The following is a 144,179-nucleotide window of genomic DNA, read 5'->3' as shown; positions in this document are numbered from 1 at the left end:
TGCAAAGATTAGTGGTGGAAAAACTTGACTAATAAAACTAAAATTTATTTTAGTGAGTTATCATGGATAACAAACCGTTACTATTTAATCCTTTCAAAGCTATAATCATAGCTGCATACCTCTTTCCTATTTCATATCTGCTTGCATCCCCAATTTAAATCTAACACTTGGTTATACCCCACCTCGGTCTGGGTCACCAATGATATAACAATTATGATTGTTCATCAATATCAACAACTCATAATGATTACGAGGACACCTCCCCCCGAGGTGATGTCAACAATAAGGGAGACAGGGGTTCGCACTTTGAGTTCCACCATGAAGTTCAACCCCCTCAGTCTAATGATGATCACTTTACTTAGTGAAGATCCATACTTCTTGTGAATTAAGAGGGGAGGTACCCCATAACATCATTGAATGGGAAGGTAGGGGTGCACAAGCACAGTTCTGCCCACTCCCCAAAATTCTGCCCAATGACAAAAATTTCACCTTGAAATACCAACATTTTGATTTTCTGAACTGATGGGAATTGGCTAAATCGATTCTCTTGTTCGTAATACTCGTTAACCTAAATTTTCCAAGTTATTCGATCTTAGCACCATTGTTACCAAATTTTGCCTATCGTTCTATATCCACATCAATGCCCGACTTCATTTTAAAATAAAGTACATAAAAAAACCATGGGTAAATGATTAACATAGCTTGAAAAAATTGATTCTCATCATAGTTAAGGTTCCATCCCAAGTCTTTATAGTTTTAAATGAAATCCCTATGTCTACAAAAATATGATATAAGGTTCCACCCTAGTTTTCAAAACCAGATATTGGATCATCTATAAGTAGATTCTGGCACAACTCGTTTGAAACCCGATATCAAATAGTGCAACACCATGTCAACATAATGATATCATATCTAACCCAACCATTGGGTTGCTCAACAGTTAATTGCCCCCTATTGTGTATCTAATATACATTGTCCACCATTGATTTAGTCAATTGGCCACATGCCAATCCTTTCACGTAATATAAGTCCAAATAACGTGGTAGAGTCCAAAGCACCCTAAAGCGATCAACGGTGGATAAGGCACATCAAGCCATAATGTAAGAAAGGATTTAGCTCTATGAATTTACCCAATGTGCAATATGGGCCCACTGCTTGGATTATGTGGTGCCACCTGATTGACCATCGAGTCCTTTTAATTTTTTCCCAAGCTACTTGCTCCAAGCCTGATACCATGGGTAAAATTGTGTTTATTTTCACAGTATCAAAGGAACGGGCTAGGAAGAACTGTAATATTTAGATAAATAGATTTTCCCTGTGATAAAGAAATGGCCAAGAGATAGGAATCATGCACGATGATTAACCTCAATGTTTTTGTGTTAAAACTAGATTTCATTTCATGATCTTTGGACTGCCCGTGAATTTCCGAACATTTGGTGGATGTTATGAATTTATAGAGTTAACGCCATTACACCACGAGAGGTGCCCTATGAAAAAATGAAATAAGATTAATAATTAATTTACATTGTGATATTGAATTCCCCTAAGTTAAAACATATATTTTTGTAATGGTGCAGTGATCAAGAAAGCGCTTAACATTGTTTCCATAGTAGATTTTAACCATTGATATTATGCTTGCATCTATTGTGCCATATTTTTCCTGACGTATTATAATCCCCATGGATTGGAGAAACCTTGAGGTTAGGGAATGAATGCCACGTTACCATAATTGGTGAGTAGAAAGAACTTCTTTTTGAGGTTTACAACATAAATACAAAACACTAAGCAATGAACCTGCAAAGCAACTTACACCAAAGGTATATAGTCATATATATGATACATTGCGTTATGATAATAATGATATACATTTTTAAGCTTTTGAGAAAATGCATGTCATTTAAAATAGGTAAGATTACAAAGACAACAAATATAGAGAAAAAGGTGGATATATTGTATAATTGTGTATGTAGAATTAGGTCATTTGGTTCTGTGAGTGTTTCCAACCCTGAGATAATAGTTTGTAGTTTTTTGGACTCAATCGTATCAATAATTTCTTTTATATGCTTCTCAATAATATAATTACCTTATTGCTTATTGCAATACTACATATTAGGAATCCAAAATTAATATACAAAAGAACACACACACACATATATATATATATATATATATATATATATATATATATATGTATGTATGTATATATGTATGTATGTATGTATGTATGTATGTATGTATGTATGTTTGTATATATATATATATATATATATATATATATATATATATATATATATATATATATATATATATATATATTTATATATATATATATATATATATATGAAGATTCATTTGTAGAGCAACCATAAGAAACCACCATTTGAAATTTAAGCTTAAAGTTAAAATAATTTCATGTGCGCAGAAGAAAGTTTGTGTTCACACCCGTTCTATCGCACACACCCCCTCTTCTACACATCCCTAGCTCCATACACTTGTTGTTCCACACAATTGAATGTGTAAAAGTTTAAAATGAAATAAGAGGTAAAAAGTTTAAAATGAAATAATATAACACAGGGATAGTTAGCCATGACTATGGATGCCCACCCCCTAGCTTACTTAAAGGACTCAAACAAAGCACTAGTGGTGTCAGTGCTAGAGAATTCATCGACACAATAGCCATTTACAAGATTATTCCTTTTTCCATTTTAAAATTATTTGTGAGACACTAAAAAATATCAAAATTAAATCACCTTCCACTAAGGGAATTATGTTGCATCAAGGCCCACTCAACCAATGGAGAATTATGAATAAGATTTTCAAAAATTAGGATTTTTTTTATTTACGGAAAAATGCAAATATTCAACATTTTTTGGAAACTTTGGTTAACGTCACAATAAACACACAAAAACTTGGCAAATTAATCCACAGTCAAGGGACTTTGACCATTAGGAAATCGCTATAGTCCCTGGTAGAGGCAAAGACTAATGAGGAGGAATTTAAGGGGACAAAATTGAGATAGAAATATTAAGGATTATAATAATAAAAATTTAAAAAGGGGTAAACTAAGAGCAAATGGGCGGGGCGGAGGAGAGGATTTACTATGTGAAGAAATATTATTAGGAGGATCAAAAATTAAGGGAGGGAAGAATAAAGTAAGACTAGTAGAAAACGATTTAAGATTAATGTGAAGGGGGGGTTCAAGAAAAATAGAACTATAATATAATATGAGAAGATCAATGACCAAATATATAGGCAAAAAAAGGGAGTTCAAAGATTAGTTTCCAAGGTGATAAATGATGGGTTGTCGAGATTGGCTAAGTATGTAGTTGTCTTCATAATAAAGTTGTCTTAGTTGTTTTTCAATTTCAAGGGCTTCAAGGATGATGTGGGAGGTGTAATGGGGAGCTAAAGCTAAGATTTTGGTTTGGCTGAAGCACATAAGATGGTTGGAATTAAAAGAATGTTTAGGAATGGTGGATTTGGAGATGCAGTTGTGGTTGGTTTTAACAACATCTTCCTTTTGGTAAACTCTTGATCCCGTCATGGGATCTGACTTATATTTGGCATATCATAATATTTTATTAAGTGTTTTGAAGAGGCTTTTATTTCCCTTTGTGGTTCGGAAATTGGAGAAAAGATATGTGGTGCCTTGGATATAAGGAATTGAGACAAGAGTGTGACATTAAAAGGGGGGGATGGAGGTTTTGGGATTAAGGTTCTTAGTTCCATGATAAGTTTTCTTAATTTGCAAGATTGAGTAACCATTGGAAATTAAGGCTTTTGTTAAATGCGTTCTCTCCTTGTTCGGTGAGGGGTAAAAAATCATAGGGCTTGAGTGAACGAGGTTTTTAAAGAAAAAGGATTTTTTAGCAGGGTGATGATGTGAGTTGGCATGAAGGTAGAAGTTGATGTGCATCTCTTATAAACTTGGTAGATAAGATAGCCATCAGGAAGATGGGAGGTGAGGACATTCAAAAAGAAGACAACTTTATCTTTTTTCCAAATCAATGGTAAACTGGATATGGGGGTAACGATGTTAAGATGTTTAAGAAAGGTACTTTGAGTGGAAAGACTGTGAGGCCAAATGAAGAAGGTATCATCAACAAATAAATAACAAAATTTTGGTTTAGAGGCCATGTGTCAAGGGAAATAATTTCAAAATGTTCCATAAAGATGTTTGCACCACCTGAGATATGGATGATCCCATGGCAAGGCCTTTTGATTGATCTTAATAGGTCCCTTTGAAGGAAAACAAAGCTAAGGAAAGAAAACTCAGAATGAGATTGAGGGTTTGAAGGTCAACCATATTGGATATATGTTCAAGAGCTTTGGGAACTGAGATTTTTGTGAATAGGGAGACTACAACAAAGCCAAAGATAATGTCCTATTAATCCAACAGAAGGTACTGGGTTTTTTTATGAAGTCATAAGAGTCTTTGATGAATGAAGAGATTTCTCTAATGAAATATAGAATCTTGTTAGCAAGAAAGCATCCAAGGGCATGACTGGGATATCCTATAACATTGAAAAAGGTCTTAGGGGAATGTAGTTCTTATAGATTTTGGGTTGACCATAGATTCGAGGAGTTAGAGGGTTTTGAGGAATAAGATGCTTTTGAATAACAAGGTCTAAGGAGGATGATTTGATAGCTTTGGTGACTAGATTGGTTATGAATTTAATAAGATCTTATTGATAGGTTTATAGAAAGGGGGGGACATAAGGTCCAAAATATTAGCATCACAATTAGAGGTATTCATGACACTTCAGTGTCACCTTTATCATCTTTGAGGATAAGGATGCTAGGGTTATTATTAAGGTGTTGAATGGATTAGAATTTAGTGTTTATAAGGTTAGATTTGGGGATTTTGGAGTGACAAAGAATCCTAACACATTCTTTCTAAATTTCTTTAGCTTTGTGTGTGGAAAGGTTATGCATAACATATTCCACATTGCAAATAATATCCTCCTTTGGGATGCTTCGAGGTATGATGGCATAGTTAAATCCTTTTTGTAGAATGTGGATGGTAGGAAGTTCAAGATTGAATGAAGAGAGATTGATGACAATGTGGGGTAGATTAGAGGATGGAAGAAGGGAAGGTTTACAAGAAAAAAAGGGATTCATAATAGAAGGGTAAGTGGGAAAAGAGAAATTAGTATTATTCAATTGAAATTGCTTTAAGAAGGAACAACATTAAAATAATTATTATTAGAAATTCAATTTTTGTTAGAAGAATCACCATTAAAATTAAAATTAGAATTGGGTGAATTATAAATTAGAGGATTGTTCATTGAAGGACTATCGAATGGTTGTGAGCTAAGGCAATGAAAGAATATAAAAGCAGAGGATTAGTATTGGAATGAGTTGAAGAGGAATTATCAGTCAAGAAGGAAGGATTCAAGTTCATAGAGTTTAATAAGGAGAAAATCAAAAGAATTATTACTTGAAAATTTGTGAGTTGAAGAATTATTAGTAAATAATTATTCATTACACATATTTGGTTATTAATGAAAACTAGCACAACCATATAAAGTCAAATGGTTGAAAATGTTGATAGACCCATCAACAAAATGATGCCAAGGCATCATACAATTTCATGTCTCTGACATGGAAATAAATAACATTAAATGGAACATCAATTTGTGTTATCAACTATGCATATTAGTAGAATAAAATGCACTATAGTTACTAAAAAAAATCAAAACAATCTAAACTGCACCGATGTTTTGTGTGAATTATATTAGAAAAGTTTTAAAACAAAAGAGCAATAACTCTTTGAACAAAGACTAGACATCACTAAACACTTTGAAAACTGCAAAATATATAGTCATGTGTGGGAAAACTAAAATTATATGAAAAGAGAGAAGTAGAAAGGTAGGAAGTCATCCGATGTGGTATTCATAGGATCTCATGGAATGAGGAGGTTTACAAGCATTATGATTTCTTTGTGATAAATCACTACTCCCTTAAATGTTCCATCATATTGCAGGACACCAAAGTCCCCTTCAAATTATTTGGAAAGTACTCACAACATTTATTCTCAACTACAAATTTGGACATCACCAACATTTCCAGTGTATACAACACAGGTAACACTACAAAAAATAGGACAAGTCCCCTTAGTATCCCCGTTGTTACAGTAGCTAAAGTTTGTAGTGCAAGTAAGATGTATTGACATGGAAAGTCTCTGCTCTCTTTGTTTTAGATTCTTGAAGGAGATGCGAAATTTACTTGCTAGAAGGGTTGTAGTGGTTGAATGAATGAGTATTCCCTAATTGTTGGTCTTCGTTTAACCTCCTTTCAGATTTCATGACTGAGAGATGTGCACGAGCCTTGTGTATAGAGATTACTGTGATTTAGGAAGACCAATAATAATGCATTTGTGCCATCTTGGACTTGTTGGTAGTCCTTATACAACATGAACATCTTTGAAAACAAAATTTTATTTATGTGGGACAATAGTGGTCACCTATTTGGTGTAGTTTTAACCATCAAACGAGCTTAACATTAGATGGCGAGGATTATATAACAGCTCGGGGTTAAAAGTTTATGTAATAAAGATAATAAAGGAAAAATAAGACCAATGTCATGGGATGGCAAAGTATCCTAGTGGGCATCACTTGTTGTGTATTGTGGCTAAAGGGAAATTGGTAAAGATGATGGAAAAGAGGCATTAATTGGAATTTTATTTATGAATATAAACGAAAATAGGAGAAAAGGGAGGTGAAAGGTCACAGGTTGCATGTGAGGAGGAAATTGAAGGAAAATTAAGGAAAAGGAAGAAATTAGAGGCATAAATAATAAAAAGACATCATAGCATCAATTTGGGGCCTTTTGTCAATTCGGTTTTGGAATTTGTCTCAGAGAGGAGAAGAGCACCAAGAGGAGAAGGAAAGAAAGCAAGCAAAGGAAGGGCAAGGAAACCAAAGGAAGGATAAGGAAAAGCAAAGGAAAGTAAGCATCAAGCAAGGAAAGGTTGGATTAAGTAGTTTCAACGAGAATACTTGCAGGTAACAGGTTGCATGTATGAGTTCCTAGCTAGTTTTGGCGTGCATGGTATATACATGTGTGTATTTGGTTTCTTTGTTGTCATTGGCATGGGTTTTGTTGGGTTCTAGCCTTGCCTTACCATTTCTCAATAGTCATGGTGTGATGGGATTATTTCCTGGTTGAGATTTGGATTGCCAAGAGGTTTTGGATTCGGGTGAGGTAGTCTTAGGAAAATCCCAAGGGTTGGGGGTGGAGGTGGTTTTCTCCGGGAAACCCTCAACAGGTGGGTGGAGACAAGAAAATTCCTCAAGGGATGGTGAAGGAATTATGAGGCATCCAAGCTCAGTTTGGTTTTGTGTTCTCGAGACCGATTTAGGTGAGATCACAATATGGTGAGGGTGGAGGTGGTTTAACCTCTAGATTCCATTTGTTGTTTATGGATTGGTTTATCCCATGAGATATCACATTCATGATTGGAATATGGCACACGGGCGATTGGCTAGAAGAAACATTTGATTCCGCCAATCTATAGTATGGTGGTACATGGAATTCCCTGACTTGGTTGGATTTTGCATATGGTTAATAAGAGCTAAGTTTATCTTGTCATTGATGAGTAATAATACTTTTTTATTATGTGGCTTTAATGGATGTTATATCATTGTTATCTATTTGGTTTTATGCTGGTTATAAGCACGGTTATATGATAAATCTAAGCATGGCTCTTATCACATTTTAATTAATGAATGTATGGTTAATGAATGCATGACCTAATTGGTGTTATGATAACTATTGTGAGAAGGCATTGATCCTTATTGTTAAACCTTAGATAAGTTTCAGATCCCTATGTTCAGATATGCATTCATGACCTATAAGTTGCATGTTAAACATGTGTTTGACGGAATGCTTGTCCTAGTTCGGAGGGGTTAGTTCAATTCCTTGTTTAATTTTTTGGTTTAGAGGCTTCATTTCTATGTTATTTATCATTTATGGAAGTTTCACTGAGTTCTGGGCATAGCCCTGAGTCTTAGACCTGAAAAAATGTCCCAGAATTCGGGGTCACTGGCACATATCTGACTGTAAAAGTCCACAGTCGTTGGGAAGCAGGCTTATGGGAATGACTAGAGGCTTATCGTAACTTAAAGGCCTTGTCAAGGGAGTGACTAAGGCTCTAGTTCAGTGAAAAGAGAGTTAGATCGAGGGTTGGACACCTGGAGGGGTTGGGTAGCTCTTAGAGGTCCTACAACATCTTAGGGAAGTCAACAAGGTCTTAAGTTGTCGACTCCATTTCCTTAAGGTCATATAGGAGGTTGAGTCTTATCATAGTGACCCTCAGCTCATGTTTACCCCGGGAAAAATGATGAAAGTGGTTAAATGTGGGAGGAGGTGGTTATAGGGTGGTATTAGAGTGGGTCACACTCCCTTTGGGTAAAATCTGATGTTGTCAAGGTTATGGTTGTCATGCATGGGGTCATGGTATATAGTTGGTATGGTCACACACGATGTTGTTATATTGATATGATTATGATTATATATGTATAATGCTAATGTGAATTGATTTTTCATATGAGATAAGCCTCCCTTGAATGTTATGAGATATGGTTTTGATTTTGGTATCTATTTGGTTTATCTGACATGACATACTTGTAGGAAGAAGATAATCAAAGATGAGGAGAAAAATGGTAGACTATAGTTCTCGTGACACTCCCTACAGATCAATTTGGCAACAAGGAGATGAGTATTCTCCTAGAATAGCAGATACATTGAGGAGTTTAAGGGCAAAGATTAGAAGTTGCAAAGCAGACAATGACAAGTTGGTTGAGGCTCATGAAAGACTTGCAAGGGCTCAGGAAAGGTAGGCAAAATTCAATATAGTGATTCTTCAGAGCTTGTCAGATTTGTAGAAATAAGGACAATTGAGGATTAGTAAAGAAAATGAAGAGAAAACTAATGGAGCCTATGGTAACATGTCTCGATCCAGATACATATTGGATAAAGGGGATACAGTCAAAGGAGACATATCACTGGATACACCTGACAGGAGGACTGGTATGTATGGGCATCATTCTAGTTCTTCATCCAAGAGACATTATAACCATCATCACTGTCATCATCCTTATAGGAGGAGTGAGTACTTTCCTGAGGAGTTCAAGAAAGTCAAACCTCCTACATTCTATGGAGAGATGAAGAAGTTGGAAGATATAGAGGCATGGTTAATTGGGATGAAGAAATACTTTAGATTGCACAACAATTCAGAGAACATGAAATCCAAAATAGCCACCTTTAGTCTTAAAGGGAAAGAAAATGTTTGGTGGGAAGATGTGAAGAATGTCAAGGGTATTCAGGAAGAAGAGTTGATTTTGGATAATTCGAGAGACTCTTCAAAAATAAGTACCTATTGGAGAGGTTTTATGATGACAAAGCTAAGGAATTTTATGAGATACATATGGGTTCTATGACAAATGATGAGTATACCAGCAGGTTCCTGGAGTTGTTGAGGTATGCGCTTTACCTCAAAGATGAGAAGGCTAAGATTCAGAGATTCATCAGTGGGTTGCCAACAACATATAGAGATCGGATCGTTGGATGAGGTTATCCAAAAGTTGAAGCATTATTATGAGCAGTCAAAGCGTAAAGTTGAACATAAGCATGATTTGAAGGGGAATGAGAGAGTTAAAGGGAAGTGGCCAGTGAAGCGAGGAAGACCTTAGGATGTAGGTGAGAAAGAAAATGTTTCTCCTTGCAAGAAGTTCATTGCAATTGAAAAGGGATATTGGTCATAGCCTAGAGAGAAGCAGAACATAGGTGATAGTATGGGGCCATTACAGTGTTATATATGTGGCAAAGATCATCACAAGAAGGATTGGCCATTGTACCAGGGTCGCAGACCTCATATATATAATGATCAGGAGGCGTAGATAGTTGGGGATGTTTTTTCCCAATGAAAAATCGTAATTTTATTAGTGAAAACAAAATTACATGTTGTAGGAGCTTGCAAAACATTCCATCATTCCAATCAAGAATGGTGATCGCAAAGCCAAAAAAACTACAATAGTATGGAGATGGTCAGCCTACCCTTTTCTCCATTTCTTCTTTTCCACTTTCCACCACTCTCCTTGTGAAGGAGTGGTTGATACAAGTGCTAACTAGTTCTTTGGATCCATTCTTGGAGTTTCCTTATCGAAGTCCGAACTTTCGGATACATGGTGCCGTATGTAACCCCCATCTCCGATACATCAATAGACCTTTCCGTCTTTGATGTGGTGACTGGGATTTCAGGTGCTTCATGTTTTGCTTCCTCTTTTTCTACCCTTTCTTGTGCATTTTGGACTTCTTCGTTGATAATGGAATATGTTTCTTCTTCATCCCATTCGTATTCAGGAAGATGTTGGGGAAATTTACATCCCTTTGGTTGCTTCCCTGGTTTCTTCTTCCTGCGTGGTTCTTTTTTGGCATTGGGACATGTATTTTGTAGATGTCATGTCGATCGGCATATTCACCATCTAAAAGTCGTGTTATCAAAGTTTAGGAACTGAGTCCAACATTGCTAGTTGTGTGTTAAGAGGATGTGATCCAACAACCCTTTGCTGAGATCCACCTCTACACAGATTCTGGAAAAAGTGAAGATTCTTTCCTCCAATATTTGTGTATCAGTCTTTATGTATTGACCTAAGAGGTTCCCAATGCCTTCTAGTACTTTATAATGCAAGAAATGTAGGGGTAGATTATGCAGTCTAACCCACACCGACATTCTTGATACCACCATTGTATTGGCATCAAAATATAGGAACCATGGGGTAATAAAAAGACCCATAGATCCCTAAAACCATGGGCCTTCACACAATATATATTCTCATTCTTCCGATGATGCAAACTTTACTATGAAGAATCCTTTGGAGCAGAGGTGTATTTCGCAATTTATTGTCCAAGTTGTAAGTATCCAATGGAATAGATCCATTGGTTTTGGCCAATAACTATTGAATCTGCAGATGATGGCTTGGGCCTCATAAGTTGCACACAAATCATTTGTTTCTGCTAGCTCTACAAGCAATGTTGGGGCTTGATTTAGCTTATCCACAATACAAGGACTAGGTATGTTGTGTGTCTGGTTTGGATTGGTTGAGGAACCAATTTCCCTTTTAAGATGTCTTTGAAAGAGGGTCCTCCACTGCTTTGTCCTTGATTCAGTTATGTTGCCTTGGGAAGACTAGATCCAGATGCGCCCCCTACTCCCTTTGATTTTCTCGGACCAGTGGAGCCTCCTCTCAGTCTCAGATTTAAGATGATGGTGGATGATAGATTAATATTGTAATCTTGGATTCTCAGATCATCCTGCATAGATTTTCCTTCGTAGATCAAGCTTTATGTGAGCATCAAAATACCCATGATATGATTTATATTTTGCTTCAATTATTTGACATTGTCTAAAGCCCCAACCCATAAGAGAACTAATTTACCAACTGGAGTTTTAATGAAAACTTGAAAATATTTCTAAACTTCCCGATCCATAAGCTTTTGATAGGCATTTGCTTTGATGTCTAGATCTGCGCCAGAGGACAGATCTGCAAGGTGTGGGACAGATGACTGTGTGATCGTGAAATGATCCAACGATTTCTCTCGATCTATAGAGATGACATGCAGATCCTTCGAGCAACGTGACATGCACTGTAGATCTGGGTTGGATCTATTATCTCGATGGCTCTGTTCCCTCGGTGAGCTGGAAAAAAAAAAACAAAAACAAAAAACTCGCTCCAATAACTTTAACCACAGATCTTCTGTGGAGATCCCACTGGGGAAATAAACCTTTTCCTTGTCTGATGGCCCTCTGCCTGATCTGCTCAGTACCTTTACTGTAATAACGACAGGGGGATAAACCTCTACAACACCTAGTGTCCCTTCTTTCGATCTATTCATTATTTATCCTGTGGTGATTTATGGACATGGTATTGGCCTCATATCTAATATCTCGACATAGATCTGTAGCACCCTTGGAGGCCATACGATCCGCTCAACAAAGTGAGGCTGATCTGATTCCCTGCAGTAGCTCTCATCGCAACCCTGGCCATCGCTCTCTCACGACTACTTTAGATACTCTCCACTTATGATGAATTTCACCTCTAGGGTTATTCCAAGCAAAACAATTGTTTAATGATGGGGAATTGACCAACTAAGCTAACCCTCGAGACTACAGTTAAGGATGTTGGTCATAACATTCCTCATATTTATGTAGTTGTGGAAAACAAGCATGAAAATCACCAAGCATCCATTATTGAGATGGAAGGTAAGCTCTGTGGTCAAGTTGTTTCTATTTTTGAAGATCTTGGATCTAATTATAGTTATGTTAATCCTGACCCAGTGGATAAGTGTGGCTTGAGAAAAAGAAGTGCATGCAGAGTCTTAGTTGGTGCAATTGGCTACAAGTACTAAGAAGAGGGTTCATCACTGGGTAAGATCTTGTGCATTTGAGTTGAATGGTATGCCTACAACAACACATCTGAATGTACTTCCATTGGGATCATATGGTATACTTTTGGCTATGGATTGGTTGTATCTTCACAAGATCAAAGTAGATTGTTATGACAAGGCCATTGAGTGCTTGGATGATAACAGAGAAAATAGAATATTATAGGGAAAGAAGTAGCCTACATCAGTTAGAATGATTACCGCTATGTAGGCTAAGCACAATTGTAGAAAGGGATGTGTAGTGTTTTCAGTTCATATTTCTAGTGACAATGGTAAGGATGTCGAGGATGCATAAATATTCAAGAGGTACCTTGTATTACAGTAGTTTTAGGATGTGTTTCCGGCAGATATTACAGAGTTGCCTCCCCACGAGGAAGTAGACTTTTCTATTGAGTTGGTACCAAGAGCAACACTAGCATCAAAGGCACCTTACAGGATGACCACATTAGAGTTAGTAGAGTTGAAGTTGTGGCTGAAGGAAATTCTTGATAAGGGATATATTAGGCCAAGTGTATCACTTTGGGGTGCACCAGTGTTGTTCGTGAAGAAGAAGGGTGGTACTCATAGATTGTGCATTGATTACAGATAGTTGAACAAGGTGATGATTAAGAACATGTAACCCTTGTCGAGGATTGATGACTTGTTTGATTAGTTGGAGGGAACAACAATGTTCTCGATGATTGATCTGAGATCAGGATACCATCAGGTACACATCAAAGAAGAGAACATCTACAAGACTGCTTTTAGGCTTAGGTATGAGCATTAAGAGTTTGTTGTGGTTCCTTTTGGTTTGACTAATGCCCCATCTACTTTTATGTGATTGATGAATAGTGTATTGCATCCTTATCTGGACAAGTTTGTTATTGTATTCATTGTTGATATATTGATATTATGAGAATGAGGAAGAGCATGCCGCAATAGTGTTGAGATTGCTAAGAGAGCATCAATTGTATGCCAAGCTTAGCAAGTGCAAATTCCATCAAACAGAGGTACATTACTTGGGACATGTTGTTTGCAAGGAAGGCATAGCAATGGATCCAGAAAATATAAGGGCTATCATGGAGTGTTCAAATCCTAGGAATGTGGATGAGGTCAAATTATTTAGGGGTTAGCAGGTTACTATAGGAGGTTCATCAAGAACTTATCTTGCATTGCATATCCTATTACATCATGCAAAGAAAATGTAATAAATTTTAATGGACAGAGGAATGTGCAGCCAATTTTAAGCAGTTGTTGACAAATGCTCCAGTTATTAAGATTGAAAATTCGGATAAAGAGTTCGTGGTGTGTACAAATGCTTGCAAAAGAGGACTTAGTGGAGTCTTGATGCAGGAGGGTCAGCTCGTATGCTATAAGTTTAGGAAGTTCAATGAGCATGAGCAGAACTATGTGACTCGTGATATTGAGTTAACATTTATTATTCATGCCTTGAAGATGTGGAGGCATTATCTTCTTGGCAGGGGGTTTGTATTGATGAGCGATCACAGTGGGTTGAGATATTTATTTGACCAACCGAATCTGAATGTCAGGAAGGCTAGGTGGTTGGCCACAATCAGTGAGTTTGACTTCGAGGTCAGATACATTAAGGGTAAGGAGAATAATGTTGCAGATGCTCTTAGTAAGAGAGTGCAGATGAACCACGTTGCAGTTGTGAGCTCGTATGGGACAAATTTACAAGATCAAATATTATAGGCAGGATAACATGATGACATGTATAGGGAGCTTAGACACAGGTTACAACAAGGTACAAGTGATCAGGATGTGGACTATCATCGCATGGCAGATGGTTTAGTGTGATTCAGGGACAAGATCTATGTGACAAATGACAGTGGGGTCAAGAAGCTTATCTTGAGGGAGTTTCATGTCAAGCCATATTCAGGTCACCGAGGATATCAATTAGATGTTGACAATAGTGAAGAAGTTCTACTATTGGCTGAATATGAAGAAGGCAGTGGTAGAGTTTGTAGATAGATGTTTCGACTTTCAACAGGTGAAAGCAAAGTGTAAGCGTCCAGGTGGGTTGCTTTAGCCTATTTCGATTCCAGAAATGGGAGGTCATTTCCATGGACTTCATTACAGGTCTTTCGAGGACATCAAGGAAATATGATTCTATCATGGTTGTGGTCGATAGGTTGAGAAATGTAGCTCACTTCATTCGAGTGAGGACTACTTATTTAGCTAGTGAGATGGCACAAGTTTTCATTAGGGAGATAGTGAGGCTGCATAGTGTTCTAAAGAAGGTTTTGTCAGACATGGGTGCTAAGTTCACTTCCAAGTTTTAGAAGGAGTTGCTTGCAGGTTTGGGGATAGAGTTGGTGTTAAAATTGGAAACTAGGGCAAAACTCCATGTGGATCATATTATTCATGGCTGATAATATTTTTATTAGATTCCTCTTGTCGAGAGGTGTGGGATTGATCTAAAGATCATCTGATTCCGATAAGTATTTATGGAGATATGAATTTATTTTGATTATGGAATAATTATCAAGCTGACCATCAACTCATGTAGGCTCAGAAGCCAAACAAACGCATCTATTCATCATCGACATTTGTGTATAAATACAGGAGGTCTTTTCCTCATTTGGACTCACTCAATTCATCACATCTCTCTCTCTCTCTCTTGCGCAGAAAAGAGGCTCTTCTCCTCCTGCGCAAAAAGAGACTCTTCTCTCACAAATGTGGAAGGAAGGACGCAGATTTAGGGCTGCAACCGCAGATCGGAAGTTTTACCAACGTTGACCATCACTCTCCCTCTCAAAACTGTGTTGTAGGTGTACTTGATTCTCTATGGAAGGCTGCATTTTTTGGTGAAGGAATCAAGACGATCCGACGATCGGTTTGCAAGATATTGTCTGCCCTAGTTTAGGACTGATCTAGGGTTTGCTACTGTTGGTGTAAATCAGATTTATGTACTATTTCTCTCTGCTGAACTATTGAAGATAAAAGAAGATTCGATCAAAGGGTTTCCCCATATTGGGGTTTGTCCCTGGCTAGCCGCCACATCTTGTGTCTCTTGTCTGGGTTTGTTTTCTGTCGATCATTTAACGTTCTATCTGCACTTTACTTTATGTACATGTGATTGCTAATATGTGGATAATAATAAGAAAGATAAGTAAACTGCTTTAAGCATAGAACATACCATAACTTAACATGGTATCGAAGCTGAGGTGAAGACAAAGCCCGAGCAAGAGCAAGAGCAATCACCAAAGAGAAGATTGGCAAGGCTATCCTAAAAGAACTATGGGGTCCTCAACACTCTTCCTTACCGAAGACAAGCTCCGTGAGAAGTCTGACTATCATGGATGGAAGATGTCTCTCGATCTAACCTTAGAAGATCAAGGAGTGTTGGACCATGTGAGAGGCAATATCGTTGAGCCTCCATCAAATGCACCCGCTGCTGCCAAGAACAAATGGAAAACCGGTGAATTCAAATCAAAGAAGATCATCTAGGACTCTATCGACAAGCGCTTGGTGGCCTACATCTCCGACCTGAACACCTCCAAGGAAATCTACGATAGACTGGTAAGTTTGTTTAAAGTTAATGATGCAAATCAAGTTTTGTTTCTTAGAAATAAGCTGAAGGAAATTAAGAAGGGCAAAGATGAGAGCATGCAAGCATATTTTTTAAGAATCATCGAGATCAGGAACGATCTCCTATCTATTGGAGAAATTATCTCTGATATGGAAATTGCACTCTCAACCCTTGGAGGATTACCATCTGAATGGTATGTGTTCAAGACTACTCTTCTCAACAATAACGTAATTCTTGGTTTCGAGGAATTAATGGCAAGATGAATTCAAGAAGAAACAAGGGTAGAAGAGCAAGAAAAGCCCATGCCTAAAGGTCCTCCTGCTACCTTTTCTTCTCATGCTAAGAAAAGAAATAATTCCGGGACTAAATAAAAAAGAAAGGCTGGACCTAAGGGTGGAAGAAAAGGATGATGTTACATTTGTGATAAAAAAGGTCACTATGCAAGGGAATGCCCTGATAGAAGGAACTCTCATCAGGACGACGATCAAAATCACTCTCATGGCAATCAAAGGAATGGCAAATCTAATAGCAAAGGTAAAAGGAGTGTTGGGAATCAAGGAAGAGGACAACCATTCAAGAAGGCAAGAAATTCCAGGTATGAATCTAACACTGTTGACAATAAGCAGGATGAATATTATCTACCAGCTTCTTTATCTACCTCTGCTCCTCTGGACTTGCTGGGAAATTGGCTTATGGATAGTGGTGCCTCAAGGCACTTCACTGGTTACAAAGAAGTTCTCCATAACCTGATAGAGAAAGAAACCTACCTAGAAATTGTCCTTGGAGATAACATGAAATATCTCGTGAAAGGTGTAGGCAATGTCTCTCTTAAATTGAATCAAGGTAATACAATCCACCTACGGGATGTATTATATGTACCTGATCTCAAAAAGAACCTGGTGTCCATTTCGGCTATGGAAGACAAAGGCTACAAGGTGGCTTTCAGCGATGGCAAGGTACGTGCATGGAAAAACAATGTTAAAGATGCTTTCACTCTTGGGTTTCGAGTTGATTCATTATATCAGGTCAGAGGAAGTCCGCTAGGTGTCATGTCTTGTGACACATCTCTTCAGTCCGAACTATGGCATCGAAGGTTTGCTCACCTTCACTATAAAGCTCTACCTGATGTAAGAAAAATGGTGACTGGGATGCCCGAGTTCAGATTAGAGCAAGAAGGTGTATGTCCCGGATGTGCTGAAGGAAAGCTGAAAAGGGGACCATTCCCCTCAAGCCAAAGCAAGACCTCTGATATATTGCAGTTAGTTCACTTAGACATATCTGGTATGATGCCTGTGAACTCCTTGGGAGGATATTTATATTACCTCACTTTTACAGATGATTATTCTTGCAGTACTTGGATATACTTCTTGAAAAAGAAGGATGAAGTGTTCTCCTGGTTTCGACACTTCAAAGTCTTGATCGAGAATCAAACCAAAAGGAAGATCAAGATCTTAAGGACTAATAATGGGATTGAATATGAATCTAATGAGTTCCATGATTTTTTTAAAGAGGTTGGCATTAAGAGGGAGACTACTACACCATACACTCCTGAGCAGAATGGTGTGGCCAAAAGGAAGAATCGTACGATCGTGGAAGCTGTTCGTGCTATGCTCCATGATCAAAGACTTCCGAAGTTTCTATGGGCTGAAGTTGCTAACACCGCCATATATGTGCAAAACCAATGCCCCCATCAAGCACTGGGTTCCAAGAATCCCGAAGAAATGTTCACCAGTAAGAAACTTGACGTATCTCATTTTAGAACTTTTTGAAGCCCTGTATATTTTCATGTGCCAAAAGAGAAAAGGAACAAATTGAGTGCATCTGGAAAGAAAGGAATCTTCGTGGGCTATAGTGAAAATACTAAGGGCTATAGAATCTATGTAGCCAGTCAAAGGGAAGTTGTGATTAGTCATGATGTTACCTTTGATGAAGATATGGCTCTCAGCAAGGTGAACAATCTTCCCACTGTGAGGAGCTCTCAAGAAGCTGACACTAGGGAACCTAAAGAAAAGGATGATGAAACAATGTCTGATGTGGAAGAACCCATGGATCCGATTGATCTTCCTCCACATGAGCCTTCCTCTTCTAAGAAGAGGCCTTCATGGCTTAGGGGGCTACTTGATGATGTTGAAGGACATGCTGCACCCTGAGGAACCTTCCGTGAAAGTAAGAAACCTAACAAGTATCAGGAATACCTGACCATCATGAGCACGATCATACAAAATGAGCCGTCATCATTCTCAGATGTCGTCAAGCATCGAGTATGGAAGGATGCTATGACCAAAGAATATGAGTCTATTATGAAGAATGATGTCTGGGAAATAGTTCCCAGACCCTAGGACAAGACAGTTGTCACTTCTAAATGGCTTTACAAGATAAAGCATGCAGCAGATGGAAGTACAGAAAAGTATAAGGCTCATTTTATTGCTTGTGGTTTCTCCCAGAAGGAAGGTATAGACTATGATGAGATATTTGCACTTGTTGGCAGATATACCACCATCCTCTCGATCATAGCCCTTGCGACTTCACGAGGATGGAACCTACATCAGATGGATGTCAAGACCGCGTTCTTGCATAGTTCGATCAAAGAAGAGGTCTACGTGGAGCAACCCGAAGGATTTGAGATTTATGATCGAAAATCTCATGTATGCAGGTTGAAGAAAGCTCATTATGGGCTGAAGCAAGCACCCCGAGCATGGTATGAGAGGATCGATAGCTACTTGATGAAGCTGGGATTCACTAGGAATGAAGCCGATCCTAACCTTTACTTTAAGGTTGAAGATGACAAACCTCTCATACTGGTGTTGTATGTGGATGACATCTTCCTAACAGGTGCAGACCCTCTCATTCACAAATGTAAGAGGGAGTTGGCTTTTGAATTTGAAATGAAGGACCTAGGATTGATGCACTATTTCCTTGGACTCAAAGTTTGGCAGAAGCCAGGGGAAATTTTCCTATCTCAAGGAAAATATGTGGTGAAGATTCTAGAAAGATTCAGTATGGTGGACTGCAAGCTCGTAACTACCCCGATGGAGCTTGACTTCAAAAAGTTAAGCGGTAATGCTGCTGGACCTGTTTTATGAAATGCCACCGAGTATCGTCAACTCGTCGGAGCATTAATGTTCTTAGTGAACTCCCGTCCAGACATTTGCTTTGCAGTCAACATATTGAGTCAACATATGGTTGAACCTCACCACATACATTGGATTGGTGCCAAGAATCTGTTGAGATATCTTCGTGGCACAATCACTTATGGGTTAAGATACACTTCTCGAGATGTGGGAGTACTTGGATATACTAATGCTGCTTGGGTAGGCAGTGTGGTGGACCGTAAGAGAATTTCTGGGTGCTGTTTCACCTTGGGATCTGCTTCGATATCTTGGATGAGTGGGAAGCAGAAGTTGGTGGCTTTGAGCACCACCAAAGCAGAGTATATTGTTGCTAGTATGGCCTCCTGTGAGGCAGTCTGGCTGCGAAAGCTCTTCAGTGAGCTATTTGGATTTACGTTGGATACCACTGTGATCCTATGTGACAACCAGAGTGGGATTCATTTGTCAGAGAATGTCGTAATTCATGATTGCTCCAGTCATATCGATATTAGGTACCACTATATTTGAGATATGGTGCAGCGAGGAGCAATAAGGCTCCAACATATCGGTACAGATGAACAGGTCGCTGACATTCTGACAAAGCCCCTAGGGAAAGTCAAATTCCTGACTTTCTGAGAACAACTTGGTGTTGTTCAAAGACCCTCTGATGAGGGTCCTGTATGATGCATTGAGCTTTGGGAGCTCCCGGGGGGTGCGGGGTACTTCTTAGAGCGACATATGACCACAGGGTGATTCACCATCCCCTGGTGGTATACATGTACACCTCGTGGCAACTATGTAGCAGGATGATTGGTTCTCCTGTGAGGTCTAGATGATGTGTTCTCCATGACGACTATGTAGCAGGATGATTGGTTCTCCTGTGAGGTCTGGATGATGTGTTCTCCATGACGACTATGTATTAGGATGATTTGTTCTCCTATGAGGTCTGGATGATGTGTTCTCCATGACGATTATGTAGCAGGATGACTAGTTCTCCTGTGAGGCCTGGATGATGTGTTCTCCATAGGGTTTATGTAGCAGGATGATTAGTTCTACTATGAGGATAGGATTGATTAAGTTCTCCTGTCAAGGCATCCTACCCATGCAGTATGGGACTCATGGGAAGTACCTCTCATCTGATCAATAAGCAGGGAAATGAGGATAGGGACCATAGTAGTACCGATGGACACATCGCTGTATCTACCATACTCCATATGCTAGGATGACCCCCATTGATCTAGGATCAATGATACTGGTCTGGGACCAGTGGTAGGAGTTGTACCCACTATGACACTGACTTCGGGTCAGTTGAGGACTGGTCTAGGACCAGTGGTACACACTCTGAGACTGACTTTGAGTCAGTGGAGGATGGTATGATACATCCTTGGTCATTTCTTCTTCTTCGTAATTCGGACAAAGCAGAGTAGAGTAGATCAGAACAGGGTAGAATAGAACAGAGCAGGGCAGGTAGAATAGAGCAGAGCAGAGCAGGGGTCAAGTTGTACAAGGCAGTGCATTTGATGGATGAATAATAGCGACCGACATACAAATTACAGATGGAGTTCTCCCTAGTTGAGAGGGAGTGTTAAAATTGGAAACTAGGGCCAAACTCCATGTGGATCATCTTATTCATGGATGATAATATTTTTATTAGATTCCTCTCATCGAGAGGTGCAGGATTGATCTAAAGATCATTTGATTCCAATAAGTATTTATGGAGATATGAATTTATTTTGATTATGGAATAATTATCAAGCCGACCAGCAACTCATGTAGGCTCAGAAGCCCAACAAACGCATCTATTCATCATCAAAATTTGTGTATAAATACAGGAGGTCTTTTCCTCATTTGGACTCACTCAACTCATCACATCTCTCTCTCTCTCCTGCGCTGAAAAGAGGCTCTTCTCCTACTCCGCAGAAAGAGACTCTTCTCTAACACGTGTGGAAGGAAGGATGCAGATTTAGGGCTACAATTGCAGATCAGAAGTTTGACCAGCGTTGACCATTAGTCTCCCTCTCAGAACTGCGTTGTAGGTGTACCTGACTCTCTGTGGAAGGCCACAATTTTTGGTGAAGGAATCAAGCCAATCCGACGGTCGGTTTGCAAGATATTTTCTGCCCTAGTTTAGGACTGATCTAGGGTTTGCTACTGCTGATGTAAATCAAATTTATGTACTATTTCTCTGTGTTGAATTATTGAAGATAAAAGAAGATTTGATCAAAGGGTTTCCTCATATTGGGGTTTGTCCTTGGCTAGCCGCCACATCTTGTGTCTCTTGTCTCGGTTTGTTTTCTGTCGATCGTTTAATGTTCTATCTGCACTTAACTTTACGTACATGTGATTTCTAATCTGTGGATAATAATAAGAAAGATAAGTAAACTGCTTTAAGCATAGAACATACCATAACTTAACAGTTGGCCTTCAATACAACTTATCATTCGTAGAGAGATGGATAGACAGAGAGGGTCAACATGATTCGGGAGGATATGCTGAGGATGTATGTCATGCACCAACAGAGGAGATGGGATGAGTACCTTCCAATGGTCAAGTTTTCTTACAACAATGGTTATCTGGAGTCACTGAGGATAAGTCTGTTTGAGGCAATGTATGGGCAGACTTGTAATACTCCTATAAGTTGGAGTGATCCAATCAACAAGGTACTTATTGGACCGGATATGTTGGCATAAATGGAACATGAAATGCAGGTTATAAAGAAGAATTTAAATGCAACACATGATCGACAAAAGAGTTATGCAGACAAGCATAAGGCATTTAAGGAGTTTCAGGTTCCGGAGCATCTGTATTTGCGCATCAAGCCCAAGAAGAGCTCCTTGAGGATTGGATCATGTGCCAAGTTGGAACCACGATATTGCGGGCCTTTCGATATCCTTGAGAGGATTGGACCAATGGCCTACAGACTTGTACTGCCTCCGACAGTGAACATCCATGATTTTTTCCATGTTTCATTGCTTAAAATATATGTAAAGGATGTAGATCATGTTATTAATTAGTCTACATTGCAGGTGGAATCACAAGGAAAATTCTAGTCAGAACTTCAGTGCATATTTAAGCGGAAACAACTGATGATCTGGAATAGAGCAATCGATCAAGTTAAAGTGTGGTGGAAGCACCTTGGGCCCGATGAAGATACATGGGAGATGACTGATCATATGCGGGCTATGTATCCTTCATTGTTTACAAGTGGAGGAAAATGAGTTTTTGGTAATGTACATATTTATGTATGGTTGCCATTGTAAATATCACAACGAGTTGTGTTATAAAGATCCAATAAGATGTATGATTGTCATGTTGTCATGGTTGTCATGATGATTTTGCTTTTAAGCAAGTTGTTCATTGACACTATAATGAGTTGGGCTATAAAGCTCCATGGGCAGTATGTTTTGGTTTTCAGCGATTTTGTTGGTCATAGGTGTCATAGAACATCGAGGATGGTGTTCCCCTAAGGGGGAGGGGTCTGTAATAGCTCTGAGTTAAAAGTTCATTATAATAAAGTTAATAAAGGCAAAATAAGACCAAGGTAATGGGATACTTATTCCAAGCTGGATGTTGGGTGAAGTTTCCTAGTGGGCATCATTTGTTGTGTATTATGGCTAAGGGGAAATTGGCAAAGCCAATGGAAAAGGATTTGAAAAGGCAAAGAGGCATTAATTGGCATTTTATTTATGAAAATAAAGGAAAATAGGAGAAAAGGGAGGTGAAAGGTCACAGGTTGCATGTGAGGAGGAAATTGAAGGAAAATGAAGGAAAATGAAGAAATTAGAGGCATAAATAATAAAAAGACATCAGAACATCAGTTTGGGGCCTTTTGTCAGTTCAATTTTGGAATTAGTCTCAGAGAGGAGAAGAGCACTGAGAGGAGAAGGAAAGCAAGAAAGCAAATGAAGGACAAGGAGAGCAAAGGAAGGATAAGGAAAAGGAAAGGAAAGCAAAGATCAAGCAAGGAAAGGTTGGATCACGTAGTTTCAGCGAGAAAACTTGCAGGTAACAGGTTGCATGTATGATTTCCTAGCTGGTTTTAGCATGCATGGTATATGCATGTGTGTATTTGGTTTATTTATTGTCATTGGCATAGGTTTTAATGGATTTCAACAGTGGTTTAAACCTTGCCTTGCCAATTTTTTATAGCCATGGTGTGATGAGATTATTTCTTAGTTGAGCTTTGGATTACCAGAAGGTTTTGGATCCGGTGAGGTGGTCTCAGGAAAATCCAATGGGTTAGGGAGTGGAGATGGTTTTCTCTGGGAAGCCCTCAACAGGTGGGTAGAGATAGGAAAATTCCTCAAGGGATGGTGAAGGAATTCTAATGCATCTAAGCTCGGTTTGGTTTTGTGATCTCAGGACCGGTTTAGGTGAGATCACGATATGGTGAGGGTGGAGGTGGTTTAACCTCTGGATTCTCTTTGTTGTTTGTGGATTGGGTATCTAATGAGATCCCACATTCATGCTTAGGATATGGCACGAGAGTGCTCGGCTGAAAGAAAGATTTGGTTCAACCAATATATGGTTGGGTGGTATGTGGAAGTCCCTAACTTGGTTGGATTTTGCATATGGTTAATAAGAGCTAAGTTTCTCTTGTCTTTGATGAGTAATTATACTTGTTATTATGTGGCTTTAATGGTTGTTCTATCATTTTTATCTATCTGGTTATATGTTGGTTATAAGCATGGTTATATGACATATTTAAGTATGGATCTTATCAAATTTTAATTAATGAATGTCTAGTTAATGAATGCATGACCTAATTGGTGTTATGACAATTATTGTGAGAAGGCATTGGTCCTTCTTGTTAAACCTCATATAAGTTTCAGATCCCTATGTTCAAATATGCATTCATGACCTGTAGGTTGCATGTTTACCATGTGTTTGAAAGAATGCTTGTCCTAGTTGGGAGGGGTCAGGTCAATTCCTTGTTCAAGTTTTTGGTTTAGAAGCTTTGTTTCTATGTTATTAATCATTTATGGAAGTTTCACTGAGTTCTGGGAGAGGCTAAGTCCTAACCCAGAAAAAGTGGCCCAGAATTTGGGGTCGTTGGTACAGAATTGACTGTAAAATTCTACATTCGCTGGGAAGCAAGCTTATGGGAGTGACTAGAGGCTTACAGTTGCTTGGAGGCCTTGTCAAGGGAGTGTCTGAGGCTCTAAGTCATTAATAAAGAGTGTTAGCTCAGGGGTTGTATACCTGGAGGGGTTTCGTAACTCTTGGAGGCCCTGCAACACCTCATGGAAGTCAGTAAGGTCTTAAGTTGTCAACTCCGTTTCATTAAGGTAATATAGGAGGTTGAGTCTTATCATAGTGATCCTCAGCTCATGTTTACCCAGGGAAAACTGGTGAAAGCGGGTAAATGTGGGCGGAGCTGGTTTCAATTAAAAAGGAGCACGACTATTGAATGCATTCCCACAACTATATCGGAAATATCCCTTCCAAATTCAAAATATACATGCTTATAACACACACACACACACATAGAGTGATGATAATGAGTAGTTTTCCATTAAGCCTTCGCCCAGTGGCAAGAAAATACCTGGGATATTTTACATTGGAATTTTGAGAGCAGGTTATTCGTCACAAAGAGACAAAATGTAAGAACCAAAATCTTCTACAAACAGACTGCTACTGGCATACACAAAGCAGATAGAATGAAAACTATATAGATCAAAAGAAGTGAACCTTTACAAAATGCAATCATCCACCAGGGGGGATTCAATAAACATTTTCTCAGACTTATGTTTTTGGAAATTACTTGCAAAGTTGTGATGATTTCCTCCATTTCTCACAATTTTCAATTCGACTTGTAGTTTTTGCATTTCCTTGTTCATATGCATAATCATATTGGCTTGATGAAGAATCTGCCTTTGAAGAGCACTGTATTCTGCATAAGAATTGATAGGGGGATGTGGGCAGAGGCTGCGTGCACCATAACGACTAAAATCCTCCAAATTCTCTAAGTTATGGCTTCAACCTTCCATTGTAATCCAGCGAAACAATCGAGAGTTTGGAGTCAAACATTGAATTATCCAATTAAGCAAATCCCAGAATCCAGGGGAATAGACCACCAATAGTTAGGGAGCCCTGAAATTTATTAAATTTTGGGAACTCCTCGGATGAAAACCAACGCAAACACCAACCCAATAATGAAATTCAAACTAAACCCAAAAATAGTAATGATAACCAATTTGACAGAAATAGTAGAATTTAAATACCTTCCTTTCCTTTGCAGTCCCGAATTGGCATGTAAGGTTACCCATGATAGCTTCCTTCTGACTAAGCCTCCACTACTCTAAATGAGAATGGCAGGGGGTGCATAGGGTGGCAAAGGGACATGAAGAGCCTTTACCTTAAGAGCAACCAACAAACCAGAAGGAAGCAAAACCCAAGTCCAAGCCAAATAGCAGAGAGACTTCCAAGCAAAATTACATTGCAAAAACACCAAAAATAGAAGCCTGAGAGAGTCAAAACTAACACACTTCGAGACACAAGATAGGAACGTCACGCTTGTGTTGAAATTCCCCAGATCCCTAGGGAAATTGAAGATAGAAGTGGAGCCCGAGTGGTCAACCAAAGAAACCAAGCTTCCAAACCAACCTTAGAGGTTCGTTCTTTGCATAATCAAGATGTTTCCAACCTCCATGAATATAATTATGGAGGTTGATAAATCACACGTTACAATGATTGAATCAACTCGATGATTCATTAACTCTTGCGTTTTGGAAGCCATGAATGAACCACGCACGGAGGTATGTAAATAAATGAACAAGTGATAGACTTCACAATTCACCTTGGGCGAGGAGTGTGGAGGCGTGTAGTCTGCCACCTCATCGTTGGCAACAAATTCATACCACAACATTGATAAACTCATATTCCACTTGCATGAGGGGACCTAGAAGGAATGAGAGCGAGTCTTAAAGCCCCCCCATCCAATAAATACGTATACATATACATATACATATACATATACATATACATATACATACATACATACATACATACATACATACATACATACATATATATATATATATATATATATATATATATATATATATATATATATATATATATATATATAATTTTAATCCTATTCTTAAAAATGACCAATGAGTTGATGTAATAAGGGACCCACATTAATTTCATCAATGGATACTTTTCCATCTTAGCTGTCCATTAACATCACTTTGCCCAACCTCCAATCTACAACCATGATTGGCCTGTCCATCAGCCTCCTTGTTTTGATTCCATAAGGTGTGGAAGAAGGCCCTGTTAGAGAAAGATTCCAAGATGCTCATGATTATTTGAAGGAGAATACTCAAATGGTTATTCTTTGGAAGAGAACCATTATGCAAATACTGGATAGTGATTAGTGTGGGGTAGATCGGAGGATGGAAGAATGGAGGGTTTAAGAGAGAGAGAGGGATTCATAATAGAAGGGTAAGTGGGAAAAGATAAATTAGTATTATTAAATTGAAATTGTTTTTAGAAGAAACAACATTAAAAGAATTATTATTAGAAATTCAATTTTTGTTAGAAGAATCACCATTAAAATTTAAATTAGAATTGGGTGAATTATAAATTAGAGGATTATTGATTAAAGGACTAGCGAATGGTTGTGAGCTAGGGTAGTGAAAGAATATAAAAGAAGAATATTAGTATTGGAATGATTTAAAGAGGAATTATCAATAGAGATGGAAGGATTCAAGTTCACTGAGTTTGATAAGGAGAAAATCAAAAGAATTATTAATTGAAAATTTGTGAGTTGAAGAATTAGTAGTAAAAGAATTATTCGTTAATCATATTTGGTTATTAATGAAAACTACCACAACCATATAAAATCAAATGGTTGACAAACGCCAATAGGTCCATCAACAAAATGATGTTAAGGAAACATACAATTTTCATGTCTTCAACATGGACTTAAATAACATTAAATAGAACTTCAATTTTTGTTATCAACTCTCCATATTAGTGGAATAAAATGCATTATAGTTACTAAAAAAATACACAATAATCTAAACAACACCAATTTTTTGTGTGAATTACATTTCAAAAGTTTTAAAACAATAAGAGCAAAATCAAAACAAAAACTCTAAGAACAAACTTAACAAAGATTGAACACCACTAAAGAATTTGAAAACTGCAAAGCCTATAGCCATGTGTGGGAAAAACTGAAATTATATGAAAAGGGAGAAGTAGAAATGTAGGAAGTCGTCTGGTGTGATATTCATAGGGTCTCACGGAATGAGGAGGTTTACACAGATTCTTATTTCTTTGTGATAAATCACTACTCCCATCAATGTTCCATCATATTGTAGGACGCCAAAGTTCTATATAGTGCTATCATAATTTCCCTTCAAATTATTTGGGAAAAGTACCCTCACATTGTGATTCTCCACTACAAATTTGGACATCACCGATATTACCATTGTGTACAACACAAGTAACACTACCAAAAATAGGACAAGTCCCCTTAGTATCCCCGTTGTTGTAGGAGCTAAAGTTTGTAGTGCAAGTAAGGTGTGTTGACATTGGAAGCCTCTGCTCTCTCTGTTTTAGTTTCTTGAAGGAGATGCAAAAATTACTTGCTGGAAGGGTTGTAGTGGTTAAATGATTGAGTATTCCCCAATTGTTGATCTTCATTTAACCTCCTTTCAGATTTCATGACTGAGAGACACGCATGAGCCCCATGGATAGAGATACCCTATGATTTAGGAAGACCGACAACGATGGATTTATGTCATTTGGGACTTGTTGGTAGCCCTTATACAACAAGAACATCTCTAAAAACAATATTTTATTTGTCTGGGACAATGGTGGTCGCCTATTTGGTGTAGTTTTAGCCATCACACGACTTTAACATTAGATGGTGAGGATTAAAGGGAGGACGACAATTGAATGCATTTCCACAATTCAATCTAAAATATCCCTTTCAATTTCAAAATATACATGCTTATTGGTGTAATTAAATTATAATTAATTCAAAATATATATATATATAAAATATATATATATATATTAGACGATAATGAGTAGTTTTCCATTAAGTCTGCTTCCGATCATAACAAAATATCTGGGAGATTTTACATTGGAATTTTGAGAGAAGGTTATTCTTCATAAAGAGAAAATGGAAGAACCAAGATCTTCTAGAAATAGACTACTACTGACATGAACTGAGCAGATAGAATGACACCTATATAGATGACAAAACTGACCAAAAACAATCACAACTTTAAAAATGCGATCAATTAGTAGGGGGGGAGTCAATAGACATTTTCTCAGACCGATCTTCTTGGAAACTACTTACAAAGCTGTGATGATTTCCTTCATTTCTTGCAATTTGCAATTCGAGCAATTGACTGTGGAGAGCATCAATATCATTGCTTTGACAGTTCACTTGTGCCTGTAATTTTTGCATTTCCTCGTTCATATGCATAATCACATTGGCCTGATGAATAATTTTCCTTTGAAGAGCATTGTATTCCACATGAGAATTGATAGGGGGATGTGGGCAGAGGTTGCATGCACCATAACCACTAGAATCCTCCAAATTCTCTAAGTTATAGCTTCAACCTTCCATTGTAATCCAGAGAAACGATTGTGAGCTTGGAGTCAAACACTGAATTAGCCAATTAAGAAAATCCCATAATCCATGGGAAGAGACCACTGATAGTGAGGGAGGGTCGAAATTTACTAAATTTTGGGAACTCCATGGATCAAAACCAATGCAAAGACCAACCCAACAACGAAATTAAAATAAACCTATATGATAATGATAACTAACTTGACAGAACTAGTAGAATTTAAATACCTTCCTCTCTTTTGAAAACCCGAATTGGCATGTAAGGTTACCCATGATAACTTCCTTCCAACTAAGTCTCCACTACCCCAAATGAGAATGATGGGGGGACCATTGGGTTGAAGAGGGACACAAAGAACCTTTACCTGTAGAGAAACCAACAAACCAGAAGGAAGAAAAACCCAAGTCCAAGCCAAGTATTAGAGAGACTTCTAGGCAAAATGAAATTGCAAAAACACCAATAATAGAAGCTCGAGAGAGTCGAAATTGGCACATTTCGAGACACAAGATAGGGACCTCACACCCATGGTGAAATTCCCTAGATCTCCATGGAAATTGAAGACAAAAAGAGAGCCCCTATGTTTAACCAAAGAAACCAAGCTTCCAAGCCAACCCTAGAGGCTTTCTCTTTGCATAATCAACATGTTTCCAACCTCCATGAATATAATTTTAGAGCCCAATAACTCACATGCTACAACAATCAAATCACCATGATGATTCATTTACTCTTTCGTTTCGGAAGCCATGAATGAACCAAGCATGAAGGCGTGTAAATAAATGAACAAACGATCAACTGCACAATTCACCTTGGGCAAGGAGTGTCGAGGCGCATGGCATGCATGCCTGCCGTCTACCACCTCATCGTTGGCAACAAGCTCATACCACAATATTGACAAACTCATATTCCACTTGCATAAGGGGACATAAAAGGAATGAGAGTGGGTCTTAGAGCCCCCCCGCTAAAAATATCCTTTTAATCCTATACTTAAGAGTGGCCAATACCCAGGATATTTTACATTGGAATTTTGAGAGCAGGTTCTTCTTCACAAAGAGACAAAATGAAAGAACCAAAATCTTCTACAAACAGACTACTACTGGCATACACAAAGCAGATACAACAAAAACTATATAGACAAAAAAAACGCAACTTTACAAAATGCGATCATCCACTAGGGGGGATTCAATAAACATTTTCTCAGACTTATCTTCTTGGAAATTACTTGCAAAGTTGTGATGATTTCCTCCATTTCTCACAATTTTCAATTTGGCTTGTAGTTTTTGCATTTCCTTTTTCATATGCATAATCATATTGGCTTGATGAAGAATCTGCCTTTGAAGAGCACTGTATTTTGCATGAGAATTGATAGGGGGATGTGGGCAGAGGCTGCATGCACCATAACGACTAAAATCCTCCAAATTCTCTAAGTTATAGCTTCAACCTTCCATTGTAATCCAGTGAAACGATCGAGAGTTTGGAGTCAAACACTGAATTATGCAATTAAGCAAATCCCAGAATCCAGGGGAACAGACCACCAACAGTTAGGGAGCCCCAAAATTTATTAAATTTTGGGAACTCCTTGGATGAAAACCAACGCAAAGACCAACCCAATAATGAAATTCAAACTAAACCAAAAAATAGTAATGATAACCAATTTGACAGAAATAGTAGAATTTAAATACCTTCCTTTCCTTTGCAATCTCGAATTGGCATGTAAGGTTACCCACGATAGCTTCCTTCCGACTAAGCCTCCACTACTCTAAATGAGAATGACAGGGGGTGCATAGGGTGGAAAAGGGACATGAAGAGCCTTTACCTCAAGAGCAACCAACAAACCAGAAGGAAGCAAAACCCAAGTCCAAGCCAAGTAGCAGAGAGACTTCCAGGCAAAATTACATTGCAGAAACACCAAAAATAGAAGCCCGAGAGAGTCAAAACTAACACACTTCGAGACACAAGATAGGAACGTTACACTTGTGTTGAAATTCCCCAGATCTCTAGGGAAATTAAAGATAGAAGCAGAGCCCGAGTAGTCAACTAAAGAAACCAAGCTTCCAAACCAACCCTAGAGGTTCGTTTGTTGCATAATCAAGATGTTTCCAACCTCCATTAATATAATTATGGAGCTTGATAAATCACACATTACAATGATCGAATCAACCTAATGATTCATTAACTCTTGCGTTTCGGAAGCCATGAATGAACCAGGCATGAAGGTATGTAAATAAATGAACAAGTGATAGACTTCACAATTCACCTTGGGCAGGGAGTGTGGAGGCGCGTAGTCTGCCACCTCATCGTTGGAAACAAGTTCATACCACAACATTGATAAACTCATATTCCACTTGCATGAGGGGACCTAGAAGGAATGAGATCAAGTCCTAAAGCCCCCCCACACCCCCCACCGCGCACCCCCCCCCGCCCACAAACCACACCCCCCCCCCCCCCGCCCACAAACCATATATATATATATATATATATATATATATATATATATATATATATATATATATATATCTTCTTTTAACCCTATTCTTAAAAATGACCAATGAGTTGATGTAATAAGGGACCCACATTAATTTCATCAATGGATACTTTTCCATCTTATCTGTCCATTAACATCACTTTGCCCAACCTCCAATCTACAACCATGATTGGCCTGTCCATCAGCCTCCTTGTTTTGATTCCATAAGGTGTGGAAGAAGGCCTGTTAGAGAAAGATTCCAAGATGCTTATGATTATTTGAAGGAGAATACTCAAATGGTTATTCTTTGGAAGAGAACCATTATGCAAATGCTGGATAGTGATTAGTGTGGAGTAGATTGGAGGATGGAAGAATGGAGGGTTTAAGAGAAAGAGAGGGATTCATAATAGAAGGGTAAGTGGGAAAAGATAAATTAGTATTATTAAATTGAAATTGTTTTTAGAAGAAACAACATTAAAAGAATTATTATTAGAAATTCAATTTTTGTTAGAAGAATCACCATTAAAATTTAAATTAGAATTGGGTGAATTATAAATTAGAGGATTATTGATTGAAGGACTAGCAAATGGTTGTGAGCTAGGGTAGTAAAAGAATATAAAAGGAGAAGATTAGTATTGGAATGAGTTAAAGAGGAATTATCAATAGAGATGGAAGGATTCGAGTTCACTGAGTTTGATAAGGAGAAAATCAAAAGAATTATTAATTGAAAATTTGTGAGTTGAAGAATTAGTAGTAAAAGAATTATTCGTTACTCATATTTGGTTATTAATGAAAACTACCACGACCATATAAAATAAAATGGTTGACGAACGCCAATAGGCCCATCAACAAAATGATGTTAAGGCAACATACAATTTTCATGTCTTCAACGTGACTTAAATAACATTAAATAGAACTTCAATTTTTGTTATCAACTCTCCATATTAGTCGAATAAAATGCATTATAGTTACTAAAAAAATTCACAATAATCTAAACAACACCAATTTTTTGTGTGAATTACATTAGAAAAGTTTTAAAACAATAAGAGAAAAATCAAAACAAAAACTCTAAGAACAAACTAAACAAAGACTGAATGCCACTAAAGAATTTGAAAACTGCAAAATCTATAGCCATGCGTGGGAAAAACTAAAATTATATGAAAAGGGAGAAGTAGAAATGTAGGAATTCGTCCGGTGTGATATTCATAGGTTCTCACGGAATGAGGAGGTTTACACAGATTCTTATTTCTTTGTGATAAATCACTACTTCCATCAATGTTCCATCATATTGCAGGACGCCAAAGTTCTATATAGTGCTATCATAATTTCCCTTCAAATTATTTGGAGAAAGTACCCTCAAATTGTGTTTCTCCACTACAAATTTGGACATCACCAACATTACCATTGTGTACAACACAAGTAACACTACCAAAAATAGGACAAGTCCCCTTAGTATCCCCGTTGTTGTAGGAGCTAAAGTTTGTAGTGCAAGTAGGATGTGTTGACATTGGAAGCCTCTGCTCTCTCTGTTTTAGTTTCTTGAAGGAGATGTAAAAATTACTTGTTGGAAGGGTTGTAGTAGTTGAATGATTGAGTATTCCCCAATTGTTGATCTTTGTTCAACCTCCTTTCAGATTTCACGACTAAGAGACACGCATGAGCCCCAATGATAGAGATACCCTTTGATTTAGGAAGACCAACAATGATGGATTTATGTCATTTGGGAGTTGTGGGTAGCTCTCATACAACATGAACATCTCTAAAAACAATATTTTATTTGTCTGGGACAATGGTGGTCGCCTATTTGGTGTAGTTTTAGCCATCACACGACTTTAAAATTAGATGGTGAGGATTAAAGGGAGGACGACGATTGAATGCATTTCCACAATTCAATCTAAAATATCCCTTTCAATTTCAAAATATACATGCTTATTGGTGTAATTAAATTATAATTAATTCAAAAAAATATATATATATATTAGATGATAATGAGTAGTTTTCCATTAAGTTTGCGCTCGATCGCAACAAAATATCTGGGAGATTTTACATTGGAATTTTTAGAGAAGGTTATTCTTCATGAAGAGACAAAATGGAAGAACCAAGATCTTCTAGAAATAGACTACTACTGACATGCGCTGAGCAGATAGAACGACACATATATAGATGGCAAAACTGACCAAAAACAAGCACAACTTTACAAAATGCGATCAAGTAGTGGGGGGGAGTCAATAGACATTTTCTCAGACCGATCTTCTTGGAAACTACTTGCAAAGCTGTGATGATTTCCTTCATTTCCCGCAATTTGCAATTCGAGCAATTGACTGTGGAGAGCATCAATATCATCACTTTGACAGTTCACTTGTGCTTGTAGTTTTTGCATTTCCCTGTTCATATGCATAATCACATTGGCTTGATGAAGAATTTTCCTTTGAAGAGCACTGTATAACACATGAGAATTGATAGGGGGATGTGGGCAGAGGCTATATGCACCATAACCACTAGAATCCTCCAAATTCTCTAAGTTATAACTTCAACCTTCCATTGTAATCCAGAGAAACGATTGTGAGCTTGGAGTCAAACACTGAATTAGCCAATTAAGAAAATCCCATAATCCATGGGAAAAGACCATCGGCAGTGAGGGAGGGTCGAAATTTATTAAATGTTTGGAACTCCGTGGATCAAAACCAATGCAAAGACCAACCCAACAATGAAATTAAAACTGAACCTATATTATAATGATAACTAACTTGACAGAACTAGTATAATTTAAATACCTTCCTTTCTTTTGCAAACTTGAATTGGCATGTAAGGTTACCCATGATAACTTCCTTCCAACTAATTCTCCACTACCCCAAATGAGAATGATAGGGGGAGCATTGGGTTGAAGAGGGACACAAAGAGCCTTTACCTATAGAGAAACCAACAAACCAGAAGGAAGAAAAACCCAAGTCCAAGCCAAGTATTAGAGAGACTTCTAGGCAAAATGACATTGCAAAAACACCAATAATAAAAGCCCGAGAGAGTCGAAATTGGCACACTTCGAGACACAAGATAGGGACCTCACGCCTGTGGTGAAATTCCCTAGTTCTCCAGGGAAATTGAAGACAGAAGGAGAGCCCCTATGTTTAAACAAAGAAACCAAGCCTCCAAACCAACCCTAGAGGATTTCTCTTTGCATAATCAACATGTTTCCAACCTCCATGAATATAATTTTAGAGCCTAAGAACTCACATGCTACAATGATCAAATCACCATTATGATTCATTAACTCTTGCGTTTCGGAAGCCATGAATGAACCAGGCATGAAGGTGTGTAAATAAATGAACAAGCGATCAACTGCATAATTCACCTTGGGTGAGGAGTGTCGAGGCGCATGGCATGCATGCCTGCCATCTACCACCTCATCGTTGGCAACAAGATCATACCACAATATTAATAAACTCACATTCCACTTGCATAAGGGGACATAAAAGGAATGACAGTGGGTCTTAGAGCCCCCCCGCTAAAAATATCCTTTTAATCCTATACTTAAGAATGACCAATGAGTTAATGTAACAAGGGACTTGCATTAATTTCATCAAGGGATAATTTTCCATCCGAGATGGTCATTGATATCACTTTGCCCAACCTCTAATTTACAAGCATGATTTGCTTGTTTGTCAGCCTCCTTGTTTCGATTCCATAAGATGTGGAAGAAGGCCCTGCTAGAGAAAGAATATGCTCATGATTCTTTGAGGGAGAAGACTCAGATGATGATTATTTGGAAGAGAACCATTATGCAAATGCTGGATAGTGATGAGGGAGTCTCCCAAAATTCCAATCTCGGAGAGTCACCTGTCCTTAGCTAATTGAAGATCGAACAAAAGCCCATAAATTTCTACCATATTATTTGTTCCTCTGCCAAGACCCCAATCATACTTAATTACTTGATGCTCATTGAGATTAAGAAGAATCCCTCCCCCTCCTGCCACCCCTATTATTTTATATTTTAAAATGGATATATATATATATATATATATATTTATTTATTTTTTTAAGAGGAAAAATTATACTTCCATTTATTCAAATACATCTTTCCTAATTATTATGATACTTTATTTATTATGTTTTGATATTATATTTAGGAAAACTATGCCACCTCATAAATAGATAGATTTTCACAATCATGGACAATAAACCATTTCCTTCTTTTTGAAGATTCTTCGGTGAAAATCACATAGAGAAACTTTTGTCGACGCGTTTCGAACCAACGAGTGTGGTTCATCGTCAGGACAAGTTGAATGAGCAGATCTCGCTTTGCACATTAAATAGACAAGGCAGAATATCCCATGACCCAATTTTCCAGACAAGGTAACAACTAAAATGACAACAGCTAGATTTGACCGGGACACGACTAGTTTGACTTTGATAAGGGGTAAAAACTCTATTTATTTAATGTAAGTGGACCATTATAAATATATATTAGAATTAATATATTATCATAAATTAAATTATTTTCAAAAATGTTAAAAATAGAGTGATCTATAAATAGTTAATTAAATTTTAATATAAGTTAAAGGGACATATATAGATATATATTAAAATAAATTAACTTAAAATTGTTAGAATAAATAAAACACAAAAAAATACATTAATTTAAAATTGTTAGATATCCAAGTTCTTATATAAATATTAGTTAGTTATAAAAATAGAGTAATGGTTAATTATATTTTAATTAAAATATAAATTAAAGGAATTAAAATAAAATTAATTTTATATTCATAGTTAAAGAGTTTTTAGAATTATAAGTGTTAGAAAATTATTAGAAATTAATCAATAATCTATTTAAATAGTATATTAGTTTTTAAATAATTATAAAATAGATTAATTTAAATTAATTTCATAAATTAATCATCAAAGAGTTTTTTTAAATGTTAGAAAAATATTTTAAAAACTTTTTATAAATTAAAATACAATTAATTTTATATTGATAGTCAATTTTTATTTATTTATTTATAGTCAAAATATTACAATATTAGAAATTAATTAATAGTCAATTTAAATAGTATATTAATTAATTATAAAATAGATTAATTTTAATTTTATTTTATTAATTAATTATAAAATAAATTAAGTTTAAATTAATGGTCAAAGAGTTTTTAAATGAATAAAATACTAGAGAATTAAGTGTTAAAAAAATATTACCATATTAAAAATTAATTAAAAGCTTATAGAAGGTAGGGGGAGAAAAGGAAGAGAACTACTAGGAGGAGAGCGCTGGACCCAACAACCACTGATCTTCTAGCCATCCTCTCTATTGAGATTGTTCGGCCTTTTTTCAATCTTCAATCTCAATAGAGAGGATGGCTGGAAAATGTAGTTGCGGGGTCCCAACCCTCTCCTCCTAGTAGTTCTCTTCCTTTTCTCCCCCTCCCTTCTATAAGCTTTTAATTAATTTTTAATATGGTAATATTTTTCTAACACTTGACTTCTCTAGTATTTTATTCATTTAAAAACTCTTTGACGATTAATTTAAACTTAATTTATTTTATAATTAATTAATAAAATTAAATTAAAATTAATCTATTTTATAATTAATTAATATACTATTTAAATTGACTATTAATTAATTTCTAATATTGTAATATTTTGACTATAAATAAATAAAATTCTTTGACTATCAATATAAAATTAATTGTATTTTAATTTATAAAAAGTTTTTAAAATATTTTTCTAACATTTAAAAAAGCTCTTTGATGATTAATTTCAAGGTAATTTTTTTAATTTTTTTTAATTTTTAATTTTTATTTTTAATTAATTTATGAAATTAATTTAAATTAATCTATGAAATTAATTTAAATTAATCTATTTTATAATTATTTAAAAACTAATATACTTTTTAAATAGATTATTGATTAATTTTAATAATTTTTTAACACTTGTAATTCTAAAAACTCTTTGACTATGAATATAAAATTAATTTTATTTTAATTCCTTTAACTTAAATTTTAATTAAAATATTGTTGAGATTGCAACAAGATGATGGAGCTTGGTGAAAAGAGTCGCCTTCACTAAGTGGGCCGCAGACAAATTATGGCGCAAGTTCTATTTTTGATCACAGTGTGGATGATCACAGTGTGGGTAACCACAGTGTGGGTGACCACAGTGTGGGTGATCACAGTGTGAGTGATCAAAGCCTATTTTTAGACTGGCTGTCAAAAATAGAAAAGTCAAATATTATTGTCTCATAATAATATTTGGACTATAAACTTGATCTTATTCTCTTGGAGCACTTCAGTTTGAGCTACAGATGTGGCCCATGCAGCTGTCAGAAGGAAGTACGCTTTTCTTATGAGTCAGTTGAGTTGTTGCATGCATGACTTCAGTTAGAACTCAATCAGTTGAGTTTGGTGGAGTTGATTGTGGAGTTGATGGAGTTGTGTTCAGTTTAGCTTTGTTAAACTGATTGTATTTAGTCTAACTGGCAAATAGACTAGAGATGAGTTGGGTGAATTAGTTATTAATTAATTCACAAGTTATTAACTCATAATGCAACTATAGAACACATCAGTTAACTCAGTTGCATGTCAGTGCATGTTCAGTTCAGCAGGGACAGGTGTTAGAGGATCAGATTGCTATCAGTTGTGACTATAGTTGTGCATGATGATTTGCACAATCAGAGGGATTGAGTATGCCAATGAATTGGCCAATATCAAGAATTGTAGCTCGTGCTTACGTCCAACAGAGTGTGAGTGATTCTTTGCAGGTGAAATACGAGTTTGGTAAACCATTCTTATCAGTTCTTAAGCAGGTATTGAGCTAGAGAGGCAGGCAAGCAGTGGAATAGATTTGGAGATCAGATCTGAGCTGTATTGTGTGTAACAGGTGGAGCTGGTACTGGATTGCTTGTGATAAGCATTGTACTTTGTAATGTTACATGTTCTCAATCATTAATATACAGATAGTTGGGGTTTTTAGCGAGATGCTTTCCCCGGGTTACATACTGTGTTAATGTGTGAATGCTCTTGATGTTTTATTGTTATTGATGATCAACGTAGAGGAGCTTATGTATTGTGTATGTATTCCGCAATAGTACATGATCAGGATAATCTCTGTTGAATATGTGTTAAATTATTCAAAATTTCTACAAATATAATTAACCATTACTCTATTTTTATAACTAACTAATATTTATATAAGAACTTGGATATCTAACAATTTTAAATTAATGTATTTTTTGTGTTTTACTTATTCTAACAATTTTAAGTGAATTTATGTTAATATATATCTATATATGTCTCTTTAACTTATATTAAAATTTAATTAACTATTTATAGATCACTCTATTTTTAACATTTTTGAAAATAATTTAATTTACGATAATATATTAATTTTAATATATATTTATAATGGTCCACTTACATTAAATAAATAGAGTTTTTACCCCTTATCAAAGTCAAACTAGCCATGTCCCGGTCAAATCTAGCTGTTGTCATTTTAGCCGTTACCTTGTCTAGAAAATTGAGTCATGGGATATTCTGCCTTGTCTATTTAATGTGCAAAGCGAGATCTGCTCATTCAACTTGTCCTGACGATGAACCACACTGGTTGGTTCGAAACGCGTCGACAAAAGTTTCTCTATGTGATTTTTGCCGAAGAATCTTCAAAAATTTGATATGGATCACAGAAGCCTAAATTCAATAAACTATTTCCTTATATATAAGGAAGACAATTTTTTGTTTTGTTTGGTAAGTTGTGTCAGTCCTAAGATGATAGCATGCTTAACCTCTAGCTTAAGAAACCACGACCCGGGGTATCTAAGCCATCCAAATCATCTAAGGATCACACCCGGCTTGTGCCACAACAACCCTTAACATGGCTAGATTTTTGCCCATGGAGTTTCAAACAAATGACCTTCACATTACGGAGTGCCTTAACAATACACCCCATCATCGTCTATTCTACGCCCTGTGTATAAGGAAGACAAATTATTAATTAAACAATTTTTTTTGTTGGCTAACCCATTGGGGGTTTAATATATATATATATATATATATGGAAAATTATCATAACTCACTTATCAAACTAATAATGAGGACAATCATTACTAACTACTATATGTGAATAGAGACCAACTCATCATCGTTATTCAAAGAAAACCAAGCCATATGGAATTACCCTATTGGTGATCTCTAAGAAGAGAGATTTTTACTCCTCTCAAATATCTCTAAATTTTAAGCCGTTAACCTATTTTCTTATATCCTAGAAAAATGAGTTCTTTATAAAAATAATAATTTTAAGGCATACTCCAAACCTTATTCCAAACCCATCTATTTTCTATATATTTTTTGAAACTATGTTTTCCAAACTATAAAGCCATAGTATACTATTCTATGTTTGGGAGGGTTTTCCTGTTTAATTTGTGAAATATGGTAGGAATTTTTTGGAATCACAATTTTGAGTTGTAACATAGTCGGAAAATTTTAATAACTCACTTATCAAACTAATAATGAGGACAATCATCATTATTCAAGGAAAATCAAACCTTCTAGAATCACCTTTGGTGATCTCTAAGAAGACAAACTTTCACTCCTCCTAAATATCTCTAAATTTTAAGTCGTTAACCTATTTTCTTATATCCTAGAGAAATGAGTTGTTAGTAAAAAGAATAATTTTAAGGCGTACTCCAAACTTTATTCCAAACCCATCTATTCTCTATATATTTTTTTGAAACTATATTTTCCAAACCATAAAGACATAGTATAACACAATTTGAGTGGGCCTAAAGGTTAAGAGCATGTGTTTCCTCTAAGAGGTCATAGGCCAAAACTAGAGAGGGGTATAGTATGTATGCATTCGTAAACTTAGCAGTCAAATTGCTACGTGGAGGTGGGTCCCCTGTCCCACAAACAGAGGGGTTTCATACACCAGTTGGGGGTCTCATACACCTATTTGGCCTCTCGCAGAGGTGAGTCCCTTGTCCCACAAACAAGGGGTTCTCATACACCAATTCCTTTGTCCCACAAACAATGGGGTCTCATACAACAATTCCCTTGTCCCATAAACAATGGGGTCTCATACACCAATTGGGAGTCTCATACACCAATTTGGTGTTTGGCAGAGGTGGGTCCCTTGTCCCACACACAAAGGGTATCATACACCAATTGGGGTCTCATACACCAATTTGGTGTATGACTTGGATATGACCTTAAAATTGAATAATAATAATAATATATTCTACATTTGAATTATAAACACTCCAAAATGTCTATTTTTTTTTTTTTTAAGTTAAATCCATATTAAATACATATATGATAAAAAACCCATTTTAAAGAACAAAAAATAAAATTTAACCAAAAACAAATTTAGGCAAACTCCAAAAATTAAAATGGTTAAGCAAAACCATAATAAATTATGAAAACCTAATTTTCAACAATAATATAAAGATTTAGGCAAAGACAAATTTATGCTAAATTCGGGGCAAAACTCCAAAAATTAAAATGTTTAAAAAACATATTTTTTCAACAATAATATAAATTATAAATAAAAGCTGAATACAACTATCATCTTTCTCGGCCTTTCAAGAACATTAATATTTATTTTCTTATTTTTTTAATTTAACAGCCCCCTATTTATAGTGCTGGGTGCCATCATCGTTTCTTGTTTGTCATCCCCTGGCAGGTGCCTACCCGTTATTATCATGGCAGTGTTCGGTGTACTAATATGATCAATCGATAGGTTTGGTCGCTGCAACTTCTGGCTTTACTGCTCTTTGCATCCACAAAGGTTTCTATGATTGGTTTTTTTGCCATATACATCTCCGTCATCATCGAGAGACAATGGTGACGACGACGATGAGAGGTAGTATTTGCAGGCATTACCAGAGAAGCTGAAATTGAATTTGAATTTGACGTTGATTGATTTAAATGGAAGGCAGAAGAGTCAGGAAGGAGGCCCAGCTGTACCAGTGCGGTGTTGAGGAGATATGGCAGCGCCAGACTGGGCAATTGCATCCAAGGGCCTTTGCCCGCCAAATGGGCGGTTCTCAGGTTTGTAACTTCAATTATGTTCATTCTGGTTTCATATAAAATACAATATTCAATTGCTCGCTTTGGGATACCCAAGTCAGAATGCTCTTGTCAAAGTGCCAGAATTTTATTTTTGGGAATGATTGATGCTGTAATAGGTTGCGAGTTCCAAACCCACATAGGTGTTTCCACGCTGTAGCAACTGTATTAACAAGCTATTGGAAGGACAAACTATTGATAGAGAGGACCTCGTTGAGGACCCAGTTTGTGCTTTTGGTTAAGGATTGCCAGTTCGATCTCTGAATCACATGAAATCTACTGCTCTCACCCTTTGGATTAATCTTGGAATATTTAAGTCGAAATTCTCTTGTCACTGAGCCTGATTTCTAGTTTTTGAGATGATTGATTGTACAGGAGGTTTCGAGTTCCACTCCTTTCTGTTCAGTAAGTCTATTAACAAGCTACTGGAATGACAAACTAGTGATAGCGGGGACTTTGCAGAGGACTTGGTTTGGTCTTTTGTTTAAGGATTGCGAATTCAGAGCTCTAAATCAAGCTGTACTCACAGGGGATTTAGTTTTGCATTAGTTTTTGTAAGTGACATTATATCGGCGTGTCAACTTTTCCACTTTTGCAGACTCAGGTGTCAACCAAGGCTTAACTGCTTCAAAAAGGTCAAACCTACATTCACCTGAGATGCTAGACAGGGATAAACTGTTCCACCAAAGGCACCCGGAACATTCACCTATAGCGGGAGGAACTCCCCTAGATTGATACCCTGGTGTATGGCAATACAAGCCATCACCCTCACCTTTGAACCAACGCCACATTGGCACCACTTCATAGTTACAACAACACTCTAGTCTTTTAGCAATTTGGTTGTTTAGACCTTGGTTGTTCATGTTGAAATCTATATTTGGGGTTCGCCTATTCGTCAGATATGACACTAATGCCTAGGGATCATCACACTGATACCAATACACCTCTATGCCAAAAAGCGAATTGCTGTAAGATATTGAAAATCTGGGCTTGATTGACACATCAAGCTTGGCTCTTTTTACGTTTCCTTGTTAAGAAACAATGGTTATTTGTCTCTGGTTTCCCAGGGACAGATGCACTGTCCTATATCACAGTTTCTTGCGCCAAGAACGACTTTGTGTGTTAATAGACCAACATGAATACACTCTTAATGCCAAAAGGTGAATTGTGCCCAGGAATTGATAATCTTTGCCTGAGTGCAGTAACAAGCTTGGCTTTTATTATGTTTTCTTCTAATGGCCCAATGGTTATTTTGTATCTGTTTCCTAGGAGCAGGTGTGCTGTCCCATGTAAGACTCCTTTGGCTCAAGGAGGACTTTTTGTGTTAATATGCTGATATGAGTACGCTCTCTCTACGCCAAAAGGTGAATTGTACCCAGGTACTGAGAATCCGGGCTTCGTTGACAGAACAAGCTTGGGTATTTTGTATTTGGTTTCACAGGAGCAGGTGTGCTATCTCAGACTGAGTTTTTTGGGTCATGAATGATTTTTTACCTTAATTATTGTTTTTGGATCTGTGCAGTGGGCTGTATTTTTCTTAATTAGTCCTGGAACTTCTGTTTTGAAACATACTTCAAATTTTCTTTTTATAGAACGTTATCTACATAGAACACTACAATAAATTGTGGCAGATAGGTCACTACCAGGGTACAATTGGTGTCCCAGTTGGAGGATTTTTCTGGAAGCATTCTCAATTCCACAATATCCAAAATTAAGGCCTGAAAGGGCTAATCATTGCAGTGAATAGTACATAACATGCATTAAACATTGCAGTAAAAATATCGATCTTCAGGACATGATTGTGGGCGTCTTATATCTATTGTTGTCTTTGGTAGGATCTCATTCGGCACCTGGAGCTCTATGCAAAGCTGGAAGCACATGACGGTTGTGTAAATACTGTACAGTTCAATCCAACTGGCAATATACTTGTGTCAGGGTCTGATGATAAACAGATCATATTTTGGGATTGGGATGCTAAAACTAAAGTATTTAGTTTTCCTTCTGGTCATGGAAGTAACGTATTTCAGGCCAGGATTATGCCTTTCACGGATGACCGCAGTGTTGTTACATGTGCTGCAGATGGACAGGTATGTTTTCTTGTAGATTAGCTAGTTTTTGATTCACTACATTTTTTCTCTGTTGATCAGGAAAACAAGAAAATAAGTACTCAATGGTTAGTCCTTGTATGTTATGAAGTTCCTAGCTTATTATGGCATGAAGAAGTTAAAACAGTCACTACAAGCTGGGGGGAAAATACAATATCTTAGAAGAACAATAACATGCATGGCCACCGAACTACCTTTACTTAAATAGGCATGCATAGCTAACGAACTACCTTTTACTCTTTTTGTTATCTTTTAAAAGTTTAATCAACTAATTAACATACAGTTTTGTATGATATAACAAAAAAGTAAAGAATGAACAATCAAGTTCTAAACTACTCAGCGAGTGTGATAAATCCAAACAGATGCACATGAACACAAATATCTGGCTGTACAGACGCTGAGAAAGATCAATGGTGTAGCCTAAACGAGTGCTTTCACTCTATTTCCCTTTACTTAGCTATTTACAACTGTGAGCTACACTGTTTACATCCTGCTAGTGCTTGAAATTGTCCTTGGTGATCTGCCATGAAACCACCAAGAATATCACTGGTGCAACAACAGAGAACTAGTCCACTGTCACCTCAGCTAGTTTTCTCTCTCTTTGGACTAGTGCATACTAGCCCCAGGGGAGTTTCCTTAGAAAAATTAGTGTTAACAATTCAATGATTTAACTAAAAGATGGTTGGGGCTTTAGTCGATTGGGTGAATGGAGGAAAAGAGGAAAATGTAACTTCGAAGGACTCTCCTCCATCTAGGGTGCATTCGTTCTTGCTTAAAATAGGACAAGTGACTCCCAAATGAGTTGACCACCTTGTGTGGTGTAACTCGCACATCAAGTGTCCCTCATGTGGGGTTACACCGTCCTTGAGTGTGTTCTCATGAATAGGAGTGTAACTCCTGTATTAAATCAAATGTCACTCTTGCAACTGAGGCACACTTCATCAGGCTGATTTAATATAGGAGTGTAACCCTTGTTTTAAATCAAGCAAGTGTAACTCCTTAATTGATGCTAATACTGTGCTGCCCAGATATTAGTGAATGGAACTCCCAAAGAAGTGTGCCCCTAGGCCAGGCAGAGGATTAAAATGTTGGAGGCACCCTCTTGTGGCCATTATCTATGTTAGATCAGCACCTAAAACCTTCTAAGAAAAAGTGCCTTTATCCTTCTTTAACTTGCCTCTCTACTGGTCTCTGTGTAAACAGGCTGGAAACTGTGTTTAAAGGATGTGTCCTCTTTTCTGGTTATACTTCTGAAACAGTGCTTATGCACAGAATCTCAAGACATCAATAGCACCTTGCATTCAGTGCCCCTTGCTGGTATGTGCACCCTGCTGCAGCTGTCAGTATGAAACAAATCTGAAAACAGTGAGGATCATTTTGGAATGCACCTAAAACCAGCAGATCAACCTTCCCAGAATGTCTCAAAACATGGATAGCACCTTGCATTCAGTGCTTCTTCTGTGCTGGTAAGTGCAGCCTGCTGTTGGTGTCAGTAATAGTATGTAACAAATCAGAAAACAATGAGGATCTCTTTTGGGAATGCACCTAAAAATGGAAGATCAACCTTCCCAATGGTAACAAATCATCATTTGAGGGGAAGAATTCCCATAAACTCTTCATGAATTGGTCTTTTCCAGGCAAGTACAAGTTTAGAAACAACAACCTTCTCAATGGCAACAAATCATCATTTGAGGGGAAGAATTCCCATAAACTCTTCATGAATTGCTCTTTTCCAGGCAAGTACAAGTTTAGAAACAACTCTCTGAAAAATTTGCTTTGACCTCTGTTTTCTGTCACAGGCACAGGAGTCAAAGTGCCGAGCTTAACACCAGATTTTGCTTGGTGTTAACATGTTCATTGGTCAGCCCCCAAGTATCCACATTTCGCACTATTTTACGTTATTTTAATATGAGCAGGCGTGTGCAAATGCAGTACAGCCAAACTAACAGCCCACATAAAAGAACAAACAAATAACCCATATACGTCTATCAAAATAAGCCAGGACCCATTCTTGAATTTAGAGCGTGTTTAGTGCAATACAGTGAAATACATGGCACAACATAGGGGTCTACTGAATACTGTATTGAGAGCTGTGGAGCTGCAAAACTAATATGAAGTGGGAGGGTTGGCATGTGGAGTTGAGGAGTGAAGGTCAATTGAACGAAGTGACTCCTGCTACAAAGCTATCAGCAAAATTGAAATTGAAATGTGGTGGAAGTTTGATGGGATCTCTGTTTATCTAGTTCAGTTTGAGTTGATTCATATGTGGAGTCGAGGAGTGAAGGTCAATTGAACTAAGTGACTCCAGCTACAAATCTATCAGCAAAATTGAAATTGAAATGTGGTGGAAGTTGGATGGGGATCTCTGTTTATCTAGTTCAGTTTGAGTTGATTCATAGTTGTAGCGAAATCATTCTTAAAAAATTCTCAGGCTTAGCAATTGGGCGACTGTTGCACGAGTAGGAGCACAAGTCATTTGTTTCTTGCAGAAATGTCAACATGTTTGAGCTGGCTTCCCAAAATGATCTGCAGATCCTGTTTTCTAAGTACTGAACTCGCTGTTAAGAGGATTTACCTCTGCAAGATTAAGCTGAAGGCCTGTATTTTCACAAGTCCTTTGCTGGCATGTATCTTGGATCAATTGACTGAACCATATTTGCACCCTTAACCATTGAATTGAAGTGTTGCTCCAGGAATGGGCAGTGGGAATGGGTAGTTTAACTGCTGGGCCTATGTTCCTAGTACTCTGACTGTGTTCGAGGGTTGAGGTGTCTAGTCACCAGCGTCTGCTGTTGTAACTTCTGTGCAACTGAAGTTAGTCGGATAGGTTATGGATTGGGGCAACTGGTTGTTGCACTTGACAGATCTTGGCAGTCTGCAGACGGAAAATCCATTTGTGCCATCATCTCTTTACTGGAGACTGGCAGGACAGGTAAGTGGAGTTGTTGCCTAGTTTTTTTGAAACCTGGCTGAATCCTATCAACTTGCATGATCCATTCATCTCTCTATGGCAGACCACTGTCGAAGGCATTTTGTGTAATTGTTAGGGTATTCTGTGCAGTTGTTAGCCTCATTTGATTTTCCATTATGAGCCTGACAATAAGCCTGCTGTCAGGCAAGGCATTCATCTGTTATTTCCACTAATCTTTCCAGCCCAACACTGTCAAGGATGCATATATCTTATTCACTGCTACAATATTTTGCTATATTTTTGCAAGTTTCCCTGTGTATGTGTTGAATGCATGATTGGTCAGTGACTTCAAGTGCTCAGACTCTGGAATTTGTGTGGCCTAGTGACTTGGAGTATTATTGAGAGGGCCTCTTTATCGACCTATAGGCATTCTTTCTGAGCTTCAAAGACCTTAAGATGCATGTTGAGAAGTTGTAGCCTGTTCCTGAGTCACTGCTATGATGCAGTCTTTGCCTTCACTGGCTCATTGTAATATCCCTTATCTGGGGTATCCCTCAAACACAAGCAAACTCCAACCAGAGATGGACTGGGAGGGTGTTTACCAGACATGTCGCCTCTGAAAAGAGGATGAGATCTGGAGGCTACCTGGCCCTTTCCAGACTCTGTCTAAGAGTATAGGAGAAAAACACAGAAGTGGTATAGTAGCCGGGAAGCTCAAAGAGATAAAAGTAACAGTAGTGCAACATACAATAATGTATACATGGAATATAAGTAGATACTCGAGAAATGCAGAGAGAAATGCTAAGCTTTTTTATTATACTGAGTAATGGAAAGAGTACAAGAGGTGATCAGAAAGATAGCACCTCGACTTGCACAAGGCAAGTGAAGAAATACACTCAGAATGGTAAGGAAATGGCTTGTCTCTGAACTGCGTCCAAGCTGCCGGAGAATTGCTGTGCTGTTGCTACTGCTGGAATCAAGTGAGGGTTTGGGGCTGTTCCCCTCCTCAGAAAATGTTGAAACTCTGGAATCAACCTCTGCTCAATAAACCCAGAAAAGCCCAGAAAGCTTTTCTGAATAGCTGACCCCCAAAAATCACCCCCTTGAGGATCTACGCTATCCCTCAAGGCTCTGCGCTGCCCCTGAAGAGAATCCCCCAAAACTCTACCTGAGACTCTACCAAAATCCTCCAATATGCAAGGGTTGATCCCTTGCTCAATCTCCAAGCTCAAATCCTCCACATAAACCCAATCCGGAGCTCCTACCAAAAGAGACTGCGTTCTCCCTTCTTAAGATTGCATAGTCATCAAAATGCTCAGCTCCTCCTCAACTCCAGAGATCGCTCCTCCTACAAAATACTGATGAAACTACCTTGCCCAAGCAGGCACTCAAAGTCCCCCAGGGCTAAGGGTGAGATCTCCGAACGGAGACACTCGATGCACTAAACAGTGTTGCAGACACGCTAAACAACTAGCGTGCTCTAAGTCGAAGTGACTAGCTCAAATGCAACATCATCCAATGCCCAAATGAGGAGGCTTCTCTCTCCTTTATAACATTGGCCTCTCTCAAAACTCTAAGGCCCACCTCCTCCAACTTAGCCTCTCTCTTGCCATGTGCTCCTTCTCCATCTGCGCAGTCCCTCCAAGTGTCTACGTGGGCCCCCTTCTCTATGTGGTCCTTTGGCCCCCTTGGCTCCCCTTTTAAGTTACAACGTTGTGCTACTAGGGAGTGACTTTATTCAAAAAGTGAGTTATGTCCCCCTTTCCTCACCTTTTTATTTATAACTAACTATAGAAGGCAAAATTGAGCAAAATCGAATATTCCAATTAGCCATGGCTAATTAGGATTATTACAGTCTCCCCTGGCAAAATGTTGCTTGTCCTCAAGCAACTGAAGTGATGGATGCTGCAAAAGTCCTCACTCTCCCAAGTGGCATCCTCATCCGGTAAATTCTTCCACCTGACCAAGAATTCCCGGACCGTCCTGCTTTGTAGTTGCCTCCCCCTGGTATCAATAATAGCCTTTGGCTGCAACACCAAATGCCCCTCATCATCCATGGGTGGTAGCTCATCTGTCATTGTCACTTGCTGCCCCAATGCCTTCTTCAGGCATGATACATGAAAAACATTATGAATCTTGCTGCCTTTGGGCAGCTCCAATTCATACGCAACCTGTCCAATCCTGCATATCACCTTGTATGGCCCATAAAAGCAGGGCTTGAGCTTCTCAGCTCCCTTCTGCTTCAGTGACGACTGTCGGTATGGTTGTAATCGTAGGTAGACCAAGTCCCTTACCTCAAACTGTCTCTCCACCCGACCCCTGTCAGCGTACAACTTCTGCTGGTTCTGCGCTGTAGCCATATTATCCTTGAGAGCTCGGAGGATATCCTGACTCTCTTGGATCCAAATCTTGGCTCTCGAAAATAAAGGATAAAGGATGATATCCATACAAAGCATAGAATGGTGACATACCAATGGACATGTGATGTGTAGTGTTGTAGCAGTACTCCCCCAAATGTAGCCACTTCAGCCATGCTTGCTGCTGCCCACTGACATAGTTACGCAAGTAGCCCTCCAGTCACTTGTTAACTATCTTTCTCTGCCCATCCGTCTTTGGGTGATAACTGGTACTCGGTGTCAACTCCGTCCCCACCAACCGGAAAAGCTCCTGCCAAAACCCGCCCATGAAACGACTGTCCCTGTCACTGATGATGGTCTTAGGAAGACCATGTAGCCTGAAGACCTCTTTGAAGAACAACTCGGCCACCTGCGCTGCTGTGTAGTGTGCGGATATGGCGAAAAAGTGTGCGTACTTTGTCAGTCGATCAACAACGACAAAGATACAATCCTTGCCCTGCACCATGGGCAACCCTGTGATGAAGTCCATCGAAATACACTCCCATTTCCCCTCCGGAATGGGAAGAGGCTGCAATAATCCTGCGGGATGGCTCATCTCCCCCTTGTTCCTCTGGCAAATATCGCACTCTCGGATATGCTGGAGTACGTCCTCCTTGAGGCCCTTCCATGAGAACCTCTCTCTAATGGCCCTGTAGGTTTTGGTAAACCCCTGATGGCCGGCCAATGGTGAATCATGTGATGCCTGAAGTATCTTCTTCTTGAGTTGAGATCCCTTAGTCAAGAAGATCCAAACCCTATAGTAGGTGATCTCATCGATTACCCTGTACCTGTCATCCGCCACTTGCCCATCCAGAGCCTCACATGCAAATCTGTCCTTGGAGTACTCTACTAAGAATCGAGCCCTCCAGTCTGTGTCCAAGCTCATAAGAGACAACGTGGTTGGTCTACGTGAAAGGGAATCTGCTACCACGTTGTCCTTACCCTTGACATACTATTTGTCAAAGTCATATGCTTGGATCTTATTGATCCACTTCTGCTGCCTCTCTTGTAGCTATTTCTGCTCCAAAAAGAACCTGAGGCTGTTGTGATCAGTCCTCACCCTGAACCTGTTACCCACTAAATATTGTTGGAATTTGGCCAATGCATGCATAATGGCCAGCATCTCCTTGTTGTATATAGAATACAACCTCTCATGCGGAAGGAGCTTCCGGCTCTTAAAGGCTATAGGGTGACCTCCCTGCATCAACACTGCGCAGATCCCCTCTCCCGACGCATCACACTCCAAAACAAATGGTTGCGAAACATCCGGCAATACAAGCACTGGGCAACTGCTCATAACCTGCTTGAGCCTGTCAAAGGCTCGCTGCGCTGTATCTAACCAATTGAATGCCCCCTTCCTCGTCAGATCTGTCAGGGGTGCAGCAAGCTTTGAGAAACTTTTGTCGAACTTCCGGTAGTAAGTACAAATGCCAATGAATCCCTGAAGTTTTGTCACGTTTCTCGGCTCCGGCCAATCTCTGATGGCCCTGATCTTCTCCTCGTGGACTCTCACTCCGTCCACCCCTATGATGTGTCCCAAGTACAACATCTTCGTCAACCCAAACTCACACTTGGAGAGCTTGGCATAGAACTGCTGCTCCTCCAAGATGCGCAACACTATCTCAATGTGCTGGAGATGCTCCTCCTAAGTCCTGCTGTAAATGAGAATATCATCAAAGAACACCAACACAAACTTCCTTAAGTGACTGTGGAAGATGTGATTCATGTAGGGCTGGAATGTAGCTGGGGCGTTGGTTAGCCCGAAGGGCATCACCAAAAACTCAAAGTGCCCATAGTGACACCTGAAGGTGGTCTTGGGATGTCCTGCTCCCTCACGTGAATTTGATGGTACCCAGATTTCAAATCAATCTTTGAGAAGAACCGTGCTCCTCTCAACTCATCCATCAACTCATCGATCTTGGGTATGGGGTACCTGTTCTTCAGGGTCTTCTTGTTCAGGGCCCTGTAGTCAATGCACATCCTCAATGTGTCATCCTTCTTCTTCACCAACACCACAGAAGAAGCAAAAGGACTCGTGCTCGGTTGAATGTGCCCAAGAGCCAACAACTCCTGAATGGCCCGCTCAATCTCATCCCTATAGGGGGTAGTAATTACTGCCTGTATGCCCTGCTCAATCTCATGCCTATAGGGGGTAGTAATTACTGCCTGTATGCCCTGCTCAATCTCAATGGTGTGCTAAAACCCCCGGTCCGGTGGCTGTCCTGGCGGAATCTCCCCAAACACTGTGGCATACTAGTCAAGGATGGACTGTATCTCTGGGTGCATCGTCTGCCTTGTAGCCCCTGCCTCTGATGCACGCAGCTCCACTGCCCACTCTACGTCTCCCTTCCGGAAGACTGCCTCCATTTGATGAGCCGAAGCAGTCTGAGGCGGATATGTGTGCTGTCCTCGTATCTTCTCATGCCTCCCTGTCTTCTCATCATCCCACTCCATCTCTAGGGCCTTCCAATCTATCGTGACTTTCCCTAGAGTAATAAGCCATTGAACAACCAATATCATGTTGGTGTCCAGAATATTGACCACGAAAAAGTGGTCAGTTAGTGTGTAGGTCCCATCGTCATTGATAACTCAGGGACATAACGAGCACACACCATGGTCTGATCTCCTGGGACCAAAACTGAAAAGCCATCAAAGCTCTCTGTCTATATACCTCTCCGCTCAACCATCTGTTCATCGATGAAGTTGTGGGTTGCCCCACTGTCAACCAAAACTGATACTCGCTGGCCACGTACTGTCCCCCTACGCACAACGTCAAATACTTGGGAACTCCTTGCAATGCTGCAAGGGCCCCTCCGGTAGGTGCAAAAGCTGCACCACCTGCTGCTAGTGGTGGAGGTGGCAAAGGATCCTGCGTTGCATGACTATCTCCTGTCTCCACATCATCCTCCTCATCCTATTCCTCGCTGCTCTCGGAGAAGACCTCAATAAAATGTGCTTTGCTAGCAGCACATCTATGTCCCGGTGCCCACGGCTCCTGACAGGTAAAGCACAATCACTTCTTCTTTAGCTCCCTCCTGGCATCATCATCAATCTGTGCTCGTCCTGGATTCCCCTTTGGAGGCAGAATCCTCACATCCTTCCGCTTAGGCTAGAAAGCCTATCTCTGGGAGTGAGATGTCCGGGTCCTGGGTAAGACATCCTGTAAGTCCCGGGTCCTGCTGATAGCATCCTGGAGTGTGGCTGGTCTAGTGGATCTGACTAGACCCCGCAGTGGCTTTGCTAACCCCTCAACAAACATTTAGATTCTCCGTGCCGCGGATAGATCTGGCACCATCACTGAAACCCTCAAGAAGTTTGCAATGTAGGTCTCTGGGTTTCCGGTCTATTTGAGCCTCGTTAGCTCAACAAAGTGCTGTTCCGGATCCCCCGGGTCAAACCTCTCTATCAATCTCCTGGTGAACTCGGCATATGTCATCACTGTGGAGTGTCCGAGTGTGACCATCCCATGGAACCACCAGTCCTGGGCCTCACCATCCAAATCTAATGTCTCCACCTTGATGGCCTCTGTCTCCGACATCTAGTTAGCTGGAAATAGATGTCTAGCTTCTCCACCCAAGACTTTGCCGAACTGTTTGATGAGCCATCGAACATAGGCAAGTGGAATCTACTAGCTGTGCGGTGGGTGTCTCCATCATGATAATGCCGGTATCCTCTGTGATGGTCACGGGGTCTACTATCCCGCTGGAGCTGAACAAAGTCTCTGAATGAGAGAGCATCCCTGAACTCTTGCCCATAGGCCTGATACTCTGCAAAATAATCGCCCATATGATCGGGCTCTGCCTCCTGCTGGGCTCCGGTCCCTGTGTTTGCTCCTAGGAAATTGGGCATGGTAGAGCGTGTAGGGGCATGTGAGGTCATCTGCTGAGTAGTATCACGCTGAGTGGCACCCTGCTCTGGCAAATGGTGGGATGTACCCGATCCCTCACCAACCTGGAAAACTCGTGGGTTCTCACGCTGTCTAGCCTCCACTGCCGTGAATCTTTGCCCCATCACCTTGATCTGCCTCGACAGATCTTGTACTGATTTGAGGAGCATGTCCGTAAATCTCTTCCCATCCTCATCTGCCATTGGATCCTCCTGTTCCGCATCCACCACAGGCTCCTCCTGTTCTGTGTTCACCACAGGCTCCTCCTGTTCTGTGTCCACCACCCGAACATAGTCTCCCTCTCTGTAGGTGTTTTGCAACCTACGCTCAATATCTTTATATTTCCTACCTCTGTAACAGATGTAGGGCTTCTCCCTCGGTGTCATAGACTGCTAGCTCCACAGGCTGAGCCAGATCTATGCTCTGATACCACTGTAATATCCCTTATCAGGGGTATCCCTCAAACACAAGCAAACTCCAACCAGAGATGGATTGGGAGGGCGTTTACCAGATATGTCGCCTCTGAAAAGAGGACGAGATCTGGAGGCTACCTGGCCCTTTCCAGACTCTGTCTAAGAGTATAGGAGAAAAACACACAAATGGTATGGTAGCCGGGAAGCTCAAAGAGATAAAAATAACAGTAGTGCAACATACAATAATGTATACATGGAATATAAGCAGATACTCGAGAAATGTAGAGAGAAATGCTAAGCCATTTTATTATACTGAGTAATGGAAAGAGTACAAGAGGTGATCAGAAAGATAGCACCTCGACTTGCACAAGGCAAGTGAAGAAATACACTCAGAATGGTAAGGAAATGGCCTCTCTCTGAACTGTGTCCAAGCTACCAGAGAATTGCTGTGCTGCTGCCACTGCTGGAATCAAGTGAGGATTTGGCATTGTTCCCCTTCTCAGAAAACGCTGAAACTCTGGAATCAACCTCTGCTCAATAAACCCAGAAAAGCCCAGAAAGCTTTTCTAAAATAGCTGACCCCCGAAAATCACCCCCTTTGAGGATCTACATTATCCCTCAAGGCTCTGCGCCGCCCCTGAAGAGAATCCTCCAAAACTCTACCCTAGACTCTACCAAAAACATCCAATATGCAAGGGCTGATCCCTTGCTCAATCTCCAAGCTCAAATCCTCTACATAAACCCAATTCGGAGCTCCTACCAAAAGAGACTGCTTCCTCCCTTCTCAAGACTGCGCAGTCATCAAAATGCTGAGCTCCTTCTCAACCCCAGAGATCGCTCCTCCTGCAAAATATTGATGAAACTACCTTGCCCGAGCAGGCATTCGAAGTCCCCCGGGGCTAAGGGTGAGATCTTCGAGCGGAGACACTTGATGCACTAAACAGTGCTGCAGACAGGCTAAACAGCCAGCGTGTTCTAAGTCGAAGTGACTAGCTCAAATGCAACATCATCCAATGCCCAAATGAGGAGGCTCCTCTCTCCTTTATAACGTTGGCCTCTCTCAAAACCCTAAGGCCCACCTCCTCCAACGTAGCCTCTCTCTTGCCATGTGCTCCTTCTCCATCTGCACAGTCCCTCCAAGTGTCTACGTGGGCCCCCTTCTCTATGTGGTCCTTTGGCCCCCTTGGCTCCCCTTTTAAGTTACAACGTTGTGCTACTAGGGAGTGACTTTATTCAAAAAGTGAGTTATGTCCCCCTTTCCTCACCTTTTTATTTATAACTAACTATAGAAGGAAAAATTGAGCAAAATCGAATATTCCAATCAGCCATGGCTAATTAGGAATATTACACTCATCATATTTGCTTCTAAATCATGCTCACTGGACTCTCGACTTTGTTACTTCAAGAAGCTAAGCACAATATATATTTTTGTTTATATGTAAATGGCTATAGGTGATTGGTAAAATGTACAGGCTTAGAGATGCCTTGGATGCATACCTCTTAGCGTATAATATCTGCATCACTTCAAGCAATGGCTATGGCTATAGCTTATTGCAATCGCTGATCCTTCAAAGGGACACAAACAGACTACAGCAATGACTGCAAGTTTTCACCCCACATCACATGGAAGAGTTGGGCAGCACTGAGCAATATTTCATACCAGCGGCCAGAGCAATTGGGAAATCCATGCTGTTGCATATTTTTGCACCAAGCCAGAACATTTTTTTACCGGCGGCAGAGTAAAGGAACTATGGTGCTAATCTGGGCTCTTTCTAGTGACTTACACTTACATGGGCAATGGATTAAAACCAGCTAATTGACCAATATGAGAATGCTGTAGGTAGAATGGCTGTAGCCGTGTCATTACCCAGTAATTAGACAGACTCCAGAGCACCAATGTATGTCCCATGCCAGCATTCAAGCAAGCGGTTGACTGGGCAGTGGGCAGTAGGTTATACCATTATACTCCCAATGCCCAAACAGAGGATATGATGCCACTGGCTGTAGTGTATGTTCTGCACAATTCACAAACAAATGGATTCACCTAGCTAATAGAGCAAATGAAGATTGGGCTGCAGATGCCAGCCAGCAATGCAATAGTGCTGCAGGGTGTGGCTTAAACAAGAAGAATTCGCATGAAACTGAAGCAATTACACAGCAAATTTCATTCACACAACAATTAACACCATAGTCAATAGAATTTGGTCTGAAAACTGAAATAAACCAGCAATGAATGGCTTGTTTATAAATTATGCCTAGGGATTAGTACACACTAGAGCTATACACTCTTAATCAGGGATTTCATGTATTCTTAGACATTAGTGATATTTTGCAGGTTAGATTGGTTCAGAGACATTTTTTGTTCACTGCGGACAGACTCAAAATCCTCTTTGTCCTTCAAGCCAGAATATATCTCTTCATCCTGAGTCCTTAGTAACTTGAGACTGACCTTTTCTCCTCAAGCTTCATTTTTTTCGACCTCTTGGGTTGTTTTTCCATCAAGCAAAGTGTCCTCTATTATAATGCTGTTTTGGAGTGCAAGCCAACAAGTGGTTTGTTTAATCTTTTTGTGGCCCGAATGAGACATTTGGCCTTCTGTCGTCAAGTTGATTATGATGAACCATTAATTTCAAAATTTTCCAATAATTATCCTTTTTCCAAAGTTTGGAGGAGGGTTATTTTGTCTACCTTTCAAATCAACTGGTCACACTTTTCTAACATTGCCACCTTGTCAAGATTACAGTCTACCTTGGTATGTATAAAATTACACCATGCTTCAAAAGACTCATTTCAATCACATTTTTGGCAATTTTGTCACCATTCTCTTCTCTAAACATTCTTGAATTTGGCAATGCACCAATGTTATTAGAACCGGTCAACCCCAAAAATGTGAACTGGATTAGAATTAGAAAAAACTGGACCAAAAAGATGGTTTACCAAAAATTATATAAAATATTCAAATTAAAAAAAAACAACATATATATTCATGTACATCTATGAATCCAACCATTAGACACAAATATGCAAAGTTTCCTATATATATATATATATAGCAGTAAGGGCGCATATAACAATCCATCTCTGAACCAAAAATACATCAACAAAGATGCTTTAAATGGCCTCTAGAGTCCAAAAATAATCATGTTGCAACAAATAACTACATATCATCAAAACCATTGCATACATTGGGATCCTCATTATCAATATCACCCTCAAAGCATTAAAATAAGATAGGAAAAGGTTAACATGCCAAGTCAGTGATTTTGCTTGAGCAAAGGGTACATTTTTACCAGGGTCATGACAAAGGAGTTCAACAATTAATGCCATTGACATCGAGGTAGTCCTTCAAGCCAGAATATATCTCTTCATCCTGAGTCCTTAGTAACTTGAGACTGACCTTTTCTCCTCAAGCTTCATTTTTTTCGATCTCTTGGGTTGTTTTTCCATCAAGCAAAGTGTCCTCTATTATAATGCTGTTTTGGAGTGCAAGCCAACAAGTGGTTTGTTTAATCTTTTTGTGGCCCGAATGAGACATTTGGCCTTCTGTCGTCAAGTTGATTATGATGAACCATTAATTTCAAAATTTTCCAATAATTATCCTTTTTCCAAAGTTTGGAGGAGGGTTATTTTGTCTACGTTTCAAATCAACTGGTCACACTTTTCTAACATTGCCACCTTGTCAAGATTACAGTCTACCTTGGTATGTATAAAATTACACCATGCTTCAAAAGACTCATTTCAATCACATTTTTGGCAATTTTGTCACCATTCTCTTCTCTAAACATTCTTGAATTTGGCAATGCACCAATGTTATTAGAACCGGTCAACCCCAAAAATGTGAACTGGATTAGAATTAGAAAAAACTGGACCAAAAAGATGGTTTACCAAAAATTATATAAAATATTCAAATTAAAAAAAAAACAACATATATATTCATGTACATCTATGAATCCAACCATTAGACACAAATATGCAAAGTTTCCTATATATATATATATAGCAGTAAGGGCGCATATAACAATCCATCTCTGAACCAAAAATACATCAACAAAGATGCTTTAAATGGCCTCTAGAGTCCAAAAATAATCATGTTGCAACAAATAACTACATATCATCAAAACCATTGCATACATTGGGATCCTCATCATCAATATCACCCTCAAAGCATTAAAATAAGATAGGAAAAGGTTAACATGCCAAGTCAGTGATTTTGCTTGAGCAAAGGGTACATTTTTACTAGGGTCATGACAAAGGAGTTCAACAATTAATGCCATTGGCATCGAGGTACATAGTAGTCTTATCAGAATTAGTGGAACTGGTCGTTTTGACTCTAGAACCAATCTGGTTGGAGGCTTGAAACTGGAAAAGGCCGGTTTGGTATTGAACTGGTTGGTTTGCTACAGAAATGGCTGGTTATGTATGGATCTATAAGGCACGGGTTGGAGCAGTGAAGAATTAATATAAATTGAAGAAATTTCAACCCCCACTCCGGCTATCAGTTTTCCTTATCACTCCATGCTTTTAGTTTTAAATCCAAGCATGATAAAAATTCTAAAATCTAGAAGTGACAATAATTTTCTGAAAACACAAATTTAGAGATTTCACAACTGCTGAAATTGCAAAAATAAAACACAGCAAAATTATGACAGTGACGCAGAAAATAACACAGTGATTTTTGGTCAATGTGACCCTGGAAAAACCCTCTACAACTCTTGGGGAAAACCAATTTGAGAGCTCTTCTTTATTTCTGAAAATGCTTTTACAGAAAAACTGAAATACACAGTAAAAATTCCAGCAACCACAAATTACAACTTATCTCATTTACCGTGCTTGAACTCCACCTCGAAAATTGTGCCAATCAGCGAACAGCCAAAACAGAAATTTTACAGCAACAAAATAGCATTAAATGTTGTATGGCCAACCTCAAAAAATGTGCCAATCAGCAAACAACCAAAACAGAAATTTTTACAGCAATAAAACAACGTTAATGTTGTATGACTAGCCTCGAAAAATGTGCCCAGAACTTGCTGTCCTTCCTCGATTTCTGTGCCTTTTTTTTTTCCTGTTGTATGATTTTTACTTGGGATGCGTGCCAATAAATACTGCTGCCCAGATTTGCTAAAATGTTTTCTTTCTACTCTCCTTCACTGTTCAGAAATTTTCTCCTTGTTCTCTCTTCTCTTTCTCTCAAATGCTCATGAAAGAATGAATGATCTTTTTCTCTTCTCTTCCCCTTTTATTCTCTAAATGACATTTTGGGTTACCCTAAGATTTAATGGCTGAGATTCATTTAGATCTAGGGATGAGAATAAATGTGCATCTAATTCTCACTTTCTATTTTTTTTTAACTCACCCACTTAAATAGAGACCCACTTAGCACTCAAAACAACCCCCGGAAGTACTCTTCCTATCTGAAGCACAACTTGCCCAATCTGAATCCGTGTACCGTGCCAGTCTCACTCCATCACCTTGTCTATAATCCAGACCAAAACCCACAGTCCCTTGCAAGTAACGAAGAATGTGTTTTGCAGCCACCCAGTGCACTCTCTTGGGCTCACACATGAACTGACTCATAGTGTTAATTGCGAAACATATATCTGGTCGAGTGTTGACCAAATACATCAAACAACCAATCAACTGTCTGTATAGAGTAGGATCCACCAACTTGGAATCAAAAGCGTGAAGCTTCTTCCAGTTAGTGATCATAGGTGTAGACATGCGTTTGCAGTCTTCCATGTGAAATCTGCTAAGAATATCCACAATGTACTTCACTTGTCCCAGGAAGAAATGCCCCTCCTCTTGCCACACCTCCAATCCCAGAAAATAATGCATCAAGTCGATATCTTCATCTCAAACTCTGAAGCAAGATCTCTCTTGCAGCCCTCAATGAGTCTCTCTGCACCAGTGATGATCAAGTCATCAACATACAACCCCAGAATGAGAGGCTCCTCACCCACCACAATGAAGTATAGGTTTGGATTAGCATCACTCTTTGTGAAACCCAACTGCTGCAAGTATGTATCAATCTTAGAGTACCAAGCTCTGGGAGCTTGTTTCAGGCCATAGTGCTTTTTTCAATCTCCATACATGGGACTCCTTCCCATGCACCTCAAAGCCCTCCGGCTGCTCAATATAAACCTCCTCCTGAATGAAGCCATTGAGAAATGCGGTCTTCACATCCATTTGGTGGATCTTCCAACCCATCTTTGCTGCAATCGATATAATAGAGCGAATAGATGTATGCCGGGCTACGGGAGCAAAGGTCTCCTCCTAGTCAACTCCCTCTACCTGTAAGAACACTCTCGTTACAAATCGAGCCTTGAACTTCTCGATGCTGCCATCTGCAGCATGCTTTATCTTGTAGAGCCATTTGGAAGTAACAACTAATTTACCTTCAGGCCTTGACACTACCTCCCAAACATCGTTCTTCATAATAGAAGAATACTCCTCCATCATGGCCTCTCTCCAGACCTGCTGGCTGGTTGTTTCCTCATAACTAGAAGGCTCGAAGTCAACAATGCTTGTTACCAATGCCATGTAACTACAGAATTGTTCAGGTGGTTTACTCTCTCTAATTGCTCTCTTTGGCCCAACAACTGATGTGGCCTTGTGCAAGGTATTTTGAAGCCACTTGGGCTTCTTCTTCCCTGAGCATACTTCTGCCATTGGAGTGAGAGAATCCTCATCATCATCAGAAGCCTGAACTCCTGAAGGCTTACCAACTGACCTCATGCCTGAATCTGTGCCTGTAGATGTTGAAGTACCATGCGAACTGTCCATTAGTGGACTACCCTGTGAACTGCTTTGCGGACTGCCCTGCATGCTGCTCGAAGAACCACCCACTTGACTCTGAGAGCCACTGCTCACTGATGGACCTGACACTGTAATCGATGTACCTCCTGATCCCTGACCACTGGATCCTTGTGACTGACTCAACTGCTCCTGAGGGTTTGGTGACTCTGGATACTCTAACTCCCGTGACCTCCTGAAAGCTCTCTCCTCCTCGAACTTCACATCCCGCCTGACAACCACTTTCCTCTGTGTAGGAATATAAATCCAATAAGCTTTTGAGGTCTCGCTATAACCCACAAAGATGCCCTTGTCTGCAGTGGGCTCTAGCTTGGTCCTGTTCTCCTTGGGGACATAGGAATATGTAAGGCACCCAAAGATACGAAAGTGCCCAACATCAGGCTTCTTCCCAGAAAAAGCCTCCTCCGGAGTCACATTCCCCAAGGCACGATGTGGACTCCTGTTCTGCAAGTACACAGCAGTGTTGCAGGCCTCTGCCATAAAAATAAAGGTAACCCCTGATCATGAAGCATGGCTTTGGTAGCCCCTGCAATGGATTTGTTCTTCCTCTTTGTAATTTGATTCTGCTGGGGATAGTAAGGAACTATGAAATCCCCTGCCTCAGCACAAAAATCAACAAACTCACCAAGGGTATACTCCCCTCCATTGTCCGACCTGAGGACCTTGATCTTCCTACCTGTCTAGGTCTCCACAAGAGCTTTGAACTCTTGAAACCACTTGAAGACCTCACTCTTGGTCTTCAAGAAATAAATCCAGGTCTTCCTGGAGTGGTCATCAATGAATAAAACATAGTACTCATAGCCACTCAATGATACATGAGACATTCAACCACTTACATCGGTATGTATCAAGTCAAGGATCCCAGTTGCTCTACTGTTACTGTTGGGAAAAGGGGATCTGACAAACTCCCCCGTAGCACATCCTTTGCATACATCAAGGTGATCAGATGATCCGGATTTAAACAGGAACGCAATAAAATACAGAGATAACCATAAAGACAATTATGCAGCGGAAATAATACTTCATTTCATTACTGTAAAATACTGAAATATGCTTACAAATAGAAATGGAAAAAACCCAGCTAGGACGATGGTAGCTTATCTCTGAGAAGAGATGTGTCGGCTACATGCCTCTGAACTGTTCTCCAAAAAAAAACTGTGTTACAATGAGGCTCGAGGGCCTATTTATTGTTGAGAAACAATGGAAAACCCTTCACATTCCAAAACCTAATCCTAGAAGATGAATCGCCAAATTGTGGGCCCTGTTTTTAGGTAAGTTGGTACATCAACTTCCCGGGGTTGCGAATTGGTCGTACTATCTCCGTTTGACGCTCATGATAGCCCGTTGGAAAGATCTCTTCGAGGACTACGACGAAAAAGACGATTTTTAGGTAGGAAAATCGCTGGCGGTGGATTTCCCAAAAAACGTCGTTTAGGGCCTCAAAACGGCTCTGGAAGTTTAGGACCCGAAAAACTGCTAAAAATAGTAAACTGTTTTATAATTAAGGAAACAGAAAAACTGAAAGAGACAGTTGTGGGGGTCCAAATGGGATAGGTGGGTGGCCACCAACATCCACCTAGATCATCAGAACTGAAATCTGGCACACCAGTGGTGATCTCCCGCAATGTACTCAAGGCCTCATGATACATGTGCCCCATCCTGCAGTGCCAAATCTCACACAACTCTGAACTGCTAGATTTGTTGTCGGTCTTGTCTCGGGCGTTGCTACTCAATGCCATTAGGGGCTGGAATGAGAACTTGTACACCTTGGCATGGCGCACAACAATCTCTCTCGCTGAACAAGTTGGAGTTCCCCTAGGATATATAAGCACCTGCCCTCTCCTGAACAACACATCATACCCTCTATCCTTAAGTGCTGAGACGGATATCAGGTTCTTCTTCATTCCAGGCACATATAGAACATCTGACACTTTCAAGGGAGGTTTGGGTCCCCTATCAAATGTCAATGTCCCCACACCGACTGCTCTAACAATGCTGTCATCACCAAGTACTACCTCCATATCAGTATCACCCTCTGAAGGCTTTGAGAAGTACTCTTTGACTCCTATCATGTAGCGGGAAGCGCCACTGTCAACATACCAAATGCTAGAAGATGCTCTGCTAGTAGTGGGGAATGCACACTCCCTCTGAACTTGTATGGTAGGTGATCCTGCACTAGTGGCCTCACAAGCTATGAACCCAAACTCCCGATCAAATCTCTCTGAGAAGCTCTCTATCTCTGCAGAAGCTGCCATGGGTTTGTCTTTCCCTTTCTTGTTCTTTTTCTCCAGACACACAACAACATAGTGTCCCAACTTTTGACAATTCCAACATTTGACTTTGGAATAGTCCTTCTCCTTGTTCTGCTGCTTGCCTTTACCTTTGCCTTTGCCTCCACTGTTGGAAGCTTGCTTCTTTGCTCTGCCCTTCTTGCCTCTTGCTAACAATGCCATATTGTCATCCTCCTCCACCTATTTGGCTGCCCCAAGATAGTTCTTTCTGATCTCATTTTGAATGCAATCATCCCACAACCTCTCCCAATCGGGAAGGTTTTCCCGTGCAACAATGCCATCCACAAAATTCTCCCAAGTCTTGGGAAGACCATTCAAAGTAATTCTCACCAACTCAGTGGGTGCATTGATCTCGCCTACGACCGCCAACTCATCTCTCACTGAAGTGATCTTTGTGAGGTATGTTGTAGCACTGTCAGCCTTAGCCATTTTAATGGCCTTCAGTTTCTCCTTTAGAACCATTTTTCTTGTAAAATTTTCTGTTTTCCCACCCCGGTTTTCAGTTTCTCCTTATTTCTCCCATGTAGTTAAATGCCCATTCCCATAACCATACATTTAACAGACTGAAAAAAAAAAATATTGCTGAAAACACAAATTCTGGAAATTTTTCAGAATGCTGGAAATTGCAGAATTAAAAATCAACAATAAAAAACAGCCATTAAAACACATTAAAACACTGATATTTTTGGTCAACTTGACCATGAAAAAACCCCCTACAACTCTTGGGGAAAACCAGTTTGAGAGCTCTTCTTTATTTCTGAAAATTGCCTTTTTACAGTGAGAATTATTCAGCAAAAAATCAGCAAACAAATTTACAACTTATCTCCTTTCCCGTGCCTCACAGCAATCTGGAAATTACAGCAAACAGGACAGCAATAAATGCTGTACGGCCTCCGTTTTGTGTGCAGAAAAATCAACAAACTGCTCCTCGATTTTTGTGCAAAAATCTGCCTTTCACTATGTGCTGAATCAGCTGTACAAATCTGCTCAACTGCTGCCTTGAAATGTGTGCCAAGCTGCTGTCTCCTTCTCCTCCCTGCTCATAAATCTCTCTTGCTCTCTTGCTCTCCTTCTCCCAATCTGCTCATGAAAGAATGAATGACCTTTTCCTCCTTTTCCTCCTTTAATATAACTCCAAGTGACTTTTGGGTGATCCAAGTGACTTTTGGGTGATCTCTAAATCCAATGGCTGAAATAGATTTAGATCAATGGCTGAGATTAAATGCTCATTTAAATCTCACTTTCTATTTTTTAATTCACCCCACTTTAATAAAGACCCACTTAGTCATTTATTTCCAAAGTCACTTTTTCTTTCTAATTTTTCATTGACTTTATAAAAGTCACTTTAAAATTAGACTTAATAACTTTATCACTTAAAGTCACTTTTAAATTAGATTTAACTTTATAAAATTATAAAGTCACTTTAGGAGAAAAATTAAATTCTTTTGGACACTTTTCCCTAGGCCAAAGATCAAAGCCTAAGGGAACCACCTGTTCTCTGGTACCAAATTTCAACACTCCCTCTTACCGAGGAAGGTGTTCCTCACCACACCCATCTTGTCCCTGAAGTAGACATGCTTGCCCCGTGGTAAGGCTTTGGTAAGGATATCTGCAACCTGCTCATCAGTGGAAATATACTCAAGCTTCACAACTCCCTTCTGAACATAGTCTCTGATGAAATGATATCTGATCCCGATATGCTTTGACCTGTCATGAAATACTGGATTCTCCGTGAGTTTAATGCAACTCTGATAATCACAGTAAATCAGTGAAGGTCTCAACGGCTGACCAAATAAGCCAAACAACATCTTGCGAAGCCAGATGGCCTCACAACTAGCTAGACTGGTTGCCATATACTCTGCTTCCGCTGAACTCAGTGCTACTGACTGCTACTTCCGGCTGAACCATGACACTACTGCTGAACCCAACCCAAAACAACACCCTGAAGTGCTCTTCCTATCAGAAGCACAACCTGCCCAATCAGAATCAGTGTATCCTGCCAATCTCACTCCATCTCCCTGCCTGTAGTCCAGACCATAATCCACTGTCCCCTGCAAGTACCGCAAAATGTGTTTTGCAGCCACCCAGTGAACCTTCCTAGGCTCACACATAAACTGACTCATCGTGTTGACCGCAAAACAGATATCTGGTCTAGTGTTGACCAAATACATCAAGGAACCAATCAGCTGCCTGTACAATGTGGGATCCACCAACTCGGAATCCGAAGCATGAAGCTTCTTCCAGTTGGTGATCATCGGTGTCGACATGGGTCTACAATCCTCCATGTGGAATCTGCTAAGGATGTCCACAATATACTTCCCCTGCCCCAGGAAGAAATGCCCCTCCTCCTGCCACACCTCCAAACCCAAAAAGTAATGCATCAGGCCGATGTCCTTCATCTCAAACTCCACCGCAAGATCTCTCTTGCAGTGCTCTATGAGTCTCTCTGCACCTGTAATGATCAAGTCATCCACATACAGCACCAGAATGAGAGGCTCCTCACCAATCACAATAAAGTAAAGGTTCGGATCTGCCTCACTCTTTGTGAAACCCATCCCCTGCAAGTATGTATCTATCCTGGAGTACCAAGCTCTGGGAGCTTGCTTCAGGCCATAAAGGGCCTTCTTCAGTCTGCACACATGGGACTCCTTCCCATGCACCTCAAAGCCCTGTGGCTGCTCAATGTACACCTCCTCCTGTATGAAGCCATTGAGAAATGCGGTCTTCACATCCATCTGGTGGATCTTCCAACCCATCTCCGCTGCTATCGATATAATGGAGCGGATCGAAGTATATCGAGCCACGGGAGCGAAGGTCTCCTCATAATCAACTCCCTCTACCTGGGAGAACCCTCTAGCCACAAACCTCGCTTTGAATTTCTCAATGCTGCCATCTGCAGCATGCTTTACCTTGTAAAGCCATCTGGAAGTAACCACAGATTTGCCCTCAGGCCTCGGCACCACCTCCCAAACATCATTCTTCATGATAGAAGAATACTCCTCCTGCATGGCCTCTCTCCAGACCTGCTGGCTAGCTGCCTCCTCATAGCTAGAAGGCTCAGAGTCAAGGATGCTGGTAACCATCGCCATATAGCTACAAAACCTCTCAGGTGGTCTACTCTCTCTGACCGGCCTCTTCGGCTCAGCAACAGATGTGGCATCTCTCAAGGTGTCCTGAAGCCACTTGGGCTTCCTCTTCCCTGAGCGCACTTCTCCCACCGGAGAATGAAACTCCTCCTCCTCATCATCATCAGTAGCCTGAACTCCTGACTGTCTGTCTGCTGTCCTCCTGCCTGCACCTGAACCTGTAGAAGCTGAGGTACCGTGTGAACTGTCCATCAGTGGACTCCCTAGTGAACTGCTCTGCATGCTGCCCGGAGCACCACCCCTCTGGCTCGGCGAGCCACTGCTCACTGACGGACCTGACATCCTCATAGATGTGCCTCCGGATCTTCCTGATCCCTGCCCACTGGATCCCTGCGACTGACTCAACTGCTGCTGAGGGTCTGGCTGATCCAGATACTCTAACTCCCGTGACCTCCTAAAGGCCCTGTCCTCCTCGAACTTCACATCCCGTCTGACAACAACTCTCCTCTGTGCAGGAATGTAAATCCGAAAGGCCTTTGAGGTTTCACTGTAGCCCACAAAGACATCCTTCTCTGCGGTGGGCTCTAGTTTGGTCCTCTTCTCCTTGGGTATATAGGAGTATGCAATGCATCCAAAGATATGAAGATGACCAAGATCAGGCTTCTTCCCAGAGAAAGCCTCCTTCGGAGTCATGTGCCCCAAGGCACGATGCGGACTCCTGTTCTGCAAGTAAATAGCTGTGTTGCAGGCCTCTGCCCACAAGAACAATGGCAACCCTTGATCATGTATCATGGCTTTGGCAACCCCTATGATGGATCTGTTCTTCCTCTCCGCAACCCCGTTCTGCTGGGGGTTGTAAGGAACAGTGAACTCCCTCCTAATGCCTGCCTCCGCACAATAATCAACAAACTCTCCAAGGGTGTACTCTCCTCCATTGTCCGACTTCAGGGACTTGATCTTTCGACCTGTCTGAGTCTCCGCAAGAGCTCTGAACTCCTGAAACCGCTTGAAGACCTCACTCTTGGTCTTCAAGAAATAAATCCAGGTCCTCCTGGAGTGATCATCAATGAATAAGACATAGTACTCATATCCACTCAAGGAAACATGAGACATCCGACCGCTTACATCGGAATGAATCAAATCAAGTATCCCCGTCGCTCTGCTGTCACTGCTGGGAAAAAGGGATTTGGCAAACTTGCCCATTGCACAACCTCTGCAAGTATCAAAGTGATCAGTACTGAAATCTGGCACACCTGTGGTGATCTCCCGCAATGTCCTCAAGGTTCCATGATACATGTGTCCCATCCTGCGGTGCCAAATCTCACACAGCTCAGAACTGCTAGCTCTGCTGTCGGTACTACTGCTCAATGCCAAAAGGGGCTGAAATGCAAACTTGTACACCTTTGCATGGCGTACACCTATCACTCTAGCTGAATCAGCTGGAGTGCCCATGGGATACATCAACACCTGTCCTCCCCTGAACAGTACCTCATATCCTCTGTTCTCCAAAGCTGAGACGGATATGAGGTTCTTCCTAATCCCTGGCACATAAAGAACCTCTGACACCTTCAAGGGAGGTTTGGACTCCCTCTGAAATGTCACTGTCCCCACCCCGACTGCTATAACAACTTTGTCATCACCGAGTACTACCTCAATATCAGTGCCACTCTCTGAAAGCTCTGAGAAGTACTCCCGGACTCCTGTCATGTGACGTGAAGCCCCACTTTCCACATACCAGATACCTGTAGATGCTCCGCTAATCGAGGGAAAAGCATGCTCCCTCTGAACCTGTGTGGCAGGTGATCCTGCACTAGAGGACTCACATGTAGTGAACGCAAACTCCCGGTCAAAACGACCTGCAAAGTCCTTAATCTCAGCTGAAGTTGCCACGTCCTGGTTCTTCCCCTTCTTCTTCTTCTTCTCCGGACACACAACTGCATAGTGTCCCATCTTTTGACAATTCCAACACTTCACCTTGGAATAGTCCTTCTGTGTGTTCCCCTGTTTACCTTTACCTTTGCCTTTGCCCCCACCACTGCTTGTGGAAGCCTGCTTCTTCCCTTTGCCTTTCTTGCCTCCTGCCACCAGTGCTACATCCTCATCCTGCTCAGCTGGCTTGGCTGCCCCAAGCTGACCTTTCCTGATCTCTGTCTGAATGCAATCATCCCAAAACCTCTCCCATGTGGGAAGGGTCTCACGTGCACAAACCCCATCAGCAAAGTTCAACCATGAACGGGGGAGGCCATTCACTGCAATCCGCACCAACTGAGTGGGTGGAATGGCCTCTCCAATCGCTGCCAACTCATCTCTCACATTAGTAATCTTTGTGAGATATCCAGCTGCACTATCATTACCCATCTTAATGTTCTTCAACTTCTCCTTCAGGACCATCTTCCGGTTCTCATTGGTACTCTGGTAGAGATTGGACAATGCTGTCCACATCTCATGGGCATTGCTCTTTCCTCTCACATGAGGAATGCAATGGTCTTTGATTCCGTCTAGAATCAACCTCTTACCCTTATTGTTCTTCTTTTTATACTCAGCCAACTGAGTAACATCAGTGGGCACAACAACAGGGTTCTGTGCAGTATGCACCATGATATCCCAGACTTCTGCCTCCTCAAAGATACTCTGCATTCTCTCCTTCCAAACGTTGTAATTTATATGCCCATCCAACCTATCCTCCACCCTTAATCCCAATGACATCCTGTTGTCCTAAAACTGAAAAATAGCACTGCTGTAGTAAAGAAAAAACTGCTGTTTATGAAAAAATCAGCTTGCTGGAATTTTCTGAGTGAAAAATCAGCAACTGTAATTTTTCCTTTTTGCTGTCCCAAACTGCCCTTCAGCACTCAAGCTCTGATACCATGTAAATTTTTCTGTTTTTCCACCCCGGTTTTCAGTTTCTCCTTATTTCTCCCATGTAGTTAAATGCCCATTCCCATAACCATACATTTAACAGACTGAAAAAAATAAATATTGCTGAAAACACAAATTCTGGAAATTTTTCAGAATGTTGGAAATTGCAGAATTAAAAATCAGCAATCAAAAACAGCCATTAAAACACATTAAAACACTGATATTTTTGGTCAACTTGACCCTGGAAAAACCACCTACAACTCTTGGGGAAAACCAGTTTGAGAGCTCTTCTTTATTTCTGAAAATTGTCTTTTTACAGTGAGAATTATTCAGCAAAAAATCAGCAAACAAATTTACAACTTATCTCCTTTCCCGTGCCTCACAGCAATCTGGAAATTACAGCAAACAGGACAGCAATAAATGCTGTACGGCCTCCGTTTTGTGTGCAGAAAAATCAGCAAACTGCTCCTCGATTTTTGTGCAAAAATCTGCCTTTCACTATGTGCTGAATCAGCTGTACAAATTTGCTCAACTGCTGCCTTGGAATGTGTGCCAAGCTGCTGTCTCCTTCTCCTCCCTGCTCAGAAATCTCTCTTGCTCTCTTGCTCTCCTTCTCCCAATTTGCTCATGAAAGAATGAATGACCTTTTCCTCCTTTTCCTCCTTTAATATAACTCCAAGTGACTTTTGGGTGATTCAAGTGACTTTTGGGTGATCTCTAAATCCAATGGCTGAAATAGATTTAGATTAATGGCTGAGATTAAATGCTCATTTAAATCTCACTTTCTATTTTTTAATTCACCCCACTTTAATAAAGACCCACTTAGTCATTTATTTCCAAAGTCACTTTTCCTTTCTAATTTTTCATTGACTTTATAAAAGTCACTTTAAAATTAGACTTAATAACTTTATCACTTAAAGTCACTTTTAAATTAGATTCAACTTTATAAAAGTATAAAGTCACTTTAGCAGAAAAATTAAATTCTTTTGGACACTTTTCCCTAGGCCAAAGATCAAAACCTAAGGGAACCACCTGTCCTCCGGTACCAAATTTCAACATTTCTGTTTTCATTTGAGCTCTGGTAAAGATTGGTCAAGGCTGTCCACATCTCATGTGCATAAGTCTTTCCTCTCACATGAGGAATGACATGGTCTTTGATTCCTTCCAGAATCAATATTTTTGCTTTAACATTCTTTTTGTTAAACTTTGCCAATTGTACAGGGTCAATAGGTACTACTACTAGGTTCTGTGTTGTATTAATCATAATGCCCCAACCTTCTGCTTCCTCAAAGATGCTCTGGATTCTCTCCTTCCATGCACTGTAGTTGTTTTGCCCATCCAACCAAACTGAAATTTTCAAATTTGTGGTAAATGTTTCTATTTTCTGTGTAAAAATAAGCTTGCTGCAATTTTCACTTTGCTGTCCCAAATTACACTGTCCACCAAACTGAAATTTTCAAATCTGTGGTAAATGTTTCTATTTTCTGTGTAAAAATCAGCTTGCTGCAATTTTCACTTTGCTGTCCCAAATTGCACTTTTCAGCCAACCAACCTCTGATACCATGAAGAAATTTCAACCCCCACTCCGGTTATCAGTGTTCCTTATCACTCCATGCATTTATTTTAAAATCCAAGCATGATAAAAATTTTAAAATCTGGAAATGACAATAATTTTCTGAAAACACAAATTTAGAGATTTCACAACTGCTGAAATTGCAGAAATAAAACACAGCAAAATTATGACAGCCACACACAAAAAATAACATAGTGATTTTTGGTCAATGTGACTCTGGAAAAACCCTCTACAACTGTTGTGGAAAACCAGTTTGAGAGCTCTTCTTTATTTCTTAAAATGCTTTTACAGAGAAACTGAAATACATAGTAAAAATTCCAGCAACCACAAATTACAACTTATCTCAATTTTCATTCTTGAACTCCATTTCGAAAATCATGCCAATCAACAAACAACGAAAACATAAATTTTTACAACAATAAAACAACATTAAATGCTATACGGATAGCCTCGAAAAACATGCTCAAAACTCGCTGTCCCTCTTTCTCAATTTTTGTGCCTTTTTTTCCTGCGGTACAATATTTCCTTGGGATGCGTGCCAATAAATGCTATTGCCCACATTTGCTGAAATGTCTTCTTGCTGCTCTCCCTCATTTCCTCACTGCTCAGAAATTTTCTCCTTGCTCTTTCTTCTCTTTCTCTCAAATGCTCATGAAAGAATTAATGATCTTTTCCTCCTCTTCTCCTTTTATTCTTTAAATGACATTTTGGATTACCTTAAGATCTAATGGCTGAGATTCATGTAGATCTAGGGATGAGAATAAATGTGCATTTAATTTCACTTTCTATCTTTTTAACTCACCCACTTAAATAAAGACCTATTTAGCCTTTTATTTCCATAGTCACTTTTTCACTTTCTAATTCTTCATTGAGTTTAATAAAGTCACTTTTAAATTAGAATGTAACTTTACCATTTATAAAGTCACTTTTAAATTAAATTGACTTTACCACTTATAAAGTCATTTTAGGAGAAAAGTACAAATAAATTTGGACACTTTTCCCTAGGCCAAAGATCAAAGCCTTAGGGAACCATTTGTCCTCTGGTACCCAAATTTTAACATAAACAAATTTGCAAAGATGGCTCACATCTAAGCCCCCGACCCCCCCTTTCACTCACACTATTCACTTGAGCTTCTTGAAATTCTTGAGCTTAGTTTCTTGAGGGGGGTTTAGAGAGATTTTCCAACGTTGTTTTAAGGGAATTCTTGTGCAGATTTGAAGAGTTGGTTGGAGAGTTTTTGGGCTGAGTTTCCAAGGTAGATTTGGAGCTGCTTCAAGGGTTTTTTAATCCCCAGGATCTTGGGTTGTTTTTGTCTTGTTTATGGAGGTAATTGAAGGGGTCATCTCTGGATTTGTGGGGATTGCTAGAGCACTGATTTTCTACAGTTTGAATCTGCTTTTCTTCTTTACATTTGGAAAGCTTCCCAAGGTATGTCAAGGCATCTACTTTTCTTCTGTTCTCTAAAAAGTTGCTGTTTTTTCTCTAGAAATTAAGAAATCCTAAGGTTTTGTATGCAAATTTTTATTTGTTGCTATAAAAGTTGCCATGGCCCCCAAAAACAAGAATGATCCAACATGGGTTCATTTCCATTTAGATGAACATGGGGTAAAAATATGCAACTATTGTGGGAAGTTTAAAGGTGGAGGGATCCATAGGATTAAAGAACACCTAGCACATTGGTGAGGCCAAGTAAAACCTTGTAAAAAAAAATTCTGATGAGCTTAAAGTAGAGATGCTAGGTTTGATTGAAGCCTTCCAAGCAAAGAAGGGAAAAAACAAGAGACTTAAAAAAGTCATAGCCAAAAGTAAAAAAGATGATGCTCATTTGAGTGACTTTGATTTTGAAGGATGTATGGCATGTTTTGAAGAATTCTTTAGTTTTCCTATTATAATTGGAGATGAACATTGATACCTTGTCCTCGTTCATCTAGTTTGAAGAGGACACACAAAGGGATTGGCTTTTTCATTGCACCCCTCATCACCCCTTAATGCTCAACCCACCATTGATGCTAAATGGAAGAAGATAGATGAAACTACATGGTATTGCATCGCTAGATGGTGGCATGATTTTGACAAACCTTTCAATGCCACTAGTTATGCATATTATTAGCCTATGATTGATGGTACAACTTCATGTGGTTTGGGCTTAAAAAACCCTAGTTTTCGTGATATTAGGGAGCCACTTCTACAAAATGAGGGCCAAAGAATAGATGTGTACCTCATAGAGTTCAAGCCGTCATGGTTCAAAATAGGGTGCACAATTATGTTTGATGGATTAATGACAAATCTTTCTCATTTGAAATTTCTTAATTGCTTGCTTAAAAGGTGCCATGTTTCTCAAATTTGTGGATGCATCTGATTAAGTGAAGGATGCATAATTATTATGTTAATTTTAAGTATGTTCTATGTTGAGAGCAATTTACTTCAATTTTCCATATTAGCTCAATATCAATTCTAGATTAGCAATCACATTTAGCATGATAGTAAAATGCAGATAGAACATAAACATAAATATCAGAAAACAAGCCAAGACAAGAGGACACAAGATGTGGCGCCAGCTAGGGACAAACCCCAATGTGGGGAAACCCTTGATCAATTCTTCTTGTATTCTTCAATAGTTCAGCAGAGAGAGAGATAGTGCATATACATCAAAAGTCAACACTTTGACTTGACAAGATAAGAGCAGAGATCTTCACCATGAAGATGACACAATAGTTCTGATGACAAGGATTGCAGATCTGAACTCAAGTGAAGGCACACTTATCAGATCTCATTCTTCAACTGATTCTCCAAGGTGATTCCATCACCATGCTACATCCATCATCACTATGCTGCACTCATCATTGTGCTGCACTCATCATCACTATGCTGCACTTCATTGTGTTGCACTCATCATCACTATGCTGCACTCATCTTCAGTATGCTGCACTCATCTTCATTGTGCTGCACTCATCATCATTATGTTGCACTTCACTGTGCTGCACTCATCATCACTATGCTGCACTCATCTTCACTATGCTGCACTTCACTGCGCTGCACTCATCATCACTATGCCGCACTTCACTGTGCTGCACTCATCATCACTATGCTGCACTTCATTGTGCTGCATATTGTGATACTGTTTCCTCTCATTGCACTGAGATTGATGGACAATGAGATAAGGACAGTGACTTTACAAACCATGAAGGAGCACAAATACACACACACACACACATATATATACCGAGACCTGTTGTGATATCACTGATATACATATTAATATTGTAAGGAGGCAGATCCATATACTGTGAGATAAGGCTTTATACACAGAAATGCTGAGATTGATATCTCAAAAATTGTGACTATGTCAAGAATGAATCTAACCCAGAATTCATATTAATACAGTGCCTCTTTTCTGCTCCATCCATCCGAGGACTATTTTGACTACGACTTTAATTTACAGGTATGCCGAGAATGATACAACCACAAAACTCCTTGCGTCCTTCTGTCATGTGTTCCTTAGATTTGAGATCACCATGAGACTAACCTGGGTACCCATTCGAGGTAGCAGTCAAACCCTGAATAGAAACCTCTCTGTGGTGTGGATCTGGGTCTTCCTTTTGCTACATTTGAGGGTCTCTTGAGACAGCGAGAAGGGATCCTCCTCTAGCTGTATAGAACCCTCATTTGGCTTGTGGAAGAGACCTCTTCTTTCCAGCGAAGAGTGGAATAAGGCCAGCAGTTAGGGCCTACGTTAAACCTTCTTCCATGACTGTGTTAGGTTCACTTCCATGACAACGTTAGGTTCTTTATTAGGGCAGCGTTAGGGCTCCTCCATACTAGCGTTGAAGCCTTTCCTTGTTGTGATATAAGAGCCTCCTTTTGGGCAGCGAAGATTCCTCTAATGTAACAATCATCCTCCATGAATGTAGATGAGGGCAGTGTATAGATCTCTTTAGACAACGTCTAGGGCTAGGGCAAACCTTCTAGGGCTGCGTATTCTCTTAGGGACTCTTCCTTCCACTAAAACCCAAACAAGTGGAGAGGAAGAGATCACAAGAGGTGTGTGCCAAATGACTTGCAAGCCACCTCCTTTTATAGTAACACGTTGAGGATAGATGGGGGCAATTTGGTTGCTGGCTGACCTTGACGAATTGTCCCATAACACAAATAAATTCATATCTCCATGAATACATGTCAGAATTGGATGATTTTTAGATCAATTCTACGCCTCTTGACGAGAGGAATCCAAGAAAAATATCAACTGCCATGAATAAGTAGACCCACATGGAGTTTGGCCGTAGTTACCAATTTTAACATATTATTTCGTCTTTTGGATGAGGTGGTTGTGGAGATATAGGTAGAGGATGTTGTACAGGTGATCACAAATAATGCCTTCAACTATGTTGTAGTTGGAAGGATGTTGGAGGGATAACACCCCGCCATTTGGTGGAATCCAAGGTTGCGCGAAACGGGGAAACGGGTACGAGTTTCCGAAACGGGCACGGGTATGAAACGTGACCCCCAAAATTTTGGAAACGGGGAAATGCAAATATATATATATATATATATATTAGGACATTTAAGAAATATGTGCAATCATAAAGCATATATGATACATTTTAATTTATTACATTATGATGAAATTGTCAATTGTCAATGCATAAACTATAAGTCTCTAAATTTACATCACATTTACTCATGAATGATCACATAATGAAAATAGAAATATCCAAAATTAGCGACGAGAAATTTCTAATTTCTTGTCTCATGCTTGATTGGGAGTTTCCTCCTACATAGTCGAACGACCTTAGTGCTCTTGATTAAATACAAGTTTCATACCCTAGTACCCTACATGCTCTTGATTATTGGGAGTCTCCCTTGCATAGAGGGCTTGGTTCTCTTGATTAAATACAAGTTCCATACCCTAGTACATGATAAAATCCAATGGAAACATTGCAATCCCCCCAATCCTGAAATCCTGAAAAACATATAAGTCTGCTGGATTTTGAGTGAGATCTAAAATTTTATTTTCTCCATATGAAATCCAATGAGGGTGAAACCACTCTCAAACATCCTGAGTAATTTCATGGTAATGTTAAAAATTTAAGTAAAAGGATGAAAATATCACTTTTACTTTAAGAATTTAACATTACCATGAACTACATATGCTTCAAACTTCTTGATGAACTGCATATCAACACTAGGGAAAAAGTTCACTTTTATAACTTTAGACACGCATCTAGAAGCGACTAGAAGGCATTAGAAAAACCTAATTAAAAATTAGAAGACAAATTAATTAAAAAAAATAAAAAAAAGTCAAGTTGCATGTGGAAACGGCGTCGTACGGCCCATAAACCCGTTTTCGGCCATACTGGCCACGTTTCCACCTCGAGAAACGTGCCAGTACGGCCAAAAATGCTTTTTTGGGCCGTACCGTATGCGTTTCATTTCCGTTTCCGTATAGAAACTCCTCCCCTACCAGCGTTTCCTGCAACTTTGGTGGAATTTAAAGTGCAACACATTTTTTGGATGCCATGCTTGAGGATATTGGAAAAATTGAGTGGGTGAAGAAGTGTGTGGAAGAAGCAAAATCCATAACTAGGTACATATACAACCACTCATGGGTTTGGAACCTTATTAGAAGGTACATTAGGGGTAAAGTGCTTGTTCTATTAATCATTACATGATTTGCAACAAACTTTCTTTTGTTGCAATCCCTTGTTCAACAGAAGACCAACTAGAGGAAGATGTTTGTTGTGATGAATGGAATGCATCTCAGTGGAGCAGAAATGCTAAATGAAAACAGATAATTGGGCAAGTGTTTGACAAAAAAATTATGGATGAAAGTAGAAGAGAGTGCTATTTAGTGAGTCTCTTGTGAGAGTGTTTTGGATGGTGGATGGCGATAAACCTGCCACGTATCATGCCAAAAGAACAAATAAAGTCAACTTTTGGGGATAAAAGGTGGAAGTACCTTCCTTTGTGGAGAGTCACTGATGAAAGATGAAACAAACAACTCCATAGAGCTTTACATGCAGTTGGCTATTACCTAAATCCAAGATGTGTAATTTCAATTTTCAAGGTTTATAAGTTTTGTTATTAATTAGAAAAACTTTTCCAAATATTCAAAATCAATTGATGAATATTTTTTGTTTTATGAACTTTGAAGGTACTATTACATTAAAGATTTTGAGGTAGATAGGGGAGGTAAAAGAGGGATACAGATGCATTTAGTGCATGGTCCTAGATCCTAGGATTCAAGATGAGAGACAAAGCAAGCCCTTGAATTCCAATGAGTGTACGGTGGATCCACTGGGTGTAACGACCTATCTATAAATATAGAGAACGCAAGAATAATAGGAGGCATACAATGCATGCATATGATAGCTACATATGCATGTGTCGTATACCCCGCACTAGTATTTATATACTAAATTAACTATAAGTAGTAAATATCATGACACTTCTTCGAATAGAGGTTCTACTTATCCATCAACACCCATATTGCTTAATGTATCATGATTAATGGATAAAAACTAAAAGAGGGCTATATAAATTATATATTTCAGATTATTAATAAAAATTATATTAATAAATTAATAAAATGATTAAAAAAATATAGGAAGATGTTTGTTGTGATGAATGGAATGCAAATCAGTGGAGCAGAAATGCTAAATGAAAACAGATAATTGAGCAAGTGTTTGACAAAAAAATTTTGGATGAAAGTAGAAGAGAGTGCTATTTAGTGAGTCTCTTGTGAGAGTGTTTTGGATGGTGGATGGTGATAAACCTGCCACGTATCATGCCAAAAGAACAAATAAAGTCAACTTTTGGGGATAAAAGGTGGAAGTACCTTCCTTTGTGGAGAGTCATTGATGAAAGATGAAACAAACAACTCCATAGAGCTTTACATGCAGTTGGCTATTACCTAAATCCAAGATGTGTAATTTCAATTTTCAAGGTTTATAAGTTTTGTTATTAATTAGAAAAACTTTTCCAAATATTCAAAATCAATTGATGAATATTTTTTGTTTTATGAACTTTGAAGGTACTATTACATTAAAGATTTTGAGGTAGATGGGGGAGGTAAAAGAGGGATACAGATGCATTTAGTGCATGGTCCTAGATCCTAGGATTCAAGATGAGAGACAGCAAGCCCTTGAATTCCAATGAGTGTACGGTGGATCCACTGGGTGTAACGACCTATCTATAAATATAGAGAATGCAAGAATAATAGCAGGCATATAATGCATGCATATGATAGCTACATATGCATGTGTCGCATACCCTGCACTAGTATTTATATACTAAATTAACTATAAGTAGTAAATATCATGACACTTCTTCGAATAGAGGTTCTACTTATCCATCAACACCCATATTGCGTAATGTATCATGATTAATGGATAAAAACTAAAAGAGGGCTATATAAATTATATATTTCAAATTATTAATAAAAATTATATTAATAAATTAATAAAATGATTAAAAAATATATATAAGAAATTAATTAAAAGGGTACTTAGTATAATGTTATAATCTTAATATTAAAAAGCACTTTATAAATCATAAAGAAAACTAATGAATTAAATTATAAATGAAATAAACATATACGTGACCATAACAGAGATATGTGATACGTGACATGGGAGGTGTCACCAGAAGGCTGAGTGGTGGTCTATTGGTGGAAGAGCGGCCACCGCCAAGAAATCAGATAAAACCTCGCATTGATAGCACCGATACCTCTAGGGGGAGGAAGAGTATGATACTATAGCATGTCGGATCGGGCAGGGTTCGAGGAAGGAGCAACAAAGAGGTCTAGATCTAGCCAAGGAGGGCTTGATTAGTAAATCAGATCCAGTTGCTGAGCAGGTGATTCCTTAGTTAGACCATTACCTTTGCTACGGGAGCCCAAGAGTTAAAGTAGCAAGAGGATCAAAAGGTTAGCAAGGTGCAATCAGATACTTGAGAGACAATGCAGAGCCAGTTGCAGAGCAAGCAAGGCGTAGTCAGACATTCGAGAGACAGTTGTAGAGCCAGTTGCAGTGACTCAATAGATTAGTGAGATCAGAGTAGTGCAGTAGCTTGGTGGACAATGGTAACCAGAGGATTTTCTTCATAGAGATTTCTAGTTGAGGCTGAGTTATTTTCCCATAAGTATGCGTTTTCCAGAGGGGCTAGCATGCAATTGCAGAGGTCGGGTCAGGGTCTCAGAGGGAGGTTGAATTGGTTTGAATGGGCCAAGTAGCTTTCAGGAAATCAGATCAACTAGCAAAAGTGAAGGAATGAATTTATTGGAGGTTTGCTCATTCATGACAACTAGTTGTATCATAGATGTTAGATACTAGCAGTGCAGATCAATTCGGCTACAAAATGTTCCCATAGGTTAGTAGGTCATTGATATACTCACAAAGGCCTTGGGTAGAGCAAAGTTTGTCTACTTTAGAGAGTAGATGGGAGTAGTGGAAAACATCTTCCTCGCTAAGAGGGAGTGTTAGTTTTTGTTTGGGCTAGCGACAAATAGGTGTTCTAGTCTATATGGTGTCTAAGAGGCTAAGAAACACAAGATCTCGAAAACCCAAAAAAAGATTCGTTTGAAAAGTCTTGGAGACACCTCAATTAAATTAATTAAGCCATAATTAAAACATTTCCTAAGCCTAACTTAGGAAAACTAGTTAATTAAAGTGAATTAATTGAGGGAGTTCAATTTTGCTCCAAAGACTTTTGGAAAAGTTAATTGACGGAGCCAAGATGATCTTTAGCCATCAGTTGAGATGTGATCGTGGCCATTGAGACTCCAACAAGAGATTATAAGAGTAGGTCGAAGGGTTTGGAGAAGACACAATTTATTTTTGAGCAGTGTGACTTACCCAGTTGTAGTGATTTAGCAAGGGCGCAGTCGAAGCTAGGGAAGCGTCAAAGGTAGGGGATTAACAGAGATTTGGGAGCAAGATTTCAGAGGAGATTTACTCATTAAGTGTCCGGGAGACAGGAAGAGGAGGCCAAATTATCTATGGAGGAGGTCGTATTTAGCCAGTGCGAGTAGCCAGTTGATAGTGCGAATGGTAGAGGAGCTCGTTCAGTGAGCTAGTGGCCAGGTCTATCATCCGGAGGCAAAGCGAGTGGGCCCAGAGTAGTATAGGAGGTAGGACCACTTGATGTAGGGAGATTCCAGAGGCTCAACGAATTTCCTAGGGTAGCAATGCGTATTTTCAAGAGACAATGCAAATAGCTTGCAGAAGTGCGAGTTGCCCAAAGAGGGCCAGATTGAGTGGCAGAGGGAGATAGTTAGTCTCCAGATTATTTTGCCTAAGGAGATCAATATTTGTCGGAGGTTTGCTAGTGAAAGGAAACCAGCTGTAATTTCTCAAATTGCTGAATAATAATAAAACCCTCATCTACTGCATTGGTTTTCCCTTCAGGGTTTTTTTAGGAACATTTGTCCAAAAATAACGGTGTCATATTTGATGTGTGTGTGCATTATTTTCTTAGTTTCGTATTTTATATTTTGCAACGTATTTTATTTGTGAAGAATTGTAGTGTGAGTTTATTGATATTTACTGTTATTAATTAATAGATGACAAATAAACTACAAAAGTTAGGATATAAATTCCCAGTTACTGCAGTTTATGGAAATTTCACATAGAGCTCCATAGGTCTAACTTGACAATTAACACTTTGTAGTTGTTTCAAGCTAACTTGATCTTCAAACAAAGAATCACATGTGCTCTTTGGAAATCAAGTGGGCAACCACAAGGACAAACACCACTGAGAAATAACTTACACAGATCAAAGATAGAGGCTCCAAGATTTACGTGGTAAGGCCCTCAAAGAGGGAAACATCCTTAAAGCACCAAAAAGGTTGCATTAATCTTTGTTACCCACTAAAAGTAGGGAACCCCTTGGAAAAATATTTTCTCCCCATCGGTCAACCAACCAACCAATAATTTCCCCAGGGATAGTTTTCGAGCTCTCCACCTATAGTTCTTGAAGAAAGGTGGGTCATTTATTAGAACGTACACTAACCATTTTTGTAATCATGTGCTTTCATTTAATGTTTGGGGCATACTAATATGGATCACAGGCCAAGTTGGATGATTGACTGCTCTTGGTTGTACTCGTTCCCATACTTCACCTAGGAGATTAACCTTTTCCCCTAGTCCAATGTAACCTCTTTTGCGGCCCTTTTTCTTCCACTGTTTAGGAAGGGCACTAATAGGAGGCACTAATTGATATATCGTGCCCAAGTTAATGCATATTTACCACATCCCATTTCTCCCTTATTTTCACTTCCATTCATTGGGTTGATTATCATCGGTCATTGGGATTGGCACCCTATATCCACATCTGTAAGTCATAGACTAGATACATTGCCTTAAGAGGTTGTTGCAGTTGAAAGAAAAATAAAAGCATGTTAAGCTACAAATAAAGAAAATGAAAAATGCAAAATACGACTGGGACATATAATAAGCATATAGGCAAAAGCCTAACACAAGCCCTACCCCCCCCATAACCCATCACCCGGTTCATAAGCATTTCATGTTTTATCTAAATAAAGAAACTTAGGAATGTCCCAACCCTAATGAGTGGTAAACTGATACATCTATAAGGGGTATTGGAAGAAACAAAGCAAGGTTGTTACCCAAGCTATGCAAGAAAGAAAAGAAAGTCATTGAAGTAAAAGGCACACCAGAGTGGTGGAAAAAACAGGCCTAAGAAAAAAGTAACTCATGTCTCCACAATTGCTCCCTCTTATCATCATTATACCGAAAATGTTGGACCTCTTTCAGCTGATACCATTATTATGGCTATCTTATTTGAAGTCTTTCCTATTCCATGACTACATTCTTCATATGCATCTATGGATTGATGGGCTTTATCTAGGAAATGTCTCTCCCCTTGGTGATTGGAAGCACCTAATATGGCTAATCATCCCTAATATTGGGTGTGTTATATTCTTTCCACGACTTTACCTATATTAGGTGGGTGGATCTACCTATGGTTTTGTGCATGGGTTTTGCACATGTTTTTCGACATGATGGTTTTCTGCCCATGGGATCTTGTAGATCCAATCAAGGAAACTACTATTATGTTCTAATCTAGGGTTAATGGATTGGGGTTTATGAATGTTTCGACATGTATATATATGTGTAGTAACATAGAAAGGAATATATTGAAAAATCAATTTGGTATTCCCGATTTTGGGATCTGGGGGAAAATCTTTGTGTATTTGTTTTGTGTTTCTCGCCATTGTATATTTTCTGTGTTTTAAGAATCCATTTGTAGGCAATTTTTGTATAAGGTTAAAACGTACATCTGGAATCAGAGTTGTTTCGGCTTCAAGGGGACGCCTTTGCTGATGAGGGGTTTTTCTCGGGCCTGTGGTAGACCTTGTTCAATTTGAGATCTGCGTGATTGATTCTTGCGATGAAAGAAGATGGCGAGCAGTGGAAAGATAGAGATCGAGAAATTTAATGGTCAAAGTTTTGATTTGTGGAAACTCAAGATGGAGGATCTGCTGGTGGATAAAGATCAATGGACCGCGGTAGATCTAGGTACTAAACCAACGATAATGTCAGCGGAAGGTTGGGCGAAGTTGGATCGGAAAGCAAAGAGCACAATATGATTGTGTATCTCAGATTCAGTATTGTTGAATGTATTAGGGGAAGTTATGACGAAGGCTTTGTGGGACTTTATACCAATCTAAGTCTGGTGAACAAATTGTTCCTGCGGGAAAAACTGTATAACCCGAGGATGAAGGATGGAGACTCAGTGACAGAGTATCTGAAAGCATTTAATACTGTGGTAAGCCAGTTGTTATTTGTTGATATAAAATTTTAGATGAAGATAAGTGCATCAGTTTGCTGTGCTCTCTAATAGATTCGTGGGATAGTCTGGTTGTCGCAATAGGTAGCAATACAACTACCTTGAAGTTTGATGAAATAGTCTGATTCTTGTTGTCGAGGAGATGAGACGGAAAAATATGGAGGGCCAGAATGGAGATGCCTTGTCTGTATGAAGACGGTCCCAGAACAGAAACAAAATAAGTCCTTAAGTGGGAGGTCTAAATCTAGAGGGAGATCTAAATCTTCAGGAAAACCTATAAAGGTGTGCTGGAAATGGGGAAAGGAAGGGCACTTCAAAAAGGACTGTAGATCTAAAGCTCTTGAGAAAGGAAAGAGATCTAATGATGCTCCTTTTGTAGGGGCGAAAACCACCTCAGATAAAGGTGGGGATGTGTACTTGGCTTCTTTTTCAAGTACACATGTAGATCATGAGGCATGGTTGATTGACTCACGTGCATCCTTTCACTACACTCCCTGTAGGGAGTGGTTCTGCGAGTATGATAAATATGATGGTGGTGATGTCTTCTTAGGGGATGACAGGAAAGCTGGAATTGTCAGATGCAGAAAAGTGAAGCTGAAGTTGCAAGGTGGAAGGATTAGAACACTTCCGGGTGTTTTACATATTCCTGCATTGGCCAGAAATATGATTTCTGTTAGCAAGATGGATGATGCAGGTGAAAAAACAGTGTTCGAGAAAGATACTTGCAAGATGGTTTGGGGAGCACTGGTATTAATGCAGTGAGTTTGGATTGGAACTCTGTACAAGCTTCTGGGTAGTACTGTTACTGATGGGTGCAACAGTTCTGTTGTCCCTGAAAGTGGAGTAGAAGATCTAGTGGTCTCTGGAGAAAAGACCATGCTATGGCATCAAAGACTTTGACATATTGGCGAGAAGGGGCTTCAAATACTTCATGGTAATGGTATGGTAGAAGGTATGTCTAATTTATTTCTGGATTTCGATTTCTGTTAACATTGTGTATATGGGAAACAAAATCGGGTGAGTTTCCCCTCTAGTGCTAAGAGGGCGAAAGGGATATTAGAGCTTATGCCCAATGATGTGTTTGACCCTGTGGCGGTTCCATCACTAGGTAAGTCTTTGTACTATGTATCATATATAGATGACTTCTAAAGGAATATGTGGATATATTTCCTTAGGAAGAAATCTAATGTCTTTGACAGGTTTAAAGAATTTAAGGCTCTGTTGGAAAACCAGACAGATAAGAAGATAAAGGTGTTGAGGACAGATAATAGTGGAGAGTTTTGCAAGAAGGAATTTGAAGAGTTCTATAATAAGTGTGGTATAGCACGACAAAAGACTACTCCATACACACCTCAGGAAACGAAGCTGCAGAAAGAATGAACATGATGTTGATGGAAAAGGCAAGAAGCATGCTCAGTGGTGCCAGGTTAGGACAGGAATTTTGGGTAGAGGCGGTTGAGATTGCATGTTACCTGGTTAATAAATCACCTTCATCAGCATTGGAGCATAAGTCTCCACATGAGGTATGGACCGGTAAGAAACCCTCTCTTTCACATCCGAGGGTATTTGGCTATGATGCATATGTACATGTTCCAAAGGAGAAAAAAACCAAGTTGGATAGTAAATCTGAAAGGTGCATCTTTATTGGGTATAAGGATGGTTTAAAAGGTTATAAGCTTTGGATATCAGAAATAAGGAATGTTGTGTACAACCGTGATGTGGTGTTTAGAGAGGTGAAAGATGTTATTAAACATGAAGTCCTACCGAAGGAATCTAAGAAGATAGAGTTTGAGCTAAAGGAGGAAGAATCAGACTCTACAATAGAAGATGAATCAAAAGATGAAGAGCCACAAAATCCAGTTGTGAGAAGATCAGTTCGAGAAAGAAGGCAGTCAGAAAGGTATAGTCCATCTGCTTTCTGTTCAAATTTTGCTTTATCTATTACTGATGATGATCCTAGACCTGTCAAGGAGGCAGTAGCAGAGAATGGCAAACTCTGGAAAGAGGCCATGGTTGATGAAATGGCATCTTTGGACAAAAATGAGGCTTGGGATTTGGTGGAGTTGCTGACTGAAAGGAAACCCATTGGAAACAAATGGGTGATTAAGAAGAAGATGAATGCAAAAGGCAAGGTGGAGAAATATAAAGCTCGGTTGGTAGAAAAAAGTTATTCCTAGGTGTTGGGAATTAATTTTGGTGATATTTTTTCTCGTGTTGCCAAGGTAGCTTTTATTAGATTACTTTTGTTTGTTGCCGCTGCTTTTGATTTTGAGGTAGAATAGATGGATGTGAAGACAACATTTTTTCACGAGGATCTGCAAGAAGAGATCTACATGAAGCAACCTGTAGGCTTTGTGGTGAAGGGAAAGAAAGAACTGGTATGCAGGTTAAAAAAATCTCTGTATGGATTAAAACAATCACCAAAGATGTGGTATCAGAAATTTGATACATTTATACGGGGACTTGGCTTCACCAAAAGCAAAGCAAATCACTTTGTGTATTTTAAATTAATTGGTGACCGTGTTATTTATCTGATCTTGTATGTGGATGATATGTTGCTGATTGGAAATGACAAATAAATTATCCAGGAATTGAAGACCCGATTGCCCTCCAAATTTGACATGAAAGATCTTGGTGCTGCAAACTATATTTTGGGCATTGAAATTAAACGAGATCGGGCAAAGAGGAAGCTTTGGTTAAACCAGAGGAAGTATGTCAAGACAATACTATAGAGGTTTAATATGCAGGATAGTAAAACAGTGAAGGTTCCTATTCCTGTAGATGTAAAGTTATTTGCTGAACAATGTCCCAAGACACAAGAAGAGAAAGATGACATATCCCGTGTTCCATACGCAAGTGCAGTGGGTAGCCTGATGTATGCAATGGTCTGTACTAGACTAGACATTGCACATGCAGTGGGAGTATTGAGCAGGTTTATGTCAAAACCAGGGAAGGAGCATTGGACAACAATGAAGCGGGTTTTCAGGTATTTGCATGGCACTAGTGATTATGGTCTATGCTACCAAGGAAGACCAGAATTGGATAGAGTTTTGGACATCCGTGGCTTTGTTGATGCAATCTAGGCTGGAGATCTGGATAAGAGAAGATCTACAAGTGGGTATGTGTTTTAACCTATTTGGAGGTGCTATCAGTGGGATGAGCAAGAGACAGTTTGTAGTGGCACTTTCAATTACAGAGGCAGAATACATGGAAGTCACTCATGCAAGCAAGGTAGTAGTTTGTTTGCGAAGATTGTGTTCAAGTATGGGGTTAGTACAACGAGCTATAAGGATAAATTGTGACAACCAAAGTGCAATTTTCTTGGCAAAGAACCCTGCTTATCATCCAAAGACAAAGCACATTGATGTTCAATATCACTTTATGAGGGGTATGGTTGAGGACAAAAAGGTGTTGCTGGTGAAGGTGGACACTTTGAAGAATGCTGTAGATACATTGACAAAGTCTGTGAACACTGAGAAGTTTTCTTGGTGTAGAGAAACAATGGGTGTTGTAGGGTTGGACCAATGACTAAGCTCTTTTGTGACCCCCTGTGTGGAAAGAAAACAAGCGGGAGAATGTTGGGTATGTGTTATATTCTTTCCACGACTAGCCTCACGTGGGAAGCGAGGGGGTATTGGGGGGGGGGGGGGGGCGTAATCGCCCCTTTGTTGCATCGGGCGCAGCGGTCGTTCACAGGGGGTGGTAACCCCCCTGCCGGGGTGCGGGGCAATACCTTGAGATTTTTTTTGGGACCCTATATTAGGTGGGCAAACCTACCTATGGTATTGTGCACGGGTTTTGCACATGGTTTTGGGCATGATGGTTTGCCCATGGTATCTTGTAGATCCGGTCAAGGGAACTACGGTTATAATACAGGGTAAACGGATTGGGGTTTATGAATGCTTCAACATGTATATATGTGTGTTGTCACATTGAAAGGAATATAATGAAAAATCAATCTGGTAGTCCCAGTTTTGAGATCTAGGGGAAAATCCCTGTGTATTTGTTTTGTGTTTCTCGCCATTTTATTTTTTATATGTTTTAAGAATTCATTTGTAGGTAATTTCTGTATAGGGTTAAAACCTACATAACACAAGTGTGTTAACTTGCCTACAAATTTTTAACTAGAAAGATATTTGAAAGCAAGGTTTGTGTGAAGTATTTTTGTGTCCCTAGCATTGAATATGGTGCACTATTATACTTTAATGGTTTCTGTCCTTAATGATGTTGATCTCACCTGATCTTGAGGGTATATTTCATGTGGTTTCATACAGATACATTGGATGTCCCTTGAGGGTTGGCTTGACACTTTTCCATTGTGAGAACATTTGTGACTTTACGTCTACCCCAGATGTGAGAACATTTGTAACTTTGCAACAACAATAGGGCCCTTTTTGAGATGAACTATGGGCCTTGAGGGTCCTCCACATGGTTGTATATCCTTTCCTTCACCTCCAAATGTTGAAATGTTGAGCCAAGAATCTAGGATGTTGGCTTGATTGGTGATGTACCTAGAGGATCCAAGATGCCCCCAGGCTGGTGTTATACTTACTTGATGGGCATTGCTTTGTTCCATAGCATAGACGAGGATGGAGATTACATGAGATGCTTTGGGAGGGTTGTCACACTTACTTTTGGGACTAATATTGTGCCCTAGGGCTACCACGTCACCCATGCATGTTCGAGGAGGATGACACAATCCTTCTTGATCATGGCATATTTGTTAAGGAGGTTTTACTTGGAGATGCACCCATGCATTTTGATGATGTCAATCGGAGTGAGGAGCACACTTGGATCCACTCTGTCACTTGCTTGATGGAGATGCCCATTTATGGAGGATGACATCGAATTTTTCCTCCCACACTTGTGGACGATTTATGATATTTTATTGTGATTTATCTATTTGTAAAGCTATCTTTAGGTCGGCTTGTGACTTATGAATTTTTCTGAGTGCTTTAAGCAAACATTTTAGGTTTTTCATTGCAAATTAAGGAAAAGTGAAATGGGCGCCCTCATATAAATAGAGGCAAGTCACTTTCCTTAGGATCATCATTACACACACTCATTTCTCTTCTCTTGAGAGAGTGCACATAAGTGTTTTCTCTTGTTTTCTTGGACCCAATGGCTGAGTAGAGTGCGAATTGTGTAGGGGAGGATATTTATTGCATAGAGAGACTATCTTGTGGGTTGATGAAGTGATTTTTGCTTGCATGCAATTTCTGAAATTAGGGTTTATCTTGTGCTATATTTAAAAGTGCAATATTTTTTATGAACTTTTGTTTCTACATATTAATGTAAAAGTTGTCATTGAAGAACCCAACAACCCATCACCATTACAACTTCTTCATAAGAATTTGTAATTGAAGCTATATCTCACATTCATAAGGTGTTGCATGTATCTTGCCTTAAATAGTTTGTGGGACAAATTATGCTAGTGTAAACAGAACTTTTGGAATTAGATGAAGGGAGGTTGATTCTTGAATTAGAAACAGTTATGGATCAGTGATTCTCTATCTCTTCAGAATAAAACCATTATGAGTACCTAATCAAGTGGAAGAATATGCTTCTAGAAGAAGCTACAGGGGAAAATGAATAGTTCATGAAGAAATGCCCTCAATTACAAGCTTTGAGGGCAAAGAGGGGGCTATGTTAAGGCTCTTGCAGATTAAGCCCCTAATAAGCATTCATTATTAGTTTATTTATTATATTAGGAGGTCAGTTAGAAGTAGAACCTTTCATTGTACCCTTGGTCTCCTATATATATATATATATATATCAAGGAGAGCTATTTCGAGGGTCATCAAATCTTGTCTTATACATTGTATTCATTGTTAAAGACAGATTCCCCTTCAAAGTGGACTGCAATTATTGGTTGGGTTTTTTATCATTTTTAAGGCACATTGTTAATAACAAAAAAAGCAGCAGGAGCTCATATTCATGTTTATTTTATCAACCTGTATCTTCCATGGAAAGTTTTAATGGCTAGAGATGTGCTGTACTGATGTGCTTTACTTATCCTGAGTTTTAGTCTTGCCCCCATCAATAGGAAATTTTCAATATTTGTGAGTAGGGAGTAATATGTCTCCTTTAGTTTTATTTACAGGTAAGGCATGCCCAAATCCTGGAAAATGGTCAGGTTGAGACAAAACGGCTAGCAAAGCATCGTGGGCGTACTCATAAACTTGCAATAGAGCCTGGAAGTCCCCATGTCTTTTACAGCTGTGGTGAAGATGGAGCTGTCCAGCATGTAAGTTCCATTCCTTCTTTTGTACTTGATTGTAGATGCCATTTAGTGATTTGAAGCTGCTGTATAAAAGGCTGAGCACCGTTTGCATATTAAAATATAAATGCAAGTCTCCCTCATATTTGTGTTTGAAATAAAAAATTCACAAGTCAACATGGTCATTGCTACTTATTTCTGCAGTTTGATTTGCGAAGCCATACTGCAACCAAGGTTTTAACTTGCCATACCTTTGTGGGGAACAAGTCACAGTCCATCGAACACGTGCGACTAAATGCAATAGTGATAGATCCGAGAAATCCATATTATTTTGCAATTGGTGGCTCTGATGAATATGCTCGTGTTTATGACATCAGAAGCTATCATCAGGATTCTTCGACAAATCAAGATTGCCCTGTAGATTTCTTCTCACCTCAACATCTGATTGACAATGACCATGTTCACATTACTGGTCTAGCTTATTCTAACCAAGGGGAGTTACTTGTCTCTTACAATGATGAACTTATTTATTTGTTTCAGAAGGAAATGAGTCTGGGCCCAAACCCAAAGTCAGTGTCAGTTGAGGCGAGGAATGAATTAGAAGCCCCACAGGTTTATAAGGGACATCGAAATGCACAGACTGTGAAGGGTGTAAATTTCTTTGGCCCTAACACAGAGTATGTAGTTAGTGGGTCTGATTGTGGTCGGATATTCATCTGGAAGAAGAAGGGGGGCGAGCTGGTACATTTGATGAAAGGTGACCAACATGTGGTTAACTGTCTGGAGCCTCATCCCTATACAACTATACTTGCTACAAGTGGGATTGAGAAAAATGTAAAAATATGGGCCCCTACTGCAGAGCAATTGATTTCACTCCCAGATAATGTTGAAGAGGTACGTTAGTATGGACCTTTACCTTATAAACGTATGAATAGTAAGTTACGAATCTTCGGATGATCTGTTTGTGCACTGGAATGACTCAAAATACTTTGTTTTGGATGAATTTTAGTGTAGGAGCAATTGACATGATTGCCTTTTGCAGATAATGGAAGCCAACAAGCAGGGCAGAGAGGATCGCTCACGTATCAGTCTTACACCAGATGTAATTATGCGCGTGTTAAGATTACAAAGACGGCAATATCAACCAAATGTTGAGAGTAGGTATTCAAGAGCAGATTTTGAAGGCGAGGATGATGATGTGGATGAGTATGTTCTTTTGGAACCATTGCATCGTGATGACTCGTCCGATGATGATGGTAATTTGAATTCTCAAGAGTGTATAATTAGTTGAAATTCTATCCTTTGGCGTCTAGAGAGGGGCAGTTTAATTAGCCACTTATATTTGAAAATATTAGGTATTTTTAATTTTCGACTCAGAAAACATGGGAATTCTGTTCCATGAGAAGATTGATATTGTGCAATAGTGTGCAAGAATTTTTGTGCACAGGAGGGTTTCAGCTGCTGGATCTCGCAGCTGGAAGAATTGTTTTGGTTCATCTTGTGTGTTCAAGAGTTATGTTTCAATAATTTCTGAGGATTTGTTTCTAGCAATAGTTTTAGAAAGAATTCTTCCTGTCAAATTTGTAGGGCAGTCCTAACAGATTTATTTTTGTAGTTGTCAAGGTGTTGGGTTATTTATTTCAATGCATTTACAGGAATGTTGCTTGTGCTATTTATGTGCTAGACCTTGAGATTTGAGTTGGTTGTAACTTATATATATTTCTAAATTTCTTCAGATAATAAAAAGTTGAAGTTGGAGAATGACAATGACTGATCTTCAATGAGCTTTCTGTGGCATTGCTAGTTTCTGTGTAATCAAAATTTTCGTTTTTAGCTTTTATATCCAAGGTGAGTATTTTGCTTATAATTCTGTATCTACACCCAACTCTGTTCAACTTTTTTGGCAGAATTCTCTGCTTTTTAATGGTTTTGTTAATGCTTTGCACAAAAACCTTTATGGGTTGGAGCTGGTTTAATTCTTGTTTTGCTTGGCCAATTCCTCGTTGTGCCAGACTTCTTGCATGTAACTTATGTTATACCCTTGTCGTTCCAACACGTCAATATCAATGCCAAATATTTGGTGCCAACTCTCTAGTGCAGTGATAACTCATCATTGCCACATCACACCCTATCAGAGTACCATAACAACATTGCATCAGGCTTTTAGTATTTGTTGCACTAGAATTAGCCGTCATATTGAATTCCAATTCCTCATTATGTCAAACTTCTTTCATGTTACTTATGTTATACCTTTGTTATTCCAACACGTTAATATCAATGCCAAATATTTGGTGCCAACTCATTAGTGCAATGGTAACTCATCATCGCCACATCACACCCGTGATAACTCATTATTGCCACATCACACCCTATCAGAGTACCATAACAACATTGCATCAGGCTTTCTATAGTATTTGTTGCGCTAGAATTAGCCTTCATATTGAATGCCAATTCCTCATTATGTCAAACTTCTTGCATGTAACTTATGTTATACCTTTGTAATTCTAACACGTTAATATCAATGCCAAATATTTGGTGTCAACTCATTAGTGCAATGATAAGTCATCACCACGTCACACCCTAGCAGCCCATAATGATTTCGTTACCTTTATACCTTTGTTATTCTAACACGTTAATATCAATGCCAAATATTTGGTGTCAACTCATTAGTGCAATGATAAGTCATCACCACATCACACCCTAGCAGCCCATAATGATTTCGTTACCTTTATATCTCTGCAAGGTCAGCTCTTGCTGTGCGACTTGAATGTACATTGCTCTCTTTACAACTGCATGATCTTCACCTCAATTTTGTACTAGTTTCTTGTAACGTCTGTATTGACAATACACTACATCAATGAAGCAATTCTCGATGTCTTATTGCACATTCTTTTCTGATGACTGTTCGTTGATTTAATGGTTGAATAGTAGTCTCATGTCTGCACAGGTCGGTTTAATCCGTTTGTTCTTAAATTGGACTAAGTTATTTGAAAATTACAGTTGTTCATTGTCACCATTTTATTATTATGCCATGCATTCTGGAAGTTAATTTTGTTCCAGCGACTACTCACTTCATTCATTACTCGAAACATTCGTGCTTCTTCGACCACATTATTTTACGATAGCCTTCATTGCTGTCACTTGGACACGTTGTTCCCTTGCCATAGCATGAACCATTCGCTGCGCCCCATTAATCCTTTATAGTAGGCACTTCCTTCCAATATCATTAACAGTGTTCCGTGAGATTTCATTCATGGGGATATTTGTATGCATTTCACTCGTGGACGAAAAATTAAGAAATTTCAGTAGTATGCAACTTCATTTTGTGAGGATTGTTCAATTGATTTAATTGTTGAATAATAGGCTCATGTTCGCATAGAGAGGTTTAAAATATTTGTTCTTAATTGGACTAATTAATTCAAAAACTTGCAGTTGTTCATTGGTACCGTTTTATTGTGAGAGTATTGTATATCTAAGAATTGATTAACTTTGTTACAACTGCTTTCTACACTTCATTCATTACTTGAAACATGTGTGTGCTTCTACTATCACATTTCTTGCTTATCTTATGATAGTCTTAATTTGTACCACTATGACGTGTTGTTCCCTTGCTATAACATGACCCATTCACTGCAACCCGTTGATCCCTTATAGTGGGCGCTTCATTCCACTTTTATGAACAATGGTGAACTCACTTGACTTTGCATGAGATATAATTTGTGGGGAAATTTAAATTGCTAGTTAATGTTTGAACAATAACATAAAAACCCATCGCCATTACACTCTATTTTCCTTCATGGCAAGTTGAGGTGTTCCAGGGACTACTCTTAAACTTGAGATTGTGCAAAATGCTAAAATAAAATAAGGGAAAAACATTTTCTAGAGTGTGGTAACCAAAAGCTTTGATACCATTCTATAACATTCGCTTTGATGTGTAAAGTAGTTGACCTAGCTCCATGGTTTTTGATTAAACCCTAGTTGCGATTCAACTATGATCATGCTGTACAGTCATGGCATCCTCTGCTATAGAGGGAGGAGGTCCTTCGATTCCAGATTCAGAGATGATCACTTGGACAAACTTGTTAAACAAGCCTCTCCCCATTTTGTGAAGAAAATTGATGATTTACTAGTTATCCCCCTCCCTCCAAATTCTTTTTTAGATGGCTATCACATTGGTGAACAAGGGATTGATTGGGCGGTTTATAGGCTTATGCTCATCCCTAAAAGTCATGGTAAAATGGGTTCAAAAACACTGGGAACCCTTAGTCTAGGGAAAGATTTTCTTCCACTTTTATGGAAGAGGCTACTTTGCGTTTCTCTTTTAGTTCAAAGAGTATTGAGATTTGATCTTCAATACTGGACCTTACTTTCATGGAGCACAAGCTATGTATTTGAATTGTTGGACACCATATTTCAATACCATGAATGATATTGCTTTAACTTTTCTGGTTTGATTTTGTCTTTCTCACTTTCCTATACATTGTTGGAATGAGCAAATCTTGAAATTTATTGGCAACGACCTAGGAAGCTATATAGATTATGCAATATCCAAGGATTAGATTTGTTGTGCTCGAGTTTGTTGAAGTAGACTTGGAAAAGGGTTTACCAGAAGCAATCCAGCTAACCATGGGGGATTGGAAGCATATCTAGCAAGTAGATTACGAGCAACTTCCTTTTAAATGTCGACATTGTCATGAGTACAAACACTTTGCTAGGTTGTGGCCTAAACTAGCTCCCTTAGAGAAGGAAGCCCTAGTGAGTCCATACCAGTCGCAAACAACGAAGAGAAGAGGAGGAAGAAGAGAAGAGGAGGAATATGAAGATTGATGAAGTGAAAGCTCCCTTAACATCTTAGGAGAAAAATCCCCACCAAAGTCCCCAACAAAATCCCAATGTAGCAAATCTAGAACCTTATGATCCTCCTCCCAGTTCTGCACTTGAAGAAGCAACTGAAACAAAGGTAATCTCCGAAGGAACAACCTTGAGAAGAAATTAGGGCTCAAGTGAACCTGTATTAACTTAGATCCACAAGAATCTTGGGCTCTCAAGAATTTGGATGACTCCTAGCTTCCTTCAAACCCATAAAGCCCTTCATCCTGAAGTTTTCAGGTTGTTGACACCCCCTCTTATGTAGTGGTAGTCTCAACCTCATCCTCCCTTCCTTGTGGCATCTACTCCTTAATTCCTCTCTCAAAAGCACTAAGAAGTCTTCGATCATTCTCGGACTTTGGGGAAGACTAAACCACAGATAAATCCAAGCATAGAGTATGTCCCTCCAATAAAGAATTCAAAGAGCATTTTGCGAAGAAGGGTAAAGGTCTAGACATATGGAGTGTACTTAAGAGTTTTGGTTATAACAGTATATCAAGAACTAAGAGTAGCAAAACCTCCTCACAACGGGGGCCTTGTAAATCCTTAAAGCAATGATGAAACTCACCTCTTGGAGTTGGATTAGGCTTTAAATCAAAACAAAGATTCTTGAGAAATCTAGTCGGGAGTGAGAAGGCAATGATCCTACTCATCTAGGAGACAAAATTAAGCACCAAGGCAACAATTGATCCCGATGCAAATGTTTGGAAAAATAGTTTAGGGACAACTATTGATTCTAGAGACGCCTCAGGAGGTATTTGCATAATGTGGAACTCAACCTTGTTCACCATGGAGGAAGCCATCCAAAGTCACCATTAATTACTTACTTCCTTGAGGCGCATTCATATAGGTGAGCTATATATCATTATTAATATCTATATCCCTGCCAATTCTAGGGAAAAGTACGTGTTGGGAATCTCTGAGCAACATCCAAAATCTAGATCCCATTGATAGAAGAATTGTTGCGGGGAGGCGGGGCAAGAGGGTCAACACAATTCTGGGTCTATCAGAGAAAAGCGAGGGACTAAGAATTCAAGATGCCTTTGGTAAACACTTGGAGGATCTTATCATTTCATGGGATATACTTTGGAAAATATACTTAGTCTAACAAATAATTGGTCAAGAGCATATCATAGCTAGAGTTGATAGATTCCTCATCCATCACTCCCTCCTAATTAATTCTATGTTTGTTTTCTCAGTAATAATCCCTTGGTCAACCTCTAACCATCATTCTATTAGTCTCAAAATGAAGGATTCCCAAAACCTTTGATCCATTCCCTTCAAGTTTAACTCTCTTTGGCTTCAAGAAAAGGAAGTGATGGAAGCGTTAAAACAAGCTTGGAACTCCAGGGTTAAAAGGTTTAGCAACATTCATTTCAAAGAAAAAAATGAAGCTTGTCAAATCAAATCATAAATCTTGGGCGATAAATCGTTACATCTCCTTTGAACAAGAAATGGCATTGTGTAAAGAAAATTTGGAAGTTATTTAATATCAACTAGAAAAAGATCAAGTTTCTCCTCAACTTCTTTAGCAAGAAAAATAAGCATATCAAAGCCTCTATATTTATATACGCTATTTCAAGCATGAAATGCTAGGGATCCATTTATATCTCCCTCTGCTCGAAGAGCTTCTTATGTCTGCTTGTATCAACAAGCCATTCGAAAAAATCAAATTAGTGGAAGGCAAAATTGAAGAAGTTTATTGCTTGCAACAAGGGATAAAAATACCTCGTACTTCCATAAGCAAGCAAAAGCTCATCAATAGAAAATTAATATTGTTTCCATCAAATCTTCAGAGGGTCAAACTATAAGTATTTTCTTAGAAATTTAATAGGTAGAGATGCATTGTTTTGAGGATGTACTCATCTCCTCCATATATATACCTAGAATAGACAATAGGGTGCTTGAGCATATCCCACGCTTAATAACATTTGAAGATAACACTATACGCATGAGGGAAATTGAGGAAAAGGAAGTCAGAGTAGTAATTTGGAGTCTTGATTTGGACGAAAGTGTTAGACTAGATGGTTTCACCATCAAATTCTAAAGAGCATGTTGGCACCTAGTAAAATTTGATCTAATCATAATGCCAAAGTATGTTCACATATCTTGTAGAATGGGAGCAACCATATGTCTTATTTTCTTGGCTCTAATACCCCAAGAATTTAGTAACCCATCTTTCTCAACTTCGGCCTATATCTTTATGTAATGTCTTCTACAAGATCCCGATCTATTTTTGTATGATTAGTTTTGTTGTGCTAATAACAATTACAGATTTGTAAATATGTGCTTGCTTATTGCTCCTTGTGCTAAGGTTTCATTAGCTGTTCGTGCATACAATCAGGAAGATTTCTTTAAGTTTTTAAAAGACATTCATGAGCAAAATAGTTTCAGAAACAAATACTGAGCAACAAACATGTACAATGCAGCAAACCATCAAAGAGACACATTAACACAATGTTTTGATGAAAGAGTTCACCCCTCTTGGGCTACATCTCCTTGGTCTAACTTCCATGGCTTGGGCTTCTGTATTATCTCAATATGAAAAAAATGCTATTTACAAAGCTTTATGGCTCCTGATACCTGCACCAATGTGTTCAGAATATCCAAATTAGCCAAGAATATCTCTTTCTGAGCTTAATTTGATCGAAAAATGCACAAGATATGCTTTATTCAATTTTTTCCTAAGAAACCCTGCTAAAACTGGAGAAGACTCCAGTTAGCACCGCCAAAACTGGCAGTCCCGCCGAATTTGGCGTGCCTCCGAATCTGCGACCAACCTTAACAACGGTTTAATTAATGCTAAGCATGATTAGGGGCGCTAATTGCGTTTAGTCGTTTGTGCTGGCCCTTGGTTTTTGAAGCGTGGTTGTATGGAGAGGGCGCTGGCTCGTAGCACTGACTTTCTCTTCTCCCGCCGTCGAAATACACTGTTGCATTAAATAAATGTGCTGGGGCCTCCATTTAAAAGTGTCCGCCGTGGTTCAATGGTAATGCATTTGAGTTGGGAGGGGGAGGTCGCGGGTTCGACCTGCCCTCCACCCATCCCATAATAATTTTTCCACCAAATGATATATGTGAAACCCTTTGAATATAGTTTGGAACCTTGGATTTTAATATAATTCAGAACTTTGGATAAATACATATGCGGATTTGGAAACGATATATATATATATATATATATATATATATATAAAATACAATTTCCACACAATATTAACCATGAACCATAATTCCACCTTGTGGGACATTGGGCAATTTCACCTTCACACAACCAAATTGACGAATCCTGAAGTGACACTTGTAATAACCTCATTGGGCAAAAACTGAAGAATATTCCCATCATACTGACTGCACTGTGTCATCTTTCTATCCTGTTCTGCAATTTTTTTTCGCTGTTTAGGAAACAAACAACAGGCATTTTTTCCTTTATCCGGACTCGGTTTTTAGTGAAATGAATTGCATTGCGATCGTCTTGACGAGATGGACGCAATCGTATATGTTTCGAGACAACCCGAGAACTTTGAATTTTGCGCTGAACACTGAGCACTTGATCATTCTTACCTACTAGAAACATTTTGGACCCCAAAAGATCACCATTATCTGACAAGTAGATGAGGGTACAACCCCCTCACCTTTCCAAGCTTGATCTAATTGAATTTTGACGAATTTGTTTCCTTGAGCTCTTCTATAAAGAAATCAACATTTACTTGCCTTTAGGACCCCGTTCTTTTGTCACGGATAGCGTCTTGTTGAAACTGATTCAAAAATTCTGTAGGAATGCATTCAGAATGTGAAATTTGAACATTCTCTCCTTGTTCAACAACTTGAAGCCTCTTTTTGCAAAATTGACACCAACTTGCACCGTCGACTTGAAACCTGTGATTGAGATAATATTTATATTTGTCTTTGCCCTTTTTAAGCTGATATTATACTGTTTGTTGCACCATTTTCAATCATTCATAGAAACTCGTGGTTTTTTCCATGTCGCCATCAAAAGAAATATCCTTCTTACCAAGACGAGATAACAAAATATAATGTAAATGATGACAAATTTCACTATTTGGTTTACATGACTCAACCTTGATTGTACATCTTGAAAGTATGAAATTTTCTTAACATAGTTTTCATGTAAAACATAATGACGCATGAATACAACAGTTACATAACCAATAGGCCTAAAAGGCATAACTATAAACTTGTTGCTTATACCTCTTTTGTACCTTGAAAACAAGTGAAATTTTTGACAAGTGTCCAATCAAAGAAAGTGCATGGATCGTTGCAACTTAATCTTTACACCATGGAAATCTTCTGAATAAAATAAGATGGTGAAGTTGCTTGCATAAACCTGAAACTCAAATGAATCTTTCAAATTTGAAAGAGCATAAAAAAGAATTGAACTAATCTTTTGGTTTGAAGCAACACATGCTTCTTGTTGTTTGCCTTCCCATTGGAAGACTTTGCACACACGTGACAATGCATGCGAAGGTGATTCGAAAGAAGAAATGTCAACAACTCTCTTCCTACATTGCGTTGCTCCCAACAAACCTCTTATTAAAATGACGATCTTGGGCGTTGACCAATCAACAATGGTATCCAATTTGGAGAGGTTTGCCTTCAACTTATCTCCTCCAATATCATGGCTCAAATGCATCAAAGAAGTAAAACCCAACTTGTACTTTGATATGTTCAAAACATCGAACAATTTTCTTTCATAGATCACATGTGCATAAGAAAACATTCTAAACATGTTTATGCCACTCAAGTGGACAATTTCTTCAAGGAAGGACTATTTTTTGCTATAATTCAAATATATATACGTAATAGAAGTGCTACAAAGAACAAACAACATTAAAATCCATACAAACCATTCTTGTTTGGTGTTATGTATATTCTTGCATTGACTTCTTTTTACAACTTTGCTTTGACGAAAGCTACTCTTTTTGTTCTCTTTCTTGAAATGCTTATCATTCCTCTTTGGCACCATAACCATCGGTGCACAACATGGTGTAAGGGATGATTGAATGAGCCCATTGTTCAACAAATTTTTGCATTGCATTGATGTCTCTACACTTTTCAGTTTTGTCAACCTTGCATGCTAACATCACAAAGAGAAACCTCGTGCTGCAAAGATATTTCATGTGAAGTTTCTTTCTCCTTGAAGGACGATTCTTTCACAACCTGAAATACTTCATCACTCTGATGAACTGAACCAACCAAATCATAATTGAAACTTGCATTATATGCAATAATATTTTCATAAACAATATCATCATTTGGCTTAAACATGAGAAGTACTAAACTTTTACTTGAATTCACTAGTCTTTTGCTTGCCCTGTGTTAACCGCTGATATGCTTAACTTTTTGCAATACTATATACTCCACACCATCCTTGAACAAGTGATACTTGTTTTCATGGCGATAAAAGACTGCTTTTCGGTCATACAAATATGGACTACCCAACACCACCCCTGAAATATCAAGCAGTACGACATCTAACTCTACTTCATCAAAAAAATTTGCAGTGATTGCAAACTTAAACAAACATTTTCTTGTAACCTGTAAATTGGTGTCTCTTGTTATCCATCCCAAAGGGTATGGTTTATGGTGAGGTACAGTTTCAAGATTCAATCTGTTGACTAAATCTTCAGAGATTAGATTCGCTTGTGACCCACTATTGAAGAGTGTGTCGATCTTGGTGTGTTTAGATATGACCCTAACATGAAATAACTCAATTCGTCTCTTTTCATCTCGTTTCATCTCGAGTAGTAGTAGTGTTACAGTTTTGGAAACTAGTTCTTACAATATCTTGTTTTCCTTTGATTCCCATGACAATGATTTTGTTTTCATCACCTGATTCAGAACCTAAATCTTTTTGAGTGATAGCAGCTGTTTTCTGTTTTCCTTTATTGTTGAACTTATTTGGTCTCATTTTTCGATGGAGTTTCCAATAATGATCCTCATTATGTCCCTCTTTTGAACAATGTTTACAAATAACTTTTTCCCCTTCTTTCTTCACACTTGCATTTTTCTTTCCCTTCCATTTTCCACCATTTTTTTCTCCTTACCCTTGAATGGCTTTCTCTTACTACTCTCTTCCTGAATGTTCTTTTATCTAGATTCAAGATGCGTGGCTTGCACACATACCTCATCTAAATTGTTTGGATTAAACATAAGGATAGTTTGTTTCAGATAGGAATGTAAACCCCCAATATATTTCAGCAGTGATTCTTGGGAATTCAAATTCACTCCTAACAACAAAGCCCTTTTCCTAAACTCTTGTGTATAATCTTACACTGTTTGGCCGTTAAGCTGCCTAAAATTCTACCAACTCATAATGAATTTTTGCATATAGGCTAAAGGATAAAACTGTCTTTTAATTGCAAAAACAAATTCAACCCAAGTAATGGATATCTTACCATGGATTCTCATTTCCTCTTGAGTTTTTGGTTCCCACCAAACTAGTGCAGCGCCTTCTAGCCTCAATAAAGCCAATTGGATCTTTATGTCGTCTTTTTGAAGGTTTTGAATTCCGCAGTATACCTCTAACTATCGAATCCAATTGTCCAACTTTTCTGCATTCACCTCTCCATTGTACATGGGAAGTTCGAATTGTATGTCCAATTTCAGTGATGGAGTTTTTCCTTTTGGGGTTTTGGAATGAGTATACGCAGTTTCAATGGTGGTAGTGGAAGATGACGCTGTGTGAGATGATGGAGATGATGAGGAAGATGATGAGGATGGTGAAGATGGAGGTGGATTTCCACCATTCCCTTTGGAATCCTTCTTCTCATCTTTTTTGTCCTCTGAGCTTCCTTCTCCATGTGGAGGTTTACAACTCTCTCCAACCATTCTAGTGTTCCTCTCTTCATAGAGGAATTTAACCATCTCAGTCAAAGTATAGAAAGATTTCTTGAATTCTTCCTCTTCTGAAAAGGGACCTGCAGGCTCTCTTTATCCAGATATAATGGCTATGAATTCAGGCTAAAAAATTGGTACTGATTGTATCTCTTCAATCTTAGTCGAAGACAAAACTTGAAGAGTTTCAAGTGCAACTGGAATTGGTACTTTGGGTGGTGGAGATTGTGGCATTGTGGCCCTCCATCTTCTAAGTATTACCTCAGGAGTTGCAACCAATAGCTTCCCTTCTCCTTTCTGCAACTTTAACCTTGTAAGTATCACAATTTTGCAACCATTAAAACCCTAATTGCACAAACTCAAGTAATCAAGCAATTCAACCTTTGCTCTGATACCAACTTTATCTATTTTTGTATGATTAGTTTTGCTGCGCTAATAACAACTACAGATTTATAAATATGTGCTCGCTTATTACTCCTTGTACCAAGGTTTCATTCGCTGTTTGTGCATACAATCAAGTAAATTTCCTTAAGTTTTAAAATACATTCATGAGAAAAATAGCTTCAGAAACAAACACTGAACAACAAACATGTACAATGCAACAAACCATAAAAAAGACACATTAACACAGTGTTTTGATGAAGGAGTTCACCCCTCCTGGGCTACATCTCCTTGGTCCAGCTTCCATGGCTTGGGCCAATGTGGGAAAAATGTTGTTTACAAAGCTCTATGATTCTTGATATCTGCACCAATGTGTCCAGAATGTCCAAATTAGCCAAGAACACATTTTTTTGAGCTCAAATTGGTCGAAAAATGCTCAAGATATGATTCATTCAATTTTTTTTTAGGAAACCCCGCTAAAATTGGAGAAGACTCCAGTGAGCACCGCCAAAACTGGCAGTCCCGCTGAATTTGGCGCGCCTCCTAATCTGCCACCAACCTTAAGAAGGGGCGCTAATCGTGCTTAGTTGTTTGCGCTGGCTCTTGGTTTTTGAAGCGTGGTCGTATGGAGAGGGGGCTGGCTCCCTCCTCTCCCACCGTCAGAATACATTGTCGCATTAAATAAATGTGTTGGGGCCTCCGTTTAAACATGTCCATTGTGGTTCAATGGAAACACATTAGAGTTGGGAGGGTGAGGTCACGGGCTCAACCCACCGTCCACCCATCCCATATTATATTTTGCCACCAAATGATATATGCGAAACCCTTTGAATATAGTTTGGAACCTTTGATTTTAATATAATTCAGAACTTTGATAAATACATATGCAGATTTGGAAACGATATATATATATATATATATATATATATATATATATAATACAATTTCCACATAATATTAATCATGAACCATAATTCCACCTTGGAGGGCATTGGGCAATTTCACCTTCACACAACCAAACTAACGAATCTTGAAGTGACACTTGTCACAGCCTCATTGGGAAAAACTGAAGAAAATTCCCATCATGCTAACTGTACTGCCATGCCATCATTTTGTCATGTTTTGCAAATTTTTTTTGCTGTTTAGGAAAACGAACAACAGGCCTTTTCTCTTTCATCTGGACTCGATTTTAGTGAAACGAATTGCGTTGCGATCATCTTGACGAGACAGACACATTCGTACATTTTTCGAGCCAATATGAGAACTTTGAATTTTGAGTTAAATACTGAGCCCCTAATCAGACCCAATTCAAAAATTATTGCAAATCCTTAAACGCCCTTTCTTCCCAAAAATCATTTTGGAAAATCAAGGGGTTTTCTACCAAATAGGAAAACATTTGACAATATTGTGAGTGTTCAAGAGGCTATTCGTTCATGTAATACTAAAGGAACATAGGTATGGAAATTAAGTCAATATGGACAATGCCTTTGAGTAAATCACTTATCCCTCTTCCAAGTTTTTGGCCAATTTGGTTTTTGCTCTTAGTTTATATAGTGGATTGAAGAGCATGTGTTGGAAACCCCTGGATTGGTGCTCTTGTCAACAGAAAACCTTATTTTCTGCAAAATGTAGACTAAGGCAAAGACACCCCCTTGTCCCCCTTCTTTATATCATAATCGCTGATACGTTGAGTAGAAAGTTGGAAAATAAGCGATTAGCTAGGTACATTCCAATAATTAGATTATTCGTGGAGTCTAAAGAGTCAACCATTCATAGTTCACAGATGACACTATTCTATTGGGAGGAGCTTCAATTACTATGGCCACTCGATTGTAGAAAGTGCTTGAATCTCTTCTCAGAGTCTCAGGAGGGAAACTCAACATCACAAGTCTCAAATCTATGGTTTGAATGTAAGTAAACAAATCTTAAGCTTTATTGTGAGAATTCTTTCTTTCTCTTATAAAGATGATTCATATTCCTTTATAAATGTTGCAATTCCTATTAGTTTGCACTCTCTTTCCTCCTCTCATTGGCTCATGGTTATTTCCAAAAACAAAAGCAAGGTAAATGCTTGTGGTTCACAATCGCTGATACCAACAGACATAATGGTTCTTTTGAAAGAAATCTTTTCAACCCTTACAAATTTTCAATTGTCCTCTCTATTGGCCCCTTCTGGAATTAAATCTAAGATCTCCAAAGAACTCATTAAATTTCTTTGGGAAGGAGGGAAATAAACCCAAAATAAATTTGATCTTGTACAATGGGCACATTTAAGAGCTCTTGATGCATTAGGGGACATGTGAATACAAGACAACACTTGGTAAATTTAACTATGGGGGCTAAAATTCTAGGCGAATTATCTCTGATGACATAAAATTGTGGAAGAAAATATTGGTCAAGGACTACTTCAAGGGTTCTCTCTAAAGATGTATTGATCATCCAATCTTTGACATTCAAGACTCCCCAATTTGGACGACCCTCAAAGCAACTATTCTTGTCATTAAAATAAATCTTTCTTGGAATCTTGGAAATGGAAGGAAAGTGAAAATCCGCTGAGATAACATTACAGGGAATCCACTTAGCTGAAAAACTCTCTAGAACCACTCAAATAGTGGCTTGATAGTAAAGGAATAAAAAAACTAGCAACCATATCAGTGTGGGGTTCTCGTGGTGTGCTCCAAAGTATATAGAGTTGGCAAATAGTCGTTGTTGGTGAACACAAAATTACTCGGTGGAAATTTAGATTGGCATCCCTTCAAAAGACATCCTTTTGGAGAAAAGTTTGGTTCAACAAATGCTCCTCCAAAGGTCAATTTCCTTTTTTGGACCCTAGCTCATGGTAAAATTGTAACAATTAATAATCTTCTAAAAAGAGGCATGTAGGGCCCCTCAAGATGTGCGCTATGCCTTGAAGCTTTACAATCAATAATCCCTATTTTCTTAGAATGCTAATATTCTAAGAAAGTTTGGCGCTTCTATCTTAAATCCCTGTATCGTAGAGATATCACTTCCAATAACTGGAGAGATATGTTTGTAATTAGCATTACCACTATCATGGCTCAAGGGCAAGCTAAATTTTAGGATATTTTAGTTGGCATCTCCATTTTTGAATTAGAAGATCTATTGAGATTGCAATAAAACTATCTTCAAACAATATGTTCCTCTCCTTGAGTAGGTAGCCAGTAAATTTCTCTTGTAGTTGGAATATCTCTCACATGATCTCTCTCTCAATTGGGATTCCTCTTTGGACAATAGTGAGAAAGCATGGTGGTTGCACTTAGATAACTTAAACATCTCATCATCTGTGGTTTCCTCTATCACTCCATCCAAATCATGATGGTAGCTTTAGTAAGATTTAGAGAAATTTTATAAATGGAGGGCTTCAAAGAATAATCATTCTCATTTTTGATGGCGTCTTGTAGGGAAATCCAAGGGACGCAAGTGCGGGAGGGGCAAGCTTTCTCCTTGGAGGAACAATTGAAGGAAAGTTTGATTGGAAGCTAGTGTTATGACATCTAACCAAGATTAGGCTTACACTCTCCTCCAATATATCCTTTTTGTTAGTCCGGGTAACGTAACTCCAAAAACTTGAATGAATTCCCATTAACCCAACATACTTATATAAAGTGAGGTTGTGACCTTTGGTTTCAGCTTCAATGTATGATGCATTTTCCTATTCTAACATTTTATATTTTCATATTTATATTTACAAAATATTTACAATTTCACCCAATACCCAAGTATTAGGTGTTTAACATTCCCCCACTTAATCTGAAGTGGTGTTAGTGAGCCCTAACATCAATATAAAATTTTCAAACATTTCTCTTCCAAGTGCTTTGTTGAAGTTGTCTGCAATTTGCTCATTTGTGGAACATTGTCCTAAATGAATAGTCTTGGCCTCTACATGATATTGAATCAAATGGTAGTTTGCGTTGATGTGTTTGGTTTGATCATGGAATTTTGGATTCTCGACCAACTTGATTGCAAAAGTATTGTCTATCAGAAGACAAGTATATCTCAATTGTTTCTCTTGCAAGTCTTTGAGAATTTTCCTGTTGTTTATGAAATTGCCACATATTTTGCCTCTGTCATGGACTCCACTAGAACTAACAATTTGCATGACCTCTTTGAGACAACACCTGATCCAAGACTGATAAGATAGCCTGAAGTAGATACTGCATTTTCTTTGTCTCCATCAAAGTTTGAATTAGAATATCCAATCAAGTTGAAGTTATCCACATGTGAATACGAATCTAACGTATTGAGTTCCTTTCAAATACTTTAGAACTCTTTTTGCAACGTACTAATGTCCTTCACAAGGTTCTTGCATAAATATGGAAAGAATTTCAACAACAAATGAAATATCTGGTTTAGTCATGGTGAGGTAGATAAGACTTACCACAAGATGTCTATACTTAGTTTCATCATCAAATTCATTCCCTTCTTTTGATGTGAGCTTCAGATTCTATTCCATCAGAGTAGATAAAGGATTGCATTAAACCATGCCAAACTTGTTCAACAATTCTCTAATGTACTTCTTTTGAGAGAGGGATATATACTTTGGATGTTTGGTCACTTCAATGTCCAAGTAGTAGTGAAGGTGTCCCAAATCTTTCATCTCAAAGCCCTTCTTAAATTCTTTCCTTTGGATGCAATACAATTTTCATTGTTCCTTCTTATCAATACATCATCTACATAAACCACAAGCTATACAATAGTTTTATCGACTTTGTATCATCAAGATTGAAGTGTTTGAAATTCAATTTCAAAAGATGCTTAATTAACTTTTCATACTAGGCTCGTGGTGCTTTCTTTAGGCCATATAAGGATTTGATAAGTGTACATACTTTTTGTCTTCCCTTAGCAACAAAACCTTTCGGTTGAGCCACAAAGACACTTTATTTCAAGTCTCCATTCGAGAAAACAATATTTACATCCATTTGATGAACTTTCCATCCATTCTAAATTGCAAATGACAAGAGGGTTTAGATGGTGGTCTATTTTGTTATGGGAGAAACAGTCTCTTCATAATCAACACTTTCTTTCTGTGCAAGTCCTTTTGCTGCGAACCTTGTTTTGTGCTTGTTAAGTGAGCCATTTGATTGGTACCTATTTTTTGTAGATCCACTATTAGCCAATTGGTTTAGGTCCAAATGGAGGGTCCACCAACTTCCATGTTCCATTCTTTATGAAAACATCATACTCCGTCTGCATTGATTCTTTCCATTCATAATAAGAAACAACTTATTTAAAGGAAGTTGGTTCAAAGTTAGTAGATAAATTCAATTCACAATCATATGAAATATCAATATCCTTTACATCAATTGAATCAAAATTATCTACATCACCTCCATCTTTTATGGTGGAACCTTTGGTTTCTATCTTTTTGACCTCATCAAAATGAAGTGACTTTCAAGTGTATTGGTGAGCCATTTTGGGGGACCTTTTTGTGATGGTCCAGGTTGCTCCATTGATTGAGATGGCGCTGCATCAAGATTTAGCCTTCCAATCCTCTTAGTCACTCAAAAAGGTCACCCTAATTTGAACTAGTGGTTGAAACTTCATGATGGGGAGATAGTGCTTCAGAAGGATATTCCATACTCTGAAGCACTAAGTTAGGGATCCCCCCTTCAAGATGTGGAATCTCATTATCAAATTCATGATAATTTTTTGCATGATTGGATCTATTGAAACGATCATGTTGCCACCCAATAATGTTATCAACATTGGAAGATTCAAGAATAATTACATTTTTAGAAAGAATAAACTTCTTGTTTACCTCGTCATAAAAGATGATATGCCTTTGTGGTATTTGAATTCCCCAAGAAGATGCATTTTTGACTCCTCGCATCAAGCTTGCTTCTTTGTTCCTTAGGAAGCAAGGCATAACATATGGAGCCAAAAGACTTTGAGATGCCTTATTGAAATAATGTATCCATACCACACTTCATAAGCAATCTTATTTTTGACAACATGAGATGGACACATGTTTTTCACATACATTGCACATAAAATTACATCAACCCAAAACATTAACTTTACATTTTTTAAAAACATCATTGAGCGAACCATATTTAAGATAGTCCTGTTCATTCTTTCAACTACACCATTTTGTGAGGTTTGTATGGAATAGTAGTTAGATGTTGAATCCCATGTTGACAAATATAACTTTCAAATTCATTAGAAGTACATTATTTTCCATTATCAGTACGAAGGGAGCCAATATGTAATTGTGCCATTTTCAATCCATCCCTGAATTTTTTTGAAAGTTTCAAAAGCTTGTTATTTGATTTTCAACAAATATACCCAAGACATCTTGGTATAATCATCAATAAAAGTTATCATATATCTATTTCCATTTGAAGAAGGAACAAGCATAGGGCCACTCAAATCAAAATGAATCAAAGCAATTTTTCTACATGATATGGAAGTAGAATCATGAAATGTTTGTTTGTTATATTTTCCTAGGATACACATATCACATTGCTTCAATTTCATAGGAAGAGTTGGCAAACCAGAAACACGATACTTTTTTTAGTAAACAAAGATTGTTAAAATTAATAACGTCAAAATGTTGCATGCCATAGAAGATTGGATGACAATTTACCTTCATTGTGCCGAGACAGGTATACAGATTTATGTGCATGAGAAGTTGTTCCATCTTCAACAATATTTCATCCTCTTCTCTAGCTATGAAAACCATGTTGTCAAATTCTTTCCTTATTTCTACTCTACCTTCAAATATATGAACATAGTGGCCTTGCCGATGAATGTGAAAAAGGGAAAAAAAATTTCTTCGTAGCTTTGGAAGGTAGAGTAAATCATGCATAAAAAAATTAGGAAGTCCAGTTATTTTAAGCCTGATGATGCCAAGTCCCGAGGGCATGAGACTTGACTTGTTTGCAAAATTCATTGCTCCATTTGGATTGTCACTGAGATCTTCAAAGAAGTATTTTCGAAAGGTCGTATGGAAGGGTGCACATATATTAAACAATGATGCATCTATCCAAGAAGAAAATGAAGTGTGAAACATATCTTCAATTATTCCAATATTACAATGGGAAACAACATAATGAGCATATTCAGGTGCTTTACCTTGAAGTGGATATGATGTTTTACCTTTATCTTCTTTCTGGTTTAGACTGTCTTTGATTCTCTCCCAGGAGATTTTGCATGTTGATGCATAATGTCTATCTTTTCCACAATGAGTGTAGTGAAGATCAGGTCTTTTTCCTTGATGGTGTTTACCTCCTCTACCTTGGAAATTATTTCTTCTTTGTCCTTTTTTGCTACCTCTTTCATTTCTAAGAAAGGCACACTACTTCTTTAGGGGACTGAGTTGTTGTCTTCCTCTTCCTAAAATATTTCCCTTGTTTTGCAAATTTTTCCACTAGGGTGTCGAAAGTAATAGATTTGAATTATTCACTATTTTGTAGGGATTCAAGATAATTAGAGTATGTAAGATAGAAGGCCTTGACAAAGGCTATGAGAGGAATTTCCATCTTAACTCCACTAGCATCTACATCATGCATGATGGCTCTAATTTTAGAGGCTACGACTAGGGGGTCATCATATTTCAACTCAATGTTGAAGTGTTGGGCCATCAACTAAACAACCTCCAATTATGAATGTGACTCATATAGATCTTCCAACTTCTTCAATGCGCCAAAATAATTTGTAAACTATATTACAACTCACCTTTTCAGTTACAAAAGAAACAATCAGAGGATACGCTTTGTTGTCATTGTTCTTCCAATCTCTTTGTTTGATGTGGGGTGGGTCAATGCATTGTCCTTCTCTCCTTCATGAATTCCTTTCCACAAGTTATTAAAAATGAGGGTGTGCTTGATCTTTCTAGACCATTTTTGGTAGTTCTCTTTGCTAGTAAACACTACACCAACAATAGCGATGAGGAAATGCATCTTTAAATAGAGTTTTGAGCTAAAGTCTTTGTATTGCATGCTTCAACTTAGATAATACAATGAATAAAAATATCCTTTGATGCTCCCATTTCCTTTCACAAAATAATATTATACCCTACTTCGCATAGTAAACCCTCATGGCTTAATCATAATGGACCACATTAGTATCACAAAATACTTAAAAGTCATAACATACAACTCATATAGAGATATGTAATGTTTGTTGCCAATATTTATGAACACAAAACAATGTTGGACAAAATTGTTCAATCTCCTCAACAAACCCACCAATTTCCATTGCTAGAGCCAAAATTTAAAAGTAAATGAGTCACAAGAAGTAACATAAGAATGAAACATATATTGTTTTCTCTAATTTATTTCTTATCCGAATCCAAACTAATAATCATAACAATTGACGATGTGTTTCTTCGAGAAACATAACCATAGCCATGGAAAACATTTAGGCTGCACTAAGCATGTCTATCAGTGCATAGTGGATATTTATTATTATTTGATGCTATAGGTGACAAGCTTTGCTACTAGTACTAGGGCCTCAACATTGAAATCTTCCCAGTAGGTGGTTTTACACCACCTTTATGTTGGAGGCTTAACGAGAATTTAAAGGACGAGTGTGTGGTGTGGAATTAGTTTGGGGGCTTCTCAATCTCTTATTTAGATACAATTTCTCTCATGGATTTTGGATTGAATTGTGCAATGGCATATTGTGGGCTGTAAGATAGAACAAGGATACCAATTGGCAACACTAGAGGATGCATGCGAATGAGGATACTAGCGAGCTACACCAGAGGATGTATAATTCATGTTTCAAGGTAAGAATTGTTCTTAGCAGGTCTAATGAGAGAGTATCCAACACAAGAGGCCAAGAGTATCCAACCTAGGAGGAGATTGTCATTTCTATCTAATGGGTAGAGCTGAAGTTGGGAATGGTTTCCTACTTGAGAGATGGCAGGATTGAGCATATGACCAAGATAGTAGAATTGAGCATATGGTAGAGATGACAAAGGAGTTACTAAGTGGGGTAGAAGTGCCTAGATTTCACTCTGATACCATGTTAGGCTAAGTGAGGTAACTCCCAAAACATCAATGAATTTCCATTAACCAAGCACATGTATACACAATGATGTTGTGACCTCTAGTTTCAACTTCCAAAGTCTAACGTTTTTTCCTATTCTAATGTTTCGTATTTTCAAATTATATTTAAAACATATTTACAATTTCACCCAATCCCTAAGGATTAGGTGCCTAACACTTTTGTTTCTCTCGCTTCATCTTAAACATCTCACAATTATAGGAGATTCATATATCATTATGAAACACTTGGACCTAAGAATTTAGGCCAAAACATAATCCTATAAGCAATACTCAATACAATTCAATCTCTGATTGAAAACATGGATTTTTAATTAGAGTGGTACCATGTACAAAGGAATAGTAACCAATTCGTTGATTCATAGAATGATTTGGTGATCCACCTAGTGTAATGTCCCAATTCACTTAGGAGTCATAAGGAGGGGGATCCACTAGCCTAATAAGGTTCCCATAGGCTAGGATGATAAAAACTAATCAAGGGAACATGATTCACCTAGGAGAAAACATTACAAAAGATAAAGTGGTGAAAATGGGGCATGGGTCCTATCCTAATGAAAAGTCACTTTTAATTTATAAAGTGAGAAAACCCACTAAAGTGACTCTAATAAAATAAAAAGGTAAAAATGTGGAAAAAATGGTGAATGAGTTATAAAAGAGGGACAATGAGGAGTCTATCCTCATTCCTGGATCTTCCCATTTGAGAAAAATAAATTTGGATAGTTGTTGAGGAGGAGCCCATGGTTTTTGGAAACCCTCAATATTGGTTGCTAGTTTCGGTGTTGAAACTATATACTCTAGCTAGTTTGAGAGCGAGATCACTTAGATTTTTCCAATGTGCTTCAAAGGAGAAAAAATGGAAGAGCTAGAGTAAGTCTTCAAAGTGTTATCAATTGATTTAAAGCTCTAATTTTGTGTATTCTATAACCATCTTTCGGGTGGAGTTGCCAAGCCCAAATATGATCTAGAAAAGGGCCGAGTCCATTGTCGAGAGGGACGAGTATCTCACTGAAGCAGGCCATAGGCACTAAGAATTTTCTGGATCAAGTTTTGTTGCATATATAAAGGGTTAAACCACCAATTCGGTTGTTGGTCAAGTCTGTGCAAAAAACACTGAGTTCTCCTTTGCTGGCCGAGTTGTGGCCACAAAGTGGCTCGACTGATAGATTGAAGAGGCTGAAGGTTTCCTCTCATTGTTGGTCTTGGTTATTGCTTAGAAGGAAGGTCGAGTTTACCTTTAGGATCTGGATGAGTTGCTGAAGCCTGATATCCAAAATGTAAAGGGTTTATACCTGCTGTGTGGAGCACAAAATCCCTTGTCTGTTGACTGAAAGAGCTGGTATATATTTATACAATATTTCGTGGGAGATGACTGCTTATTGAAGAGGTTGAATGACTGCTAGAAATGGGACAAGTATATTCCTAAAGTTGTAGTTATTATGTTGAAGAAAATCATTGTCATCTCCTTTCCGGAATATACCTAGGTTCCTTGCTCTTTATTGTGTATATCAGTCATAATATAAATTCATAAATATGAAGCCATATCTATTGTTTGTTCACAACTGTGGTTTGTACCAATTTTTGGCATTATATAAATGATATATTGTTTGTTATAGGTGTTCCCCTGAGTTTTTATTTGATACTATATGTATTGTTTTGAATAAACTACATAAAAGTTCACTTACAACCATGTGCCATCAAACTGTTTGACGAAACCTTTCAATGAAAAACTCATATAAAACTCAGAAATATGAAGTGAAATCCTAAAATATTCAAAGGGGATATCTTATAGTGGTATCATAGCATGGTCTTGGACAATTGTACAGTTTGAAGGGAAAACTTTATCAAAAGTTTGATGAGTCACGAAGAACACCACTACAGGGGTGTCACTTATAGAATAAATTATCAAGTTAGAGTACCCAGTCATTGTGGGAAGGAGAAGAAGAAATACTTGAAAGGGGGAAAGAAGAGGAAGTACCCTCTGAAAAAGAGGAGACAATCATGGGGGATAAGGAAACTTAGGATTTTAATAGCTTTCTTAGCATCCTAAATGACTTTGGCTATGGGCGAAAAAAGATGGTGGAGTTGATGAGAAACTTAGGTAGCAAGGGAGGTTCCTATGGAACTATGATGGGGGAGCATCATAATAAGGATCCCAATAAAGACAAGGGATCTAATGGTGGAGAAACTAATCATGCACGCACAACTGTACACAACCATCCCCACATATGTAGCAGGTCATCCAGACCCACCATGCCACAATTCCTTAATGAGACAACAACGCAACAAGTGGAACAAAATGATCATGTTATTCCTTTTGGTGATTATTTCATGGAGTATAGGAGTTTAGGAAAAGAATTCCAAGCTTCCATGAGATTCACAAATTTATGTAACCTTCACATGAAAAACAAGCCTAATGGTGTTCAAAACGAAATGAGGTAGAACAATGAGATTCAAAAGACGCTGAGGAAAGTGTTTATTTCATGTTTTGATGGGCCATCAAAATGCTCAGCTAGATCATGGGTTCAAAAGATGGACACCTACTTTTAGCTACATCATATGACAGAGGATAATGCCATTAAGTTGGGTACATTACATCTAGATGGGGAATCCCATGAGTGGTTTTATCATGGGTTAGTGACCTTGGGTCATGATGGCATCACCTCATATTTTGAGTTTACCTAGAGAATCATAGAACACTTTGACACAAAGGATCCGAAGATTCATTTCAGAAAGCTGGCATAGCTCAAGCAGACTGAAGGTCCGGATGCATATATCTCATAGTCTTAGAGGATCACAGTTATGATAATAGACAAATATGAGGCATCATTGGTGATGTTATTTGTGGGGGGGCTATCTGAGCCTCTATATGGTTGGGTTAAGGGTTATCAACCCACCACTCTATGGGATGTAGTTAATAGAGTTAGAGATATGAAGGATGTTGTTCCTAAGAGCATATTTCCTCCCAAGCCATCCTTCCCTCAGAAGGGTAAAGAGGCTCAACCCCTTCAAAGGGAGTATACCGAAAAATCAAAGTTGGACAAGGAGACCCAAAAGGACCCGAGAAATTAAAAGCTTTGTTTTAGTTGTCAGGAACCTTGGGCTCTAGGGCATAAATGTGCAAGAGAGGGCAAGGTGGGAAAATCACACTACATTGAGGTCTACTTAGACAATGATAATGATGAGGAGAATGAGGGAAGGGACAAATACAAGAGAAGGGACATCTGATCGCAGAAGAGGAGTCATCTAAGGCTAAGATTAAAAGCCTAATTATTGCATCCATGTCAGGATTTCCTAGGTATCATGCGTTTAGAGTTGGGGGGTCATGTTGGGGTAGAAGGTGATAGTGGTAATGGATTTTGGGGCATCCCACAACTTTATTGATGCAACTTTGGTGGATTGGAGGGAGATTCTGATGGAGGATTTTGATGGATTCACTACGTTCATCAAATGGAGTGCACTAGATGGGTCCCCAAACTAAACATAACCATGGGGAACTACACATTGACAAATACTCTATTTGTGGTGGATGCACTAGATACCAATGTGGTACTTGGTGTTTAGTGGATTTACTCCATCTAGCAATACACTAATGATCAAAGGAAGATGGAGATGGATTTTACGAATCAGGATGTCAAAAAGGTAGTTTTGAGGGCCATGCATCAATATCCACTCAAGATAGTATCATGTTAGTGTATGAAGGCAGTGTTGCGTCATGATGAGATAGAATGGGAAGCATAATGCTACATTTTAGACAAAGACAGTCGGAGCAACCTTGACAGTGTCCAAAGGACATTCAGGCATTACTCCTCAAACATCAGAGATTTTTTGTTGACATTCTTCCAGGTAGACCTCTAGATAGGGCATTTGAGCATGTGATAGTGTTGGGAGAGGAGGTGCAAGATATCATAACCAATCCCTATCATCATACCAAGGTATATAAGGACGAAATTGAGAAGGCTATCAAAGAATTGTTGAGATTGGGCCAAATTCATCCTAGTTCTAGCCCCTTTTCTTTTTCAGTGGTGATGACTAAGAAGAAGGATATAACCTTGAGGATGTGCATTGATTACCGGGCACTCAATAAAAGAACAAAAAACCTGTACCCCATTCCAAGGATTGATGAGTTGAGGGGAAAAGTATTTTTCAAAGATAGATCTTCGCTCGAGGTACCATGATATTAGAGTTTGGGAGCAGGATATCCCGAAGACTACTTTTAGGTGCCACTATGGGCACTATGAGTTCCTGGTTATGACATTTGGGCTAACCAATGCACTCGCAACATTTCAGTTTTTCATGAACCATGTGTTCAACAAACAATCGCAAAAGTAGTTGCTAGTTTTCTTTGATGACATTCTCATCTACAACAAAACTTGGGAGGATCACCTCAGACATTTGGACGAAGTGTTGGGTATTTTGGAGAAACATGAGTTTTATGCAAAAGAGTCCGAGTGCAAGCTTAATATCATTGAGATGATCTATTTTGGGCATGTGATTGGGGAGAACGGGGTTCAAGGGCACAGAGAGAAGATCAAGGAAATCATTGAGTGGTCTACTCTAAAGAATGTGACTGAACTAAAAAGATTCTTGGTTCTTGTCACATATTACAAGAATTTTGTTAAGGGGTTCTCATAGCTGAAAACACCTTTTACAAACCTCACAAAGAAGGGGGATTTTAATTGGTTTGATAAGGCGCAAGCGACATTTGAGAGAATGAAACAAGTAATGAGTTCATGCCTTGTTGGCATTACCAGATTTCACTCAACCATTCGTGACGGAGTGTGATGCTTCAAGGACATGGATTGAAATAGTGTTAATTCATAATCACCAACGCATTGCATTTGAGAGCCACAAGCTGAAATATTATGAGCAACATTATTCTATTTATGATAAAGAGATGTTGGCCATTATGCATGCACTGGCCAAGTTCAGATAATACCTAGTGGGAAATAGGTTTAAAAAATGATCACAACAACCTAGGGTTCCTCATGGAGCAAAAGGAGTTGAGCGAAAGGAAAAAAAGGTGGATTAGCAAGCTCCAAGAATAAGATTTTGAGATCGAGTATGTGAAGGGAAAGAACAATGTGGTAGCAATTTCCCTTTCTAGAATGCCATATACCTTGTCTCTTATGGAGATTTCATGTCACTGGAAATCCCTCGTGTTGGTGGATTATTCCAAAAATAAATTTACTTATGAGATCCTCGATGGGATAATCCAAGATCACAAGTACCATGTTGTTGATGAAATTATCTATTACAAAGACTGTATTTACATAGTACCCGAATCTCAACTCGAGCAGAAGATTATGCAGGCAACACAACTCACCCCTAGCAAGGCACCATGGGTACTTGAAGACCTATAGACAAATCAGGGAGAGGTTCACATGGAAGGGCCTCAAGACATATGGGTTGAGATTTGTGAGAGAATGCAACCTCTTCCAACAAAACAAAGTGGAGCATACTGACCTGATAGGGTTGCTTCAACCACTTCCTATCCCAGAGAAGAAGTAGGAAAGCATCTCCATGGACTTCATCATAGGATTACCACAAGGGAAGCACTGTATTTATGTGGTGGTGGATAAACCCATGAATTTTGCGTAGTTCTTTGCCATACCTTACAAATACTCAACAACATAGGTAGTAGAGTTGTTCTTGCGAGAGGTGTTCAGATTGCATGGGTTGCCTAAGACCATTGCGAGTGACAAGCATAGTAGGTTCATGGGAGGATTCTGGTAGGAGTTGTTCATGATGATTTGGACAAAGCTAATGCTTAGTACTAGTTACCACCTATAGACCGATAAAAAAAACGAGATAATCAACAAATGATTAGAAGGCTATCTTAAAAATTATGTATCCGACCAACAAAAAGCATGGGTTAAGTAGTTACACCTCGGAGAGAACTGCTATAACACTGCTTACTACATGTCAGTTGGAATGACACCCTTCAAGGCCCTGTATGGATATGAAGCTCTAACCTTCATGGATCGGGTATTTGGGAATTGCTGAGCCTCTCTAGCTAAGGAATGGATTCAAGAGACCCTAGACAAAGTGTAGTTCCTCAAAGAAAATTTGTACATGGATCATAACCAACAAAAAGTCTATGCAGACACGCATCGAATATAACATAGCTTCAAGGTCGAGGATTTGGTCTATCTTCATCTACAACCCCACATGTAGTCATCACTTAAGATGAAAGGGGTTGAGAAGCTGAAGCCTAGGTTCTATTGGCCCTACAATATTGTGAGGCATGTAGGGGAGGTCGCCTATGAGTTAGAGCTTCCAAAGGGATGTAAGATTCACAATGTATTCCATGTTTCTAGCCTTAAAAAGATTCTAGGACAATATGTAGTCACCTCTACCAATATTCCATGACTAGATGAGGAAGGGGAGTTGATCCTAGTTCCAAAGGAAATTCTGTAGATGAGTGAACAAAAGCTGAGGAACATGACGATAGAGAAGCACTTGGTGAAATGGAAAGATTTTCCTGTTGAAGATGCCACATGCGAAGGAAATCAAGTGCTCCAACATCCAAGGCTAAATTTGTTTGAGGACAAGCGATCTTGGGCGGGGAGGACTGTAATGTCCCCATCCACTAAGGAGTTAGAAGGAGGGGGATATGCTACCCTAATAAGGTTCCCATAGGCTAGGACGGGAAAAATTAATCAAGGGAACACGATTTGCCTAGGAGAAAACATTACAAAAGTTAAAGTGGTGAAAATGAGACATGGGTCCTAGGCTAATGAAAAGTCACTTTTAATTTATAAAGTGAGAAAACCCACTAAAGTGACTTCAATAAAATAAAAGGGTAAAAATGTGGCAAAAGTGGAAAATGAGTTATAAAAGAGGGAAAATGAGGGGTCTCTCCTCATTCTTACATTTTCTCATTTGAGAAAAATAAATTTGGAGAGCTCTCGAGGAAGAGTCTATTGTTTTTGGAAACCTCATTGTTGGTTGCTAGTTTCAGTGTTGAAACAATACACCCTTGCTAGTTTGAGAGCAAGATCACTCATATTTCACTAATCTGGTTCAAAGGAGAAAGAATGACAAAGTTGGAGTAAGTCTTCAAAAACATAGTTACTGATTAAACGAGAAAATTACCTAATACCTGCTTTTTTGAGGTAGCAAAAAATCATTCGATTTTGAAAAGTGGTGATTGAGAATACATATTTTTTTTGGAGCATATTTTTGACACTTTAAATTTTCTTATGTATCGAGTATGAACATTTTTTTTTTTAAATGTTAGTGATTTTCATGCTGATTTTGAAAAGTGTTGATACAACATCAACACATTTTTTTAGAGGGCTTATTTTTGACACTTCAAATTTTTTTATGTATCAAGTATAAACATTTTTTTTTTTTAGTAATTTTCATCTTTTTTTTTTTTAAATGTTAGTGATTTTCATGCTGATTTTGAAAAGTGTTGATACAACATCAACACATTTTTTTAGAGGGCTTATTTTTGACACTTCAAATTTTTTTATGTATCAAGTATAAACATTTTTTTTTTAGTAATTTTCATCTTGATTTTGAAAAGCGCTGATGCAACATCAACTTTTTTTGTTGAGAGGGCTTATTTTTTACACTTTAAATTTTCAAATGTGTTAAGTGTAGGATTATTATTATTATTATTATTATTATTTTTTTTTTTTTAAATGTTGGTGATTTTCATGTTGATAATAAAACATTAAAAAAAGAAAAAAGAAAAAAAACATGACAAAAAACTCAAATATAAAAAATATCTAAAAAAGAATAGAAAAGAAAAGATAAAAAAAAAAAAAATCTAACTTGTAAAATTAAAAAACTAAAAAATAAATAAAAACACAAAAATAAAAAATAAAAAATATAAAAAAATCAAATATTGAAAAAAAATGAAAATAAAAAAACACAAAAAATAATACAAAGAAAACAAAAGTTCAAATATTGGAAAAAAATAAAAACACAAAATTAAAAAAAAATAATATGGAATAAAACATAAAATAAAAATTAAAAACATGAAAAAAAATCAAATATAAAAAATATATAAAAAAGACAAAAAAACCTATAAAATGTAAAAAATGTCAAAATTAACTTGTAAAATTTAAAAATTAAAAAAGGAAAATATTTAAAAAATACACATAATTTAAGGAAAAAAATCGAAAACAAAATTTGTTGAAGTTAAAAAAATAAAATAAAATAAAAACAAAATAATTAAAAAAAATGAAAAAAAGAGAGAATAAGTTAAAATTAATAAATAAATAAAATTAAAAATGAAAATAAAACATTAAATTTAAAACTATTTGAAAAAAATAAAAATAAAATAAAAAAAAAAAAAACGAAAATAGGTCATGGTGGCAGGTCCACGAGCTGACATGGTTATCTGCAACGAGACGAGTCAGAGGCAAACTCAGTTTTATGCGACGAGTCGTGTAAACTCGGTTTTATGAGACGAGTGGTGCGGTTCGATTTTATGCAACGAGTTGTGCGGAGACGATCTCAATTATATGCGACGGTGGGAGACATCGGTTAAAGGTGACGAGTTGACATGGCGATAAATCAACATGAGAGTTGAAAAACCAAAAAGGCAAAAATCGGCTAAGTGTTGGGTTCCATGAAGACTTTATACGGTTGGACGATGTGTGGTTGAGTCGACGTGCGGATGAGCCAACAAATGATTGGGCCAACCTGAACGAGTGGCGATATGGTGGATTGAGTGGTCGACTTGGAGGAGGGCCGACCCCCTCTAAATAAAAGGCAAGAGTTGGGGTCGAAGTAACCATAGCCAAATTCTGAACGAATGCAAGGTGGGCGTGTTGACACGGCCTTGGCGAGCACACACGACCCAACATGCAGGCGGGTGCAGGTGGGCGTGCCGACCCAGATGGGCGGGCAAGCACGACCCGACGGATAGGCAAGTTCTGGGCGGGCGCGACTGGATGGACATGCGAACAAACCGATGGACGAGCTGCAGTGAACGAACATACGAGTTTTGGGCATGCGCGAATGAACAAACATGCAGATGGACTCGACAGACGAGTTGCGGTGAATGGGCAGATGAGTTGGAATGGGTGCGATTGAACGAACGAGTGCATGACCCGACGATGAGATGCGAGTTGCGGATGGGCCGCGGTAGAAGGGCGCGCAGACATGGGTGGGCGACCTGACCCGATGGGCAACCTGACACGGTGAGTAGTCAAGCTGTGGTTTTGAGGTAAGTTGTAGGGTAACTTGGAAAGCTTTGCTGAAGGTAAATTTAGAGTTTCCAAGTAAAGGAAATTTGTACATTGTATACTTGTAAAGATTATTGAACTATTATTACTGATTGGGAAGACTCTATATTTGGGGAGTTATTCCTCCCATTAAAGAAAAATGTATTTCCACTATGCATATGAAAGATGTTATGATGATGTGAAGAATGAATGAATGTTTGTTTCCACTACGTAATAATACTTAGTAGAAGAAATAGAAAATAATTAAGTGTTGAAGAGTTAGGCATATCCCATACTCATAAGTATTGGTGAAAAGAAAGCGAGTAGTAGTGCCACACCTGCCTAAGTGTGGTTGAAAGACTACCACTAGGATAGGGGCGTGACATCAGGGCCTATTGGGCTAGGGGGTGGGTCAGGAGGGAGTTGCACAACTCCCTCTCCGTCCACCCGTGCGGCCCAACAGGTCTAGGGTGGCAGGGGCCGATTCCAGGAATCAGCCCCTGCCAACCTGGGCCTGTTTTTTTTTTAAATGGTTTTTATTATAATGTTTTATTTATTTATTTATTTAATTTAATTTATTTTGTTTTGTTTTTATTTTATTTTTTTAACTTAGAAATAATTATTATTATTATTTTTTTTTTTTAAATTATGTGTATTTTTGAAATATTTCTTTTTTTTTAATATTTTTGTTTAAAGTTTTAAATTTTATAAGTTATTTTTGATTTTTTTTTTTACATTTTATAGTTCTTTTGTTTGTATATATATATATATATATATATATATATAGTCATGTTTTTTTATTTTTATTCTTTATGTCTTATTATTTGTTATTATTTTTTTATTTTTTTTGTGTGTTTTTTATTGTTTATATTTTTTTCAATATTTGTTTTTTTTTGTAGGGTCCATGTCAGTGCTCGTCTAGCTACTCGATCCCATTATTTGCAATTTGATAGTTGATTTTTCGTTGTAATGAATAGAGACTATATCCACAATGTGTTTATTTCATGGTTGGTCTCTAAGTTTTCATTACAATGGGTCGAGTTCACCTACACTGCGTGTCAATTTGATGGTTGATTTTTAAATTTTTGTTGCAATGTATCAAGTTGTCTTAAGCTAAGATTTTAAAATTGCTATACATTTAGCATTTAAAAAATAAATTACTCTTGGTATAATAACTCTTTCATTCATGTGTTCATTTTTAAAGTTTTTTTAGTCATAATTTTTTTCCATAATGTCATGTTTGAAATATTTTGAAAACTTAAGATTTTTTTGTAGTCATAATCTTTGGTTTTTAAGTCATGATATTTTATCTTTAATGCTATGGTTGAAAACAATTATAAGTATTTTTTCTTTAGCACCATGCCTGAAAATTGTTGGAATTTTAAGGTTTTTCAAAGACGTGATATTTTAAATTTAATGTCATGCCTAAAAATCTTGGAATTTTAAGGCTTTTCAAAGACGTGATATTTTATCTTTAATGTCATGTTTGAAAATCAGTGGAAATTTAAAAAGTTTCGGAGTCATGATATTTTATTTTAACGTCATTATTAAAAAATGTTGAAAATCAACCCTTAAAAAAATGTTATTCCAGCATCAACGCCTTTTATTTTTATTTTTCAGGGTGTTTTTTGTACACAAAATTTGGTTTTTACAGCCATTTTTAAAAAATGTTGAAAATGTACCTCGAAAAAAAATAATGTTATTCCAACATCAACACTTTTCATATTCATGTTTTTTTGGAGTTTTTGGGCTATAGTACCTGTTTTGAGGTAATAGTTCCCATTTGATTGGTAACTATGTTCAAAGTGTTATCAATTGCTTTTAATCTCTAATTTTGTGTATTATATTAATCTTCTTCCAAGTGGAGTTTCCAAGCCCAAATTTGAGCCACAAGAGGGCCAAGCACACTGTTAAGGGTGTCGAGTATATTTATTGAAGTAGGCCCTGGGCACTAGGCATTTTATGGACCGAATTTTGTTGCATAGATAAGGGGTCAAACCACCTATTGGGTTGTTGGTTTTCATGTGTAAAAGGGGCCGAGTTCTCCTCCTTTGTTGGCCAAGTTTTGGCCACATTAGTGGCTGGACTGATACGCTAAAGAGGCTGAGGGTTTCGTCTTATTGTTGGTCATGGTTATTGCTTAGAAGGAAGGGAAATTTTACCTTTAGGAGCTGGACGAGATGCTAATGCTTAACATCCAAAATTTACTAAGTTTATGCCTGTTGTGTGGACCACAAATTTCCTTCTCTACAATATTTTGTGGGAGATGATTGCTTATTGAAGATGTCTAATGGCTGCTAGAAATGTGACAAGTATCATGTTGAAGTTGTAATTATTTTGTTGAAGAAAATCATTGTCATCTCCTTGGTGAAATATACCTAGGTTCATTGCTCGTTATTGTGTATATCAGTCATAATATCAATTCATAAATCTGAAGCCATATCTCTTGTTTGTTCACAAAAATGGTTTGTATCGATTTTGGGCATTATATAAATGATATTTTGTTGGTTAGAAGTGTTCCCCTGAGTTTTTATTTGATACTGTGTGTATTGTATTGAATAAACTACATAAAATGTGCACTTACAACTATCTGTCATCAAACTATTTGACGAAACCTTTCAGTGACAAACTCATATAAAACTCAGAAATTTGAAGTGAAATCCTAATACTCCAAGGGGGTATCTTACACCTAGGTAAGAAGGGTGGTTTTTTATATAATATAAAACATGTCACTATAGTTGGGATCATTAAAGGCATGATGGAGGAGTTAATTACACATGAAGGATGTGGCTCATCCCACAAACATTTACTCCTCTTCATTATGTTTTTGTCTACACCACCTTGGAAAATAAATGTTGTATTATGATCGCATGGTTCTGTGGTGGGATAAACCAATGGAAGTCTATAATAATGGTGTCTTTTACTATAGTTTAATTTTGCATGACAGGGAACATTAGGTAGGAGGGGAGTTTTCCATGTGGTAGGCTGTGAAAGAGACTCAGGTTGACACTTTACATTGGCAGTGGCTTAGGAGGTTATGGAATTTAAGAAATTACGTGCTATATGAAATTCCATTTGTCGACATGAGGAAGAAATTAAATCTTCATGTGAAGACCTAGATGGAACTCTCGAGTGACTCTCAATACTTGAAGGCACAAATGGTTTCGATGATGAGGTTTGTATCAATGTGCATTTTCACCTGAAACATAGGGTATATGTGTTGGAATAGGTGGTATTGAAACTCATCAACATTGGTATGGGAAACTCATTGAGTCTTGAATTTGTTCTCCCAGGTCTCATAAAAGGAGCCCCTCTCTTCTTTACTTCGACTGAACAACTTCCTGTGGAAAATGAAGCACCCCTATTCACCTAGTTCCTTTATGCAATTTTGTCACCAACACTAAAGCAATAGGTTCTGTGATTATGACATGCATTGTCTCTTCAATATGCTTTATCTTATGAATGGTTGCCTTTTGGATAGATATAGGTTTCATTTGGTAAAATTGGGGAAGATTATGGAAACTTTGTAGCTAGTCCATTTTGACTATATAGCTTCAAAAGCCTCCTAGTTCTAATGGGATCGTGCTTATATAACTCCTCTGTGTGCTCTAGTCACAATCTTTTTATAAATAAATAAAATTCCCTAGTTTTTGTATTAAAAGGAAAATAATTTTCTATATACAATATTCACTTTAAAACAATTGGAAAAACTCCCCAAATTTCCTATTGGGCCAAGTTGACCACCATCTTTATTTTTATTTTTTGTAACCCAAAAGAATTGAAAACTATGTCAGTCTCATACTCGCGTGATATAGGGTTGATTTTGACTGCTTCCACTATACCTTCGGAGGCCTACGACTTGTCCTCCTCATTGTAGATTGGGTCACAATTGGGTGGTTGATCCTTAGATCTCTTACTTTGCATGTCTCCAAATCACTTCGATCACCAATTGAGCTACCCCCTGGGACAATTACCATTATTTTTATTTGTACTATTGTATACACATTTTTATTAGATAACTATTTAAAAAATAAAATAAACTAATAATAAACTATGTTTTTGTTAATCCATGAATTTTTATTTCATGGCATTTAAATCCATATTGTTCAAAACCTTCTATTTTATTCTTGTTTGATTCCTTTTTTAATAATTCATCATGCTTAAACTGTGACATCTACTCTATATTTCACACAAAATAAATGTTTGCTATTTTTGATATAGGGGAGAAGATTTCATTGTTATGGAGACCTTTCACTCAAGAGTACTCGCAGGCTTACATTGATGTTTACCTTTCACATATGATTATAATTTCTTGCAAAATATTTACATTTTATATCTACTCTATATTTCACACAAAATAAATGTTTGCTATTTTTGATATAGGGGAGAAGGTTTCATTGTTATGGAGACCTTTCACTAAAGAGTACCCGCAGGCTTGCATTGATGATTACCTTTCACATATGATTATAATTTCTTGCAAAATATTTACATTTTGTTTTTGTTTGAAGTATTTTTGAATCATGCAAGCACTGTTTCCATGTATTTGTGAAAGTAAACTTTTGCTAAGTAGTTATCACTTAAGAAATCTAATTTGTTAAAAGACAAGTATGTCATAACGGAAAAATCAAAGGCCCACTTGCATCTAACTATCTTCCTTTCCTAAAGGGAAATCTATAAGAAATACCTTGTGTTATATGTATGTATGTATATCATGGTGAATTGATAACTCATTGAAGTAATTTGGATGGGGCTCAAGATCAAACTTAATGGCTGCCACTATAAGTCCTTGAGCCTTATCACAAGGGGCCAAATATGTGCCCTTAACAATTGACACTGTAACCCCTTGAGCCTTCTCATAAGGGGCCAAAGATGTCACTTCGTAAACTTTAAAACCAGGTGAAAAGAATAACTTTCCATTATGTCAATCACTCCATCTTAAAAAAAAAACCATTTATCTTGATATATTGTAGTCTATATTAAACACAAAGCTTTAAAATATATATTAAAACATAAATCCTCTAAAAAGTTTAGAAACCAATGACTACATTGTACTTTGATCGGAGCTATCAAAGCCAATGACGTTTGTGTTACTAACATTCCCTATTGGATTAAGTACATTAAAAGATTGGTAGAGGAATTGAACCAAATCCATGCTTTATATGTATATTGGTTGTATTTACAAATCTAACTCTAAATCAATTCTCAAATCTATGGAACTTAGAATAGAGATATGCCATGGCAATCAAAATCATAAAATAAATTTTTGGTTCCAATAGTAAATGACAATTCAGCGAAAATATTCGGCTCCTATCAAGTGCATGATATCCATGATTATCGACTATAAAGGATACACGAGTTTTAGGAATCAGTTATGCTATATTTTGGATAGCAATCTATTCAAATTTCACAAAAATATTGAAGTTCTTTCTATTGTTGACTTCTCATATTGCCTTGCTTATAGATTTTTCAATCAATATCTTAAACTATGCCATTTTCGTTGGCTTTTTAAAGGTTAGACTTCTGATATTGCCTTATAGATTTTTCAACTAATATCTTAGACTATGCCATTTTCATTGGGTTTTTAAATGTTAATCAACAAACACCATTTTGTTAATTTATTATTATTATTTTTTAAAATTAAATTTATATTTTTGAGACATGTTTTTGGTAATAATCATATCAAAATTTATTTGTTGATGGGTTTTGAACCAAGAAGTGTGGCTTATCGTTAGGACAAGATAAAGAATTAGATCATGGAAATAAGTTAAATAGAAAGACTGATCATTCCAATGGATAGAAAGAAACAACTACTTTTAACCAAAAGAAACAACTATAATTGACTGGACCAACAATTAGGGCAAATTTTATTAATTAATTAGTTAATTTATTTAAATATAAATATAAATAAATATATATGCTTTTAAATAACTAAAAAAATTCACATGGTATGGAAAGATATGAGGAGATCGGTTTACTTGGTCTCGCATGATAAAAGTAGGTGCGAGGGGGAACCAGTGCGTCTGCGTTAGCTATGGCTCCTACATGCATTGGCAAACCCTCTGGAGAGCCCAAGAAGCTGGAAGCACGATCAACCTGGGCCATCTCCGGAGCACAGAGAGTAAGGATCAACTGTATTTCACAGCAGTCAGGGCGTATAAGGGATACTGAGGCGCGAACCTGCCAAGATCTGGTGAATACGGGTTTTCCCCAGAAGGCGAAGATAGCCGACAAATCTCTGATCGGTACAAGCGGGTTGAACGGCCATACGACAGTCTGCCCCAAGGCCGTAGCTGCCAGCGAGATCAAGCTTGATGGGGGAGCTATCTTCAACAATAATGGAGCCCTCAGGACGGAAAAACTCAGACTCTGTCTAAGGTATGGAGGAAAATTCCATTTCATTGAATATCAGAATGCTGATCTGTTCTATTATGGCGCAGATCTGGATACCCATCTGCCATTGAGCTCTGATTGGGCGTCATACCCATCGCTCCGCGGCACCTAGTACAGATCGAGCCCCGGGCTATCAGATCTAGACCATTTTGTGGCAAATCGACCCTCTTGGGCAACTTTTATCCCGATCCATGGGAATATGCACAGATTGAGCCTTGGGCTCTTCGATCTAGACCCCCGCATGGTAGATCGGCCCCATTTCAGGTCAGATCTGGATGCCCAACCATTGATCAGGGGCATGCAAAAGTCACAGAACAAAATTTCTGCATTAGATCCGCCAAATACAAGAGTTGGATCCCCGACAAGAGGATACCAAGTATTTATAAAACTCCCTGAAGGAAAATCGAAATTTATCTGGGTAAAAGAAACTAATACTGTTAAGCAAATGCAGGAAATTATCATGCAACAGTTGGGATACCCCATCAGATCACAAAATCTGATACATGGGGGCAGAGCGCTTCAAGATACAAAATACCTCTGGGAATACCAAATTGAACCCCTGTCAACAATCATACTCAATCTGAGATTAAGAGGGGGTGCATCCGTAAATGGTAGGAATAATTACAGAGCTGAAGGAAGTGGTACGGGTTCAGGGGAAAAACCAGGTAGCATTTCCTTCAAAAACATCCTACAAGGGAAAAACACAGAAGGAACAACACCAAATCAAACAGGTATGGATGCCAGGCCATACATTGTGGAACAGCTGGATCATACCCCAGAATACAACATAGACACACCAGAAATAGAGGAGCACTGTACTACATATGAAAGGCAAGCAATAATATGCAGATTTAACAGCTTTTGGCCCAAACCGATGGATTTATTCCATTGGATCTTCACGAACTGGACCATGCAATGCGAAATACATCTATGCTCCAAAGGATTTTTCATAGTAAAATTCTTATCAACAATTGACAGGGACAGAGTAATACAGGAAGGACCTTGGTTCTGGGGATCCACAGGACTTTTCATCACACCTTGGTTCCCAGAATGTGATGCAAATACAATGGTTGTTTCCAAGATGCCAGTTTGGGTGCGACTACACAACCTCCCAATACATCTCTGGACTGACCAAGTACTAGCTGGAATAGGAAATACTATTGGACGCTACATCAAATGGGACACCCAGCGAGTGGAGGAACGAATTTACACTTTTGCACGAATACATGTGGAAGTAGACCTCAACAAACGCTGCCAAACCAGATTCAGCTGAAGCATAGACAGAGGAGCTAGACACAGGGTCTAGACTATGAAAATACTGCTTTCAGATGTCGAATATGTAGACAAACAGGACATCTACAAAGCACGTGTCCAGCAGCCAAAAAAGACAATCGAAGAAAGAAGAAAACAGAAAAACAAGTGAAGGGATGGCAATTTCCCCCACCTGTTTCAGATGACGAGGAGGAAGAAGAGATGGAGTTTGCAAACCCCAACCAGACCAATCAAATGAACAGAGAACCAACAGCGGAAGACAAAATCCCATAGGAACAGATAGATACAACACTGGCAAGTTTAACAAATACTATGGACATGGGCAGAAACAAACATCAACACATATCAGACTCATTAGACTCTGATAAAGACAATCCACAACCTGTGGCTGAATCCGCACTTGCACTCAAAACTCCAACAGAGTCACAGCGGGTTTGGAAAAAAGTTGAGAAGAAAAAAGGGCGAAAAGTCTGACTTTTCCCCACATGTACATAATCATTTCTGTATCACATGTTATTACTTGAATCCGTACACCCTGCGCGGTGTTGAAGGATCGTTGCATCTTTTCTAAGCACCATTTTTGACATCTGTTTACAGCGTATGCCAAAAGGCATCTACAACATGTAATTTTTCAATAATAATGAAAGATTACGATTTTTCCGGTGGAAAAAAACTAAAAAAATTCACACACACACACACATATATATATATATATATATAAGATGTTTTAATAAAATGAAACTATTTTTTTTTACAATTAAATAAAAACTAATTTTTTATATATATACATAAATAAATAAATAAATAAATACTAATATATAATTATAATATTATAATTAGTATACATAATATATAATTATTAAGAGACAGATCATTATCTATCTTTTGTTTTTTTTTTTTTTTAAATTATAAAACTAAATAAAGTATATTTATACTTATATTAATACTATTATTGGAATTATGATGAGATATACTAGGATTAAAAAAGACATGTCTCAAAAACTTGATATGGATCATAGAAGCCTTAAATTCAATAATTTTATATTTTTAATAATTAACTTATTTATTTAATTTCATTACATTTTTTCTTTTTCTTTTTATTAAACTTAAATTTTCTTTTTTCATTTGTACTATTACATTGATTTTTAAATGTTAATTTTTAGTTTCATTGTTTTGATTGCTTTAACACTCAACAATTTAATACGAAGGAAATGTCTCATAAATTTATATTTAAAAACAATAAAATAATATTTATATTAACAAATTAAAAATTAGTAATAACAAAAATAATGTTTCAACGATCAATAAAATACTTTAATTTTCACATTAATTTTACATCGTTTTTATATAGAAAATTAAAGCAATTAAAAGTAAAAAATCTTTAAATATTTGATCCATCTTAACTAAGCACAAAAGAGATAAAATCTAGAGTGAAAAAAGATTTGATCCCTCTAGGGGCTTGGTAGATTAGGAGTTAAGATGGATCTAGGCTGGTTGCACAATGTAAAAACTAGTAAGGCATACATATGGTTGCACAACGTAAATACTAGTAATACATACATATTCTACCCCCCTCAAGTTTGGAACTTGTGACCTCTTCAAGAAAACACATGCTTTTAACCATTAGGCCCACTCAAGCTATATAATTTTTCTCCTATAGTATTTAAAAAATATTAATAAACAAATATTTTTGTGTCAATCATAAATACAATAAATTATATTTTTATTTTTTATTTTCAATTACTTTATTTGTTTATATAAAGTTGATGTAAAATTAAGGTGGAATTGAAGTATTTTATTTGTGGCCAACATTTTTATTTATTTATTTATATTTATATTTATTTATTTATTTTAATTTGCTAAATATGTTACAAACATACAAACCACCATTCACCTATGTGATCGACTTAACTCTATAAAATATTGCCTAAGAGATAATTGATTTAGTGCTCATCAAATTGTTGACATGTGGTATTTAAAAAAAATATTTCAATGTTAAATAAAATATTTCAATGTTCATATTAAATTACATAATTTTCTATTAACTTTACAGACAAAATAACTAAATATAAAAATTTCTTATATTTTGCTTTTGCAATATAAGGGAGATCTGCAACTCCCTTACCATTTAACCAATATAGATCCATCTTAACTATAGACCAAACACAAAGAGGAATCATATGTCTTGATATGCAAAACTTGGAAAAACCCCTCTAGATGCTTGATAAATCCATGGTTAAGTTGGATTTCATGTGTGATTTTCATTGGTTAAATTGCATTTTTCAATACTTAAATGGATACAATGTATTTAAAGTTCCCTTAGTCACTTGGATTTTGTAGGCTACACAACTTAAAATTTGCAATCTCAAAAAATCTTGGCTAGATATACTAAAAAAGAACCAATACTTAAAATAGTGAGACTACTTGAAATATTTTAGAATATTTTAACCATAATAATCTATTTTTATAGTTTCTTTATATAATATATACATATATACATGGTTGCTATTAAAATATTTTATTTAACAAAGCATAAATATTTAATTTATAAACCACATTGTCCATATTAAAGTATTTTTATGTTATTAATATATTTTTAAACATATGTCAATATTATTAAAAGTTGCATAATGAAATATGTTATTTATGATCCATATTGATTATTATTATTATTACTAATATTTTTTGATTGCAGCTTATAATTTTTTTTTTAATAAATTGAATGAATTACACATTCCCTCTTATTAGAAAGTAATTCAATTATTTTACTTTTAATAACTTCTTCCTTTTAGGCATTGAAATATTTTATTATGATAAACACACACACATATTGCAATATTTAGTTTATTTCTCTAAAGTTGATATAAAATTATATTATTTAAATAGACATCTTAATATTTTATTTAGGACTCTTAGAGTAAAGATGAAATATTTTTACCACATTTTCTTCATACTCTGTTGTAATTTAACTAACCAAGTGATCACAATGAGAGTGCGATTATTTATATTTTATAATGCTTCTAATTATTATTATTATTTTTTAACAAAAATGAGTATTATGATATTAAGTCTACGCATAGTCACAACAAGTACATGAGGATTACATCGACAATTTTCAAAATTGACCAAAGAACAGAGAAATCACAAACCCCTTACATAGTAAGTGGCAGGCCAGACATTATGTAACTCCACAAATATGCATTTCATTAAGAGAAATAAATAATATATACAAGGAGAGGGAGACTATTGGGATTCATCTTCCAATGTATTTTCATCTTCTAATGCTTCCTTATTTTCCTATTTACAATATTTACATGAATTTCTTATTCCCAAAGATTAGGTGCCAACACCACCCACCCCCCCCAATAATCTGAAGGGATGTTGGTGAGTCCAAGCATCATTCTGAATCTTTCAAACTTTTCCATTCCAAGCGCTTTGGTGAATATGTATGAAATTTGATCATTTGTGGAACAATGTCGTTGATGGATAGTCTTGGCCTCAGCATGACGTCAACTCATATGATACTTCATATTAATGTGCTTGGTTCAATCATGGAACTTTGGGTTCTAAGAAAATTTACTGAAAAAGTGTTGTCAATCAAAAGAGCAATTGAATGCACTTGTTTCTCTTGCAAATCTTCTAGAATTTTCCCGAGCCATACAATTTCCTTAGTTGCTTTAGCTGCTGCCAGATATTCTGCCTAAATTGTGGAATTTGGTAGAACCAATTGCTTGTGTGATCTCTAGGAGATAACTCCTAATCCAAGAGCCATAACATATCTTGAAGTAGATAATCCAATTTCTTTATCTCCATCAAAATCTGAATTAGAGTACCCAATCAAGTTGAAGTCATCCACTTATGTATACTTGATTCCAAAGTATTGAGTTCCCTTCAAGTACTTTAGAACTCTTTTTGTAACAAACCAATGACCATCACAAATCTCTTGAATAAACTCAAAGAGGATTCCAAAAACAAATGAAATGTTTGGTCTGGTAGTGGTAAGGTAGTTGAGACTTCCTACGAGCTGTTAGTACTTTGTTGCATCCTCAAATTCTTTTCCCTTAGTGGAGGTGAGCTTTAAATTCTGTTCTATTGTAGTCAAAGGATTGCACTCAACTATATCAAATTATTCAATAGAACTCCAATGTACTTATTCTGAGAGAGGAATATAAACTTCAGATGTGGGGTTAATTCAATAACAAGATAGTAGTGAACATAGCCCAAATCTGTCATTTCAAACACTTTCGTGAGTTCTTTCTTTATGGATGCAATGCAATTCTCATTGTCCCCTGTCATCAGAAGATCATATACATACACCACAAGATATAAAATTTATTTTCCTACTTTCTTGACAAACAATGTTGCATCATCAATATTGTAGTGTTTGAAATTGAGTTTTGGAAGGTGCTTAGTCAATTTCTCCTTCCAGGCTTGCGGTGCTTGTTTGAGGCCATACAAGGATTTGAAAAGCGTGCATACTTTTTGTTCCCAACCCTTCACAACAAATCCTTATGGTTGAGACATAAAAAAATTCTCTTTGAGATCTCCATTCAAGAAAGCAATTTTACATCCATTCGATGGACTTTCCAACCGTTCTGAGCTTCAAAGGCAAAGAGTGTCCGGATGGTAGCCCCATTTTGTTTTGGGTGTAAAAGTCTCCACAAAATCAACCCCCTCATTCTATGAAAAACCTTTTTCCACGAGCTTAGCTTTATTCTTGTCAAGTGAGCCATCTACTTTATACTTTTCCTTGAAGACTCACTTGCAGCCTATTTGTCTCATTCCCAATGGAGGATCAATCAACTTCCAAGTTCCAATATTTATCAAAGCATCATATTCTTTATGCATCACTTCTTTCGATTCATCATGAGAAGTGACTTCTTTGAAGGAATTTGGTTCTAAAACTGTAGATAAATTTATGTCACAATTATAAGAAACGTCCATATCAACAGGTGAATCAGAATTGTCTACATCACCTCCATTGTATCTAGAAAATCTTCTTGTCCCTATATTTCCAACCTCATCAAGACAAACAATTTCAAGTGTCTTTGTGAGCCATTTTGGAGGACCTTTTTGAGATGGCCTAGGCTACTCAATTGACTAAGATGGGGTTGAATCAATATTTAGCCTCACAATTCTCTCAATGCCATCACTCAAAGTGTCATTGAGATTAGTGGTTGGAGCTTCATGAGGGAGAGAGAGTGCTTCAAAAGGAGTTTCTACTTTGATACCATGTTAGGCTGGACATTGGGTAGCTCCACGAATATGCATTTCATTAAGAGAAATCAATAATATATACAAGGAGAGGGAGACTATTGGGATTCATCTTCTAATGTCTCTTCATCTTCCAATGTGTTATCACTTAGAGAAAACCATGACTACGAGAAAAACTCTAAGGTAACCTCGAACTTCATTGAGATTGAAAGATGACCCTTCAACCTGGAGAGGGATCTCTTCCTAGACTCAACTACTCAATGTCATAGTAGTAGAAGGTTTACAATTAAATCCTATGGCCATATTTATTTAAGAATGATTGAGTTTGGTTGGACTATGAGAAAATTCCACTACTGGGCATGGAGTCTGACCCAGTGATACTTATATAATAATAGTTTTCAGTGAGAAAAACACAAGCAAGGTAGTGATAATTCCTTTTACACTTTAAGGAATTCAGAAGAAAAATGAAGGAAATCAGTGCAATGGTTAAGTGGAAAAACTATTGTTAAATGTCTGAAAATAAAGAAACAAGAGCATAAACATATGAGTCCCAATTTCAAACACTCTGTATTTCAGACATGAGGAAAATATTAAACCAAGAAGACAAATAGGGAATCATAACACAATAATTTATGCAAAATGCTCCCGAAGACTGCTTTCATTAAAATCTGATCAACAATACACAAAAGCTGCTATTTTTTCCAAAAGTTTCCAACCCTTCTTCTACAGTCTTCGCTTATATAGACAATACAATAACTTTAACAAGTTTTTAGCTCAAATTAATTATAGTAATAAAAAAATATCAATACAAATCTCTTAGGTACATGCATATGAAAATATCTTTTAAACATATCAAGTTTTCAAATCAAAACAACTCGCTAAAGTCTATGCTAAAAATGGGGTGGGAAAATGTATCATTGTTATGCCTCCTCTATAGATCATGCTTTGTCATCCCTTCAAAAAACAAACTTTTGTTGTAGCTCATGGCTTCTCGGGTATCCCTCCTGCAATTCGCAAATAATGCCAATGTCAATCCTTTAATTTTCAGAACTAATGATTTCCCTGGTAGGACGACTGTCAGCATTTTCTTTCAGACTGTTCTTCCAAAATATGCTGACAATTAAAATTTCAACGCTTCTCTGCAAAATGCGTTGAGAATGAGAATATCAACACTCCTCTGTGCCTTTCTGTGTTAAAATGCTAACACACGTTTTATCAGTAGTAGACTAAAATTTCACTTTGACAGTGAGGGATCAAAAACTCAAAAGATCACAACCAGTTCTTAGCTAAGGGTACTAGCTGCCTCCAAAAAAACATCCACCTTAGCCATCCTCTGTCTTTTTCTTTCTCTAGTCTCCATGGGAGTTCCCCTCTTTGTAACCTTTTTTTTCTTTGGTATTTTCGAACCAATAGCTCTCTCCATATGTTGGCAGACCCGTAACCTCAGAGATTAATTCCTCTGTCATTTGGAAAGAAATTCATCCAACCTCTACTCGTTGTCCATCAAATATCTAGGCAAATTATCGTGCCACTTCATCGTGAAAATCGGTTCACCGCCTGAAGAATTCTTCCCATCCGGCCTGTCGAAATTGTTGCTAGATCTCTGGGTAAATCTCTAGAATATCAAGCCCTTTCGGCTCACTCCTATTCAAGTTTCCACTTTTCCCATTGTCCTTTTGTAGCCTAATGAACACACAAAAATAGAGGATCGAGATTCAATCTTTGATCTCCGACGAGTAACTTAACAAACCGAGCCATTTTTAGCACAAACAATATTGATCATCATAGATACATGTGATTTTGACTATATGTGGTAATTCATTTAAAAACGTGTTAGGTCATGTATTATGATAACCTAATTAACATCATATTTAACCCTTCGATCATGAATTTAAACTCACATACCTCTCGGTAGCGGAAACGATCTTTTTATCACGTGATTTTACCCTTTGGAATTAACCAAGTGTGTTTGAGAAATAATTACCCTTTTTGTTGACGTGGAGGATGTCTGCCTAATATAAAACAAAGATTTAAATTTCTTCATTTTAATGTGGATACCCTAGTTTCCTGTGAAATCTCTTTTGTCTACAAATTTTAGACACCCGATGACACTGACACTCCTGTTGTCAGCGCTTTAACACTGTTTTTAACAAATCAACGCTGACATTGAAACTGTTAGCGCTTTTAAAACTAATAACTAAAATTGTGATAACATCTGGCTTCATGGGGATGCTGTCGATCATAGATGGAAGCAAGAACCCCTATAGACCAGAGGCCTGATCCATTGGGCTATTGATGAGCCCCAAAAATGGACAATTATTTGGGCTCATTCAACCTCCTAAGTTGACTTAATCCACCATTCTCATTGGTTTATTGCATGTTTTTGATTATTTTTATGTTAATAGAGTGAATTTGGTTAGTCATTATGCCAAAAAGTCTAATGGGTGCTTTATGTAGCCTTTTTGGTCCACTTGGAGACAAAATTGAAGGTCTTAATGAGCACTTGGCAGCCAAATTCGTGGGAGAACAAGCTAGAGGATTTGTAGGAAGGTGTCCCCCTCATTTATGGGCCCTTACCTCGAATTCTCCACCATCAGCTCGGAGTTCAAAGGCCACCAAATCAATGAGCACAAGGGCAGCCAAGCAAGTCAAGTAGGACTGCTGTTAACTACAAGTCTTGGGCAGCCAAGTCCCTAAATTTTAGGAGGACTGTTGGGTCCTCAAATTGTATAAATAAGAAGGCTTAGGGCCTCATTTTGGTTAGCCAGTGTAGCCAGTGGATGTTAGCTAGTTAGCCAGTAGATAGTAGCTAGTAGTTAGTCATTTCATAGCCTTGTTGTAGTCATTTTGTAATTCGATTTGTATGCAATAGATTAGCTTTGCTTTCAGCTCATTCTCAAGCTCTCCTTGTGGACAGTTTTGATGTAACTCTTCATTCTTGATTAATAAAGATGAATCCAGCTTTGCACCAACTCTAAATCTCTCTTGGGAGGCTGTAGCTCTTGGGGTTGGGCCCATCTCAAGCGCCCAGTACCTTCCTTGTTTATCTTTATGCGTGTTTGCTGCGTTCTTAAAATAAAATATGCTCTTTAGATCTTGCTTTGTTATCTTGGTTGTTTTTGTTGGATAAAGTATCTTTTTATGTTTGGGAATCGATTGGTAGGAGTTTGTCATGCATTTAGATCTTTCAGAATGTTCTTGCTCACGTGATGTACATGGTTCTCTTTCCAAACGAGGCTGCTGTTTATTCATTTCATTGACAGTTAGATTAAGTTAGCTAGGACTTAGTTTGTTTGCAAGAATTCATTGATTTGGTTGAATGTGCATTGTGCAGGGCATCTCTATCACTCACTCACATGGTCAAGCTTCATCAGAGCCATCTGATTCATCCCATATCTAGGCTTCTCGCTTCACACCCATCCTCTTGCCCACATAACCCTACCTTCTTCTCCATTGTTGTCTCAACTACCTTAAAGCCAAATCATCCTTCCACATATCATCTCACCACTCCATCCATCAGTTCCTGGGTCACTTCAGACCCCCATCCTACCTCCATAACCATCCATGCATCTTCCATCAATCACCCATCCTCAAAAATCCCATTTCGAAACATCCTGTAGAAGAATTACAGAACATCCTGTAGAAACCCCTGCAGACTTCCTGTAGAAGTTCATAAACACGGTTGCATGGCATCCAGACTTTGTGAAACTCTCAGAAAGAATGTTAGGGATCCCTTAGACCCTCTCTGTACCATCCCAACCTTTCCCAAAGCATTTCATCCCTTGATCCATCCCTGCACAGTGGAAAACTAGTTAGAAGCACATGCATGATAATTTCAACAACTTAAGCAAAAATACAAAAAAATGTTTTCTTCAGATAGTGATAACTTAGACACATGCATTTTACCTTCCTAGAAGTAATGGCATCTCTTTTCGTAGTTTGCATTCTTTCCTTTGCATCAGTAGGACTAGTTGGTAGAATTAGGGTTTTCTATGGTTTGCGTTTCTTTTTGGCTTTCAGTTTCTCTCCGCAAGTAGATTAGCTTCCTTTGAGTTAGATTTCGTCCATCAGTTAAAAAGCTTCTTCTAAGAGCTCATAGAAGTTGGCTTGAGCCCCTAGCGGACTTGTGCCAGCTGACCAAGTGACAGCTGCGGCAAGAGCTAGTACTTGTGCATACAGCACCGTCGCTTCCAAGTTTTTTACGAACTACGGGTTGATAAAATTAAAGAAGGGAGTTCCAGGAGTTGTAGCATTATTGCTACAATACTGGGGCCCACCAGCTATTTGCGACTTATTACCTGAAACCTGTATCCTACTATGTGAACTTCTCTCTAACTTAGTCCAATCATCAACTAACGTTGGACCAAACCAACTGAAAACTATACTGCAATGTGAAAGCTAAAAATTGTTTATTACAATCGAATCCACACTCAAACTCTAGTTTCAACCTGAACACCACTTGCTGAAAATTAGAAAGTAAAATGCAAAAATGAAAGGATGCTCCGTCTTGTGAGCTGATGTATGTACACTTTTCCTATTCTAACCGTCTGATTTTATATTTCTTCAAGTTCTATGAAACTTCCAATTCAACCAATCTAACATCTGATTTGAAAACTGGACTCCTTGATTATAGTTGATTGAAATAAAAACTTGACAATATAATGATAGCTCAGAATAAACTTGATCTTCATAGTAAAACCATGGTTGAAAATTTGAACCAAACAATATTCAATATAAATGGCTATAGGATCATCAAAGTCATAGATGCCATATCTTGCTTGATCTTCAATGTATTATGTAATTTGATTGTCATGGTTGAACTTTTCATGTATGTTTTCTATTTCAAATTCATAATCTAAAACATAAAATTCCCCCCTTCTCAATAACAGAGGAAGCAATATGTATTTTCATTGCTGTTGAGAAGAAATTCCAAAAGAATGATCTTGATATGGAAAAATTTTCCGATCCTCTAAGATTACAACCTCTATCTAAATTTCCTTAGAATACCCTTCTAAGAATGAATCTTTTCTTCTGAGCTACATTTGCATGACATTAAATAAGAGGGAAAAAACGCAGGTTTTTTTTTATCCACTTCACCATCAGCATAACCATCATCCCATTCTCGAAAACCTTGAATAGAAACATGATCTACTAAAGATTATTTTTTCTCCATCCATGTTTCCAAGAAGATAATCTAAAATCTTGTTATGGATGTTATGGACTTCACAGACAAACATTCAATCCAAGTTTTTCACATCCCTTTGAATTAATCATAAAATAATCTCATTTATACATCTTCACACTTGACTTTAAGAAGATCAATAAAGTCATGAAAATTTGTGATATGTTTCAAAGTCAGGTTCAAATCATCACCACTAAATTTTGGTCCATTTCTCAGAAAATATTCATCTTTAGGTAGATGATTATGAAAACCAGAGATAACTGTAAAATCTAAACTTGCATACCTTGAAACAATAGTAACAATGCCTGAGTTCTTCATTAGCCTAGTGAAATAACCATTGAATCATTTGAGCTATGAATCCTTCTGACAATGGAGTTGCCATGGAAGCTTCTAACTATGGATTCTTGAAAATGGAGTCACTAGAGAAAACACCTTGCAGCCAAAAGTGATATCCAAATTTCTATTTGCTCTGGGAAGTCTAATCTTAAACAATAAATTCGTTTGGGGAAAATATGCCTTTCACTCCTTGGCAACGATGCCAAAACGTTATCACCTAGAGAAAAACCCCGTTGCAGGAAAATATCTAAGGTAACCTCGAACCTATTTGAGATTTAAAGCTATACCTTCAACCTGGAGAGGGATATCTCCCTAAAATCAGCTACTCAAGGTCACAATAGTAGAAGGTCTACGATTAACATCTATGGCTAGATTTATAAGAATGATTGAGTTTGGTTGGACTATGAGAAAATTCCACCATTGGGCATGGAGTCTGACCCAATCAGGCTTATATAACAACAATTTTAAATGAGAAAAACACAAAATCAAGGTAGTGATAATTCCTTTGACACTTTAAGGAATTCAGAAGAAAAATGAAGGAAATTAGTGTAGTGGTTAAGTGGAAAAAACAATTGTTAAATGTATGAAAATAAAGAAACAAGAGCATAAACATATGAGTCCCAATTTCAAACACTCGGTATTTTAGATATGAGGAAAATATTAAACTAAGAAGACAAACAAGGAATCATAACACAAGAATTTCTGTAAACTACTCATGAAGACCGCTTTCATTAAAATCTGATCAATAATACATAATAGATGCTATTTTTTCCAAAAGTTTCCAACCCTTTCTTCTTCTACAGTCTTTGTTTATATAGACAATACAATAATTGAAATCTTGTAGCTCAAATTAATCACAGTAATCCAAAAATAGCGGTATAAATCTCTTAGGTACATGCATATGAAATATCTTTTAAACATATCAACTTTTCAAATCAAAACAACTTGCTGAAATCTATGATAAAAATGGGGCTAAGAAAATGTATCATTGTTATGCCTCCTTCGCTGTAGATCATGCTTTGTCATCCCTTCAAAAACGAACTTTTGTTGTAGCTCCTGCCTTCTTGGGTATCCCTCCTACAATTCATTGATAATGTTGCTGTCAATCCTTTAGCTGCCAGAACTGATGATTTCGCTAATAGGTTGATTGTCAATGTTTTCTTTTAGACTGTTCTTCCAAAATGCACTGATAATGAAAATTTCAACATTTCTCTACATAATGAGCTGACAATTCAAATACTAAAGCTCCTTTGGATCTTTCTGTGTTAAAACGCTAATAAGCGCTTTATCAATAGTAGAATAAATTTTCACTTTGGCAGTGAGGGATCAAAAACTCAAAATATCACAACTAGTTCTGAGCTAAAGGTATGTTGACGGTGCTAGAAATTTGTCAACCAAGGGGATCTACCCGATATGAAGTCCCAACTAGACCTCATGACATTTGGTGTAGGAGTCCCATTTGGTATGATGGCCCGGTTGCTATTTACTTAGAGATTTTCCTTAGCTCTTGCTGTTCAACACATGAGAGTGTTACACTAGTGTCTTAAAAAAGTGAGGTGAGTGTGACTGGTGAGTGTGTAATGTAACTGTGTCTAGCTTCTCTTACTGCAAAAGGGGGCAGAGTAAAGTGAGCCTCTAAGTGAGGGGTAATAGTACCACCTAGGAAGAGACACACGCAAACCAGAAAGGTCTAGCATCCAACGGAAAAGTCCATAGCGGATTCGACAATCGTTAAAACTGAAGTACAAGGGAAGACATGTCCACCATCCAGCAAAGTAGTCCACAATGGATGTGACAACTGTTATAAGCAGTAAACAAGGGAGGTCTATCTAGTATCCTACGGAGTAGTCCACAAGGATGAAACAACAATGATAACCAATACAACACATTCCCAATGAGGTAAGTACTACAACAACCGAAATAATTCAACTGTCTTAGTACATGTGAAACAAACATGAATTACAAATGTTGAAAGAATAGCCTTATAAACATCTACAAAACATGCATGAAAATGTGCTGGCCTTAACAAGCTTCTGTAATAAGCAAAAGTTCCAAGACACATATGTACACCATACATCACTAGCCCTAGTAGTGGACATTGGAGCCACTCCTTGCTCCTCAAAGAACCGTCTAAAAAATCTCAATGCTTCGTGGGAGGAGCCAAGGTGAAAAGCCCTTGCTCATACAATGGGAGGGGTATATATAACCAAGGGTGATGCTTGACCCTTGTGACTCTTGGACTTCCCTCATGACCATTCGACTTCCTATGAATTTTCAACTGACATGACTCTTCATATTCTTATGTGTCCATTGGACTTTCACTTTAAATTACATTTGATTTACAACAGATATGGCCCATAGTAGTGATGTGGTCTTGACATCTCATGAAACAACTTGACATGACACTGCTGACATGGACTAGCTGGCTGTGGTGGCAATGTCAAGATGCTATTATTGCTAAGTGATGGGTGTGTTCTTGGATGTGCTTTCTTTTCTCCTCCACATGGCTTGATGCTGCAGGGTCTTCAATGATATTGGTCTTGAAAAGCAGTTGCATGCATGAGTTCCCTTTACTTGTTCTTGAAGAGATTCTTTTGTCCATCCAACTATTAGTAAGCCTTCTAGCTTGTTCGCTCCTTCTTCATCTCCTTCATCGTCTCACCATGATCTAACAATGTACCTGTTATCCATGATAACTCACTAAAATAAATTTTAGTTTTATTAGTTAAGGTTTTCCACCACTGATTGTTTCATCTATCTGCTGTTTTACTAAAAGAGGTTGTCGTGCTTTGCATTTGAAGATCAATGAAGGAAGGACAGGCCTATTCTAACCATTTTGAAGAAATTCCCATATTCTCTAAAATCCATCCCATTTCATCCTTTGTTTTTATAACTCTAACCCATTTCCATTCATTACTCATTAACCCAACTCTAGCTACATATCCATTCCTACTCTAACTGCATCCACCCACATTTAAACTCTAGCCAAAACCAATATTCCACTTTCCTTTGTTAAAATCTAGTTGCATTCCATTTTTCGTATAATACTAACTTTAGCCACAAAACCTAATGTATCATATAATTCTAGCCACAAACCCTTTTCTACATATATATCGCATTATGATGGACTCAGTAACTTACTTGAACCTCTGAAGAGTATGCTGGAAATCCTCACACCAACTTGAGAAATACGAGGACACGCGACTCCTTCGCTCCTTCAACTCGCTTTACAATCTCAACCACAGGTGATCTTAAAACGAACTGTCCTCAGACAGGCGGCCCAGCAGGCTTCAGAATTAATTCAAATAAAGATATTACATACCAAGTTATGCTTCAGAGTAGAGCGAACTAGTCTCTGGTCTCTTAAAGCACAGAATACAAACACTCTTTCACACACTCACATACACACTCACACTCTCGATGATCCTTTACATATGAACACACTCTTACTTATAATATCTAAAAGCATATGAGAATTATTGAGGGTCCTTGTTAGACATTACTTAGTCCAGACGGTGTCTGCTCAATATTCTCAAGTACAATAATTAAAAAGAAAATGCACTACCAAGGTCCCATTGGACTAAGGTCACTATCAAAATCTGAACCGGGATCATGTTCTTCGGATGAGGAAGAAGGAAGCTTTTGATTTAACCAAGACTGATTTAGCCATTTCAAATATTTGTCTTCCCATGTGGGGTCATGTTGTTCTTGAGCGTCTTGGTACATATCTACAAACACGATTTCCTTTTCCTCGGATACCTTCTCTTTTCCTTTTCCTACAGCTGCTTTTTCTTTTGTCATGACTGTAGAAGATTCCCCTTTTAGTGGTGCCCGTGAAGTTTGTCCTGTGTCAAACTTTATCATATTTGTTGTGACATAAAGATTCTTTTGTGGAAAGATGTATTCATTGTCGGCTTTAGTCCACCTGTTAACATAGGCAAATGGGTCTATCTCTATGTCAAGGAAGGAATCCTTTTTACTTTTTCGGAAATCAGGCATTGTTTGAACTGACATTTCCACTCCATCTAATAATTCCCATTTGAAAATTTGGAACATGCTGACAGAGCGTTCTATAGCACATTGGACCCACAACTTGCAGTTATGATTGATATTTTCTTGCTGTTGCCAACCTAATTCAAAAATCATGGATGAACATACTTTAGTTGACAATAATAGATTTATCAAACAAACTACATCATCACTCCAATTTCCGGCCATAACACTAATAGTAATTAAGGCCTTCTGATTAATCAGCAATTTAATTACTCCAAATCTTCCTTGAAGCCCTTCCAACGTTCTGATCATTGACAAATTTTCAGGCAGCCTGAGGGTTTGGAATTGCTTGAGCCAAAGCGCAATTTTCTTTATTTCTTCTTGATTGTTGGCTATTACTGATGCAGCAACTCTGTTAGGGCCATACAACTGTGCAAAAGGATTTGGTACAATGGGATTTCTGAATTCCATACTTTGATAATCCCATGGTGTAGAGAAAGTTCTCAAATAATGTAATGTCCTTGTTTGGTCAATTTAGTGTGATCTAAATTGCTATTTATAATGTCAACCCGGGGTTCGTAAACTGACGAAGTGAAGTGTACTATATGTACTAGATAACCATTTCCTTAGTCTTTTGTCGTTTTTAGTTTTTTTTAAGTTTGTTTTTGAATTTATCTTTCCCTACTGTGAGATGATGAAAAGGTGATAAAGCAAGTGAAATATGGATGATTATGGTGATCTCTAAGTGGTTTTCAAAACTTAAAAGAAAGAAAGCTTTAAAATAACTGAAATGAAATCAATTCTTCAAAAGAAATAAAGACATCAAACAATGAACTATGACATCGGCCCAGTATCTTTGTTGCTGAATGAAAATGAAAGTGAAATCTACACTAAACTCAATTAAAAGTAAGAACAACTAATCCACACTAGTTCAACTCTTCAACTCAATCTTCCTTGTGAGAAGATATCATGAAATGTTAAGCAATGTGAAATCTCAAAGAAGTTAAACTAAACTAATCACACTACTTTAACTTTCTTGACCTTTTGCCTTTCAACTTAATTTACCCTGTGAGAAACAGTCATGAACAAGTCAAGCAATGTGAGATCTAAAGCAAACTAAATCAAGCTATAATGAGTGATATTCTGGTTCCTAATAAAGTTATTTGATTATAGAAAGGAACCGTTAGCAGATGAATAGCATGATATCTAAGAGCAGAAAATAAATGTACAACTTAAGGAAATGACAGTTCTGGAAATCAAACTTCAGAAAACAAGAGTCAGCGACAAAGACAAGATGATCTCGTATGCCAATAGTTATAAAAAGAAAAGGTGAAAAATTGCCCCGGGCTGCCTAAGAACACCTGCAAAAACACTGATCAGTTGTAACCATAAAAGAGCAGCAATGAAAATGTAAATCAACAGAAATCAAAAAGCTTTGTTATGTACAGCTAATATACATGTTGAAATAAAACGCAGCATTTAAATGACAACTGTACAGCTAATATACATGAACAGGAAAAAGTAATGCAAGAGTTAAAAGACAACTGTACAAGGCTTCAGTAAGCAGGGGCCCTCTGCCACTTCAACCGATTCAACGAACAGCTACAAGCTTAAATTTAAACCAGTCTTCTCATATATTAAAAAACAACGTAAAAGTGCAGTGGGGAAATACAACAGCTTCGGATTACATTACCAAAGATATTCACTTGTACAGCGTTCATGGACGCATTATTTATAAGGAAAGAAAGCTAAAACAGATTAACTAAATCTATGCTATTAACCACACTGCCAGAGACACGTAAATCCTCTTCAGCCCAGATCTAGGTAACTGTCATCATGTTTATTAAATCTGAGAGGTATGGCTGTTGGATTCACGCTATCGGGATGTCTTTGTGGCTAAGGATTGTGCCACGTAGCTTCACGTGCTCAAAAACAGAACTACGCAGAGCCGTGCCACCACTGAACACTTCCGTTGACTATCCTTTACCTCTTGTTTGACCGCGGGCTTTTATGGTCGTGCTGGATGATCTGGAGGGACACTATCCATGTCCTTGACTCCTGTAACTTGCCCATGTAGCTAATTTCTTGAGAGGACACCTGTAGCATGGTGTTTGACAAAACGACTGCAGAATCCTGTGCTGGCTGCAGAAACCTGGGTCAGCTGCGGAAACCTGTATCGGCTGCGGAAACTGAGAAGCTTCCGCAGCTGTCTGAACAAAATTCTAAACCAAACAACAGTCATCAACGTAGTTAGAAAACCATGTCAAAAGCTCGTTTTTAAACTAAAATACAATGATTTAATCAACTTGGTGGATAAAATGAGTGGAAAAGAAGGCTGAGAGGGTGTATGGGAAGGTGCAGGTTCGAGGCTCAACAGTCCTTTCAACACATTGAGAGGCTCTAATTTGTGGCTTCTTTTGACAGCGGCCTTCTCTTATTTCCCAATCTGCAAATGGTTCAAATAATTCATATTGGGGAAATGAATCCGTGCCTGCAAAGTTTTCATCATTTCTTTGTAGAAATGCAGCTTCAAGTTCTTCAAAGAGATTAGGAATTCTTAAAGAATTTAAAAATCTTCCCACTCTTTCAGTCATATTAATTTCTTCTAAATCTAACATTTTAGCAGATGTGTAAACAACAAAAGAGAAATCTATTCCTCCAATTATCTGATAATAATTCAAAGTTTGCAGAACCTTGATCATGGCTTCAGTGTATTCTTTGGTCCAGTAGTCATCAAGAGTCTTAAAATATAATTTCACTTTCATATTAGGTAGAGGATATACCTTTACCAACTCTTCATCTAGACCCAACAAACCAACATTTTTGGACTGCCAAGCTTGACATCTCTGTATCCACTTATTCCTTCTAAGCCTAAGCCCAACAATCTCTTTGATTTCATCAACAATCTCGCCAAGAATTAGTTCAAGAATCTGAAATATTTTGACAAATGTTTCAAAATTATCATCTGCAGGAGTCTTACCAGGGAGATTAAAAATATCAGTTCTTTGCCGGTGAACATGGACTTTGCTCATTTCTCTGGTAAGAGAATTAGCCAAATAATTGGAGTTACATGGAACCCATTCAACATCAAAATCATACATTTGAAACCAAATTTTCCATGCCAAGAGTCGTCCTCTTGCGAGTTGTTTTGAAATCTTTGCTGACAAGAAATATTTGAAATTCATCGAATCTGTTCTTATCAGGAACTTAGCAGGGGCTAAATATAACTCAAATTTCTGTATACCATTAAAAATGGCAAGAGTTTCTTTCTCTGCTGGAAAATAATTTTTCTGGTGAATTAAAAATTCTCCAGATGCATAAGCACATAAAGTTTCTTCCTTTTCTCCCTTTCTTTCAAAAAGGACTGCTGCCCAAAAATTATCAGAGGCATCAGTCTGAAGGATGAGGAATCCATTACCTGGAGGTTTAAGCTCAGGGAGATGTTGACATTCAGCTTTTAGCATTTGAACTGCTGCTGTGGCTTCTGGTGACCATCCAGAATGCAAATGTTTGCGAATTGGAGCAGTTTTTTCTGAAAGTCTAGGAATATATTTATGCACATAATTGAGTATTCCTAGAAAACGTTGAATCATTTTGACATCTTGCAATTGATCAGGAAATTCAGATAGCTTGGTCAACACATGGGGTTGCATCTGAATTTTTCCATTTATAACATGAATACCTAAAAAATCAATACTATCTTGAAACAGAAGCATTTTCTTTTCTGACAAAACAATACCATGCTGTTTTGCTTCTTCAAGGAATATCTGTAAATGCTTCAGATGTGACTCAAGATCTTGACTGTGAACCAAAATATCATCAATATATACAACAATAAAGTCATATTTACCAAAGATATGATCCATTCTTCTTTGGAAGAATGCTAGAGCATTCTTCAAACCAAACGGAACTACTCTCCATTGGTAAAAACCAGCGGGACATG

General features: G+C 38.0%; 1 protein-coding gene across 4 annotated transcripts; it reads left to right on the top strand.

Moving 5' to 3' along the window:
• The first annotated feature begins 40,740 nt into the window (after positions 1-40,740).
• Positions 40,741-89,078, top strand: LOC149185415 (uncharacterized). Of its 4 annotated transcripts, XM_089417934.1 has the most exons (6): positions 40,743-41,150; positions 43,004-43,255; positions 87,399-87,554; positions 87,732-87,944; positions 88,068-88,421; positions 88,570-89,078. In XM_089417934.1, the coding sequence occupies exons 1-6, from the start codon at positions 41,028-41,030 to the stop codon at positions 88,816-88,818; spliced, it is 1,347 nt and encodes a 448-aa protein (XP_089274060.1). In that variant the 5' UTR covers positions 40,743-41,027; the 3' UTR covers positions 88,819-89,078. The 4 variants fall into 4 exon arrangements, with proteins under 4 accessions (XP_089274061.1, XP_089274060.1, XP_089274058.1 ...); XM_089417935.1 differs by lacking the exon at positions 87,732-87,944 and having other exon boundaries at positions 40,741-41,150; XM_089417932.1 differs by having other exon boundaries at positions 40,745-41,150; positions 87,732-88,421.
• The last annotated feature ends 55,101 nt before the right edge of the window (positions 89,079-144,179 follow it).

This window comes from Pinus tabuliformis, chromosome 3_2, assembly GCF_031772625.1.
Source record: "Pinus tabuliformis cultivar Carrire ecotype Pingquan chromosome 3_2, CPIR1, whole genome shotgun sequence".
Taxonomy (NCBI): domain Eukaryota; kingdom Viridiplantae; phylum Streptophyta; class Pinopsida; order Pinales; family Pinaceae; genus Pinus; species Pinus tabuliformis.
The sequence above is the reverse complement of the archived record's forward strand: the minus strand, read 5'-3'. Positions and strand labels throughout refer to the sequence as shown.

What these genes read in the sequence shown, in the direction of transcription:
- LOC149185415 (XM_089417932.1), top strand. Translation starts at nt 41,028, where the DNA reads ATGGAAGGCAGAAGAGTCAGGAAGGAGGCCCAGCTGTACCAGTGCGGT. An exon ending in GCCAAATGGGCGGTTCTCAG is followed by an intron (nt 41,151 to 43,003) that starts GTTTGTAACTTC and finishes TGTCTTTGGTAG; the next exon opens with GATCTCATTCGGCACCTGGA. An exon ending in AAGATGGAGCTGTCCAGCAT is followed by an intron (nt 87,555 to 87,731) that starts GTAAGTTCCATT and finishes TTATTTCTGCAG; the next exon opens with TTTGATTTGCGAAGCCATAC.